The sequence below is a fragment of the Pieris rapae genome, chromosome 11, assembly GCF_905147795.1.
Source record: "Pieris rapae chromosome 11, ilPieRapa1.1, whole genome shotgun sequence".
Taxonomy (NCBI): domain Eukaryota; kingdom Metazoa; phylum Arthropoda; class Insecta; order Lepidoptera; family Pieridae; genus Pieris; species Pieris rapae.
In genome coordinates, this window is record NC_059519.1 from 4,565,165 (window position 1) to 4,709,343 (window position 144,179).

Sequence of the window (144,179 nt, forward strand, 5' to 3'; positions counted from 1 at the left end):
GTCAGCATATATTTACAACCAAATAAACTTTAAACTTCGACTTCATCCTAGAGTTTGGATGATTGTAAGAAGGTTATAACAACATTATAAGTTGGCTAAGAACATTAACATATTAAGCCCGGGTCCCTTGGGTAGAATGCCTAGCGAACCCCGAGGGCCCATCTTAAGGGCAATTGAGTCTAAGGGGGAGGCTCTAGCGGTTAGTTTGGACATAGCGACAGCCTTCGATCGGGTGTGGCACAGAGCACTGCTCTCGAAGCTTCCAGCCTATGGGCTTCCCGAGAAATTATGCGATTGGATCTCCAGCTTTCTGGCCGATCGGAGCATCAAGGTTGTCATCGACGGAGCATGTTCCGACCTTAAACCCGTGAACGCTGGGGTCCCACAAGGCTGTGTTTTATCCCCGACCCTGTTTCTTCTGCATATCAATGATATGTTGCAACTTAGCAACATTCACTGCTATGCGGATGACAGCACTGGGGACACTCTTTACACTGGCCGGGCAAGTATTTCTCGGGCAGATGTCGATGAGTACCGGAACAAACTTGTGTCTGAAGTAGAAATCCTACTACGTGGAGTCTCTGACTGGGGCAGACTAAACCTAGTCCAATTTAACCCCAAAAAGACACAAGTTTGCGCGTTTTCCGCTAAAGAAACACCCTTTGTCGCTACTCCTCTTTTCGAAAACACTCTCCTTAAAGCCACAGCTAGCATTGGAATACTTGGCGTTGACATATCGAACGACGTTCAGTTTCGCGGTCACTTGGAGGGAAAGGCAAAATTAGCCTCCAAAAAGCTCGGTGTGCTCAGCAGGGCGAGACGGTACTTCACTCCGGGCCACCGCTTGCAACTATATAAAGCGCAAATTCGGCCCCACATAGAGTACTGTTCCCACCTTTGGGCGGGTGCTCCCCAGTACCAGCTTCTTCCAATTGACCGTATTCAACGAAGAGCGGTTCGAATCGTTGACGACCAAAATCTCTCCAAGCGGCTTGATCCTTTGGCGTTGCGTAGAGATGTGGGGTCTCTCTGCATCTTCTACCGCATTTACCATGGAGAGTGTTCAGAGGAGTTGTTCGGATTAATACCTGCAGCTGAGTTTCATCATCGGACGCTGAGGCAGAATACGAAATTCCACCCGTATCACCTCGACGTCCGCCGTTCCACAACTGCGCGTTTTTCCAGGCAGTTTTTGCCGCGCACCACCACTCTGTGGAACCAGCTGCCAACTGAAGTATTTCCGAACCAATTCGACTTAGGGTCCTTCAAGAAAAGAGCGTACCAATTCTTAAAAGGCCGGCAACGCACTCGCGAGCCCTCTGGCATTGAGAGTGTCCATGGGCGGCGGTATCACTTAACATCAGGTGAGCCTCCTGCCCGTTTGCCCCCTGTTCTATAAAAAAAAAAAAAAAGGGCGTGTGATGGGCTGAGGTGGTTTTAGTGGGTGGGGTCTCGCTACCCCTCTGAATAGCAGAGGGTTTTGAGTGAAGATCCAGCCCCACAGTCCCCGCGTTAAGTTCGATTCTTGATGCGGGCCTGCAGAAGTGCATTTCCACCTCATAAAAAAAAAAAAAAAAGAACATTAACATATGAGGAAACGGAGCACATTTTGGTACGAATTCGCTAGTTTGAGCCAGGCTTATTGTATACTTGACAGCGTGCACACACTCGCTCACACACACACACACAGCACACACACACATGCGCACATACACATACACACAAACACGCATGCATAGATTAAGTTTATAGCCATTGTTTTTTGAATTTGTATAGATAAGGGAAGTAGCGATTCAACACCAACACAAGTGTCTCTTGACTACTTACGGGGGTTGTCTCATACTCATTTATTAATGTAAAAAAAATGAGAAATATAAAAAAAAGCTTTTTTTTTTTAATTTAAGAACATTCTACGTGAACATTTCCTTCCATTTATTTATTTATATATACATTCTAAAACAATGTGCCTAAAAAATACAAGGAAATATGACATCACAAATTTAAGACACTTACACATACACATCAATTACATAAGAACTTAAGCTATATCAAAAGAAAAACTAAAGAAACGGCCACTAAATAAACAAAAAACAAATTACTAATATTAACTAATAATATAAATAAAAACTAAAAAGATAAAAATAACTGTATATCGTAAGACTACTATATACATTAATTATCATAAATTAACCTTAAGATTTCTTGAAAATTAAGTTTATAATTGTTTAATTATAGTGTTACTTGTAATTTTCTTTTATTGTTTAATTAAATTTAAAAAATATATTTTTTGCTTATATCCTCTCTGTCAATATTCTAAACCAAATAATATTTTGTTAAAGCGTGAATGTTTAAGCGAATGGGAGTCGTTTTAACTTTATTAATTTATAATTAGGTCTAATTAAGAATTTTCATTTAAGTAGACTTATAGTCTCTTAAATTTCGTGTATTCCGAAACCGTTTCAATTACTTTGCCTATTTGTTCGCGTTGCGCGTTTAAATTGGATGTGGCTATCGGATTTAATCTAAATTAATTATTTTATTATTGGATGAATAAATATTTTATACTCAAACTGATTATTAAATCACTACATTGGCCAATAATTTCAACCTTTTACATCAAAGGCTAATTTAATCCTTTATGCCTGAAAATTTTAAATCATAAATTACACCTAGTTTTGAACCCGCTAGACATTCATTGAAATTGCAGAGCTACACTTGATTGAGCAAATCGGCTATGGAGGAGTTTTGTAAATATTTTGGAAATTTATTTCTTTTTTAGCATCAATAAAATTTTCTATACGTCGTATGGATTTTTTATATATCTAATTACAAATACTTGCTTGAGCTTGATATATATAATTTACTTAATAGTTAATATTCGCTACGTAGACCGTAATAATGTAAGTCTAAGATACCAAATATACATTAATTCTGAACACATATAATCTCGTATTACACGGAACAATTACTTGATTGCCCGTTGCCTGTGGGCCTAGATAGCACTAATACATTGGTAGATCTAATCGATCCCTTTAAACGCAACATTGTTGCTCACCCAGTATGTTCCGTGTGTATTAGGAGTTATGATAGCACTCGATTCAAATAGGTCAATTGTCAAAGAATAATATTTGAGTTCAAATTTGGATTAAAAATAATAACGTAATGCACTTGCTAGAAGTGATTATAAGACTATACTCGTACACTCCAGGGCAAGCTCTTTTTTCTCGATTTATCGCCTGAGAGCGACGTAGCTGTAAAACCTACGATGGGATATCTCTATCTACATATATTTATCAAGACTTTGACATTAACAGGCTGGAGAGAAATATTTGAATAAAAAAAAAATATATGAAATAAGAACATGAACAATAGAAAATTTAAATTCAAAAATAGAATCTTATTCGGAACAGAAAACATTATGTATTCATTTAAATTGGCTGTATAAGATATTTTAACTGAAAATGTGTGATAGTTCTCACACTTATTTTATTAATAGTCTATTGATTCATGTGATTTTACTTTGTTTTATCGCTTTGATTTGAGTCCACAGATTAATTAAAAGATCAAAATTTGGACATTATTTGAGAAGCAGAACCTCGATTTTGTCATACGAAACTGATGACATACGAAGTCAGGGGCATCGCTTGTGCATTTGTGTATCGGGCAAAATATTTCGCGGGCCAAATGTAGCCTGGGGAAATTAACTTTATTTATCGAAGGTATGATGTATGTTTCCATTTTGTTTTATGGAAAATGGTTGGTATAATTAGATTGGTAACCGGAGGCTCATTCTTTAATAATTCAACAACAAAAATTTTTAATGTTCTCAACACATATTGCTTACTCACATCACCTGGTAGACTCTGCATATATATTTACAAATGTGCGATTACATGTTCATTGTTCATAGATAAAACTACTTAAATTTATTTGACACATCCAGTGTTATACAACAACTGTTAAGTTACAGAACCTCTTAGTAACATTTTAATTATATTGAAAATATCAGTAATAGTGTTTTCCTATTTAGTGGCTTGAGCGTGGGACTGTCATCCCTGAGTCACGCAACACTCGCTCGTACGATTAGAGATACCAATATACATACGTTTCTATTATCCTATGATTTTTCACCGTATAATGTATATGATGCATAAGTGGTCGCTAACTAGAAGACTATGTGAACCGGAACTAGTTCGACGCGACCTGATTTCTAACTTACAACCCCTCGTTTACACGCCCCGATGGACGAACATAACGTAACTGTATTAATACCGATTTTATTCCATTGAAAAATCACGGAAAAGTAGATCTACGTAGAATTGACATTTTTGACGTTCGGAATTTGAAAACGGAATTTGAAATACAGAATGATTAAATTTAGATCGGTCGCAATTTACAATGGATTTGTTTGAAATTACTTTTGAAAGAAAGAATTCGATTTTCTAAATAATTGTTTTGTATAATATGGCAATATCTTATATATTTTAGCTAAGTTTTAATAAGTTCTATTTTCAATTTGTCTATTGATTTTTTGATTTCACTGCATTTGTATTCTTTTTCATAAATATGACCACGAAAACTCCGAGTAGTTGTGGCAGCAATGCGGCAGAAACGTGCAAAACGTTTCTACATCAAAGACCTGTTCCGTGCATAAACGTTCTTGGTGGGCTTACATATAAGGTGAGCGTAAAATAAAACGACATCATTAAAATCCAAATAGATTGTGTGCAAATACTATCCTTTTTATCATGAACTCATTACTAGTATTAGCATTTTCAACTTTTACATATGATAAACAGCAGAAATACGCCTTTGTAGGGTTAAATGCCTTGATTATGCTTCGACCAATTTATGTTGATAATAACACACGCAGTTCACAATTTTTATAAACAAAAAAAAAACAGGACAATGCATTTTAGTATATTTCATCAGTACTTTCTGTTTACACGAAACTATTAAATACAAAATAACATAATAATTATATTTATTTCGATGAGTTGGTTTTCCAAAATCACAAAAGAACCCACAGATATTTGGGCTACCACCACGCTATTATGTAATTACACACTACTATATTCTGTATATGTTACACACACACCGGTTTGTATAATTAATTTTCTATCTTCTTACGACGGTATATTTTCTATAGATATTATAACGTATATGATGAACCGAATTTCATATTTGTGCTTGCTTATATTTTGAAATGAAACTGAGATTTTCACTGAAGTAGCAGAAGATCTGAGTTATAGTTGTGTGTGTAAAGCTGACATTGGCGTGTTCAAATGCCAGCTAATGCGGACATTTAAATGCATTGGGGTGCGTGTGACATACGCTCGAATTTCGGTTAGATTTACTGCAAAATGACAATTTTGTAATTCGAGATTTTGAATTATACGTTGTAATTAGAAACCGTGTAACGAGATTCGTGTATAAATCCTTTCTTATTTATTTTAAACTTTCAAGCCTAAGATTTGAGTTGGGTGCTGTTTGATTTAAAGATATTTGAAACCGATATTATGATTATATGAAGACGTCTTTTGACTTGGCTCTTCGTGTTAATTAAATTTATTTGGTTTGTTGATTAAATAATTAATCAACAAACCAAATAGATAATTGCTTGCATAATATGTCCTATCACCGTTAATTTTACTATTATAAGCCGTATACAATCTGTTAATTACTAAGGTACCTTGTGTTATAATTTTTACAATTCTATAACTTTGTTACATAGGAATTATGCAATAGCTTAATCTCTCATGATACTACTAAAAAAATATTAATGCAATTATGTCTATCCAAGATAAGATTTTTTTACGTGACAATAGAAATATTATATACGCAACACGACTATGATCAATTAAGCGTGCGGTATTATGAAACAAATACCTACAAATCGAATTGAAACTAAAATATAAAGTGTTTCCTTTCGACGATCGGCCAACTAAGGTAACTAAAGGAAGAAGTCAAGGAAAAAAGATGATTGCGTCTTTGGTCGGAAATGTCATTTCCCGACAATTGTGCTAGAAAATTGAAGGACAGTTACTGCAGACTGGTATGTCATTCGCTACTTGCCTGTTGTTTTTTGTTTCGACAGCAGCGCCCTCGAAGCAGGATCCTCCTTGCTTGAGCAATCATCGCAATGCTTCAGCGCTCCGCAAAATGGACCGTTGTATAGTTGATTATGGCTGGGGTCGAGATAATGAGAGTTAATATTTTTAAAGTAATATAGGCATCATGCAGGCGCACGTATTAAACTTTATCAACGATTTTTTTTTATTTCGGCTTGTGGAAATCATTGCCTTCAAAATAAAAAAAATCCGCCACGCTCGAGAATGTCTGAAGAATATTTTTTTTATTAGTCTTTTCCTATATCTTTGACGGGCCGCCATATATATGAGACCTATATTTGGCAGAGGCACAAGGTATATTAATCTGCCACGCTGTAGTTTATCCCGAAATCCCCTCTTGGCCCCCCCTACTGCTAAATATACTTATAATTTATTTTATTTAAAAAAAAACATCATAGATGTTACATATGACAACAAAATTCAATGCCTTTAAATAAATAATATGGACTTTAGGTAATGGTAACACTGGTCAAAGAAATTAATAAAAATAATCTATGAAAATACTAGATATAAAACCTCACAGTTAAACTATCTTAATAATTAAATCAATAAATAACAAGCGATACGGTATATATTAAAACACGCTTTCACACATTCCATTGAATGTCGATAATCCAAGTACTATATTCTCAAGAGATCAGGACGGGTAGGTAATATCACTCGAATATTAATCCGCTTTATTGAGAATCATTACATCTCAAGTTTTCATGGGATTTGGAAGGAGGTAATATACCGATAGAGTAATCGAGTCCTGATGCTCATGTTTACGGGTCATAAGATCATAACCCGGAATTCAAGATTATATTTCAAGCCATTTGGGATTAAATGCAAAAAAAATATAAGTATATATATTAATGACTATCAAAGGAACTTGGTGAAGTTTGATTAAATTTATATGAACACTATCTAGTAGCTGATAGCTATGAGCTAATTTAATTTTCAAATATTCTAGCAAGCCTTGCATTGTTTGATTTTTAAAAATAAAGTTGCTTACATAGATACCGAGCTATCGTTTATTTTGGTAACTGTGACGGTAATAAATACTACTTTTCCTACTCTTAACAACCGTTCTGACATTTCTGGACGGCATTTTGATTTACCTTTGTGTTCTTAATGTTATTGTTAATGTAATATCAGTGCTACACTATAGGTTACGTATGCAATTATGAAACCTGCAGTTGTGGATGCAAATGTCCTTAGTTTAAGTATTTTTGTTGTATCTAAATCACTATTTATATATTTACAATTCAGCAGCTTGCAGAGAATGAAACCATTAACAAGGTCTTGCAAATAAGCAATCTCTTAAAGATCCGTGTTTAGCGTAACACAGAGAAGTGAAGCTAACATATATCAGAAAACAGAAATACGGGGTATAATTATTATACGTACTTTACCAATCATTAGATGAAGTGTAATTAATTACATTACAGTAAAAGCGAAACTAGTCACAGTAACTTAACTAGTTTTATTCCGCCCTTATTTCCGTCCAAACCATTAGGGGGCTAGTGCAAAGTTTACTTCATACATTGAAACTAAAACAACTATTCGTTGGAATTAGTGTTTATTAATAACATACAATTAAATAAAGCTTTAAATTTTGAAATATAATTAGTTTGTCTTGTTATTTTTTGACGTATTTTGAATAATGTTTGATTTTTATAAATATTTAACGATATTATGGTACTGTGAATAAAGTATATTTTCTATTTATTTTGCATAAATCCATCCTTATGTTTTAGAATACTAAAACTAGAATTCGGCGTAGTCTATAAATGACGTTAAAGATAATTGAAAGAGCCATTGCATAACGATAGATTTTTTATTTGGAATAGAATTCTAATTTTAAAAGTGCTTCGAAAAAATAGCCGCGTCTTGCATTCGTGTTATAAAATTGTAATATAGGCAATATAGACAAATGAAAGTATATTTTTATATCAAAAACAGCTTGAAAACCATTTTGTAACGTAATACATCTTTAAAAAAAAACGATTGCAAGTCGGTTGAACGTGACAACGTCATAAGAATATTGATGGAATGGTTGCATTTTTCAAACGAAAATTAAAATTGTATTTGTTTGATAGATATTTTGGATAGACATAGAGGAGTAAATGGAAATAACCATTGAATTGATTAAGTTACGTTTTTTCACATAAATACAATTATATCAATTTTTTAACGAACGACATTTCAAGGCTTAAATAAAATGGAGGTAACGCCTCATGTGTCATGAGCGAGGTAACGCCGCATGCGTCATCTTTTTTCATTCTTGCTGCCGGCTCCATCCAATTATAAGACATTGTCACGTCCATATATTTTATAATTAATAAATATAGGAATTAGAAGATATAGACTGGTGAGGGCTGCTGACGCCGGCGCAAAAATGTCAGTATCATATTTTTATAAATATTCGCACAATTCACTTAATGATAATCCAAGATTAAACGTATACAATTATGCACATGATATTCAAACCGCTATGTATATGTGCCATAAGCTGATTTTCGTGTTCTGAGTAATGAAAACATTTTGATTAACCTATAATACATTTCATAATGAAACAATGGTTATTACTAGAACGTATTATGTTATATAGATATAAACATAACACCTAAAATGTACCGTTTTAATCTTAATATTTATAATTATTATGAATTTAACTGTCACAACTGGAAAACAGTGATATGAGATCACCTGTTTAATCATCAGGTCATGATTTAGTAGACGTAAACATTGCGTAAAGACAACATGAAAATAAAACTCTTGTCACTATCCCTTTCTTTTCTACTTTCATTACGTAAACTCATTCTGCGCGTGGGTCATCTAGTTTTCAAAAGATCCCAAGAAGACGTAACTTTCATTAAATATTTTATAATATATAATTAATAAAGTAAAAAAAGAAAATCAGTAGCGCTACAACCTCTTTAGGTCCTGACCTCAGATTTCTGAATCTGTTTCATCATCATTTTTAAATCTAATAGGCAAGTAGGTGATCAGCCTTCAGTGCACACACGTCGACGACTTTTGGGGTTTAAGACATGTCCGTTTCAACACGATGTTTTCCTTCACTGTTCGAGCAAATGTTAAATGCTCATATAGAAAGAAAGTCCATTGGTGCACAGCCCGGGATCGAACCTACGACCTCAGGTAAGAGAGTCGCACGCTGAAGCCACTAGGCTAACACTGCTCACAAGTTAAAATCAAATTTTTAATAAAGACAAAGTCTACATAATATGCGTGGGATGCCGATCGACATTTTTGGAAAGCAAGGGGCAGACTATTTATTTATTGCTTGTATATTTTTGTGTATGTGTTCTAAAATACAAATCATGTCAACAAACTAGTTTTTTAAAACACAAGTTCATAAAAAATGCCTTACACAAACCGCGACCGCGTATTTTAAATTAATGTGTTATTTAAAAATTTAATTTAATTTACTTAATATAATTCAATGTGGTATTAAATAAATCCTTTTTGTAGCTCCTGTTTTTGTATTAATATTTAATAACGATAATCCACTTATAATATCAATTAGTGCTATAATAAATTGTGCGGTCGTTATCCTATCGTTGATATATGCAAGCTTCAAAATTAGATTTAATCCCCGTTTTAGATGTTATGTTGGCACACACATTCGCTGGTTCTACATGAAAAAAATAAACGACTATTCCATTTTTAAATGTATAGTGACATTTAATAAGGCTCTGAAGGGAATGTTAAGCCTAGATAATGCTAGGTATAAACACAAGCATGGTTGCTAATATTGTCTAGATTTACGCAAGTTCTTCAGATTTAAAGTTTATTATCACGTGTATCACTTAACATCAGGTGAGCCTCCTCCCCGTTTGCCCCCTGTTCTATAAAAAAAAGTGTACCGGTTGCCAGATAGTGGAGAGTGTAATGTGTATTTAAATGTATAAATAATATAATTAAAGATAACATAGTATATCTTATCATAGTCAGGAGGGTATGTATCGTATATATAGTGGTATGTATTAGAAAGCTGCACTAGAAAACTAAATATATGTATCGGTGAGAACTGAGAACGTTACAACTCTGCGAATCCCTAAGCCCTACAGTTTTACTCTAACACATAAGTGCTGGATATAAATAAGCGTGGGATCTTCACCAAGAGACCATAGATAACAAGCGGAGCCCTACGGGTAGGTTCAGAGGCTGTGGTGGAATTTTCTTTAAGCAATCGGTAAGCTCATCACGATAATTAAGAGCTTCAAGCAGTCTTCGCCAGTTTGAGCGGAAGTAAAAAATTAATAACACGGCTTGAATATTGATTCAAATCTGAGTTTGCAGATGTTGTAAATAACATCCTTACACTTATTCACACATACACGAGATCTTGAAAGCTATCGGTGAATCATGCACCTTCAGATATAAGCGATAACAGCGTCAGCCCTTTAAGCGGTGGACCAATGTTCAAATGAATTCTAAACAACGTAATAATATATTTAAATAAAAGTTTCATTTAGATGGTGACAAATAATTTTGTTCTGTGGAGTCACTTGTCTCTGCAAAACAGCTGTACAAAAAAAACACTTGCTAAATAGCTATGTAGAAATTTATATCGCAAGTCGTGGTCTACAATCTAAATAAGAGGCTTATAGAATCTTTTGTTATATTTTCCACACAGCGGTAACGGGAAATTATTTCCTTTCATAGATGTCATACCCATGGCTTCGTTAAAACTGTCAAGTATGTTTAGTGCTACGATGTATAGGGACTGATAATAAATAAAGGAATACAAGTGAAATCATGTTATATATGAATAGTCTTAAAATCAGGAGAACTCAAATAGCATTAGCTTCTTTATTTTATTATTATAACTATTCACAAAAATAAGAAAAACTTTTATGTATTTATTTATATATTAATATAAATATATTAATAACGGTCTGTCACGACTTCCCAAGCTTGGATATATTTTTTTTGTTAGCGATAATGTTTGTATTTGATTTCAATTAATAATAAACGGAATTGTTTTTGAGTTTATTCCTTACCAATGTGCAACGTTTCATATTTATAATAATGCAAATGTTTCATATTTATAATACTAAAATATATTTATTTCTAATAAAACAGTACTGTCCTAGTTGTTAAGCAATAACATTTCAATCCGTTTGAATCGAGGCCATTAAATGTTTGCAATTACTTGCTTGCGTAAAGGAAAATATCACGAGGATCCTGCATAACCTAAAAATCAACATGTCTGGAACAGAATCACATACTAAAACCTTATAATAAATCAATACAAGAAACGCCTTTAAGTACAATAAAAAGATTTTTATGAACCCTTAGGAGCCCGAAATCACTTTCGAAAAATATAAAATCAAGTCACGAACGGCATTATTTCCGTGGTTGGCCAAATAAAGGAATATACAATTCTAGTTGGTTGGGGCAAGGGTATAATTAAAATATTTTGTGCGTCACGTCCTGGTATAACGGCCAGGTCTTAAAGAAATACAGAATTTACTATTTTAATAAGAATTCACCAAATTCTTTGTGGTCAAACAGGACAAAATTATTTTACTGATTTTTATCAACCTTTGATATGGTAGTCAATGTAAATTTAGAACCATATTAATGTGGTATTTATAAAGTCATAAATGTATATTGGTAGTGTCTCGTCTTAAGAAAATATGATTATGTTTTTAACCTAATGCGAAATGGGCATATATTTATGTCTCTTTTATAGTTATTCGTCGGCAATCCAAAAAAGTCCTGGAATGAAGGCCGAGGACCAGTCGGCGAAGCGTTAGTCGGCCTCTCACTAGGTGAACAGATGACCGGTGATGGTGGAGGAAGACGTTGAATGCAGCGCGTGTTGGAGGGGCTGAAATTAACGCTTAAGATCTCCTTTCAAGGAGATGTTAAATATTTTTACACTTCAAACCTCTAAAGAAATATCATACTAGTTGTTTCATGTTCAACGATCGAAAATACACATTGCTATGCATTCCTAAACACGAGAAGGAAAATTGCTTTCCGTAGAAAATTCACTGCATAAAATCCTTAAGGCTTGCCACATACGGATTCAAAACTAATTTCTTATTATGGATTATTGTTAACTTTGTGTTTAAGCTGATTCAACAGATATAAATGAATTCATTACAGTTTTGAAATACTGAATACATTTTAAACTCTTGTAGTTTTTGCGCCCAAGATAGGAAGGAGCGTAGCGTTCAGACATATTTTTTATATATTTTTTAACAAATGTAATAATATTGTCAGTCGGTTTCGACTTCAACATGTAAATAATGATTTTAATTGGAATTTGTCCTAATGAATTACTGTCTAATACTAGCTTTCGTCGTTGGTGAAACTTGAGGTGGCGAAGAGGACATAACTTCCCGCATTGCCATAGTTCGCACAACTTGGCCCGTATGTATGGCGGTCACGGAACATGAAGTTCCTTCGCTTTGACCTAAAATATTCGAATCCATCGTCAAATCTAGCTTAGATAAGCTTGTGGCGGCGTCCATGCGTCCGGTTGTTTCTCTTTCTAAATAATGGACAGGGGGCCGATTACTGGCACTGCGTCATACTCCTGAACGGGTGCTATTTGTGGTGACTGGTCGTACTTAAATTCGTGTATTCGGTGCTGTTAGTCATTTCGACTATGTATATACGTGTTGTTCCCACGAGAATGTAAGTGTGTGCTCCTATTTCACCATGCATCCTGCTGATAGAGGATCATTGACAAGCTGAGACAAATCTTTGTTTTAAATTTGTATCATTATTATTTATTACTTAAGATGTTATGTGAAACTTTTGTAATGGTTGCAGCTCCTTACAAACCTGAATTGCCCGTTCTTCTCTTTCGTTCTTCACCCTTGATTTGAGAACTGGCAGTAAATTTCTTTTTTTTTTTTACATTTTCTTTTTTGACGTTCATAAGTGAATAAATGATATTTGACTTTTGAATTTTAGAATTGCCGCCAATTCACAAAAACAAATGACAAACGAATGACATATACTACATTAGTTTACCAAGAGTTCTAAAATTGAAATTCAAAAAAGTTTTCATTAGAAATGCTTGTAACTAGCCAGTTTTAATTTTCAGTGTTACCCACGTACAAATATTCAAAATAAAAGCTATATGTTATTTAGAATCCGTGAGTGAGGTTACCTTACGATTTTTATTTGTTAACAATGTGCTTTTTTTGACGTTCATAAGTGTACATTATGTTACCTATATGAATAAATATTTTTTGACTTTTGACCACATGAATCTGAAACGTGGAAGTTGAATGACATCTCGCACGGGCTTCAAGTACGACGTAAATTATGCTTAGCTTAGTTTTATGGTGGTATGTAAGCAGCCTATCGTAGTCGGCACAAACATAAACAGTTTACCTTACATGGAACGCTCCACAGATTTTCTACCCAATTTATCCAACCCAATTGCAACATCATGTGGTCTGTTTGATGAGTATGCGTCATTAAATTGGCTTGCATTTATTTCAGGTCGAAAAATAAGAATTGTATTTTATACCTCTATAATTTTTGGTGGCAGGTGGCAAATGGAATGGATCACTAATTAAGTGATATATGGATACAGAATAATCGCGAGTGCGTTACTGGTCTTATGGGAAATATGAGTTATGTTGCGAATTATTGCAGTTGAACATGAACCTTTAACACACAATGGTTAAATCATGTGACTTTTTGCCAGGAGGCATCCATGGATTTTTCTGTATATAAGCGTTAAAAACGCATATAAATGGGTAGAAAATGATACACAATCGTGGCTCGGGAGGAAAGTGATCTGGACCCAAGTCGCGATCAGGCTCTGAAAAACATTTATACTTGTCTATAAAGAGAAATTAGAGAAGCTTCACTTGTTATTATGTTATTTTTTTAATTTTTACATAAAGAATTGTATGGCAAAGGAATATCTATTTTATTTTTCTATACGTGGACGTCTCAAACTTATTTGTACATAAATAAGTCGATATAGGACACTTGTGAATGCTGCACGTAATTAGCTAAACAATTGTTTCTTAAGTTCTTGTGTGTCAAATATGAATAAAAAAATAATTTTAACGAATTGGATTATTAAAACTCTATAATATCAAGGAACTTTTTCCTTACGTGCCTTGTCGAAACTGTTATTTTAAAATAAGTAATTGAAAAACTGTAAAAAAAATGAATCATGTTTTTATCCAAAAACTGTATTTTAAATTTATTGTTTTAGGTAAAATATTCCGAAATATTTTTTGTGTAGGCGCGTAAAAAGTAACCAATACCACTAAATAAATTCGCGAATATTTTAATAACAAATTTACCATTTTTATTCAATTTACATCTGAAAAGCCTCGAAAATATGATAATGTATGCTGAAGGCAGAAGTAGATATTTGGGAGACCAAAGGTTTTTATTTGAAAGTTATTTAGATGAGTCACGGATCCATTATGGAAATGGCAAATGTCTGCGGTTTAGTTAAATATTGCTTCAAGTGAATCGTTAGTGCATTTGAATAGCATAGCTGAGTCATACTTGGGCTAGTGTTTTTATATTTCAGTGAGGTATTTTTTATTCAAGTAAAAATCATTACGAACTTCTATCTATCGAACAATCATCTCATTTGTCTCTAGAAAATAAGAACTTCAAATTTAATAAATTATATTTTACCTACGGATTAAAGGAAGGTGTAAGAACGCCTATAAGTAAAAAAAACTTTTGCATCATTAAACTGACTTTGTCCTTTGATATTTCAATGATTTTCCTTTCAGTTAAATCTAAATGAAAGAATTCTTGTGTCAAACCACGTCGTATCAAATTCAAATGACCCAATTTAATTGAACTTAGAATAATAGTGTCGGGGACTGGTGGTGACAGCAACAAACACTGAACATGAAATAGGTGGGTCCATTCAAGAGATAATAGAAGATAAAATGACTGCATTATGTACATACTTGATCCTCTTCTGAGATTTGCCTGTTTCTAAGTTTTCTGTAAATATTTCGAGAAAACAGATATCTTAGAACCAATAATCGAAGACATATTATGTCCGACACTAAAAGTTCACCTACAACACACACTACATTTAAAGTAAAATTACTAATTAAATAGACGCAGAAATGTGTTTGAGTCATGGAGAATATCATTTACATTGTATAATATTGTATAACCTTTGTTATTTCATATAAATACTAATACTAAACATTGATCTGTTCTTAAATGGAAATATACTAAAAAATGGATTTTATAGAGTACAATTTTCACAACAAAATAACAAACAAATAATAATTGCGCAATTTTTATCGTCTATTGTCGTAATATCGTATAATAAGTCGTCCACCGATATAAACAAAACAAAAATATAACTTCAAAGGTACATTCAAAAGGTCTGAAAGGTCTTGAGAAACTTACAAAAATGGAATTTCGAGAATTCGGTTAATCCTTTAAACGTGCCCCTTTCAACATTTCCATTATCCCATTAAAAAGCTATCTCCAGGGACATGAGAACGAATGGGTACAATATACCTTATATGTCTTCGGCTTTTAATGTTGTCTTAATAATTCAGATTGAATCGTAAGTACGGAGATATAAAATCTATATTTTCAAGTAACATTTTATCAATAAAGGGTATTATAATCACATTGTACGATTTCTGGGTCAACGGGATTCTTCAACTTATTAGTTTATTCTTTTTATTTTTATAGAACAGGGGGCAAACGGGCAGGTGAGCCTTCACCTGATGTTAAGTGATACCGCCGCCCATGGACACTGTTAATGCCAGAGGGCTCGCGAGGGCGTTGCTGGCTTTTTAAGAGTTGGTACTCTCGTTTATGAGCGGATGGGCAATTTCACTCGCGTACAACAGATTCGTGGTATGTACGTGGTACATACAATGCTTTAATAAGCTAAGCTAGGCTATAGCAATTAAATTCTGATAAGAGTGCCTGTGTATGGCTACTCTATCCTTTTCCGACTTCGTAATTTTAGCAGCTGCGATTTTTAATGTAAGGAAACCTGAATGAGCAGAAATTGTTATATAATTTTCGCTGCCTTAGAACTGTGTTTTTATCTCTTTTATGATAAAATAAATAAACTAGCTTCAGTCATTAAGACAAATATCAAAAAAATCAAGATTCTCACATACAAATGAGACATATGGAAGTTAATTAAGCATTATATTCGATATTTAGTAAAAAACAAAACCAAATCAATTTATTTAATAATAAATTATATTTTGTTGCTTCAAAAGTTTTCTAAGTACTTTTTATGCGATATACCCGCTCTACCACCCGCCCTATATCATGACTGTCATTCCGTGAATTCCTACAAAGAGCTTTCACGCCCGCCTTTTGATCCGCCCGGTCAAGGCTTCCTCCTTTTAGGAGTGTGCTTCCTGTTCCGCTTTGAATTCACTATTTTAACGTCATAAATAATGATAATTTATGTCATAACTCACTTTTGTTTTAAACGCAAACAGGCTGCGGAAAATAACTAGAATAGAATAGAAAATAACTAGTTGTTTATATGTATATGTTATTATTAGGCGCTCTGAAAATTTTTCCGAACCTTTGCAGAATTGTCTTTCTCAATAGATAAGAAAGCGTAAAAAAACATCCACTTAATAGGCTCGAAATAAATTCGACGATTGAATGAAACATGGTAATTTAGCTTTTCTATACACTATTTTGGAATTGAACCCAAATTATTTATTGGTCTACGTCAGCTATATTTATGCTGATTTGGATGGCTATAACGTAGATATAAAAGTATATCCTCTGAATAATTCATCCCAACTTTAGATCCATATTAATAGGTTAGCCTTGAACCCTGTCCATTGAAGACAGATCGTGTCGTTGACAAATGGTGTGGTGAAAACGAAACACACTACATCTATTGATGGATCAATATTTATGTTGTACATACTAAGATTAATTTGCTTACGTATTCGGGTGATTCACTAAGAAACTTTAAAAATATACAAATCTTTATCCGTATGTCTACTTTGTAAGTATGTTTATAGCTCCTATCAAACTCGGTAAGTATCGTTATTTTAAAATTAAAAATCTTTTATTTATTTAAGTAACACAATTACCTAAATGAACGTCAACAATGAAATATATATTAAATGATAAATGCTTGTTATTTTACATTTCCTGCCAGTTCTCAAATCATAGGTGTAAAACGGACGTGAAGAACTGGCAATAAACTCTCCAGTTAGGTTATCCTAAAGATGTCTGCGATATTGTATATTTGTTGTAAAAAATATACATTTGTAAAACGAAAAGCAATAATTTGTTGTTTTATTTATAAAATAATTCTTCAGAGACAAATAAAAATAGCGTTATTCAAGGACAAAAACATTGATAGTTATTTTAAAATTCTTAGCACTGTTATCGCATATTGAAATAAAACATTCGAGTGATTTTGTACTTGTATATTTTATCGTAAGCTAAATAAAAATAAATCAGTGGCGCTACAATCTCATTAGGTCTTGGCCTCAGATTTTTGAATCTGTTTCATGGTCATTTTTTAATCTAATAGGCAAGTAGGTGATCAGCCTACAGTGCCTGACACACGTCGTCGACTTTTTAGGTCTAAGACGTGTCGGTTTCCTCACGATGTTTTCCTTTTTCGTTCGAGCAAATATTAAATGCGTACATAGAAAGAAAGTCCATTGGTGCACAGCCCGGGATCAAACCTACGACATCAGGTATGAGAGTCGCAGTGCTGAAGCCACTAGGCCAACACTGCTAACTGCTCTACGTAAGCTTAATCAGTAGTAATAATATTCACACCAAACGTTAGAAGTTAAGCAAACGTCACTTTGTTGAATTAAACATTGATTAATGTTAAAATTTAGGCTCCATTAAACGCAATCAATCATTTGCTTCTACGCACGTCATATTTAGTAAGTTATAACTTAAATAGAGTACCAGCACTTGGTTATAAAGATATAATAATCTATTTCAATCGAAAGCTAAACATATTCTTACTATAGGACGTTAAAAATGTAGTCTTTAAATATAGAAGTCATAATAGAATAATATAAGAGTAACAATTTAGGTAAGGCTTAAACAGGCAAACCAACGATACTAACAACAATACCATCGAACTCACAAAAGCCATCTCGAAAAATACTAATTATCCCGCGTATTCACTGAAACCGCGGATACTTACGTTATTCATAAAAATTTCTCGAATATTTAATAAATAAACAAAATATTCAATAGTTTTCTAAAGCATACTGTAACAGTTGTTAAAAAGTTATTGGAATATCACGCGGTAATAAAAAAACTTTATGATATCTATACTGTCTCATTTTTGTATACTTACAGTCTAAATGTTCATAAACCAGTCATTAGAATTACTAAAATTGAAATGTTGAGGTGTTCTATTGATTCATTACTGTTGTATTTAATCATGGTCTCTGTGTGACGGAACGGCGATAACGCCGCATTTATAATAATAATATTATAAACGTATTTTTAGTACCAATTGGTATAAAAACATATCGCTTAGGATATTCGTAATTTTATAGCCGTATATCGGTTTTAGAGTAAGTTAACTAACTAGATTAATATCTGCATCTTTTTTTTTGTAGGAATCCTACATCCTACAAACATAAATTTTTCATAATTTTTTCAGGTGCAATCTGTGCTCAAGCAACATGTCGGATATACCATCCCGGGATACCCTCATGTCAGTATCTGCATCTTATAATTTATATAAGACTGCTAGCCTGTATTTATAACTTTTACTCCGGTGCCTCCCGCCCCATCTGATATGCTTGCTAGTGGCCATATTCAATTGCCTACTCGAAAACTGCACCTTCCCGGCGCAGTGGAAAGAGGCCATTGTCATAGGTATTCACAAGCCGGGCAAGCCTCGTAACAATCCCACCAGTTACTGCCCTATCAGCCTTCTCAACACGCTGAGCAAGCTGTACGAGAAGGTAGTGAAAAAGCGCCTCCTAGACTATGCCCTAGAGAAGGGGCTCATTCCCGATGAGCAGTTTGGCTTTAGGCCGGCCCACTCGTGCGTCCATCAAGTCCATCGGATCACGGAGCACATCCTTTCAGGGATGAACAGCTCACTGAAACCGAGAGCCACGGGTGCGCTCTTCTTCGACATAGCGAAGGCGTTCGACAAGGTGTGGCACAACGGCTTGATTTACAAGCTCTACCACCTTCAAGTGCCACTGAGACTCGTGCGTATCGTACACGACTTCTTGTCCGACCGTTCAATTCGCTATCGCGTGGAAGGAACGTTATCGTCTCCTCGTCCAATCAGGGCCGGAGTACCGCAAGGCTCGGTCCTTTCGCCCCTTCTCTTCACGCTGTATACCGGCGACATCCCTAGGGCTCCGAATGTGGAGCTAGCCCTCTATGCCGACGACACCGCTCTCTATACCACTCATAAAGACAGAGGTGTCATCGTGGATAGACTCCAGACCGCAACCACGTCGCTAGGCGAATGGTTCCGGAAATGGGGCTTCCAATTAAATCCCGAGAAAAGCGTTGCAGTTCTCTTTGCCAGGGGCAACCCCGGTGCTAACGCTAATACTCGGGAAAAATTTCTCCTCAAAAAAGAGGTCACCCTTTACGGACAAGCCATTCCATGGCAAAAGTCCGTCAAATATCTAGGAGTCACGCTCGACAGCGGCATGTATTTTCGTAAGCATGTAGCCGCCGTTCGCAAGAAGGCCGCTTTTGTCCTCTCTCGCCTCCATTACCTCCTAAATAAAAGGAGTCACATGTCCCTTAGACACAAGGTAACCTTGTACAAGGCCTGCGTCCGACCGTGCATGACTTACGCTAGCGTAGTCTTCGCGCACTGTGCCCCCTCGTACATCCACCGGTTACAGGTGCTACAGTCGCGTTTCATGAGAATCGCGACCGGCGCACCCTTCTACGTGAGAAACGTCGATCTCCACTGGAGCTCCCTACCATAGCCCAATGGATGAAGTTGGCGTCCAAACGCCACTTCGACAAGGCTAAACATCATCCCAACCCACTGGTGCGTAAAAGCATCAATTACTACCCCTTCCCGACTAAAAAGGCTCGTAGGAGGCCCCGACACGTACTAACGGATCCGGATGATCCAATCACAGTAGCTAACGATAAATTAAAAGCCGCCCGCGCGGCCAATAATAATAGCAGTAGCAATAGACAGATTAGGGTAAAAAACCGCCTTCACCGGGGAAGGCGAGGACCTTTACTTCGCACTTCACTCACTCCAGTGAGCTTCCGTCCTGCCCTTTAGGCGATTGACCCCCCCGCGACGGCCCAAGCCGAGGTTCGAGTCTCACAGGAGACGCCCTTGCGCGAGTCGCGGGAAACCCCCCCTTTCCGGCTGAGCTAAGCTCGCCAAACAGCCCGTGCTGAGCTGTAAAGGCCCTTAAGGCCAACAGCGAGATTCCATTCAAAAAAAAAAAAATTATAACTTTTAATATGGATTTATATCAACACTCTTTTATGTTATTTACGCACTAATACAATGTCAAATAATTTAGACTATCGTGTTACATGAAAAAAACAAATACACATCGCGTGTAATAAGGCACTAAATAACGCAATATGAAGGAAATAACTAATGTGTAACAATGTTTCGCGTTTCAAACGCTATCCGGAATGGTTCAAAGGGTTCATTGAAGTACCGGATTCTTTGTAGCGATCAAACCAGCTTGATATATGCTGGACGTATTTCATAAGCCCCATTATACGCGTACAGTGAAATGTTAGTTATACGAAAGAAAGCGAGCGTGTTGAAGTTTTCTACTGTAAATAATGTGTTTACTCAAGTACACCTGTTAATAAAACTTCTAACGAATTTACCACGAATTTATTACCGTATGCGTCATAGTAGTTTTAGTTAGTGACATACAATTTTCTATACTTAATATCTTAGGCACATATGTAAATATTAAAGTTCAACAAAACTCAATAGAACAAAAAATTATTGCAATTGCAAACTTCAAACTATATAAATAGTATTTTACTTTTTCATGTTAATTTATTTCTATTAATTTCTTTAAGTTATAATAGATTTTAATTCGATACTTTGATTAGGCTTAAACTTTATGGCATATTTGGATTAAAATCTATTTGTGTATATAAAAATTAATTGCTCGATTGTCTCGCTAAAAGTTGGCAATAGCTGGACTAATTTGTCTTATATGATCTTGAAATATTTGTGGAAGGTTTAACAGTTAAACATATTTCCTATAAATAATAAGGCAAAAATAATACTAAAAAAGACAATTGAATGTTTTATTATAAACTGTTCCTAGCTAGAAAATATTAGCTATCTTTTGTCTATTTAGAAAAAAACATTGTCACTTTGTTATTACATGTTTATGATGATGCCTTTAGAATTGAGGAGGGCATCTTCATAGCCATCTCTTTTGGATGGTTTCTAAATTTTTGTCATAACAAAAATATATGAAGTTCAACGAATTTTCTAGTAAATGTATAAAATAATATGCTGTCATTTGACATGTTTCATTTTTCTAAGTGTCATGATATAACGAGGGTCCACGGTATAATTCATTTCGCGCCATCCACGTCATATCACGTCGGACGAGATAATGTGTTTTGTGATGCTGTCACATGAGCTGCTAATGAACTCATCTCAGGCGTACACCGGACAAGGTTTTAGATATGTCATTCTTACACTAAGAGCACTTGAGTGTGACTGTGAGGTGAGATTTTTAACACCCAGAGGTAATGTTAATAGTGTTAGTCAAACAAAGCTTTATAAAATTAATCGACTTCAAAAGCCGAAGGTTTGTAATGCAACGTGTGTTTTTAATATGAAAATTTAAAACGAGTAGGACTGGATCAAATAATTTATCAGTACATGACTTCATTTCTTATATGCTCTGCCTCTTCGGACATAAAAATCAGCTATGGAAGTTTAAGGAGCCATTTTTATCTTTGTTATCGCATCGCATAAAATCGCATTTAATATATTTTCTGAGTTCACGTAATTCTTATATTTGTTATTGAATTTTATAATTGTATGCCGTGCAATATGTATCTTGAAGTAATGTATTAAATGGACATTCGGTTACTACCGAAAAAAAGGTAAGAAGACACCGAATCAGTTATTGGACATTTTAACAAGAATAGCCTGGGTTACATTAAATTTTTTACACCTTTCAGACGTAGAATTCTAGTTATCTTCCAACATTGTGATTTTTTGTAAAACTTTGGTAGGATAATGAAGCTTTTTTCGTTCAACTACTTTAGTATTCTTTTGACTACCCTGACCTAGTTTTATACAAGACAAAATTGCAGTTTTACTAACGTCTCAAAGTTCTGTTATAGATCCTTTTAGATATCTTCCAAAGGGAGATAATACTAAACTGTTTACACCAATTTAAATTAATCTTTAAACAAATGCTCGTACATTCTCTTTTTATTATCATCATTATTATTTGACAAGATTTAAGTAATTATTTTTTAGGTTAGTAAACGTTATTTTTAATTCTCTTAAGTATTAACTTTGAAAACTTACATTTTATAAAAAATTGAATCCGCCAAAATGACCACCACTACTCTAGACAAGATGGCGTCGCACTAGTCCCAATGACATGCCATGCTTGTAAATATATAAACAAGACAATTTATAATGTAATGGTATGGTAAATATAGTATTGTCTTTTATTAACATAACTTTTACACATTTAAAGAAAAACACTTTTTTAACGGATTGAAGTTATGTATTATTATTGTATTTAAACATAATTTTAAACTTCAATCCGTTAAAAAAGTGTTTTCCTTTAAATGGTTAATATTTAGTAAACCAGCACTGAAGATGCCACTAAAATGCTGTGTACAGATGTATTTGGATCTCAGGTTTTCAAATGTTGTTTAGTGTGTAAAAACTGTATGTATTTAATAAATCTATTTTCTGTTTGTGTACCAAATGTATAATAATAATTAGTTTTTTAATACGCAAGATATAAATATACCCTGTCCTCAATCATTTCACTATAGGTATATTTTTTGATAGTAAGTGAGTTTTATCTACTTAATGAGAGTTCATCTTATTGAGAAGACATAACGAGCTGTGGAGGTATAATGAGTGCTATCACCAAAGTTTAGGATTGGGAACAAAAAGAAACAAAACACTAATGATGGCTAGATTTTTATTTACAACACTTTAGAATCGTTTCACATACAAAATAATAAATAAATAATTTTGCCGCCAAACACAGCAAATTGAGTTTAGAGATAGATTTAAGGTTTAAAGAGCGTCGTACGTAAGGTTTTACATTTAAATCTCTATACTTGTCTTCGAAATATATAAAGTCACTGCTTAAAAGTTAATACTGAATCACAGTTATTTAAAATTCATTGTAACATGCATAAATAAATTAAAGTGCAAAATATTTGTTAATCCGATTAACGGATTTATCTGTTCTTATAAATAGAAAACCTACAATTTTATATAAATAAATTAGTCTTAAGCAAGTTCATGTTTCATTTTGATCATTTATACAGATGTTTTGAGAAGTGAAGATAAATATTTTGAATGTGTGGATTTTCCATAGAGTCAAAATCTAAGTTGCATTATAATACAATAGTTGCTTTCGAATCTATATATGATGATTTCTATCTACACATCTAAACTACAGAAATACTGAAAAAGTTATATATATATTTATAATATGTATCTACGGAAAGAAACCACACCAATTTAGACATATTTTCATTATAATTACATCAAATTGAACTGTCAAATAACTTTTCAAGCGTAGTTTCCCCACGGTTTCTGGTATATTAATAATATATATTATGTACTTAATCTAGTTAATCTACTTAAATGTAACACTATTTACATTTTAATTTATACAATGTAATTGTTATAAATGAAATATTTAAGGTTTACACATTCAACGAGAAAAAATGTATCGTTACAAAATGATATTAAAATAAAAATATTTCTATGCAAATACGCAGGATATTAAATATTTCTGTACAATTTAGTTAATTTAACTACAATAAACTTTCATACAAGAAATTATATAAAACTGTTAAGTATATAATATAAATGGCAGTACCAATTGTATTTATTAAAATTTGTACACTGTTTTTTCTACTTTAATAAGGTAAATTACGTGAAGAAACATAGGCAAGAAGAACAAACACAATGGATGGATATCAATTTTAATAATGAAATTTAAGTTTACAAAATTATCCACAAACAATACCTACTATTTCTACTATCACATGTATCTAACATTATGTTACAGTCACATCACTTAGATTAATTCATACATGTTCGAAGCATGAGAATTATTACGTCGTATCGTTACCGTATCAGATTTAAATTATTTCTTTTATATATATATATATAATAATTGATTTCAGTTATTTCTTTCTTATATTGTTTATTTTGCAATTACTTTCTTTTTAACTTTAATGATGCTATATACATACACATAGAATCAACAAATCTTCAAAAGTTTTTTTACGTCATATACGCGAATAAAACACTTTTAATTAAAAATTAATATGCAAAATTCTGTGCGTCATAAACAAATGTATTAAATGCAAGAGTGCGTTGGTATACACCGCACATACATACAAGTGGCCATGATTGTTTGATTTTAAATTTATTAGATGTTAATTTAATTGTATAATGTAGTAAATATAGTGAAATACATAGATTATAATCTTTCTCCATCTTTAATCAGCTACAATAGTAAACTATACGATAGCGATAAAGTCTCATGCTTGGTACAATAAATTCAAGTTACATTTTTATAGCTAGGACTCTTTGGTAACTTAATTACTGGTTACTTAATCCCTTGGTTAAAAAACTTATAATAAAATAGGTTATAGACATTGTATCAAAATGGTCTATTATGGTCTACTGTTTTTGAATTCCAAACAATATTGGTATGAATGTTAATTAAATGGAATTACTTTATGAATTTCACTGCCCTTTACTTAGCTTTAAGCTTCTTAGGCAGAAACGCCTGTATTCGTAAAAATTCAGTGTTATTTTAGGAGGAAAACTAAAACAGTTTTTTGTTTTCTCTTGTTTTCCTTCACACTGCCTTTACAATACATTTTTAACACATTGAAAGTGTTTTTGTTATATGTTTTGTCATGAATTAATGTGTATATTTCTGTATAAGATATATATATAGGAATCTTGGATGAGATAAAAAGTTACCAATATATATGAAGTATCTGAATAATAGGCCGTTTTGTCTTTTATGTTTATTTTTGTCACTTGTTTTTAGCGGTTCCAGTGATGATCTTTTTAGGTCTAAGCTTCAGATTTTTGTATCTCTTACGTGATCATTTCTATATTATAATAGGCAATTAGGATTAACCTTGTGCCTGAAAGACATTTGGTGACTAAGGCATGCAATGTTTCCTCACGATGAATTCCTTTACCGTCCGAGCAAGTGTTAAATGCGCACAAAACCATTCCATTGGTGCACAGCCGGATATTGAACCTAAAACCTTGAGGAGAGTCCCATGCTGCCACTAGGCCAACTCTGCTCTATTATTTGTGGTCGGGGAACATTTTTTACATAGTACTATAGAGCACTGAATGAAAGAGAGAGAAAGTAAGATATATTTGTCCGACGATAAAATGCCTACAAATCTTGAGCTAAAACGATGCTGGCGTATACCTGGAATAGGTAAGATTTCAAAGGCTTTGAACACAATGCAGTATTTGTTTCAAAAAGCCCACAGCCGTGTAGACTTAATAGCTCGCAGATTTCCTTTGAAGACACGTCTATATCATATTTCTAGCAGATAAATCGCCTTTATGTTTTATGGACCAACTAATGGAAATGGAGATGGCATACGTTAGTGACATTTAAAATCTTTTTCGACTTTTAAAGTCGAATTTGTTCACAGTTCGTTACCTCAATAAATATATTGGTTACGTCAAATATTTGCACGTTGAAAGATGTAGGGTTAAGTAAACTGAAAAACGGCGTGACTACAACTACCCTCAGCGAATATGTATGGCTATATGGGTGTGTCAAACAATCGGGTGTCAGTTCAAATATTTACATTGCGCCGTTTGGTATCAATCACTTCACCCTAATTTTTGTTCTGAAAGAACAAAGACTCACTTTTCACAGTTTCTAAATTTTAACTCATCCTTGGCCCCTTTACTGAATAGCCAACATTCAAATCCGAGTTTGTTCCTAAGCGTTCAAGGTTAAAAAGAATCCACAAAACGTTAGAAATATATTTTCAAAGTTTTTCAATTATAAGGGAATTAAAGTTTGAGTCATTTAGTAAAAAATACAAAGAAATATTAAACCGACTATGACGACTAGTTTGATTGGTACATGTTTAATACTAACAGCACGACACCTTGCAAAGTCTTAATTAGATCACAGAATCTAGGTCCTCGACCTGGGGTATTGACAATCATAGAAAGCTCTCAGTTGCCCTCGTCTCTTCTCGGTCCACGGCAGATACAATCTCCACACCCTCATCATAGTTCTGGTTTTTCGAGTTATTCACACAATAATGCGGTTCTGGCCCCCCATATTGGCTGTGGTAGAATTCCTCACGCATCATATGATTTAAATTTGAGCATCGGAAGAAGAGAATTTCTTGGAATGGCTTCCTAAAATCCCTGTTCAGAGTGGCGTAAATTATTGGGTTGAGAAGGCTATTTAAGTACCCGAGCCATAGAAAGAGAGCGCTGACGGCATCAGGAATTGTATCTTCGTTAACAAACGGCCTAATTAAGGCCAGCACAAAGAAAGGCAGCCAACATACAATGAACGCTGACATTATTATTCCGAGAGTAGTTGATGCTTTCCGCTCCTTAGCTAGATGAAATCTGAGTTTTTTCTGATGTGGAGAGTTGACTGGATGCAGTAAGTCCTTGGCAATGTGACTTTTATGTGCGAAAGTAGATAATGATGAGCGAATTCTACTAGTTTGTTTTTGATTATCTGAAGATGGTCTTCGCCTTTCTTTTAGATTACTATCTGGATTTAAATTTTGGGAGGCTGCGCGATTGATCGTGTGTATCGGTTTGGTTGGAGTCTTTGGTGGTTGTAACATAGGGCATTGTGATTCGTTTGATTTCCGTCCGGAAAAGCATCTTCCTATTGAGTTTTCTGCTTTATCGACGCTGCACTGAAAATAAAATTAATTTTTAATTAACTAATAAAGTATATACTAGTACGTAAATATCGTTATTATATACATTATAATATACATAATTTTTTATAGAAGTTAGGAATACGAGGTTATAAAATTAACTCCTCTATTCAGGCTACGAAGAAAAGCCGTATAATTTGAAAATTACACAGAACTTTTTGAACCCGATGTAAGCGACTTTAATGGTTCAACTTTACGGCCTCATAAAGGATATTTAATAACCCTACTTAACGAGAATATTTGATAATGCAAAGGTATCTCTCTGATGTTAAATAATGTAATTATTATTTGAGAGGGCTTATATATAAATTCTACGGACTCAAAAAGATTTACTAATGAGAAAATTATATAAATCAGAATATGTTACTAAAATTACAGCACAACCCATTTATTCAAGAAGAAAGTATTCAGTTATAATATAAGTATTCAGAGAATTTTACTAATGCCTTTATATAGTAGGCCTAAGTATAGTACGTTTGCTTAAAAAATGTACATAACAATGTGTATTCATGTTTATGTTCTTAGTTTACCGCAACACACTTAGGACACTACAGGTTAGGGACAATGATTATTTTTTCGTACAGAACAAGAGACCCCAAAATGTATTATAAATAACGAAATATTTCGTTCGGAGGTTTGGTTTTGGAGGTTTTGTTTTCTATAAGGTTATTTATAGTATTACTGTTTTAATTGAATTTTCGCATTAAACGTAAATTTCAATATTCATCATTGATCATTTTTAGAATTTTATTTCTTTAGGGTAACGAACTCAGATATCGCACCAATAGCATTAGGTATACATGAACTTTTAAAGGATTATTATAGGATTTGAAGTTAGTTACTTACAGTAGTATTCGTACTCGCTGTGGAACCTCTTGTAGGGTTCTGGGGCTGATTTCCCAAAAGCTTAGCTTCGGCTGCCCCTCCATTTTTAACATTTATCTCTAAATAGCAGTGCGATTCTAAGTGCGATTGTGCTCTTCTTTCATCTTTCACAATTTTTCTCGCAGCACTGAAAATCTTATAGTACACCACCACCATAACCGTTAATGGTAAATAAAACGAACCAAAGGTTGCATAAATTTGATAACCCTGATTCTGTGATACGGAGCATGACGTGTCCGATTTCTCATTACCTAATATTAATACTGGTGGGAGGGAAATAAAAGCAGCACTCATCCATACAATAAAAACGCAGAAAAGCATTCTCCTCGGCGTCCGTTTAACTCCATATTCTAAAGGCTTCGTTATTGCATAATATCGATCCACGGATATCATACATAAGTTCAATATGCTCGCCGCACACGATAAAACGTCACTCGATACCCAGAAATCACATATGACAGGTCCAAAAGGCCATGACCCCATTAGATCGTACACCATTGCAACTGGCATCACCATAATCGCAACACACAGATCGCTTACTGCCAGCGAAACGATTAAATAGTTACTGGGTCGTCTCAGTTTTCTCACTAAACAAACGGCGACACAAACCAAAATATTTCCAACTATTGTACCGAATATGACTATCATAAAAATCGCTGCCAATAGCACAGTTACGAGGGTGGAATATTTCAAATGCTTTATATGGAGATGCTTCACAACCGTCGCGTTGTTATCGTAAAAAGTCCAATTGAGCGTCGAGTTGGGATTGGTAGTATTGACTCCTGAGAAAGTTGAATTGAAATCGAATGAGGCGAACGCCGAGTCTGCTTGCAATACTAAAGATACGAATATGAGAAGATACGAAGATAAAGTAACCAAGCTAGGTCGTGAATAGTGCGAGTTATTTTGAGACGCCATACGAGTCCCTGACTGGGTCGATTACTTTTTTTCTTTTGGTACCATACATCAGGTTTCTCCGTTTGACTAACTCTATTCTTTCAAAATAATTAAATCAGGTCTGATGTTTAACCTCGCGAAGGAGTCGCGTCTTGGGCTCACGAAATTGATTACAGTCTCGATTGTGTTTTAATTGACATATCGCTTGGATTGTCTTTCCAATTCCGCACAGAGCCATTGGATTGTGTATTCGTTTAGGAGGACTATGTTCCTTTTGCTTTCGATTATAGAGGTTAGTTTTGTTTGGATTTGTCGCTTGGGAGTGTTATTTTATTGCACTTAAACGTCGGTTCGAGTGGCTGCTAGTTCAATATTCCGCTTGCAGATTGCTTCATTAGCGCCGGTGATCGGGAAGAAAATTTCCGACCTGAAAAGAAAGGAAACTGTGGTTAAGAAATGTATTTAACAAAAGTAAGAATTTCAAACCGATATTTCATTGGAATTTATTTGAATTTAATGAATAACTCGAGACAATGTTTATTAAAAGAAATACTTAAGTTTAAATTAAGTTTTCATAATTTTGACCGTAACGATAAGTACACTTAAAAAATATCGAGTCGAATTGGATTGAAAGTCAATGGTCTAACTAATTAATTTAATGAAATTAAATTATAGAATCATAAGCTAGGAATACTATAACGCGAGTGATTTATATTTTATTTAACGTGGACCTCACATGTTATTAATTATCCCTGGCACCACGTAAGAGATAAAAATAATGATTAGCAACAAGGAGTCATGACGCATTAACGGATAATAAAATTTTATGTGATCATATGCCTAGGTACAACCATTTCCACGCTGTAATGCTGTCTTAAAATACTAACTACCCATTACATTACGTATATGGAAAGTCATATTAACCTGAATGATAACTATCTACAACAGTGTGTCTGCGCATGAGTTGAATAATAATGCCATATCCTTTTATTTTTGCGCTTGTCTAATTTGTTACAGCCTATTGACTTTTAATAAATTTAATGAAAATTTATTCGTTTTCCCTTACTTATATAAATAACATTTGAACGAAAATCTTACTTAGTAGAATTGCTTTTTTTTAATTTTTCTAGACTAGACTGTTGTTATAAATAACAGAATAGAACGGAAGAATCGGAGTGAACAAATTTGAACACCTCCGGTCCGTCCTGGCTTCTTAGGGATAGACATTTATTTTTTAAACATTTTTTGTAGATATTATTATGTTATTTAATATTGTAAAACATTTTTTTGTTCTATCATCAATAGTTTGCAGCGCATGCCATGAAAGATATTTTAATAGACATTTTATTAATTTATTTATATATTAACATTTCGTTACATTACAATATAAAAATTGATTTTTTCCAGCCCACCACTCAACATTTTCTGGCCTATATTAATCAGTGATCAGGTTTTAAATAGTGAAATAATAATTAGAATCGGTCCAGTAATTTTTGAGGAAATTCGTTACAAAGATACTAACATAAAAAAACGTTCCGCTTTATAATTTTAATATAGATAAAGGATATAACATCAAAAAGAGTTTAACCATTCGTCTTTGGCATTTTCGATCAGATAAAAGATCAAAGTCTTAAAAACAGACAGTAGAATTTTTAATTGAATTGCTATGGTATATAAGTAAAATATATAAACATTAGCATACAAAGGTTATTTTATATGTTACCAAATTATCACTAGGCCGCGTAATGTGCATGAGGCACTTTCAGGGTGTCCCCAGAGTGACTGTATACTTATTTCAAAATATGTACAGTATTAGCATACTGTAATAACATAACGGGTCACAGAATAGGCCTCTATAGTAGCACATTTGCATAAGCCAAATAACGCCTTGCAGTGCGGTAAATTTTCTAATTTCCTGCCCGTAATAATTTCCTGAAAGTAAACGTTGTAACGAGCTACTAAAATATTAATCTAATCTCACGAGTGACAGTTTAAAAACCTTATTTTGGTTAATAGCTGGGTTACGTGACTAAGTAGGAGATAAAACGTATCAGATATCACGGCTAAAACGTGAAACTGTAATGAGACCTATTTTGTTAAATTATCCTTTAGTTAAATTGTTATTCTTGATTAAGTTGATTACATTTTAATGTTCGTTTACTTTAAAGTATAATTAATTTTAAGAGCAGTGTTGGCCTAGTGGCTTCAGCGTGCGACTCTCATACCTGAGGTCGTAGGTTCGATCCCTGGCTGTGCACCAATGGAATTTCTTTCTATGTGCGTATATAAGATTTGCTCGAACGGTGAAGGTAAACATCGTGAGGAAACCGACATGTCTTAGACCCAAAAAGTCGACGACGTGTGTCAGGCACTGGAGGCTGATCACCCACTTACCCATCAGATTTAAAAATCTGAGGCCAAGACGTAAAAGAGGTTGTAGCGCCACTGATTTATTTTATTTTTATAATTAATTTTAAATAATTAACACGTAATAGAATTTATAAAATAAATTCTACATTACCAAAATTTTATTATTAGAATTAAAATTTATTCTGGTACTCATAAAATCTCAGTAACTTCATTGAATGGTCATTGGACAAAAATTTCAACGACCTTATCAAAAAAAAGTAGGTGATACTAGGAAAATAACTTTTTTACCTGTGCTTACTACTCTCATATCGCTTTGGGTTGTCCGTACGGTTCGTATACGCTATGAACGTATAGAAAATAAACATTTTCACGTCTGCGAGCTTAAAAAATGTTGTTCCAACACGAATTATGGCAATAGCTACCAGCAATATTGCATTCCGATGAGTAACTGACCGTAAAAAACTGGCAAAACTACGTACAAAATTGAATTTCACTCGCAGATCCGTTTATCCAAACATAAGGATTTTAGCACCGATATAACGAACTTATGACTTCGTGATTTCAGATAGATTTTTGAATTCGTTAAATATTTGGCCATATAAAAGAGTTATTAATGGTGTCGTAATACTTAAAGACATAATTAATAAACTCGCTACCAGCTACACTATTTAGTAATTTAACTAGAAACAATATTAAATTTAAGTTAAAAAATTATTACATAAAGCAAACAATTATAAATTACGCATAACAAAAATCAGACATTGTCATTTAATTCATATTTGAATATTAGAACACATGCTGTAGCCGATTGAGAATTCACGTCAAGAACAGGTTTCTTGCACCTGCTATCTATGAAGCGACAATGTTTCAATTGGTAATTACATTGTTTGTGCAATTTTTGATGGTTTGATGGTAAAAATGTTTCATTGTATATTATGTCACTGGTCTTAGTATGTATATAAGTTAATTATCTAAATATTTTCGACGTCCTGGTGGACAGAAAAACTGTATCCAGTTTGTGTTTCCACCACACCAACTTCTTCTATTTAAGATTATGTATACAATAAATAAATAAATAAGACATAAGACATTCATAAGGTTGAGAATTGGTTTATTATATAAATACTTGCTGTCCTCGCGAACTTCGTTTCTCCTTACTTTAATTTTTCAGAGACCGTTCGGTTTTCCGAATAAAAACTTTTAGGTTGTTTACTGCATTTTTTTCTATATAACCTCAGAATTCATGTCGTAACTAACAAATAGAAATAGGGGTTGATCATAGTGGGGTGAAAATTTAGGGTATATATTTTTGTATTATATAAAGAAAAACAAAAAAATTGATCTAAAAAATAAAATAATAATTATTGGGCTGGACACCCCTAACTAACGTTGTGTCAAGAGAATTTTATATATATATAGCGATAATTGTCTCCCTATTGTACATATTAAAATATATAGTTTCTAGAACTCTTAGTATTAGTTAGATAGCAAAAGACAATTGTACAAAACAGCAAAACACATTCTGTTTACATAAAATGTACCCTGTAATGCCAGGGTATATATTTATATTTTTTTAACGTTTAAAAACAAAGTAATATAATATACTATACGTCTTTAGTGGATCGCCTATATAAAACTGAAGTTGACACGATATCGGCCAATTTATGAATCTAGAACCATTGCGTCAAACTTTGTATCATATATGAATAATGCAAAATCCTAGATTAGAGTAACCCTAGGGACCGCTCTAAATGAAGGGATTACAAGTTGAAATCCAACTAAGACGTAACCCACAATATTTAGATATAAATAATAAATGAAGCTTTGGCACTCCACTTAAGTACTTACATGATGATCATGGTTTTATTTATTTATTTAGTACTCCTACAGCTAACATAAATTATATATAATTACAAACAAATACACTGAGAATATAGCCAAAGATGGAATACATGATACATTTAACAACAAAAAGATTTATAAAAGAGAACAAACCAACAAAAATTATTTAATACATTTGACTAATTGTGATTTAATTTATTTAACTAAGCCTAAATTAGTTGTGTTGTGTGATGATGTAAAAGTGTGGGTATGTACGTGATGGTGTGTATGTGGGGTGTGCTCATGATGTGTGTGATTTTGCACTATGGATATTCTTAATACATTTTTTAACCACATTCCGCGATAACCTAAACAAGTCAAGGCCCAAACAGTGGTCATTGTATGTCCGGGCAGCGCGATACAAAACTGAGTTTTTAGCATAACTTTAGTTTTAAGGTTTTGACATGTTTATTCAACGACAATACAATGATGGCAAGGTAATTAAATATAGTATACAATAAAGCACTCGCGAGTGCTACATACAAGAATTTCTAAAAAAAATTTAATCCACCCAATAATATTGATTTATCTATTTCATATAGTACTTTTAGTAACAATAACTCTTTTTTTTACTAAAAGTACTATAAGAAATAGTATAAATATTTTTTAGCATTGTTCGTCTAGTGGCTTCAGCGTGCGACTCTCATACCTGAGGTCGTAGGTTCGAACCCCGGCTGTGCACCAATGGACTTTCTTTCTATGTGTGCATTTAACATTTGCTCGAACGGTGAAGGAAAACATCGTGAGGAAACCGACATGTCTTAGACCCAGAAAGTCGACGACGTGTGTCTGCACTGGAGGCTGATCACCTACTTGCCTAATTAGATTTATAAATGATCATGAAACAGATTCAGAAATCTGAGGCCAAGACCTAGAAGAGGTTGTAGCGTCACTGATTTATTTATTTTATTTAAATTCTTTTTTTATTTACTATATACTTTTATACACACTAATCTTCTAAGACTTTTACTTATTTTTCTTTTTTTGCGTCTTTTGCGCAAACTAAAGGTATAGACTCTACATTACATATTTAAAATGTTCCTTACTTCTTTGAAAAAAAATATTGTTCCTTTTATTTTTTTATTATTATTATTTCTGAGTTTCTGTGTGTGTGTTTCGATAGTAATTAAACATTAAGAATCGCATTTGCCTCCTCATTGGCTACGGAACTTCATACATGTATTATGTATAAGTAATACATAGTATGTACGCTCTCCAATTATTGTATTACAAAATACACAATGCGTATTTCAGATAAAACATGAAAATTATGTTAATAGCCCTAAAGTATTAAATATATAGGCATCCTTATAATAAGTCCTGTACCATCATACCTAATCTATAATAATAGATCCATTCAAAATACTCCGAAGCCCTTTTTGTTCAGTTTTCCCAAAACCGTCTTGTATTTTTCTGTGAACAACAGGAAAATTGCTCGTAATAATCGTAAAATGACCGAGGTAGTTATTTTCAATTTTCTGTAATAACATTTTTTTGTTACAGAATCATTTGAGGGGTACTATTTTGAGACTCATTTACAGATATTATGCACGCACTTATTAACTGTGCTTATTCCTTTGAGTCAAATACTTGTAAACATTCTTACAAATATTAGACGCAGTTGTTATATTTTCTATTAGTACTTCATAATTAGTCAAACACTGTTAGATCGAATCATTATATTTATCTTAGTGTTTACGATTCCCATGTATAAACATACTTATACATATTGCATAAACTTTAAAAGTAGATAAAAGGTACTTTAATACTAAAATATCCTAGCCCTAAAAACCTCTCTTTCTGTGTGTTTATGTTCGTAACAAAATCTTATAATAAATTGTATGCTGTTCACACCTGCTATTTGTCGAGCAAAACACTTTTGTTTTGAAATCCAACTACGTCGATGCTGAAGTTTTCTCTTGATACTTCCTTCAAGAGCCAAGTTATCTTAGTTTCAAACACAAGTTGAACTGTTATTGGTAAAATATGGCCTTTATAATGAATTAAACATTGAATTGTTTAATAAAATACCTTATATACAGTGTTACGGTTGTGATTCATCCTGAGGTCTTTAACGAGTTTTAACTTAAACAATACTATATATGTATGAAAATAAGCTCGTATGGATAATATTGCGGAAAACCGGTATATATCCTCATGTTTGGCTACGGAACTCTATACATGCTTTATGCATACGACGCTGATCAATTAATTTGTTACTTTTAATTTAAATAGTATTATGTAATTTGTTAGATTACAACTTCTATATGTACAGGTACATTTCTACGTTTGTTTCATAGATTTTTTTTGATGGAATCTTTCTGTAAAGGGCCTTGACAGCTTGGGCTGTTTTGACGAGTGTAACTCGGTCGGAATGGACTTTTCTCTAGACTTACGCAAAAGCGTCTCCTGTGGGACTCGGAAGCAGGTCGAAAGCTGGATTTCGCGAAGTATATAGAAAAGGTACGCATTCCCCGGTGAAAGCTGTATTTTATCCGATTCTGGTTTTAGCCGCGCGGACGGCTTTAATTTGTCACTATTTCACAGATTATTTTCTATAACCTATTTGAGGTTATACGCATTACTGTGGAATTGGTATATGTCAAAGTAAGTTATGATCGTATGTATATGGTTTTCCATTAAAATCGTTTTTTATAAAAGAGATTTTATTATAATTAACAGCATTTTATACAGTTTAATTTTTCAACTTTAAAATTAATTAAACTTATAATATTGTACTTATAATTTTAAATGTAATTATAAAGATATACGTAATTAAAACTTCGCTTATTAAAATAGCTTGTGAAATTAGGATTGTATCATATCCTTGCTCATTATAACTTTTTAACGAATATTTCATTTCTTATAAATTAGACGTAATTTGATATTTGATATTATAAAAGGGTTGACAAATATTAATCTGTAAATTTTAGTCTAAGAAATATCCTATAGTGTGAAGATTTTTTCTATTTAAACTATTAATTAAACAGGAACAGAAATAGGAGTCACAATACATACGAATATGTTTTTGAATGTATTGTGACTATCAAGCAATACATTTAAAAACAAATGACGAACAGAGAAAAACAGCAACATTAGGAAGAAATTTTTACGCAAGCTTGTCAGATACTCGTTAAGTATGTTTTGAGTATAAAATGACTAAACAATGCAGCACTGGTACTCTGTTAGCTACACAGCTCCTGACGTTCTTGAAAGCAAATATACTCAAACATTAAATCGAGATCGCTATTACTATTAGGAGTTATTCAAAGTTATGTTTGACATTGCCGTCTATAAGAAAATATTAATAAGAGTTTACTTAAATATTTTCTTCCCTATTTGTTTTCTGAATTTACACGTTTAACGCACGTTAATTAATTTCAAATGAAGGTCCAAATAAATTTGAAAATAAGAGTTTGAAATAATAATTATTTTCAAACAGTCAACTGTGATACTACGTTTTAGTTTAATTAAATGTTAAATAAACTAATTAAAACTTAAACTACAATTTGTACCCTAAAGGAACAGAGTGAATTGGATCAAAAGCATTCACTTTACACTTTGACATTGCTAAACTTCGTACCTGACTTATTTACACTAAGTTAGCCACTTCAGAGATGTAAATAAGCGTCCTGTAAGTCTTATTGTATTGAAACAATCGTCAAGGATTAAGAAGAAAATCAATAAAAAAACTACGGCTAGAACTCTTCTAGGTGGCCATCGATTTCAGTGTCTACTTTTACTTCGTCATCATTTTTTTACCAATGTGCCCATTAGTCACACATAATAGGTGATCTATGTCTATCTACGTCTACGCCTGTCACACGCTGTCGACTTTCTTGGATCAAAGGCGCTTGTCTTTAATTTCCACACGATGTTATCCATCACCGTATGACACAAAACGCATAGACAAAAAGATCATTGATACACCGTTGGTGTTCAAACATTACATATGATTGTCGCATAATAAAGCCACTTGGCTAACACAACTCCAACTAATTTGAGCTTATATAAAAGGCAGAATATAAAATATTTATCCTAGAAACACTTCACCATAAGACCTTATTGTAAATAAAAACTAAAGCTATCACATGACTTAACCGCTCATTGTACATGCAGGAGCGTAATAAGCTTAGATCCCTTTGAAAAGTCAAAAGGTAGCCTGCTCAGGCCAGCTTTTATGGAAATAAGGCCCTTTGTAATATTAGACGACCCTAATTAACCTCGATATAAACAAGATTAATAAGAAGTAACAAGGATTCCTTAGAAACATTGTTATTGTGGTTTGTTATGTTATTATTTGGATTGCGAAGGCATGAGATAAGAATCACATAACAAATTCAAATTTTGTCATAGAGTGAGTTTTCTGTTATCAAAATAATCTTTATCTGTGCAGCTGTCACTGGCTATGTACGTTTGAAATGATTAACAAATCACACTCATTGTTCATTCATCTGATCGAAGGAGAACTGAACGCATTACTAATAGTTATATGACAACATTTTTTTACAAAGTGACATAAGCTACTGTTACTTGGCTTGGTCTAATTAAAAATCTTAATATATATAAATTACGTGTTTGTCCGCGCCGACTCTTAAACTACCTAACTGATATCAATCAAATTTGCACACCGTGTGCAGTGATCTAACTTAAAAGATAGGATAGCTTACATCTCAATTGATACCCGCAATATTATTTTATTGCAAATATTTTTTTAGTATTTGATGTAATTCTAATAGATGGCGCTGTGTTTAATGTACCAACGTTTCACATAAGCTATCTACATTATGTTATAAGTTCTCTTAACATTTCCCTTGAATAGTTTACTACTATGTAATACATATAACAAAAACCTTAGGCCACAGCAACGCTTGGCCGAATCTGCTAGTACGATTATAAATTATACACATACATTACTATTACTCGTTTTATATAGATAAATGTAATATAAAATAAAGTAGCGACTTTACCATGAAGAAAAAACGGTTTAAAAGCTAGAAGGGAAGGCGTTTTCTTATAACTTCAGCGTTGAATCCGACAAAGTGCTTTAGAAAAACAAGAAATTCTTTTATTGCAAGAACTATTGAGATTCCTCCTGTTACACCGTATCATATCTAACAATGGCTTATTGTACATTTTCAGTCGAATTGACATAGGATGTATTGTAGATATTTGAATTGAGTATGTACGTAGTGTATAACTATGCTATGGCTGTGTATACTTTCTTATTAATATACTCAAACTTTTATTTAAATTATTTATTTACGAGTATATTTTAAACTTATTTAAGTTACATTTTTATTTCAGTCAAACTGGGTATTTGTTCTTTATCATGATAGGTTATGCCCTGACACTATAATTATATTTACAATTCATTAACAGCGTATGTGCTTGTAAATTAAAATGACTGTCAGCGATCGGGTTAAATAAAAAACGCAAGGCAATTTTGCCTTTGATTGTGCTAGAATCGTAATAAACAAAGAAATGTAAAATTCAACACGACACAAAGAAGATATAGTAAAACTGGTATTGGACGACGAAGATTAAGTGTCAGTGTGCCAAGTGTTGGCAAACTTTATCAATAAAAAAAAATGCTGTTGACCAATCATAATCGAACGTAAGGCACAATCGTTTCGATTTTGTTTTACAATCTTACTATCAAATATTCATTCATCGCGTTTAACAGCAGGTCCCCTTTATTTATAATGAGAAAATGCAAGTTATTCTTAGAATAAATGGATATAGGGGTAAAATCTGCTAAAACTCTTGTACTACACCTGTGTGCATGATACGGGGTAAATAACTCTTCAATATGGAACATAGAACCTCTATTCTCCGCTAATTTCAATTGCAAATATTGAATAGTTCAGGATCGTTTTACCTCAGAGGTTTTTTAAGTAATTGGAGATAAGTTCATCTACGAGTGTAATCAGTTTTATTGAATGACAAGTTCAGTAGACTGAATTGAGTACCTCATTAGGAACATCGGAAAGAATCCTTATAACATACTAAACTGGCTGCCGGTTCTAGTTTTAAATAAATAAAAAAAACTTGAAACTAGAAGATCCGTCATTATAAAATTTAAATCATATACATGACATAATCGTATGCATATAGAAGCACACCACAAAAACCAATGCGTATTTACAGCGATTCAGCTATTTATAAAACATTTTTCATATTCGGAAAGTAAAACTTGTAATATTCCTTTTATAAACTTCACTGCCTCGTTTTGTTTAAATATAACTGTAATTCTGCGAGACTTCAGAGGATTTCAAAAGCTTTCTTAACTGAAGTAATATCTCTGTAAAACCGATGAATGCTTTTACTATCGGCTCTTCTATATCCTTAGATAGTGTTTACAATTGTCAAGGGTTTTTAAAACGTAGTTTTTTTATAAAAATAGCCTGAACATTTTTTTATACGTCAGTGTGAAGTGTGTACACTGTTATTCTATTTCTTATTTATAAAGTCATGTAAATATTAAAAATCACTTCGAATAGGTTATAGATTTAAGTTGCTATACATAAATGGGTTTTATTGTTTTTATATCAAAATAATTCTATGTACATGTAATAGGTATCATTGACAATTTGTTAACTGTCTAATCTGTGGATAATAAAATTGTTTTTACTATAAAACATCTTTCTAATTGAATATCAATATCCAATTTTATAATAAACAGTTCCATTTTATATATATGAATCTAAAAAAAACTGTGTATAAAGAAATGGGCCCAACTCAGCATCAAGTTGTCATCAGAAACACTGCTCCTCAATGGTAGGCCCATGATGTGGTATGATCATGGATTGACAGCTTCAGCCATCTAACATTCTAAATTTAAATGCAAATAATGAAAGCTACTTATAATTCAATAAATAAATATAGTAAGTACTTGTAGTTTTTTGACATTACATGTTATTTTGTTAATAGTTCCTGTAGTAAGTTATATAAGTATTTATGAGTTCCTGTAGTATTCGGGACCTACTTGCCACGTGTATTGTATCCGGTCACAAAGGAAATAATTGGAGTCCCTAACAAAAGAATACATTCCAATAGGCGATGTTCTTAATCTTTCTATTGAGAATCCTGTTTGATGAATATAATTAATATTCTCTCATTGTTTCTCTAATCTTTGTACATTTAATACCTTTGAAGATACGATAAGCACAGATTTTTATAATTATACGGTATATTTAATGGTACCTTATTGTTATAATGAATGCCTCCATCTTTATAATGATTATGTCGAACGAAAAACGTTCTTCAGTGCTTTTGAAGTCATTAAAATTTATAGCAGGTTTTTGCTAGCGGAAAATGAACATAAAAATATTTGTGGTATTTATGTATTTTAAATTCAGACCAAAATTTTATTATGTTTTAAGGATTCTAGCTTGTTTTAATTACCCGAGTAAAAATGATTATAAGCGGATGAATTTTAACAATAGTTTATGGTTGTAAAAAATTTAATTAATAATTCAAATAATAAATTTAATTGAAGGTAATATAAAATAAAAATAAAATAGGATGGGCATGATCGGGGTCATGGCAAATTGTGTATGGATCATATAAGTCATATATAATGTGGCCATTGGTCAGAATATGATAAATTCAATTCTTAACAAGACAAGCAATTTAATTATTAAGAAATCTTGAAGGCACTATTAAAATACGAAACACTCATATTAATAAGTCATACTGAGCAAAAATGTACCTATCATTGTCTGATCCATGACCATAGAGTATATTATACTCTGTTGGCAGCGCGAAACGTGAGACGAAATAATGTGGAGAAGAATATACCTGATATATTTCACCAGTTAAATTTGACTATACCTAGCTAGCTAGCTGACGTTGCTCTAGCAATGCAAGTGGGTTGCCGACTTTTTAAGAATTGTTGCACTCTTTTCTTAAAGGACTCTAAGTCGAATTGGTTTGGAAATCAGTGAAAACTTTTTTAACCTCAGAAATCTGGTTTGCTTATGATGCTTTCAATACATTTCCATCGTAAATAATTTCATACAAAATTAAAAATGGTATTAAAGAACAGGTTAGTGAACCTACTGTGATTCTTTGAACCTTGGTGAATTCAATGGATATTCATTTCGATAATTTACAGGCCTGAGCCCCGTTTTAGGGACCTTTATAACACAATACAACACGCGGAGACCGTCTTATCTACAAACGAGTCAGATCAAAGAGCTTGTAGTCTCGTTATATGGCTGTATAGAATTGTAGATAATGAGGATGTTTTTACTAAACACAATGCTCCTAATTTGACAAGATGACAGGAATTTAAGATATACCAAGTGTCAAATTGCAGAGCAATGTTGGTCTAGTGGCTCCAGCGTGCGACTCTCATACCTGAGGTCGTAGGCTCGATCCCCGGCTGCTCACTGCTACATTGGTGCAGTGTGCACCAATGGAGTTTCTTTCTGAGGAAACCGACATGTCTTAGACCCAAAAAGTTGACGACGTGTGTATGGCACTGAAGGCTGATCACCTACTTGCTTATTAGATTAAAAAAAAATGATCATGAAACAGATTCAGAAATCTGAGGCCAAGACCTAAAAGAGATTGTAGCGCCACTGATTTATTTTTTTAAGTGTCAAATTGGCATAAACTCAGGCATAAATTCTCACTCACTCAGGCATTCTCAGGGGAGTTGAAAACTTTGGCATCTTAACTCCAAAAGAGAACAACTGATTGTGATCGAATTATTCAATCGAACTTGGTCAGCTACTTAAAATTTTCCTAAGAAGCTTTTGAATATAGTTATTTAGGTGAAAGTCTATTTACATAATCTATAAAGTTATTGAAGGTAGCTTAGAAATAAAATGTGTAATTTCAAAGAAAAAGCTGAATTTTAATATGTGATTCTTTCTACATATTCGCTGACAGAAAAATAAAGATATATTTTCGAATGCTACCTCTTCTATCGTTTGAATAATAAAGGCATGTTGTATTGATGATCCCTAGAGCAGAAGGATAGAATATGTTGAATGTTTTTAAAATGTCGGGAATTTCCGAAACTGACTACATTCTATATACTACTATAGATTATATTAAATATGTTCTATGAAGTGCAGTTTCGTTCATATTTTTGTATTCAATTCCGTAGAAATCGAGACATATTTCTATACTTTCTTTCTATGTCTTATAGTTCCGCCTTTAAAATAAAACTTTTTCTTTATAAAACAGGGACGAATTTAAAAAAAAATCTTAAAGCTTTTTTTTTCTTTAAGGACCCTTACTGGAATTGCGTCTAAAATACTTTATTAAAAACTTTTTCATCCTTAGTATACTGGTTTGCTTATGAGGCTTTTCCTACACAATAATACGATTTGCAAAAGCAATCATAATTTAGATATGAAAGAAATGGAAGTTCCATTCTAATATTTTGTTATACCACCACCATTACCATTACTTTTAACTACTTCGATTACATACACTTATAATTTATTTATTATTTTAAAATTATATAGTTTTTAATTTCTATGTATATATAAATTACGCTTCTTTCTCAAATCGAAGGCATAGAACGGACGAGAGGAATTGGTAATGAATTGGCATTTTTGGTTTAATGTGTGTATGGCATAACCCTGTATAATCTTAAAGCGATTATTATAACAATAAATAAATAAGAAAAACAAACGTTTAACCTCTACCAGCAATAGCATTATGAAACAAGACCCCGCTCCAAAATTAGTGTGGGAACCACTGGCAAATAATCCTGACCCCTACAACTCAATACAAGTATTGTTTCGCCGGCGATATAACAAACTCTGCATTATTAACAAATCCATAAGATACCACAAAATGTACCCTTTTCTTTAGCTGAATTATCAAAATTAGACCAACATTTGACACGTACTGTTGTTCACATACTCGACGCGTGACTCGCATGTCTCATCCTTAGAGGAAACTCTATCAACGCGCTGATTAATTATAATTCGAAATATTTTAGACGGTTCCTTGGAATATGTTCTTATTTTCTGATCCAAATATAAATATTTGCTTGGAAATATTACCTGTTATATAAATATGCTTTTAACAGCTGAATAACGTATGATACATTTTTGTACATATTAATGGAAAACGGAAGAGATAAAAGGTACGTAGGTTACGGACAATTTATTTAAAAATATATTCTTACTATAATATGACTAAAAGGACATATACAAGCCCAAATAAACATCAAATATTAAGGTTCGTATTTTTGTATCGTGTAAAAAAAATAAAAATAAAATCATAATCAACAAATTCCATTCAACGTTTTCTTTTATCAAATATTTAATAATATTGTGGAAGTTAAAATTGATAAAACAATTCGATTAATTTGTATTCGGTTTAAAAAGAAATCCTGAAACAACATCACTTTGTTTTCATTTAATCTTTCTGATTTTCCGTGCAAATTAGAGATGAAATATCTAATATATATGAATGATTTTGAATGTTTTTATTTTATTACCTCATACAGTTATAAATTACGTGTTACTTAAACTTGATTGATGACTTGATATTTCTATAATCGTGGTGTAAAGATTCTTCCAGTTTCAGCGGAGTAATCTCAACTAAGACTGGCCATATTTGTTTTCTGAAGGACGGTTGATATTTAATCACCACCTTGTGACATAGGCATAGACATATAAACGAAACACACACACAGAAACTCACAAAATAACAATAATCAATGAAAAAAATTAATAAGACGACAATTTTTTAAGAACAAGGTACGTTTTAAGTATGTATTGCGTGTGTGCTGTGATTGTAATTGGCCCCGGCTCAGTATATCATTCTGCCAGTGACTACGGCAGCTTGTTTGCGCCTCAGTCGTTAAAACAAATAAGAATGTAATAATACTAATACATAATAGAAAAAAAATAATTAAGTATTTATTCATTTATTAAAAAATATATATTATAAGTGTTTTAAAGGGCGGAAACCCAATTGCGTTATCTCTGGCAATGTGAGTGTCTATTAGCTGGGTCTCACTTAACATCAGGTTGTCCGCGCATTTGTCCGCTGTTCTATACAAAAATGAGAGTCTAATTGTTTCAGGGCGCGGCCAGTGGACTCTATATGTGTGTAACTGACAACTCGTGGGATGTAGGAAAACGGCATGAATCCGGCATGTCTCAAATCCAAAGATAGGCCTAAGTCAGTAAGCAGATCACTCACTTGTCTATGAAATGAAAATGATCATAAAAACCGATGCAATTTCACGAAATACATGAAAGGTTGCAGCCACAGGATTATTATTTATTAATTGTAAGTTAATTAATTAGTTTGTAGACGAATAATGCGAAAAATACAATATTGTTTTACATAAAATATGCACAAATACAGTTTAAAATCAGATATCGTACGACATCAGATTTCATATCTGATGATAAAATTGTTAACAGTTTGTAGAACATTTTGTTAAAATATTGTAGTTGTATTTTAAAAACAATGTAAGTAAAAATATTTATTTAACGTCAAACGATGAACACGAATTTTCACATTTGAAGTGTCCATTTAAAATATTTCATGTATTTATTGTTTCAGTCAAAAATACGTCACGGGCAGAGGAATTTACAACTGAACAATTTGTTTCAAATTGAGTTCACAAAATGCATGACCTAGCATTATTTAGACTATATGTTACATGTACATTATATGTACAATTATGTAACAAATAATGCATACATTTTTTATCTAAAAAATAAATCAGTGGCGCTACAACCTCTTTATGTCTTGGCCTCAGATTTCTGAATCTGTTTCATGATCATTTTTAAGTCTAATAGGCAAGTAGGTGATCAGCCTGCAGTGTCTGACACACGTCATCGACTTTTTGGGTCTAAGACATGTCGGTTTCCTCACAATGTTTTCCTTCACCGTTCGAGCAAATGTTAAATGCGCACATAGAAAGTCCATTGGTGCACAGCCCGGGATCGAACCTACGACGTCAGGTATGAGAGTCGCACGCTGAAGTCACTAGGCCAACACTGCTCTATACATGTTTTATCTACAAATAATAAAACTGCTATTATGTAAAAGAAAAAAAATATAATAAGTATCTCGCAATGAAGAAAACATAACTGTTTTAACTTGTGGTTAAAAAATACGAGCTTGGCTTCATAAAACGGAAGTCGAAAGATACTTTCAACAATATTCCAAGTGAAGTAAAATTTCTCCGTTGTCATTGTCGATAAATAAATTCAAATCACAGCTACTAAAACTATTATCACCTTGAACCATTGTGTTTTGAGTTTTCTTGTTCTATCTAATACATGCTCTATATACAATTTTATTTTGCGAACTGTGGAATTGACTCCCAGTGGGGGTCTTCAATGGAAGATAAGACGTGCAATTGTTTTAAAAAATGAACATACTCCTCTCCAAAAGCCGACCACGCACCAAATAAATGCCTGCAATTACTGCCCCTTTTTGAGCGTTACGTTTGATTGCCTCCTAATAGCGGGTAGAAGTTAGAATGCGTTTGTAACATGCCTACAAGATAAAGTGCGGATCACAAAAGAGAACTATCAAAACTAGTGAATATTTTCGTTTTCATGAATTAGGCCCATTACGAATACGCTAAACCTAGATAGCTGTTATATGGATATTCTATTTTCGAAATACAAAACTGTCAATGTATCGTTCCATATCACCGCACATTGTATTAAGAAAATGGGATAACAATGTCTAACGGGCCAAAAATAGTCAATTAACTGATCGTGAACACATTCGACAGTTTTGCCAATAAGTAATGGCTATCTTGTCCAATAAGACGGAGTGAGTGACAGCCGGGCGGGTCTCAATTACACCCTGATGGATGGAGCCGCTAATGAAACTGGAAAAACGGTTTATTTTATTACTTTAGGGTGACTATTTAACGTTTTTCTGTCTAGGCGATACTTTTTAGAGTTCTCGAGGGATTGCTGCCTTAGATTTAACTTCTTGGAAGTAACAAATTTGGTCAGTGTTTCTTTACGGTTTTAGATATTTCGGTTTTTGATATATTTAATTAAAAAAGCAGTAATCGACAGTATACTCCGTGGCGCGGTAGAAATGCATCGGGTAGAATCCATATTCTGACGCAACAATGATTGTTTCTTAGGACGCACGATCGCTGATCACCAATGCTTTTAAATGATGTCTCATCATTTAAAAGTCTGGTCTTCTCGCATGGTGTTAATATGTTTTTCAATCTGAACGTGGGCATCAAAACTTTAAATTATAGCAACGCTTCTTTGAACTAATTGTCTTTAAAATATATTTATGCCACACATAGTAAGCATATAATTATAAGATACAGCCATCGTGTATGGATAACAGAAACTTCTAGACGTATTGCCTTCACACGATGTTTTATATTTCGTTATATACTTGGTTATATGCCAGGACACGGTAGACTGATACCAGATTGTACCAAGGCCGACTATAAAACAGCTTGTCATGGAAAAGGCATAGAAAATCTATTTCAGCAAATCATGGAATTCCGTTCCATCAATAAATGTCTGACATTGGTAGACAATAGCTAGGTAATACATCTAAACAAGTTTTGAAATAAATTAAGTAGAAAAATTTATTTTTAGTTCTGTACTGACAATTATTAATGCCAGTAGATTGATATTTGTGTTTATTTGTATGCAATAAAATGTGAAATCTATGCAACATTCTGCTATAATGCTGTATTAAGATGAGGTGTAATGTAATGTGGTGCAGATTTCTGTATCTCTTTCGTGATCATTTTTTTTTCTGAAAGGCTAGGCATATTTTTTAGACTTCTATCACTGACACACGCCGTTTGCTTTCTTGGTCTAAAACATGGCGGTTCCATTATAATATTTTCCTTCTCAGTGATAGAAAGTCTATAATTGCCCGGTAACGCACCGACGATCTCAGTAATAGTTGAGGTCACACGTTGAAGCCACTTGGGCGACATTGACATTGAAATAAAATTAAAAATGTTAATTTCCATTAACTTCCAGCTCCATCATCAGAGTTCATAAGTATCCCAAGAATGGATCAATTAAATTTGAAAACAAACCCATTACGAGACTAAGATTTCTGACGTACCTAACTTGAAGATGAAAGTATACGAGAATTCTCTCTTGTGAAAACGCAAATAACACGTAGTATTATTATAATTACTTAAATCCAAGTTTACGGGAAATCAAAACTTGGAAGCAGTCATTTTTATTCTCTTTTTTGTTATCTAATTATGAATTTCTAATTAGGCGTGAATCTGACGTCATCCGCTGACGAAATTACTCAAAGTTGAATGATATTCAAATGTAAAGGTCAAAGGTTAAGCCTTAGGTCTGGCTTTGTATGTAAAATGTATACGTACGTCGCGGTGTATTTCTAATTAAATAACATTTGCGGGTTTAACTATCCTGTACTACTATACGGAATAATCTCTATAAATAATTCTGTATATAGTTATGGAAGTACACCTTATTGTTATACAAAGCATTAAGACCACATAATTATTGATGTGATACTTCTAATGCGACTTTAACCATGAGAATGAAAACGTTAAAAAAAATAGAACTCAACATTTCGTATCTTGCTTTAGTTATCATAGTCCCATTGTCGATGTTATAGATTTCGATATTTCTTCACTCGAAAATGAATAAAAATATGCGATCAACTGTGAATTGTAAACAATGTCAATAAAGGTGGTCTTAAAGAAACAAAATGGTTGCACTAAAAATGCATTTATACCCCTTCGTATTTTTATGTTCAGACTACAAAATTTCACTTCATCCATGCACTTTTTTAATTTTTTTATGTGTTTTATTATCAATAATAATAATAATTAAAGTATTTTATTTCAGACACAGTTTAATACACTTTTATTTCATCGCATTCTTTTAGATATTTGATTGCCATTTTTTTACCAAAGGCCTTCTCTATATCCCGCCATACAAGAGGTTTAATTATATTATAGTAATAATAGAAGTAAAGCAGTTACACAAAAAATAGAATATAAATTTTCGGGTCAAAGAATAATCAATTTCACCAGAAACTTTCTAAACGTTATCGAATCAGTGTGAATTAGTTCTTATGTCAATAGCATAAAACTCGGTTTCCTTTGACATTTTTAGGATATATCCCATAGTTTATATGTGATAACACAAAAGTACGATCTTTATGCCGTTTTTCTATTCATGTTTACCATCTAATTATTACTTTTATGTGTGTTTTCGTACTTCCTTCGAGAAAAATAGGAAATGATAACAATCGTTAATTCAATTTTGTCTTGAACTTTGTAGATCTTATATATTGAGCGATAAAAGTGTCTCTTGGTGTGACAAGAATAATCCAATGTTGCCATAATCCTTGATGAATATTGGACTTATCACCAGTGGGTTATATTGTCTGGTGTACGCGAAATACATTTGAATAAAAGGTTAATTTTTTTTTACGTACACAAATCTAGACAAAATTATGAACGTTCCCAGTGCTTTTAAATATTATAGGGAGAACAGACTCTTATTGAACTTTTATAATAAACTATAAATGGTGATTACTATAAATTAAAAAGTTAGCCAAAGCTGTTACTGACTATAGTAAAAATGTAAATTAATAAGTCTAAGTGAATCTTTAAAATCTAACTGGCAAACTTATGAACAACAACAGGTTTATTTTTTATTGATTTTTTTTAGTTTATATTACACAGGTATTACATCTAGGTCGCAAATCATGGGCGTAACAGGCGAGAAGAATCGGTAAGTCACTATCATTAGGGCGTTAAAATCTTATTTGAATATCGTGGTTAGAATTAAATTAATTACCCAATTAACTTTATATTTGAAGGAAAATCAAAATCTATATTTGAATTAACCTTGAGTCAGTGTATGAGAGCCATTACCTTGTGCCAAGGGCGAGAACATTTCATCATTATTCATCGTTAACATTGGCAATGAACCGGAGACCACCGGAACATTTGTCGTTTGATTGACACTGAAATAGAGTTTTGTATAGACAAGTTTTATAACTCCAAAATGCAATGTAATTGTAAAAGAAAAAACTTGGCGATTAAAAAGAGTGGCGGAGAGTTTATTGCCAGTTCTTCTCTTCCGTTCTACGCCCTTGATTTGAGAACTGGCAGTAAATGTAAAATTAGAAGCATTTAATGTACATGTTTCTTTTTTTTGACGTTCATAAGTGTACATTATATTACCTATATGAATAAATGATTTTTGATTTGATTTGAATACAATTTATATAAAAAATGCGATGCTATATTAAGACTGGAGAGGCGGCAATGGTGTCAAAATCAATAGTATATTTTGATTTGTAGAGATTAATTATGTAACGTTAATAAAATTTAGTACCTACTTCTTTCCATTAATGTCCGATTGGAAAATCCATTGTGAAATTAAGATTGCATGGTGCATACTAATAAAGGATATGTTATTTGCATATGTATGTTTCTAGAATATGCTGTATCATGTATACATTTGTTTTTAAAGTTTCGGCGCCAATAAAACAATTTCGTGTTGTTTTGATTGGCTTCGATCAAACATTTCTTAATTAATGACACTTTGGTTAACTATAAAGACCTATGCTATAACAAGTCTCTTAGGATTTCAAGCCAATGATCTATGCGATTTGATATTAAGGCAATTGTTATAGGATATGACCCCTGACATTGAGTTTGGGATGCGATAATGGGCCATAGATAATGTAATTCTCATTTCCTCCATTTCCAAAGGAGATATACGATATATATTTTATTAAGAACTATACTCAGTACAACATGTATAAGTAACTTCAATATTTATTTTTCATATATCGAATTTCACGAAGCGTCATTAAAGTGTGCGATACGCAGCCTTTAAATTATTCGATACAGACGAAGCTTAACTCGTAAAGAAAAGGTTTAAACTTTCCGTACATTTTTAATTATAAGGTCTTCAAAACTTGAAAGTGATTCGTTAAATATTAATTTACAATTAAGACGCCGGTAATAGCTATATTTATAATACCATTTCAGTTTTAGAATTCATGTACTGCATGTACATTCCTAAGTATTTGTGTTGGTGCGTTACATTATATAAAGGAAATATTTGTATCGTTTGAATACACATACATAAAACATTAATATTAATACAATATAGATATGGAATGTATTGTATTGTTAATATAAGTCGATGTTTTGAGTGGGTAAAAGTTATATTACTCGCGTTATTGAAGGACGTTATTTGAGTCATTAATAATAATATTACGGTGGAGCTATACCACTATCTGGATTTCGGTCTCAGATTGAATTTGTTTCTTTGATCTATTTCATCTATAAGTAGGCTATCATTAGCCTGTCTGGCGCATGTCGTCGATTTTTTTATTAAAAACATGCCGGTTACCTCACAAGGTTTTTCTTTTAACATACAAGCGAGTGTTAGATGCGGCACATAGACAGATGAGGATCAAATCTACGACCACAGGTATGAGAGACAATTCTGAAGATGAGCCTAGCGAAGTTGGCCTGGTAGGCCAACACTGTTATTTTACTCACACATGGAGAGACTCAAATTTTTACTGTAGTTTTAACTTCGTATACAAATCTAACCAGATGAAATCGCGGGCTACAGTTAGTCAAACAAATTCCATAAACATAATCATTTACCAAGACAATCAAATCCATTACTGTTTACTTGAATAACTAAGTTTCGCAATTCCAAACAATAAATTTACATACAACGTGGTTATTGTCTTAATAATTTATATATTCGAATTGTTTGGCGGCTAATAGTTTAATATAAACAGCGCTATTCAGCTCGGTAATACAATATATGATATATTATAACGTACAATGTAAGAACTATATATTATATTACAATGTATATTTGCTTATACATAATTCGTTTGATTATGATTAATATACATTTGTGTTTAGTCGTGCTATTTCAGTTAAAACATTTCCATATCAATATGTTAATAATTGTATCTATTTATAAAAAAGTTTTATAGAATAAAAGCTAATGGGAGTCTCACCTGGCGACCCCGGCGCCTTTGTATGCAAGTTTGCGAAGAACTTTCAATATCCGAGGACTGATGTCGCAACTTACGAGTCGCGGAAAAATACTCTTTCAGATCGGGAACGCTGCCAGAAGTTACAACTTGCTGAATCTCTGTTCAACAATTTTTGTATGAAATGCTAGCAATAGAGCATTGACGTTTGTTCATCATCAATTAGGTACTCAGTACTCGTTACAGTTGAAAACAATGTCTTTAATTGTACTAAGATAACCTGTTTACCAGTTAAACAGTACTTATGTTACCTATGAATTTAAGTAATGATATTTCTTGTATATTTCATTATATTTACGACGTGTTTTATTTATATTTTTTTTTATATAACAGGGGGGCAAACGAGAATGCGGGACTCCCAAAAAGGCAGTCATCGCAGCCCATAGACACCCATTTTTAGTGGGTGCGTTGCCGGCCTTTAAGGGAGGAGTACGCTCGAATTTTGAATTGTTAGGGGTCGTGTCTCTCAGGGAAGACCCCCGCTGGTAGTCGATGCCACAGTTTCCTAGAAACGGACTATGGAAGATTTCCAGCCATCAAGGTGATGTTGGTGAAATTTAGTATTCAAGAAATAAAAATTTAATTGTTTTATATTAGTTATATATTTGAAGGATTGTCATTATTCATAGAAACTCAGTCACGGATGTGAAGAACGTATTGTGATACAATATTTTGGTAAAAGAAATAAGAGATTTGGCGCGAACACCTGTAGACCAAAATCTGCTAGCGTTAAGTCTTGTTTTTGAACTCGTTTATCTTAGTTGCTAGGAAAACATCGGCTATTATGTATACATTTTTGCTTGTTATTTTTTTAAAAGACCTCTCAGATTTCCAAACAACAAAATTTTTGTCGTTGTGGTTTTCAGTATTTTGCCTGTCAACTTGAACAAATATAAAGTGAGACTGTTTTTGATAACTCACAAATCACGCTTTGTTTACGAAAACTTGCGGTTTGGCTTTCTTTAGCTCTGCGGCGAGAAAATATATTTATGAATAAAAATGAGTATTATTTTTTAAAACTTTGCTTAATGATATAGTAAATTCTATAATTGACTTCTATAAACAAACAGATTGGAAGTGTTTTTTTCTTAAGTATAGTAAGTTTATTAGTTACATTTTTAATGGTATTTAACGGAACTATCGGATATATATTTGTTATTTTGATACATATTTCTTTTTGAGACGTTTAATTACACTAATTTATTAGCTCTAACACAATTATGTTAAAATTGTGTAAATAGTAATTAGTATGCATAACGATTTATGGTGTTGGCGTGTATTCGAAGGTCTTAGGTTCGATATCCGATAAAACTATGATTATTTCGGCTACTAAGGTGCAAGAGATATATGTTTGATTAAACATATTGAGGGCTTACAATTAAAAAAAACATTACAATATGACAGATATAACAAAAATACCAAACCTCAATTATGAGGTTTAATATATTAATATATTAAAATCATTTACCTTTAAGCCTTTCAATCGCTTCAATGTAAAATAAGGATGGAGGTATTAAAATGTTTTACTAGACGGTGCTACATTAATTATTCAACATCCTTTGGAAACACTAAATACTCCTAAAAGGGTCAATATTAGCGAACTCGTGTTTTAAAATGCATTATGTTGTATAAATAAGTTCTAAGTAAATATAAAAAACTTATCTTAGAAAAAATTACATAGAATTTTTGACGCATTTGTAATCATAAGACAGAAAAGAATGTACAATATGTTGAAAAAATAATATGTTATTTTTTATAAATAATATATTACAGTAAACTGCCACGGTTGTTCATTTGAGGAAAGGCACGAAATAGAAACAAAATTTAATTAGAATTTATATGAAAGTATGAAATAGCTCAAATAACATTTTTTTTCATGGTCTTGGTTGATTATGAATGTTAAGAGAGTAAACACCATTTATATAACAGATAAGAGTGTCTTTCGCTTAAACCGCTGTAAAGCATTTGAACGTTGAGTTTTGTAAATAATGTATGGAATTTCGCGTTTATAACCGTTAAACGGGTTTTGTTTCATATAAATATATTGTATGTAATATAATTTTTATTAAGTCTCACGTTGTGATATCCAATTACTTTGTCCCGATTCCAAATTCACTGTTTTCGATGGGTGTACATAATAACAAAGGCAGAGACAGAATAACTCGCCTTGATCCTTTATGACATACCTCCGACATATTATTACGGCTAAACATAAGAAAATATCTACAAAAGAATGCGCACGTGTGCCCTTTGGAATTCGAAGCGAAAGTTCCACATTCCTTCGGGAAATTATAGGCTATAAACCTTGGTATAAATAAGTTTTTCATATCGTGAGTGTAACTGGAATTATTATTATTATTTGCAATTACAGTATTTTTCGTACGATGCGAAAGCTGTATGAGCGTAGATCTTCGGCTTGTGGACCCATCTCGATGTAATGCGAAATAATTCAGATCCGAAATGTTTCTCTCTTAATCATGATTTGTCAACTTATATAAAAAAATATTGTAAATGGTTTTTTAAAATATTGAAAGTTGATTTAAAGAAGGTCTATAAATACTTGATATTTTTGAGCAGAATTTTATCTGAAATATGTTTTAACTATACCGTGAGGCCCAAGCCCTACTTAACTAAAAAAACGAATTTACTTCATAATTTTTATAGACATAAAAAAAATTGCGTCATAATATATTCAAGACCTCGTTAAAGATAAGCTTTATTATTTTAATTCATTTCTAATTCAAATGAGAATCATTTTTGTGCATTTTGGAGTAGATTATATTCTATTAAAGATTTTTTATCCATAAAGATCAAATACGTAAAGTATGATAATATTTTTACAGATATTTCAGTAAGCACAAAATCCTTCAATACGAGCGGGTCTCTCACAGTCACAAAGGAATATTCAAGAAAACTTTCATGCATATTTCTCCACCCTCATTAATAATTTATTTTCTCCAACTTTCAAGTGAAATGAAAAGTTTCTGAGGTTCGATAAAAGTGAGTTCTGGCTATTGGGTATAATGGATTTAATAAAGCCTTATATACATATATGTTATATTTGAAAGCCTTTATTTCTTTAAGAGAAGTATATATACATATATAAAAATGTATATATTCTCATCTTCACAAGCCTACGTACGAAGTGTATACCTATTGAGTACAATCTTGAGTAGACTGTTGATTTTATAAGATAAAATTGCTAAAATGATTCAAGCCCTAAGATTACATTTTATTTTATTAAGTAGCAGTATTATCTCTTAAAGATCTATGTAACATGACGTTGCTAAAACATGGTGTAATGGTTGCAGCTTCTTACAAACGTGTAAAAAACTTGGCAATTAAAAAGAGTGGCGGAGAGTTTATTGCCAGTTCTTCTTTTCCGTTCTACGCCCTTGATTTGAGAACTGGCAGTAAATGTAAATTTACAATTATTTTTTTGACGTTCATAAGTGTTCTTGTTTGCCTATATGAATAAAGATGTTTTTTGTTGGTTTTGTTTGTTTGTAAACATATATTTTACCTGTACAATACGTTTTAGCGAAACTCTATAGTAAAGGGACGTTAGTTATGTTCAAGTGTTTATAAGGAAATTCAACCAGTATTTTAACTTAACATCAATTTAAAAATGTAGATATATATTCTGAGATTTTTTTAATTAATAAAAACATTCAATACCAAAAAAGAGCATTGCATCATTATATAATATAAAACGATAAATTCAATAATAATCATTTGATAAATATTTTATATGGATATCAAATGGAGATATCTGATTAATTCGTTTTTATTAAATAGATAAGCATAAATTGATTAGGCACGGACAAATTATTATTGATGTGTCTGCGTCAAATTCATGAATGTATGAAACGAAATTATTCTTTCATTCATACATATTTTTATTAAACCTGTATGTCTTATGTTTAAGCGATTAAATCAAAAACCGTATTAAAAAGCAATTGAACTACTAAAGGCTAAACTGTAGCTTGACCGGTGAAATATTTATATTAAATTGGGAGAAACGAATCCTACTCAGAAACCTACTCATGTTTTGATTGGTTTATTAAATATTTTAGATAAACATTTATATGTAAAATAAGTTGACCTTTCCTAAACCGTACCATAAACAAACATAATTTATTTTCGGAATAATTTATCGATTTTGTTATTAATTTGTTGCAATCTTATTGGGTTTTTAAGCACATGACTATACATTTATACTTATTTATCACAAGATAGCGAATTCCTGTATATGTGATAAACAATATTTGAATATTTAATATTGCCACATAGAGAAAAGAGATATATTTTATTTACTTTACTAATTGTTCGGTTTTATCAACTTATCAGCATACTCACTGTCATGGGTCAACAAAGTACATTTTAAAATATATTCTCCTAAACGTTACTTGTTTTTTAAAAAATAATGTTAAGTTTAAATAAAATTAAAAAAAAATAATAATACGAAACATAATTACTGTGAGTTAATACATGTAGGTATGTCAAAGGCGAAAAACTTCTATACCTTTTAGCTTCTGGTCCCTGTATTTAGTCAAATTGGCGTCATATGCACAATACTTGTTTATTCATTAGTAGGTACATAATTCGTAGTAATTATTAATTAGTTTATATTTTACTTAGATATTCTCCCAATACAGGAACTGGAGTATAAGTTTTTATACGTATTTTATTTTTGAGCGTGCAGACAATTACAAAACAATTAACATTATATAGATATAACATCTTAAATTTATTATAAAAAATACAGATTAAATTGTAATCACAGCGTTATCATTTGTACTGTTGCGTAGGCGGAGATATGAATAGGTCACGCTCACAGAGTTTGTAAGTGTCATTAATATGACATTAACTAATATATGATGTCATCTCTGACGTGACTTTAGGTCATAGATAATAAAGGAGAGGTAACAATAATTTCGTATTTTTATTTTAAGTAACGGTTTTGCACATACCGTGCCTGAGCCGAAAGGAAAAAAGTAACTGTTTTATTGTTACATGTTTTTATTTATGAAATTATTAGAGGTCAACACAAAAAAGCAATATTACTCTGAGCTACTTTGCATATATTGGTAAAAAGGACATCAAAATATAAGGCTTTTTAGTTAGAAACAGGATATTGTAAAATTTTAAATAAATTTACAAACGTAGTCACTTAAAATTTCTATGATACGTAAAATAATTATATCATGTTAAGAACATAAAGTGTGAAATAACTAGATTTTCCCTACAACAAAAATACCGTATTTTCGTTCAATAAAATCTTAATCAATTTAATAAGGCTTAATTACTTTATAAACAAGGACATGACAGATAATTTGCTTTCAACTGAAATCATCGTTCAACGTCGTTTTTTATCTCGGTAAGTGTGTATGGCGAAGAATCTAATTTTTTGTAAAGAACACCAACAAATTGACAAGTAAAAATTTAATTCGATGAGGTTATACTAGTTAATATGTACATATTATATTATTCTAAACAGTAACACAAGCCAGCTAAATTTAGGCTAAATTTATGTATGTTTTCAAATTAACCGCTATTGAATTCTCCGATTGAAGTTTTAATTAAAATATTACGTTTATAATAACTACGTCATAATAGTGATTTGTTTATTGTTTGTCATGTTCAATGAAGCGGAATGTTAATTTAATTCTGTACATTCATTAACACAGCACAGAGCTGTTATAGCCACCATTTCTTTTTTATTCCATAAAATAATATATTTATTTTCAAATTGGGTTTTAAAAATATAATTAATGTTGCTTAAACAAAATAAAATTATAACCTCTATCAAAAATGGGCCCAACGTAGATTTAAATTGCTGTCACTAGCACAGACTATATACTTAATTATATCACAAAGTCGTAACTGAACTACAATGGAATAACTCGACTGTATAAATACTCGGGTATATACTAGATATTTGGGTAGAGTTTAAGTGATTTTTTGTAACTTAGACTGTCCCCTGTAATTTCATTAAAGTTTCACGAAAAGCATTCGGAAAAAAATCTTTTACCCTATGCGTTTCTTTGTATTCTTTTATTCACTAATATTTTTTCTGACATTACAATGAATTTTCTTAAACGTTGAAGAAATCAGGTAAAGGTAAAGTTTAGTAGAAATATATGTAACTGCAAATATATGAAACATTATTATTAAAGTTTGTAAGTTTAAACTCGCAAAAGATTATTATACTTACGAAATTTTCATTAAATATCTTGTCTCGTAGACATAACGTTAATTTTAAGCTACTATACGTAGAGCAGATAGTCATAAAAATGTATTGTTTGTTTCCTTTTGAGTCGTAGAAAAAGTTATAAAAGTGGTTGATGATAGATTTTTAGTGTTTGTCATAAGTCTTTAAAAAAAGTTTCTTAGTCTTACTAAGCAAATCGTATAAAATTATTGAATAATTATGCAACACATATTCATATTACTATAAATTAAGAAAAAGGTCTTACCTTAGGCTACAGTTTACAACCACGTTATTAAATCCTCCATTCATGCACCTGTAAATATAATATTTCCTTTAATGATTTGTTGCTCATTTTTAAAATACTGTGTAATTTTTTTGTGACGTCATAAATTATAAAAGTCTGTAGACCACAAACAAATCTATATATATATATATATAATGAAAATGGTCTTCGTTTGAGGCTCAATCACGCCTAAACCACTAATCGTATTGACATGAAACTACCACCATTCGATGCGAATTTTTTCCTAGATGGTTTATTTATTTTTCGAATTCTAACGTTCCTTCATTTTTTTATTGCTGTTTTACTTTTATGAACTATTTACCCCGCTAATAGCGTTTTCTCTTGATTCTTTTGTTTTCATGGATTTCAACGGAGTTTACTAAACGGATAATGTTCTTTTACATTCAGCTAAGAATCTACTTACAAACTTCCACGCATCCACCCACCAACTCTCACGCACCCCTGCACACCCACTCTGATTTTTTGATAAAAATAAAATGCCGTATCTATGATCGAGTATCACTTGAGAACGGCTGAACCGATTGGGTTAATTTTTTTTATTGTCTTCAGAATTGTCAGGAGAATGTTTATATGTAAGAAAATTTTAAAAAAGTCTGCTAAAACGTTAAAAATTTCGATGATAATCGAAGTATTCCAATTTCTATAGTTACTTATTACGAAATCTCGGGAACTATATGACTTAGAAATGTGAAACTTGGTAGGAATATTACTTTCGTTATGTAGAGGTCAACTAAAAACGGATTTTAAGAAATTCATCCCCCAAAGGGGATTGCGGGGGCGTTAACAATGAACAATTCCCGTTTTTAAACTAAAGCTCCTATAAATTCCAAATTTGGTAGGTCTGAAAATCGGACAACATCTATTTTTCATCCCCCTAAATGTTAAGGGTAATCCACCTCGAAATTATTTTTTTCAATTTTAGATATTTTTTTTTATTTTTTTATGATACAGCATTAGTAAATACATATAACCCTGAATTTTCAACCCTTTACAATCAACCCCCTATTTTAATTTGATTTCTTTGATTCTTTATTTTTGATATTTAGATTATTACTAGCAAGAATTGTAATTTAAAATATATTCTCTACATTAATAAATATTAATTTATTACCCTACATAAATCATTCTTTTGAACACTTATAGTAGATAATTATTTTTATTGACCTAAAAAAATGATTCTTACAAATAATATACATGGCAAAACAACGTTTGCCGGGTCAGCTAGTCCTTTAATAAATCGAGATATGAAATGCTAATGGTAATGTACTCATGCACTCAGGCGTGTTTATAATAGTTGAAAAAATAAATAAATAAGGTTAAATAATTTTAAGGAAATTAGAATTAAGTTTGTCTATGGAAGAGCTGGGAACCCTGACACAGGTATTTTTTACTTCAAAGGGTTTCCAAATCTTACACCTAGGAATGCAAATTTACTTAAAATGAATAAACACTTTTCATTTTTTATTATATAATATATTATAATCTCAAAGTACCTTATATATATATTTTTATCACCTGACTGACCACTTTAGCCTTTGCATGCTTCTTTTAAAAATTCTCAATAATTTAATGTGAAGAAGTACTTATTATACGTTTGTGACATTAGTTTCACAGACAACAATATCGTTATCACCTTTATCTTAAACCATAATCTTAACCTACAAACGTCAGCCATAGTAACCTGAGAGTGGGAAAAGGAATTTACCTAGACATCTTTGCGTCAAGTCCATTACCGAAGTATCAACACGCCATCTCAATGAGCTCTTAACGAAGTGTGTGCTGACCTTTATTGAGGAGTTTGTCCTACTTTTGTCGGATACAATTTCTGTTCCGTATTAACGGTCGGTCTATTCAAGCCAATGTGGAAAGGAGGAGTGCTATTCAGGTAATATTACGAAAAACTGACATTACAAGAAACAAGAATTGATGTTAAATAGAGAATCTGATATATTAAAGGCCTGTTTCACAATGTATGGATAAAGTACCAAATAGCTATGCAACACATAAATTATTCGAAAGATCCGAATAAAAAACTTGGCATTTCATCACGAAAAGCGCTATCTCATGGTCGTGAAACGCAAAAGTAGTTTTTATCCTGCCAATAAGTATTAAATAGCTTATTTGGAACTTATCCGGACTTTGTAAAACAGACCCTACATATTTTTATTCCTCAGCAGTTATAAAATTAAGAAAAAATGGGTATAAAAGAACATCAGCGTAGGAATATCATAGGTTTCGTTTAAATAGCAAAGCGCTGATTGGCTGATGACGTACTTCGTTTTATTACTTGAGGCCGCAACATAAAATCTTAACGATTATTCTTCGTTGTAAGGAGTCCGTCTGTCGCTTGTAAACAAATAATTGCTGTTCTATTATTACATCAATAAGTTAGTACATAAAGGTTGGTGTGCCACAAAAACACGTTATATTTAAAACAAAGACGATGCTTTGCTAAGCTCGGTTATTCTCTACTATAGTAAATCAATTAAATTTGAGAATGTTTGTGCTATTAACAACGTCTTAATAATCTAAGAACGTTATTCATTTGAATTTATCTAGTCCTATTAAGTGTTCATTTTTGACGCGGTCGGCTATTATAATATATTTTATTTTTTTATTTAATAGTAATCTTACAGCTAACAAACATATTATAAAACAGTAAGAAATATACAAAGCTAAAACAGGTTTATAGTAAGCAATATATATTTATTATTATTTATTTATTTACACTTCGTTGCAAAGAAACAATAAATAACACAATACAAAAAAAGTTACAAGGTATGCAACTGGCGGCCTTATCGTTTACAAGCGATCTCTTCCAGGCAACCCTAGTAAAAAAAGAAAACAATAAAAAATATATATATATGACACAGAAAAAATATGCAATACATTAATAGACAAAAATTTATGATTAATTACATGAAACTATCCACGGATCACAAAGCTAAAAGGGCCACTTTGTAGCCGATTAGAATCATTAGACTCCAATTACCTATCAAGATCGGCGCAACAGACGGAGGAATATGTACGAGAATGAATATATTTCATTCTAAGCACTTAGGAGCACTGGGGAACACTAAACGGGCTATAAAATGTGCTCAGAATAATTCATACATTAGTACATAACATTTATTTAGACTTAAAGTATATAATGTAACCAATGGCACCACAATCTTTAAGGGCCTCAGAATTCTGTATCTGTTCCGATATCATTTCTGATAATCTCTAACTCTTCTGTGACACACCATTGACTAAATAAGTCTAAGGAATCCCAGTTTCCTAACGCTGTTTTTCTTTACCGTAAGAAGGAGCTACGGAACACCATAAGGGTACCAACAATCCCAGGGATGAGAGTCGCACGTTGAAGCCACTCGGTTGCTACAACAACACTGCTCTGAACTACTACAACATTCAATTTAACTAGGGTAAAAACGTTCGTTGTATTCGAAATTTAAAATTTCAGTCTTTTTCAACATTTATCACACTGACTCAGCTGAATTGCATCCAGGCTTAAAGAGTTTCGGAATATATTTAATCTGTTTAGATTCAAATGTTTTAAATTTGCTAACTACGCAAAGTAGTTTATAACATAGCTTTTACAATCTTTATTTTTTGACATAGAAATATTTTAAATTTTAATACTTAAATGTAATTTTAATGCCTAAATATTATTTTAAATTTCAATCAGCCTAAAACAATGATGATTTTTGATTATTTGACTGTCCTTAAGTTAGTCTATACAGAAGGTTATTAATGAATTTCGAAAAGCTAAGCAATAACTTTAAATAAAAAGTTATAATAAAATTCGCACATAACCCACTGTTAAACATACATTTAAATTAAAATATAATTCAAAGATTCATCGGTCTTACGTATATTTTTTGCCGTCAATTCCAAGTTTTCCTCTCAAGAACGCCCGATTCGATTTCACTTGTTTGTGTTGATCTTCTCCTGTTTGCCGGATTCTATTACTAAAATATCATAAGTGGCCTCCCTTTGTTTGTTCATGTTAAACAAAGTCGAAAATAATATTGAAAAGCTATACGCATCATATTTTCCAATTACTAATACATTGTCTCTCTTATTAATAAAGAAATAAAACGTATTTAACGTACTTGAAATATTACAATTTAATAGTAAATCAAAGTGTTATTTATTTGTATATAATAATAAAATAAAATAAAAATAAAATCTGTTTATTTTGTAACATAATGTCATGAAGGTATCACTTATTCCACGTTATTATAAAAAAATTTAATCATCCCTACTCATCGGCAAAGAAGACAGAGGGTGTAGGCCGAAAGAAGAAGCCGACGTTAAAAACTCTCCGTACTCTTTTAAAAAAGCAAATCATCAAACAATTTCAAAACATATATAGCAAATTATTTAGAAATAGCCTGCCTAGCACTAGTTCCAGGCCCTTTTATCAACTAGATAATCGCTAACTTTATAGTTAGCCTTTTTACACAGGTTTTCTTTAATACATGTAATTTAAACTTACAACAAAAAAAAATATTTTTTGTTTGTTTTTAGATTCGGAATTCTATTTTCTTTTTGTTAGAATTTAAAGCATATAATAGTAAAGAGAGGACGCTGTAAAAGTATGGACGGCTTTTTTTTGCTTGCATTGTCAGTCTAAAATAAAACTTGTACTGGCGAGACTCGAAATTCCAACGAATATTCGTTCATTTGCTCAAACAAATGATTGTGTAAATAAAACAAATGCCTCGGTCCATTAGGTGCGGAATGTCGAGATAGTTTTGCTACTTAAAACGTTGTCGCCGCCATTATTTTGTTGCGTGGTACGAGGGCGGAGAGAATTTTAAATTCAATTTCGCACATTATTATAATGAGGAAATGGAATGATACGGCAGCCATGCTGTGAATTGTGAGGGGAAATGATTGCTTAGTAAACGGATAAAATGTATTTTGTTGGTGCAATAAATTAAATAAAACTAAATTATAACAAGGTGTTTATCGCTATAGTTTAATATCAATAGTCAATTATGTATATAACACATACAATTACACATACACAATTATAACCGAACTAGATGTTTTCGATATTTTCTGCATATGAGTAAATAATTTAATTTAATTAGAATTAACAAATCCACTCAATTGCTACCAATTCAATATATTATGTATTTATCGTCTGATAGATATCAGATACCGCGTACTCTAGTAACTTGTTCTGTAGTTTTAAGTCGATGATAATATTATCGCGTAAAAGTGTTTCAACGATTCTTTACGTGTTAAATAATTATCTACAACAGTTTGTATTGATAAATTAACGATAAACGTTAATATTACTAATAATATTATGGACGACAAAGTTTAATTTAGGTAGATCTAATCATTATTGTCGCAATCTAATAAAATAAAAAATAAAATAATCATTAGGTCGGTGTTGGTCTAACGGCTCCAAAAAAAAAATTTTTTTATCTAAAATTTAAAAAAAAATTTAGGGGTGGATTACCCTTAACATATTTTTTTTTAATATTTTCTAGACAATTCCCCGACTATGTAGTCGTCAGAGGCATTAAGTATACATAAGTCGTATTGGTAACTCCCTTAATATTTAGGGGGATGAAAAATAGATGTTGTCCGATTCTCAGACCTACCCAATATGCACATTTTCATCAGAATCGGGAAAGCCGTTTCGGAGAAGTTTAACCACAAACACCGCGACACGAGAATTTTATATATTTAAGATATTGATTTTGTGAGGTCAATCAATGCATTTATTTTATGATACATGGATTATTTAGACAATTTTTAGATAGCAAATTTCAGTGCTTTTTGCTTCTACAGAGCTTATTTCGCGAACACTCGTAATACTTTAGCTTTAAGAATTAAAACGTATGTTTATTTTAATAATGTGAACAACGTAGTCATCACTGTTAATGATTCAACAATGCCAGAACCTATTAATACAATTTACACTCTATGTTAACATGAACTACCTTAGGAAATTCACAACACGTACTATATCACATTTAACCGGGTACCCGGGTTACCGCCATAAGGATATCCGGCCCATTCCGTTGTAACAACGTTTTTATCAGACTCGATCAAGCGGCTTTTACACCGAGTTTAACCGTTAAAAGTCATATTTTTCTATATCATAAAAATATTAAAAGCTTTTCTTATGTCTTACAAGACCCCTAACGATTATTTCGGCTATTAAGTGCTTTGCAAAATATAAATTAGTTCGTGGGAGTTGAACGTCGTTATTAAAATCTGTACACTTAGAGAATAATTTTAACTAAATCGATTTGAGCCAAAAACTTGTATAATAGGTAAATAATATACAGTCGAAACCAATTATAACGACATCGTTTACAACGACCGATCGGTTATTACACCCAGATTGTAAAGTCCCGTCTGAATCTCTAGTTAACTATCTCGCTCGTATATACATATTAATATTAAGTTTCTCATGTAAATAAAATACATTTTTTGTCATGAGAAATAAAGTTCTTTAAACATTAATCAGAAAATAAACATAATTGACTAACGATATCCGTTAAAACTGTAATGTCTTCGAGTTTTCCAACAGAACACTAAAACATAAGCGCCTGTAAAAACCAAATGTCGTGTTTCGTTTTAGAGCCACAATAAAGTTTATGCATTGGGGTGAATTAAGAAATACAGTATGTTATAGTTGCTATAAACCGTTCCAAAACGTACCTTAGAAAATCTTTGAAACTTCTACACAATACGAATGAGACGCTTTTTGAAATTTCACCAGTCTGTGTTATAGTCATATAATTTTTATTTATAAAAGGTTTTTGTTTGGGCTATTTATGTATCGATGATAGTTACAAATTAACTTGCACAATTTGATTTTGTTAGCCTTAGGCACAGTTTATTTTACCACCACAATATCACAACATAGAGAACACCACGCTTGCCGATGGTGCCATACAACTTTAAATTTATATGTAAATATAATCACATTTACATTTAGTATTTTCTTTTACTAACATAGCTTTTGCACATTTAAAGAAAACACTTTTTACCGGAATAAAAAATAAAAAATTATGTTAAATAATTACAAGTTTAATAATACATAGCTTTTTTAACATATAGCTTTTCTTTACACATTTACAATATACACGTGCTGTTACATTCATTATTTTATTATTATTTACGTATAGTAGATTTATTGATAATAATTCTTATAGGTTATAACTCTAAGTCGACTAGTCTAGTCTACGTAAGTAATGTGCTTTTGACATACGGCAGCCATAGCTCTCGGCTCTAAATCTCATCTTTAGTAGCTCGTTAAGTCACCCTTTGATCGTGCGTAAAAAAAAAACAGTGGCGCTACAACCTCTTTAGGGATTGGCCTCAGATTTCTGAATTAGTTACATGATCATTAAATCTAATAGGCTAGAAGATGATCAGCCTCCAGTGCCTGACACACGTCGTGGACTTTTTGGGTCTAAGACATGTCGGTTTCCTCGCGATGTTTTCCTTCACCGTTCGAGCAAATGTTAAATGCGCACATAGAAAGAAAGTCCATTGGTGCACAGCCGGGGCTCGAACCTACGACCTCAGGTATGAGAGTCGCACGCTCAAGCCACTAGGCCAACACTGCTCATCGTGCGTAAAATAGATATAAAGCTGTCATAGAACGAAAGAAACAATCAGTGTGTTTTCCTAATTACTAATTAATATAAAATTAATAATGACGAAACATAATCGGAACATATGTCAAATTGTAAGACATATTGTATGGATTAGCTTCACATAACAGTTTAAGTGTTGTATAAGTGTAACCTGTTGTGGATGCATCCAATGTGTTTGTATTGTGTTTTATTTTTGACTTTGTTTTTATTATAAGGATGTATCTGTCTGGTTTCCCAATAAATAAATAAATAAATAAATAAATAAATAAATAAGGGTCTCCATAAAGCACACGCAATTTAATTATCTTCTGTATACTTCGTTAGATATTAGAGTAATTAAATTCATGAAAATTTTAATAAATAACAAAGCAAATTCCTTGAAAAGCCCCTCCAACATATTTTTGTTATTAATAAAACGCTATCAGTACCATAACGATGCTTTATCTTGACACTTAATTAAAATTAAAGGAACAAATAAGGGTACCTGTCTCAAAAGAAAGGGTGATTTTTATAAAATATTTATTATTACTCTCCTCTTAGTAAAGTTATGCGACAAAACATTTTTTATGTTTATTTTGTACAACTGAACTATATGGTGGAACTGTCATATTACAGATGGAAATTAAGAAGTTACAAAGCGACGAAAAAAACTTATCTAAAATTCCTTTAAACTTTATTTCGTTAGTTAGTAATAAAATGCTACTCAAGTTATAACAACTAACTATGTATATAACTAGCGGAGTAGCTAACTAGAACTAGAACTAGCCTAGTAGCTTTAGCGTGTAATATATAAATGTTATTATTATATGTCTAATATTTAAAAATAAATACTTGATGTACCTATAAATGACATCATTATTATCTGTTTAATATTTTATACTCGATTATTAAAACTCATTTACTTAATAATTCTAAGCAAACTTATTTAATTCTTACTGTCATTCTTGAGGTCGTAGGTTCGATCCCACTACCTTTCTATGTACACATTAGACCCATAAGGTTGAGATATATTTATTTTTAACTATGTATATAGTAGTAAATTGTTCCTCCAATCATAAACGTGTATCAATGATTTTTTATGAAATATTTACTTTTTTGTTTATATGTTATCATCGTAGCTCATTTATAATATGTGTTCGATATCGTGAATATTATTACTTAATTTTAAAATTGAATTTATAATTTATCGTAGCTATATAGCTATATATGCGTCATGAGTGTTTAAGTAGCTCGGATCCATCTTGTATGTCACGGCTTGATGGATTGCGAACGGTGACGATGCGGTTTGCTTAGTTTCATAGACTTGGGTCAATTAATGTTCCCCTTTTGATGGTATATCGTCTCGAATGCGGGCTATTGTTTCGTTGACTAATTGTTGCTATGATATATTGTGATTTTTTGTCAACTAAATACTCCGTCACATTGCCGCACACATATGTCTGTATACTGCAAGTAATCATACCTGCAGCATGTAATTCCGTAAAATTCAATATTGTGAAGTGACAATTTTTTTTTTATTCTTATTATAAATGAATCAGGCGTCGAAAGCCTCATAATGCGCAGGTTTAGACATTTTAAAAATGCTACTCCTATGTATAACGTAATACCAAATATTAATGTATAAACTACGTAAAATAATCATCTGTTCTTGTTGCCAACGGTCGCTAACAATCAGAAGAAAAATAACACAAACCTTTAAGTTAACGTAAAACTAAAGACGCTCTCGGTTCATCTCTTAGCTACGGTTCCGCTACGTGGAACATACAAACATTTATCGCAAGAATATTTTGCGTTTTGAAATATTATATGTATAAATAAGAAATAAAAAAAGAATATATGATACAATATGTAGAACCCATTTAGAGATTTGCTTCGAACAACGTATTTTACGTTAGGCAAATTACATTAACGAAAGCACTCGCAAAGTAGAAGCCTTATTAGTTCCACTTTACATCTGATATTAGCAAAGGTTTTTCATTAATTTTCCCACGAGAATGGGAAACGTGGAAGTGATTTCCTTAATGGATGCCAACATGTCCACATTATTACTGATTGGTATGTTTTTGTCTTTGAGTCGTTAAAATATCAGTGTTATTGCTTAATTATATAATAAATACAAGTGGAGTACTCGGCTTAAGATATATACATATTATAATGTTCAATTTTTTTTTAAATTAATAACATAGGATAGAATTGTGTTAAATTACATATTATTCAATTTTTGTTCTTGAAATTAAAGAATCGATTCAGTTCGCTGGAAATATAACTTTCAAAAGGCTTGTTTTTTTTAATTATAGAATTATTTAAAAAATTGAAGCCCTCTGTGTCTTAATATATAAACCTAAAAATATGAGGAACAAATAACATATATCATTCCATACAGCAGTAAGTAGCAAATTTCTAGGTACCTCTGAATTACCTAATTTACTCAAGCCGATATTGTTTAGCGAGCATCGCTCGTGAATGCGCCAAATTACCAGAACAGCTGTTTCTGAAATATAGTTCATGCGGTTGTTCATTAGCTAATTTATTAATTATTACTACATAACATGGTGGTTATAAAGATTAGGGAGCTATCTATAAGTACTTAATACATTAAACGTTTTAAAAAAGCATCTGTTTAAATTTCACTTTGTATTTCATATGTACATGTATGTATGTATGTATGTATGTACCTATTGCTATTTACTTTCGTCGGTCTTTAATTTTATTTGTAAAATCTCTAAATCAATAAACCTTCCTAGACCCACGGTTTCGAAGATATTTTCCTTTAAAGTAAGGTATTTTATTAGATAGTTATTAAATAGAAAGCATTCTGTATTTGCCTCTAAGTGTGCAATTTATTTTGTTTTTATACAAAAAAATTTATTGCAATGCCCGTGCGTAATCTTTCATAGTCTTGATTTAAGTGAAATTTTTACGTATTAATCCGAGTCTTGGATTCAAATAGTAGTAATTTAGCAGTAACGGAGCATTTATTAAAAAACAACAGTGGAATGTTTTACAAAATATGATTTTAAAATTTGCAATAATAAACAAGGCTCTTATTTAATAGCTAACGTCATGCAATGATTGGTCTAATTAGCGGATCATTTGTCTTAATGAAAAATGCGGTAGCTCGATGAACAATTTTGTAAACAATGTTGTAACAATACGATTAGTTTTTAACCTGGAATTAGACGTTCTGTCTGTGTCACATTACTATGTCGACACGTTATATTTTATGTTTTTAGAAATATTTCTCACTTTTTTCTTTTATGTAATAGGAGGCAAAGGAGCCGGAGATGTTGATAAGTGATACCGTCACCAATGGGTTAATAATTCATTTATTTTAAATTATTTGTTCTTTAAAGATACTGCACCAACTTTGAAAATTGTTGTACTCTCTGTAATCAATAAAGTTTTATTTTTTATAAAAATATATAATCTTGGTCAAAATTGAACAGTTCCAAACTAATAAATTAACGCAAGAAATAAAAATATCTTTGGCGCTGATAATCATAGGGTATAGATAGTTTATAAATAATATTTATTCTTTCTTTCGCCTAATAAATGTATTCATAGAAAGATATACGTACAACTATTGTACGCTTATAATTCGACTGTACTTTTGAAAAAATCGATACTTTAATGTGCACAGACTAAACAAAAGTCGTTACACAATTGAGTGAAAAGCACTTTGCCATGTAATCTTCCGTACATTCAGAACCACTTTACCTGATCGATATTAAATTGTTGAGCATAAATTACGCCGACATAATGGATGGCCGCAGACTTAGTTTACGTCCGAAAAATTCTGGCGTCCTGCCAACACAATCTCTATTATGAAACTGTTTAAAACAATGTCTGTATGTTGAAGATATAAAATGATTAGAAAGATATAGAATTCAAAATACCAAAAAAAAGTTAAGGTGTTTTGGGGTTATAAGACTGGTTCTCAATCTCCAACACAAAGTCTATAAAATAATACGTTGTAATACAAATTGCATTTTGAAGCTAAATTTTAGGAATTTATAAAAGAAACCTGTGCCAGTAGTTTGGGGGCGATGATACCAATATTTTGATAATATATAATACTGATGATTTATTAAAATTTAAGTGTGTGTATTTGTTTCACTAAATTACCAATTCGTGTACTTTATTTAGTAAGTACGATGTAATAGGGTGCAATCACCCATTAACCTCTTTAAGATTAATTATAATATACACTGTATACTGGCGACCTATACCGGCATCGCAGAGCCTGATATTCTTTTAAACCCTATGAAAGAGTTTTTCGAATCGGTCCAGGTCAAATATATGGTCAAAAAGTCATAAATATGCAAGAATATAAATCATTCATCTTCATATTATCGATAATATAAATGTTGTCATTATTTTGATGTGATAATAAGACAATCGAGAATAGACCATAACACAAACTAGTCTTATGTTCTTATCAAATTCTGTTACTACTGTTATTTTTAGATAACAAAAACGGAGCTTCTACAAGGTTGCTTGGAGTTTATAAAACTGAGATGTGTTAAAGATTTTTTAAAACAATAACGACAAACCGCAGTTATTAAAAGCGAACACACGTTCAAATGTGCACATTTCAAAACCGCATTTTGTTTTCGCACAATTGGTTGGAAATTTACGATTTACTATTTATTAATAAAACGAATGAACGTGTAATATTAGTGAAAAATATAGATGCATGTATATGATAATTATAAATAAATGAGTTGTACAAAATGGCCGCAAGAAAAACAATTGAAGTTACTGAAAATGAAATTAAAATCACAAGAATAAAGATGAACCTAAATTGAACTTTGAAATGATATGTTGCTAAGCACTAAACTCGAAGACGGCCGGACCAATTCGAATAATTTTATTTCGTTTATTTCTTGAACCTTGAGAAAGGTTTCTATGGGGAGGAAAATGAAAAAAAAAATGCATGAAAAAAACTAAAAACCATTTTATTACGGAAAAACAAACGGTCTATGGGTTAGCTTATCAAAATGTTATGTAGCTACTATAAAGGTAGGTAAAGTTCTTAGTAAAAAAATAAAACAATACAATACAATTTAGGTACCTACTCCTAATGAGATTCTGTCAGTGAAAATGTCAAAACTTGAAGGTTTGTTAAATAATTTCTTAAGTATCTTTTAATATGACGACAATTTACATTTTTTTGCTAGGTTGCGATATCATAGCTAATATATTGAACGAAATCGAACTTGCATGAAAAAAAGTGAGAATCAGTGGTTGTTGCTATTACAAGTTGCAGAGTACGGGCGCGGACATTTAAATAACTACTTTATTAACTAATAATAATACAATTCGTTTTTGACATTCGACGTTTGAAACACATGCTGTGGCATAAAACAGTTTTCTTATAAATTATATCTAAGTGTAACCGGCGTTAGTGGACACGGTAAATTTAAGAAGTTTTTTTTTGTAAAAGACTCCCATTAATAATAACTTTCATATTTAATTCATTTATATTATATTAAAATGACGTTTACTGAAAATTCGAACAAAGCCCGTAATTATTACTACTATATTATTCATATTTTCCTCTCCGTGATTATGTAGTTTACACAAAACGCTCACATTATCATACGAGGTGAAGAATTGTTTATTAGAATAATTTCATAGTTGAGCGCGCTAACAAACGATGTGACGTCATTTCAGGTCACTTGTCAACAGATATTATTATTTCTTTCTAAATTCTAATTTATATGACATTTGCAAAAGTAAATTAATGAACGAAATTCCCTTAAATAGTAGACAAAAAATTACTTTTATAACTCAAACTCAAAAGGTGTTCTTCTCAGAACAATGCGTCCTCGTAGCTTTGCGAACGGATGGCGTAGTTTTGCTCTTTCGCGAATTTTGTAAACGTTTTTAACATTCATAAGCATGTCCTAAGATGCGTCTAAACTGAATAAACGAATTTTGATTTTGATTTTTTGATTTTGTTTATCAGAAGTCAGCCCTGGTTGGGCGTACGCTTTGATTAGTTCTGTTTCGAGATTTATACTTATAATAACTTATATTGTTTGTATATAAATGCTGGTTTGAACAAGATACAAATCTATATCTATACTATAATAATATAATATTAAAAAGAGGAAAGGTTTGATTTTTTGTTTGTTTGTATGAATTGAATAGGCTCCGAAACTACTTGGCAGATTTGAAAAATTCTTTCACTGTTGGAAAGCTACATCATACCTGAGTGACATAGGCTATATTTCATTTTCAAAAAAATAGGCATCCTTACTAAAATTACGATAACATTAACATTTGTTTATTATTTGATACAATTCTAACAGATGGCGCTGAGTTAAAGGTAGTTTAGTTTAGGTCCGTGTCGTGGTACCAACGTTTCACATAAGTTCTCCTACGGTTTCCCTTGATTAATTTACTACTATGTAATATAACAAAAACCTTAGCCACAGCAACGCTTGGCCGAGTCTGCTATTTGTAATAAATAAATAAAATTGAATAAATTATTATATGAAACATTTAGGTTTTTTTTAATCGTATTGGTATATTTGTTTCAATGAAGTTCAGCGTAAAGTTATCGAGAACGCCAACCGTGTCCTATTTATAAACATGAATAATTGGTTGGGACACGTGCACCGAATAGCAGACAGAGCCCCAAAGACCAAACTCTCACAATCTGGTGGCAAGAGGCTGCATAGGTGGGCGAACAATACTTACGGAGCCCCAAGGCTTATGGATCAGAAGTAGCTGCAAAGCCATTTATGTTGAAGTCTCGTATTTGTATAGATGCTAACGAAATCCATGGCAACAAACAAGGCGTAAGTTCCACAAATTTCTATTCGGATATTCGAATATGTTAATGAGTCCCACCAAGCAAACGATACTTGAAACTTTCAAATCATCAGCTATAATAAATTACATGGCAACAAAAACAGCCATCACCCGAAAAAATTTAGTCAGTTTTGGCATCGGTGTGGTGTCAATAATAAATCATATTTTTGGGCGACCGCCAACTGATTGATATAACAAGGATATTGAGTTGCCTTGAACTTGAAAACCTAACAAGGTGACTAAAATACCGCGTATCGCTTATATAATCATTGCTAGTTCCAAAGAAAAATTGCAAGCAAAATTTATTTTACTTAGATTGATGGCCCTGTATTTATATAAGATTGACTGGATAATCGATACTTTATTCTCTTACTAGATTTCATCGAAGACTTATGGGATTTCTTCCAGTATTTCTACAATAATAATATTGGTTTATACCTTTTTTTTAAATCCGTGTTTCAATCGAAAATTCAATCAGAGGCAAAAATAGAGAAAATTACTCAAAATGAAGGTGTAAGACCGAAATCAGAGACATTAATAAAACTTGAGTCTCCAAATATCTCTTTGTATAAATCTTTGGGTTGTCGATTGAAGGAGGATCAATATTATTATCATTTCACGCGAGTCAATAAACTGAAATATCATCAAAGACTGTAAACGTTAATTTAATATTTATATTTATTTACATGACTACAAATGCATTGTTATTCAATAATTTCATACAAAAAATACGCACATATAGAAACTTATTCATACCAAGTTTTGTCCTTTTTCATCACAGCGTACCATAATTTGTCAGAAAGAGTCAAGAAATTTCTTTCAAAATGACACACTGTTTTCCAGTCCTGTTCCTGACAGTTTAAATGCTGAAACAAATTTAGTTCCAATATATCTATGCTTGGCAGTATGCTATAATGTATAATATTATGGAACTCTTATGAAAATCATACTTAACGATATTTGACATCTCCATAAGAGTTATGAAAGTCGTGTGATCATCCGTTTTACGATTTGTTGATCGATGACATTAATGGATGAGTCATATCATTTCCTTGACCATCTCAATGCTTTTAATATTTACACACATGATTCACATACAAATTATTCTAGTACTAGCTATATGATTACAATCTAAAAAAAACTCTTTTTAATAAATCTGGATTGTCTAGAAGAAACTGCTGCTAGGCAGCAGTATCGCTTCTGGGAAATATATTTTTTGTGTTTGTGATTTAAGATGTTTATTATAACTGCCATAAATTTGAATAAGGTTTGAATGTGGAATTTTATAATTGTTGAATTAACGTAGAACACTTCATAATCTACTCATAAACCAATTCGTACAGTAAAATATTATTCGAAGTGATATCTATTTCCTTGTAATCATATTTAGGCTCTATTTCGGCGGGCTGAAGGCTTGATTTGAATTTCATCCAACCTAAGCCTAGGCTTTAGAAATGTAGTACTTGTAGTTCCAGAATCATATACTGGTTTGAATAGATTTTCTGTATCTGTTTTAATTGTTACCATATGAATATCTAGATATCGGGTGCAACAATACAGTTATATTTGCTGGTTTATACTTGCAACATAATATAGTTGCTGGTATGGTAATCGTACACGAAGAGAAACGTTGTGAGAAAATCGATATATATTAGAGCAAAATCGGCGACATATGTCAGCCACAGAATCTCCTACTACTACTCCTACTAGTTAATAAAATAAATAATCATGAAACATACTCTGAGGACTTATAAGGTTGTAGAGCCACTGTTTTTTTTGATGGGATACATAGACAGCTTCTTATTTTAATAAAATTACACGAGAAACATGCAATCTGATAAATATTTAATAAGGGTTGCGCCACTACTACTACACTACACTACTTTCACTACTTTCCCAATGGAAATTATTAAAAAATATTTTTGGCATGCTAACAATGTTATCTTAGTTTATTTTAATCACCTCTTATCATGAATGATAAATTATAAATATCTATCTATATTAAAATGTGTATATAAAAGTAAAAAATAAGATATAGAATGCTAATATGTAAATAAAGAATCTCTAGCCGTACGTTTATAAAAAGATTTTAATTAATAATTTAAATTTGACGTTCAATTAGTGTCAATTACAGATTTCACATACAAATTATTTCCACAAACAAGCGTGATTAATCTAAAACAATTTTTTGAAGCAACCTCCTTCGTGCTTATATAAAATTGAATGCTCCACTTTTACTTCGAAGCCGCTTATTTAAAAATATCACAAAATTCTAAAAACATTTTATTTACATATAATTTACGCAATGCTTTCAAAAAATGAATAAAAATTATTTAATGGTGATAAAAGTTCAATCATTTCGTCTCGGTTCATTCATTCATATTATCCACGAGACCAAAAAATCGTAAATGTGTGCTGAACGCGCAAATAGTTTTATTTAAATTATGTAAAAGGATCTCTGTACAATTACTGTATATATGTTTTTTTTTATATTAGTAAGTTATCAGTATCACATACATTATCATACATACGCCCTTGATTTGAGAACTGGCAGTAAATGTAAAATTAGATTCATTTAATATTTCTTTTTTTTTAACGTTCATACGTGTACATTATGTAGTATACCTATACGAATAAATGAATTTTGACTTTGACTTTGATATTATTTCAATTTACCGTAAACATATGGAATAGGAAATGTCAGTACGAGGTCATAGTTTTTCTAACTGTATGTAATATATTGTGACCATGACTCGGATTTCCGCTTATATTTTTTATTACACTTTTTATGACTTTACGGGTACTTTTGTAGGTCATACTTGGAAAAGTTTGGTTTCCACATTGGTTTAGCGGTTAGCATGTTCTTTGCGAAAAAGATATCTCGAGTGGGGTTCATAATATCACAAAAACCATTGCCATTTTAGTAACAAAAATCAAATTCCACCCGTATCACCTCGACGTCCGCCGTTCCACAACTGAGCGTTTTTCAAGGCAGTTTTTGCCGCGCACCACCTCTTTGTGGAGCCAGCTGCCCACTGAAGTATTTCCGAACCAATTCGACTTAGGGTCCTTCAAGAAAAGAGCGTACCAATTCTTAAAAGGCCGGCAACGCACTGCGAGCCCTCTGGCATTGAGAGTGTCCATGGGCGGCGGTATCACTTAACATCAGATGAGCCTCCTGCCCGTTTGCCCTCTGTTCTATAAAAAACTAATTATTATTTTAAAAACATCAACATTAAATTAATTTGTTAAGAATATAAAATTATGTTACATGTATGTTAACATCTGTATCACGGTCAAAAGCCCACCAAACGGTGGAGCATAAATAATTTGGTACCGGACACATTAAACCGACAAATATGTACAAAGGTTCTAGTTATGTATTCTTGGCTTAAATATTCACTGGTAAGAAACACTTGTTGAATAAAATACGACGTCTACAGGACGAGGGTAAGACGTCTGGGGTTTGGGACTTAGGCTGAATTTCGTTAGTGTAGTTTGATATCTTAATTATAATTTGAAAGCCTGATTACATGTATGTGCACTTATATTATTTTTTTATTGTAAATGGCTGCTGAGATTTAAGATTGAAATTCATAAGGTATAAAGTAGGTTATGGGGAGCCAAACTAAACATAATTTACAAAAGCCGTCATGCTTTTTATAGAACTTCTAGGTAAAATTTTCTTAGTTTTTCTGTAACATTTCTCAGTATTCTCCACTCCATTTGTTTTCAATTGTTATATATCACGATAAAAGAAATTCATTATGTATATGTAACGAAAATTCCTGAGATTCGTGATCAAACAAACTCTTAGTTTCATAAAGTGAACATATATTAATACAAAATTCTCTGCTATTAACTAATTATTTTATTATTATTTATTAACTATTAATAACTTAAATGTCTGAAATACATGTCATGTGGAACATAGTTTAATGGTTGCAGCTACAAACATTGCGTAAAACAAAACGCTTGGCAATTAAAAAGAGTGACGAAGAGCTTATAGCCAGTTCTTTTCCGATCTACGATCTTGATTTGAGAACTGGCAGTAAATGTAAAATTAGAAGCATTTAATATTTCTTTTTTGACGTTCGTAAGTGTAGTTTGTCTTACCGATATGAAAAAGTGATTTTGATTTGATTTTATATTAATTGTGTTATTTAAAATAAGTTATTATATTATAATACATAATATCTATAATTCATATTTTGATAAAGTTGTAGACACGAGTTAATTATAATACATTGAAGCCGTTTGGAGAGTTTAATTCATATCTTGTAGTTAAGTAGTGATTGATGCATTGTGTTGCTGTGTGAACCATTACAACTAACTTCTATATTACGGGTGAGAATGGGTCCAGATTCCTCAGTGTCGACATTAACCCGTATTGCATTTGATAAACGGAATTAATTTTTAGTGCTCCCTCGCCCAACGCAAGATCCATTAGAGCCGGTTTCGAACATTAGATATCAGGGTTGAGAATAACTGCTAATATAACACAGATTTCTAGGTTAAATGCCTTAATTATAAACGTCACAACGTTTTCCTTATCTTTTATTTTATTTCAGTCACAAAAAATTATGCTAATGTTATTTTATCTTTGTGAATTAAATATCAGGGACCCGAAAGCCGTAATTATTCTTAATATAATTAGCTTAAATTAGGAATAATCTTTTCTGGATAACTTTTTGTGGTATATATCGATAGACCTGCCATGATAATCCACTACTAGCGGTTTTCAGTTTTTTAGACCTGATACCTTCAACTGTTTGGGCCTAATGCATGCCGATTTCTATTGCAAGTTAAATGTTACACTTAATTAATTGGTGTACAGCCGGGGTCCAAACCTCAGGGATGAGAAGAAACTAAGACTTGGTTGTGGCTATACTACTATATACTATGTATCTACGTTGTGTTTGTAATAGAGAAACCGTGTACGCAAGTAAGTAATAGTTAAAAGTCAACCCGTAACCATGTTTACTTTAGTAGTAAACATGGTTTCATTTACAATTCAATATTGTTTTTGCTGCATAGGTAGAACTCCGGGTTGGAATATAATCTATATTTTTCAAGCAGAAAAAATTCGAAGTTTAAAAATCCGATAAAACAACTCAATCATGAAATGAGTGCTCTCGTATCGACAGTTCGCGAATGAACGAATCGAATGAGAGACCGACAGAATGACATTGTCCGAAGGATTGGAGTTCAATTATTAAAGTACAGGGCCAGAGCCGAGGATTTTCAAAAATATACCTACGTCAGTATTGTGAAAGTAATGTATTTTACTATTTGCGAATATTTATATTGCTAAAATGGTTACATTATAAAAATATAAACAAAAAGTAATATATATATATATATATATATAGGCTCAAAACAGTTTTTACTGTGCGACATACAATACGGCATAATATACGTAAAACTATAAACCATATGAGATTAAAGACATAATATATATATTGGTGACTACGGAGGTAAAATGGTAATTATAAATTAAAACGTGTTTAATAGGTGCATTTTAAACTAGTATAATCGTCACTGTTTAAATACACTAAAAAGCAACAACCTAAAGCTAGTGTATTAATTTTTTTAAACTTGTGTAAGGCGAGTGATTCTAAGGAAAAGTATTATGTCCATTAAAAATATTATAATCGTTATGAAAGTTTGTTTATCATAAAAGTTTACTGTTTCGCGACTTTATATAATTTGATATTATAATAGAAACGACATTTTTTTCTGGAAGCTTGTACTATTCGATATTATATATTATATATTTTGACCCCTGTCTGCAAATACAGGGGTCTAGGCTCTGAATATGATTTTGTCCCATTCGGTGTCGAGACCCTTGGTCCTAGCGCTTGGGGTCCTAGCGCATTAAAGCTTTTTAGAGAATTATCAAAAAGGTTAGTCGACATCACAGGAGAACGAAGAGCTGGCAGCTACCTCGCACAAAGAATTAGTCTAGCTATTCAGAGAGGGAACGCTGCTAGTATCTTCGGAACCTTGCCTAAAGGGACTCCTTTTAATAATATTTTTTAATAATTAAATTTTAAGGTTAGTTATTAGATATATTTTTAGTTTGTAATTGTAATATAATTTTATAAATATGTATATGGAAATAAAATACTTATAAAATTAAATGTTATATTATACATATAGGTACTATTCGATTGCAGTTCGTGTAAAAGTCTATACTAATTATCGAAAATCGACACTTTTCATCCGTTGATAACTGGTATGGCGTACTTCACGAAAGTATTATGCTTTTATTTTATTGTTTGTGTATGTGACTTTGTTTATCAAATATAACATATTTTTTCACGTGAATAGACTCCAGGATAAGGTTTAATACGTTTAATAGACGAAACGCGCGATCAACTGAGATACTGCATCCCTTTAACTACACAGCAAATTTTATTCTTTCTATTGTTTATCCTTTCTTTATCTGTATTGAAATCGTTACAATACAGACAAAGAAAGTTAATTATAATCTTATTTATATGGTAACTATGAATTAGTTTCGACTGTCACAATTGAATGAATTTAATTTTTAATTTTTTATAATAATAAATAATATTAATAATAAAATTTGATTTTATTAAACTAAATAAGGTTAAGATTATTTAATTGTATTAGTTTATATTTATAAGTTTTAACTTTAATTTAAGGGTATTGTAAATACTATAAATATTTAATCAAATACGTTTTGTTTTTTGAATTACAAAAGTTAGACAATTTACAATTTCGGCATCGACCATTAATACGAATTTTAACTGTCTCGACGACAAAAACACAACTTAACGATATTTATTACGTCATTAAAAGCAAAAACTAAATTTATTAGTCATTAATATAAATTATGGCTGCTATTTTAGCGAAATATATATCAAGAAAGACGGAAGGGAAAGCGTTTATGCCAAAATAATGGTGTATTTTCCTCTACATTTATATTTTTATAATGTAAAAAATATATGTTACGACCCGGTCCAGTTTGCCACAGCTGATTTTATTTAATATTTGAGAATTCAATAGAACATCACTAATCACTTAACATCAGGTGAGCCTCCTGCCCGTTTGCCCCCTGTTCTATATAAAAAAAAGAACAGGAGGCAAACGGGTCATGGCTAGGCTACTGCCGCCCATGGCCACTCTCGATGCCAGAGGGCTCGCGACTCGTAAAAAGTGATGGTGGAACAGTTGTGAAACGACGAACGTGGAGATGACGATAAAACAAGTCAGCAGCATATTTAGCATAGTTACTTCTTGCAGTATGAACCAAAAAAACTTCTCATGGTAAATGCGTTTCTGCGTTTTATCCGGTAAGCGAGCTACAAGCGACATTAAGATTCTTGGAGACTAATTTAGCATAAATAAATAAATAAATTTATCTCCTAATCACCGCGAAACTGAACGTCATTCGATATGTCAATGCACAGTATGCCTAGCTGCAGAAGCAAAACAAATAAAAAAAAATGATCTTTCTTCTTTATAAAGAAAGTTCAGTTTCTTAAAATGAGTATTATGATAATTTGTCAAATAATTTTAAATTTGTGTCGTAAAAGAAATTGCAATAAAGGTCTTTGTGGCGTTACTTTAGCAGTTTCACGTACATTTCAATCGACTTTAGTTTTTCAACATAAAATATATTTAGTTTGAACTCTAGTACCAATCTCATACTACAAAATACTGCAAAAGTCATTAAGTGCACTTGCGAACACACATCGATTTTTATTTTTAATAAAATCGGAAAAGTCGTGAAAACAAATTTACCAACACGTGCCGAAGTAACGATATGAATTTTTCGATATTAAAAATTCAATTTGTTTACTTGATCTCTCTTAAAATTCTGTGGTTCTTACCATCGATGGGTAGTTTCATACTTCTGTATCGTTTCATTTATATTTTAAAGGTGCCTGGAAATTTAAAGTCCACCAGTGGTATCACCACGCTGAAATGAAGTCAGTCTCAGGTGTGTCACTCTCAGGTGCCTGACTTTTTTGTTGCGATATCTTTTTTAGTTATATAGATTGCGTGATCAATAGAGTTCAAACTATTATTAATTCACAGTTATCGACCTAATTTTATACTATTATTTGTCCAAAATTAATTTTAGTGACTAGTGTAGTGAAATCTATTGTAAAATAGTTTAATATCACTATAACATAATACGGTAATCTTATTGACATGGTTTATTTTAAATATTGTTGTTAATTTATTTGTCCTTCATAAACCGACACGTAGGTTAATACACTTGTACGTAATAAAATTGGAATTTTATTGGTTCCAGTATTGATCCGATTGAAGTGTGAGAGATTATAATATTTCGTTTTCCGGTGTTTCCTAAATCTATTTGAAGCTAACATCATCTTTTTATCCGTTGAAATACTGGTGAATTATGTTATCTGTTAAAATGTTGTATAAATTTTCTTTGCAAATCGAGAATATAACAGCAATTTTCAAGTAACAATGTTATATTATTTTATTTTTATAAATTAATTGTTGTTTGTTTGAAACTCGAGAACGGACCGATTTGGCTAATTTTGATCCTGAAATGTTTGTGGAACTTCGAGGAAGGTTTAACTGTGGGAAACAAAGAATTAGTAAAGAAAAATACTTAAAACGACAATTGAATTTTCCAATCAAATCTGTTCCTAGCTTTACGTAAATAAAAACACTGGCCATAGAGCTTTAATGTAAAGTCCGTTCACTTATTCTATTACAGTCTATTATAAATTTGTTACAGTCAGTTTCGACACAAAGAAAGTGATACGAAATTCACCTGGTTCTCTAACTTAGTACAAAAATATACTATGCAAGGGTTATATATATATATATATATATATATAATTAAGTATTTTTAAGTACTAGTATAGGTTGGGCCTCAGATTTCTGTATCTGTTTTATGATCGTTTGTTAGTATATTAGGCATGTAGGTGATTAGCCATGTGCTTGACGCACGCTGACTACTTTTTGGGTCTACGGCAAGTCTGTTTCCTCACGATTCCTTCACCGTTCGAGCGAATGTCAACTGTGCACATAAAAAGAAAGTGTGTACTTATACTAAATAAAAAATAAAGTCGGGGAATGAACCTCCGACCTCAAGGTTGAAAATGGCACGCTTAAGCCACTAGGCCCAACACTGCAACGAACGAAATTGTAGATTCGTTGTTAAGTAAATATTTCTGTACTTTATAATAAAAGAGTTATTACATATATATATACCACTATAAACCAGTTAACCTTATTTTTAAAGTAAGCTAATATAATTTTTCTTGAGTGAAGGTGTCGAGGGACGCAAGGTGATCTAAGCTTCAGGTTTTCCTTCGAAGAAAATCCCAATAGGATATCGTGATCTGTTACTTCTGATACATTTATTTTCTTCAAGAAAATAAACTACCCACATTTTTACGTTCTCACTGCACTGGCTTTGCGAGAGATTAAACTTCAATCTAACTTACAGAGGATTATGTAATTCAACGATGTGCCTTTATATTTTTTGTATATAATAAGATTGAATTATCTCTTATTAAATCATATTTGAAAGGATTTTTCAATATTATTATTAAAGTCTCTTCTTGGTTTCAGATTTCTACATTTGTTTCAAATGACAAAACACTAGTACGAGGATTAGCAACATATAGCCATTGTTTATACTTTATAGTTAGACTAAGACGGTATTATTTATACGGGTCATACCTTCCTCCATATTTCTCTGGCATGGCCTACTTACATCCATCCGTTTCCTGCTATGGGTGATACGTCCTTGTCCTACCTTTTCTCTTCTGACTTTCCTTATTACGAGACAATTTCTTGTTTTAACAATAATTATAAAGTGGGCAATGCTCATTGCTAATTAATGACAATATGGTAATTGATTCGACACTAGTTACTGTTGCTGTTAATTTTTCGATTCGACTTACCGCTTCTCTCAAATTATAATTTATTTTACATAGAAACAAGTATATATAAAAAACCAAACAACCAGTCAGGGTGGCGTGATCTCAGGATTGAGAATCTCGCCTTTCCGCGCTGTTTTATATTATATATATAATAACAAATAAGTTGCATACAAACCAGCGTTTTTTAAAGAACGTAAATTTAAATGGCACATTTATAATCTTGACAATGACTTATGAATGTACGATAACAAGAGATATCAGGAAATTATCTTCAAAGAATATAACGTGCGGAGCTGTCGTGTCAATTTAGAGATTGAATAAACTTTAGTGTGTATAGGGTGTAAAGATAAGATTACATTCACAACAGAGTTGTTTAGTAATGGAAAAAAAATTTTTTTGCGTACAGAAGAATAATATTCTAAATTCAAAAATATATCACAACAGTCGTCGTAATAGTGTGAATCAGTTTTAAGATCACACAACGATTGCATATTTTAATAGTATTCGAACAAATATTTTACTTATACTTATTTCTATGAATGGCTAGTTTTTTAAGTAATTTATATATACTTAGTTACTTAAAAAAATATAACTATATTAATAAAAATTTCTATTTAATTTGTACTTCACAAATATATATTTATTTGTACCCTTGTTGTTTACTTTCCAGCTGAAAGAATCTATTTTCCTATCCAGTGGTGTTGGATCAAAACATCCTGTACTTGGGATTTATGTGACAATAAATCCTTGACAACAGTATCTATTGATAACATGATATTCCATTTCGACTTTATTTTTACAAGCTACTTTATAATAATAATAAAAAAATCAGTGGCGCTACAACCTCTTTAGGTCTTGGCCTCAGATTTCTGAAACTGCTTCGTGATCATTTTTTTAAAATCTAATCGGCAAGTAGGTGATCAGTCTCCAGTGCCTGACTTATGTCGTCGATATTTTGGGTCTAAGAAATGTCGGTTTCCTCACGATGTTTTCCTTCACCGTTAAATGCGCACATAGAAAGAAAGTCCATTGGTGCAAGTCGTGGTGAGAGTCGTACCCTGAAACACTAGGCTAACACTGCACTTTATAATAATATTGAATGAAAATAAAAATAATCGCTGTCTACGCGTTACTATATATCTATCATAACATTGGTGATTTTACCTTACTGAACTACTTACCTTACTCCATCAGCATTTGGGTCCTTGTATACGGGGGATCGGAGATACGAAGTGGTGACAATGACATGCCACTTGTGATCTTCGTTTTGAACCTTCAAACGAACTACTAAATAGTATAGCACTAGAGCACATTTAAAATTGGTTTCTATAAACCTAAATAAAAGTTATCACGGAGAACAGTTACCACTTTATTCTTTTTGAATTTTTCAATTCCTATCTACCGGGATATATTTGAATTGGCTTTGTTGCTAACCCTTTTTAAATTCATATTTAAAAAAAATCTGTTCCTTTTACATCTATGTGGCATTTTGTTTTTCCGTGGAAAAGCTAGATTTTATTTTTACCAGTGATAAAGGGTTATTAAATTTTTATATACTAAGTAAGATAAATATATAAAATCTATCAGGCATTCACCAACCAATATATGTGATTCTTTGAATATAAGTAAACATCCTTCTATGGTAATTTAGGCTATTATGACGACTTATTTGAATAATCTTTGCATATTCGAATAAAAATCTCGTTTTATCTTACGAGTGTCAATATGGGAATAATTTATATAAAGTCTACGACTTGTCTTTGGATGTGAAACGTGAAATACATCTTGCACCGACTACAAATCTTTTGCAACCATTGTCTTCGCCGTATTCTGGGTATCTACTGGCCCGAGAAGATCTATAGCGAGCAACTTTGAGATGGCTGCCGACGGGATCCCTTTTGCTGCTGACGGGATCCCTTTTGCTGCTGACGGGATTGCTGGAAAGACTTGGAGCGAGTTGAAATATGGGGCTCAAGACTGAACGCATTGGAGACTCACTGTTCGCCCTCTGGCCCATGTCCACCACCACCAAAAAACCATTGTAGTTTGATGTAATTGTAACTATTTAAATTAGTCGTTAATACAGTCTCAGTCACTTTAATCAATAGTTTATAAAATAGGCAGATTAGTCTAAACCTAGAGGATCAAATACCCAGACCTATGAAATAAGTAAGTGTAAAATAATTATAGATATTATGTTTTAATTATAGTATAGACCAAACTACCAATTGTACTAGGTGAAATTTGTCTAAAATGGGTTTATGAATAGAAAATTATGTCAACTGTGGTACAGCACACATACTAAAGTGTTGAATTATAGAAATTACGCTTGAAATGTGCGGAAATATTAAGATGCCTTGGAGAACGAGATTCAGCCATTATTCTATTATTCTGACAACTGTCAGGTATAGAAAAAAATAAGAAAAATATGATTATTCAAATAAACATTTAATATATATATGTTTCTGATACAATGAGATCTTAAAATATTATAATCGTTTAATATACAAATAAGCTTAAGGTTCTTTCGTATAATTACACAAAAAAATATTAATATTAATAAAAGTTTTAAATTGTTTGATACAATTTACATCATATTGTACTAAAAATCTTTCGTTATAAGGAAACCTACTTCAGCTGTTATTATGTATCATACAGAAAAACAACAACAAGAAGAACAAACAGAGAAAAGAACGTTGGTTTGCTACAGTCCGCAGTTGGTTTATTAAACATAGGCTAAAGATAGTACCGTGTGTTGCCATGGTAACCTCTCTCTTTACATGGAATATCATTTTCATCAAAGACTGAATCTTTAGTTCACGTTTTACAAGAAGTATGAAGACTAACGAGAAAGTTATACAAAGGCAATTGAAGCATGAATATATTATGTATGGTTGGATGGAACTGTACGTCATAGTGTTTACTGGGACTAAGACTAGAATAAGCCTTAGATAAAGTAAAGCCACGTTCCTATGTGTATAGAATCAAACAATATTTACTCGGAAAATATTATGCAACTTCAATAATTATTGTTAAGAACATTCTCATTTATCTGTACACTGATGTTATTAGCAGGAAACTGTTTAAATTTTAAAATAACAATAGGACTCATTAAATCTATTAATTTATTAGATATAGTCCTGAACTACTACTAAACATTGAAGACATCTTATTGCATCTGAAACTTGCGTATACGGTGTGTTGTACGTATACATACATAAAAAAAACAAGAGAGGTTTTTCGTATTAGAAACCTGGTCCTAACTCAACGAAATATTTTCGAATAAATTCGACCTAGGGTCTTTCAAGAAAAGAGCGTACAAATTCCTAAAAGGCCGGCAACGCACTCGCGAGCCTTCTGGCATTGAGAGTGTCTATGGGCGGCGGTATCACTTAACATCAGGTAAGCCTCCTGCCCGTTTGTCCCCTGTTCTATTAAAAAAAATCTCTACCGTGTATGTAGGTATAATAGGTTATAGGGTGTAAGTATGCGTTGAAAAAATTCGCCTGTTATTGCGATGACATTCAACGTTATCTATCCACGACCATAAATGCCAAACTTCAGGCTGGTTTCATATTTCGAAACTATAAAGAAAACATAGTGCAATACCATTTGCAAAGCATTTTTTTACATACATTAAGATCAATATAAAAAGTACCTTGAGCGTGTTGCATGAAAATGTTCTAATTTGTATGCACCATTAAACTAACACCGTGATTATAGCAGTAATTATTATGTATATTTAAGGAAGTGTGAGGTGTAAAGGAATTGAAATGCAAAACGAAGTCGTGTACGTACAAAGTTTACTAGAATTAACAAGTGTTTACAATCTCCTTAACAAATTACTAGATATTTTCTTAACAATCTTGTATTGTAGTTTATAACACGATATTACTATAACAGGTACTAGATATTATAAGTCCAGCTATTCATTTTTTGTTACCTGCTCATTAAAGCATTGGTTGGTCACAGTTTTGTACTCTGCAATTACAATATAAACGAAGGCTAAGTATAATGATTCCGTGATAGGTTAGTAATAATAGCATAAGTGTTTCGTACGCAAAACAAAACAAATGGTTTAGTATTGTATCTAAAAAAAACGTTCGATTGGTTTTCGTGATAAAGACACTAAAATGACATTATCTCAACGTTCGTGTTGTCAAAAACAGTCACCATATTGTATACTAATAAACTATAGAAAATTTGTAATTTTTTTACTTACTCCACTGGCGAGCCAAAAGTGGCCTCTAAATTACAATCTTCCAGCATGTCTTGTGCTTGGTACACTTGCAATTTTTTTGCTGAATTCGTATTTATTCGATGTCATTAGTGGCATTAATTTACATCCTTTAAGTACAAAGAATTACAACAAAGCAATGACAAAAACAAATCTGACATTTAATCCCCAACTTTGATTAATCTATAATAAACGATTATATATAATAATCTAAGACGCAAAAAAAAACATATGTGCAATTCACACATTGTAGAAGTGAAACCTTCAAAAACAAAGTTTTTATAATAATTAATCAAATATAAATTAATCATTTTCCACTATCTAAATGTGTGTGTTCTTTAAAAACAGTATATTTTAATGATACATTTTAATTTATAAGTTTAATATAAATCTTTAATTTGGCAAAAACTAAAACAGCGAAAGTTTGAAATTCGATCAAATGAAAAAGCGGCAGTAAAGAGAGGCTGTATAATGCCTCCTATCTCATTTTCTCCCACGTTAAATCTTATGAATTGATGTTTCTGTCTCTCTTTACCGCTGCATCCGGTTTGAAATCACGACGATTCTAAAGAAGTTTATCTATCTCATTTTCTCCCACGTTAAATCATATGAATTAATGTTTCTGTCTCTTTTTACTGTCGCTTTTCCGTTGCACCCGGTTTGAAATCACAACGATTCTAAAGAAGTTTCACTTCAAAATGTGTCATCATCATGCTCTAAACTACATAACTTTTTTCATATATTTTTTTAATTGACTAAAATTTAAGTTCGCGTTGCGACCGTGGTCGATCCTCCGGCAATATATATACTTTTCAATATTGTGAGTACTTTTTACTTACAAAAATGATGGACGACATATATATTTTAAAATAACAGTTCATTCACAATTAAATAATTTTCCCATAATATCCTTACGCAGAACTAAGGCAACATAGGTATGATCAACAATATAAACACTAGTTATTACATTACAAATGTGTTTTTATATGACGATATCGTGTGGGAGTTGTGTGGGCGCTCTTCGTTGTAATAAATAAATTTTTATTGTAAGTGGAGTAACAATAATTCTAACCCATAACCTATTGAGTATTTTTAATCAGTTATTATGAACATTTGACACATTCACTTTCAGTAACGAGTATCGGAACGTACATATTGACATTACATTACATTGCTGTTTTAATTCTATCCGCAAGATAGTAACTACATAGCTTTAGTTAGATTTAATATAAGAGATTCTTGCGGATATTATAATGGTTACTGAAATTAGAAATATATCTTATTTCCAAAAGGAAGTTAACTCAAGCTGAAAATAACTTAATCATATAAGTGAACTTGCCATATCCACAAAGAGGATGTTAAATTGATTCTAAATTTGAATTTACTACCAGTTCGCAAGTCAAGCGCAAGCAAGAAGAACTGGCAAGAAACCCTCCGGCACTTTGTTTAATCTCCAAGTTTTGAGTCTAGAAATTGTTTGAACTGGAGCAAATCATTCCAAAGATCATTTCAATAATCGTCAAATTTAAAAAATGATCTTTAATGAATTTATCTATGATAATTCTCTAATTTCGCTCGAGAGATTGTTTTTTTTATAGAATAGGGGGCAAAAGGGCAGGAGGCGCTGATGTTAAGTGATACCGCCGCCCATGGACACTCTCAATGCCAGAGGACTCGCGTGTGGTACGCTCGAAAACGAATACATTTCTGTATATGGAGTGGTTTATCTTCTGGATACTGGTTGGTGGTACGTTTATTTTAATTCTGTTTCGAATATTATAATTATATATATATATATAGTTCGTGTTTAAACGAAATCAAATGAAACGACATTTATTTTAATCTTAGCTTACTTTTTAATACAAAATACCACGTCAGATTGAGAACCACTTGAAGTGATTTTTTGAAGCGATGAAAATTAACCGAAAAATTCCTAAAATTTCCCCTCATTATTTTTTCAAGATGCTTGACGTCTCGAATCAATTCAAGTAGTTTGAATATTCAAGAGTACTTGTTAAACTCCTCATAACGTCAGCTATTAGACTGAAATACAGTTAAAATAGGTTCGGGCATTTCAGAGACTAGAGAACAACTAGGGAATGGTTCTGTCATTTGATCTGAAGTATACATTTTGTTTGGCGTGGTAAAAACGTTTAAAAAAAAATATTTAAGTTATATATTACACGCGTTAGTAGTTATACTTCTTTGGCGTATGGAAAACATAACTAAAAAGCAGTAGTGATTAACGATAAATATAAAAATTAATCAAAAAGATTTTATTTATATAAATAATAAGTAAACTCCGTTGTATATGAAATTGATTAAAAAACACCAAAATACTATTTTTTTATTCACACTGTTAAATTGTTACGAAATATGTATAAACCTAAATATAAGAATATACAACTTGAACATAGTTATCGATTTCCATGCCACCTAGACCTAACTTCACGATGTCGAATTTAGGTGGTGTGCGCGCGCAGCTTAAAATTTCACTCTCATCATTTTTCTCCATCGCGCCAAAAGAAGTATAACTTCAAAAAATAACTGAATCATAAAGGTGCTGTAAACCTAGGTAATATTAAGTAATAAGTTATTTTTAATTTAATTTGCAATTTTATATTTTATGTTTAGCCTTTATTTTGGTTCCTTGTTTTTATGTATTTTTTCCTTCCTTGTATTAACTTATATTCTAATATAATATGTAATTAATGTATATTGTAATTTTATACAATCAAGCAATAAATAAATAAATTAGCTATTGGATGTTTTCGACTAATTACTTTTGAGTCATTTCGACAATTTCCTTAAATAATTATGTAACAAATCAAAGTTATTAAACTTTCCAATATAAAACTACGTTAAAATAATACGTGATAATTTATTACAGACATCGATATTAGAATTATTTCAAGCCAAGTCTGTTAAAGAATGAATATTTAACAAGACAGAACGATAGTTGTTCCATAGTTGACCGTGACAATTTACATTTTAAAAATCTTTATGTTGAATATAAAATCCACGTTAGACTAGGTAGTTATCGGATTAATTAAGATTACTTCGGAATCTTCAAGTATATGTATCTAATCACAGAAAAAAAAAAAAACACAGAACTATAATGCTTTTGTAATGCTAACTAATCGAATAAACTCCTTCGTTTCCTCTTCATCATAAGAGGCAGCTCAAGAAGCGCGCCACCACTGGCTTAGGGTTCCTAACGAAAAGAGTGTAGGAACCCCGAAAATTATATGCGGATTATCAACTAACATCAGGCTATATATATAACCCGCAACGCACCCGCGAGCCCTCTGGCATTGAGAGTGTCCATGGGCGGCGGTATCACTTAACATCAGGTGAGCCTCCTGCCCGCTTGCCCCCTGTTCTATAAAAAATATATATTTATGTATATAAATTGCAATAATTCAACTCAAAATAACTTGACCAATTATGATTATTTTTTTGCAATTAGAATGCTAATACATATAATATATCTTATATGTATCAGTATATTATAAATATTATATGGTTAGTTTTCCCCTATAGCATCTACTAATCTAATATATTTGTGGTCAATTAAATTTGATACGATGATTCCAAAGTATTTATTGTACTGTTATCGTTGAAACTAACAATAAATTTATGGATATAATTTTATTTATCTCTACGAGTATTTTTACATCCACATACCCCGTGCAGTTTGTAATCGATCGAATTCCAAAAAAATATCCTGTTATTTAGAAACATCCTCTTACAATTACCGATGTTATCTTTCTTCTGATGATGATATAATATATAATTATATATAAATACTTCTGTGCGTGTGTTCTTTACGTAACACAAACAGTTTTCGTTGACTCTTTCGATGACCTATAATTAAGAAGTATTATATAAAGTCTTGGTCCTAGATGATCTCGTTACTATCAAGATAATGACAGTGCGCACTACTTATTTGATGCCAATTGGTATTTCCTCATTTATGTGTGTTAGGTAATGGACCATAGCATTGAACGTAAACTTTGGTTTTTCACTAGCGAGTATTCGAAAGAAGGTTCAGGAATTATATTATTGTAACATATCATTTTACAGTTGTGAATGGCAATTGGGTATAAAGAAGTTCTGTGATGCACTGATAAACGGGATGAAATGTAGGAAAGAACACCTTAAAACACACAATAAATCAGTTTTGTATTCAACACTACACAAACAAAACTGTTTTCTCCGCTATGGGCTCTAAAGCAACGTGTATACATAGAATTATACAAGAAAATATGACTCATAATTTCTACACACATACACATCAATTATATTAGAACATAAACAAGCAAGGTAAAAAATAAACAAGCAACTTTAAAAATATAAACAAAAAATAATAATAACTGATACGAAATAAAAACTTAAACCTCATTAAGAATATGATAAATCATCATCAGATCACTGTTAATTCTAACATAAGTCAATTTATAGTCTCAAATACGTTTATGGCATATCAATTTAGTAGAAGAAGGCTAATGCGATGTAGTATTAATTGGCATACTAGAACCCATTGTACCCAGGGTAAACATTTTTTTGTCATTATTTTAGTTTGGGTAAACATTTTCCATTAATTTTAATAGAAATGTGAAGTACCCGCAGTAATTCACATTTTAATGATGTTAATATGGAAATGACTCGAATGATAATAATATTTAATATTGTTGCTGACTGTTGCTTCATATAACGAACTCAAACCTTCATATGTAAATGTAAAATGGCTTAGAATTATTATTATTTGATTTAAAATGATAATACTTACACTCTTCACGAAAGGAGGAGTATAAGTATTATCATTCTATCTCTCAGGGAATATGAAAGTTTGAACAGGAATTTTATACAGAAGGTTTATTGTTTTCTTCACTGTATAATTAATTAACAAATCAAACAAACCAGGTATACTTAATTACGATGATGTCAACCTTAATAAATATTAAAACATTATTCGGCTCGTATTTATTGTCAAATAAACCAATAAAGTTATTATTATATTGTGTAAATAAGTTTAAAATATATACAAGAGCCCATTACTATGCACGACATAATGTTTTTGATTAGACGTTATTAAATAAGATGTAGTTAATTTATATCAGCCAATAAGTTATTATTGTTATAAAACATAAGATATCCTTTAGTTTTAGTCCTCTATCAGTCCCTGTTTTGAATATTAAAAATTGCTGTTATATTATTATTAATTTAGGTTCTTTAGTAAAGCTGTCGGAAAGAAAAATAACGAAAGAGAATCGAACTTAATATATTTACTTAGCAGTAAGACATTCATGAGTTAACTTTACAATAAAGTTCTTACTGTTTAAGAACACAATGAGAAAGTATAACTAAATATTTTAATAATTTTTATTTAATCTGACTTTGACCTAATCCTTTAACGTAGCAGCACATATATATATATATATAGATGTCTATCAGCAATTGTTATCTATGCCAGGTCATTCAAGACACGTAAAATTTAAGTATTATTATTTTAAGTACGAGATAAGATCTTGATTAAAACAAGTGCCTATCAGCGATGAAGTATAAGATTTCAGAAGCTTATCAGAGTATTTGACAATGTATGCGCCATTATTATTTTAGCTAACTGATAACGGAACGTTAAGCCTGGTAACGTCGAATACTAAAAAAAATAACACAATTTTTCCAAATTCCTGTGAACGATTTTTTTAGTTGTTTTGTAAATTCTATAGAAAATTTTAGTATGGAATCCCTACCGCTCTCAAAGGCCGACAACGCAACCAAATGGGTGCTGCGACGACTGCCCTTTTTGTCCCATTGTTTGCCCCCATCTGCTATAAAAAAATCATAATCTAGTAATAATATATTGTCTTTCATTTACGGAATTACACATTTAAATTCTTTTACTGCATTTTAAATAACTCAGCGATTTATTTTACATAATTTGATATGTCGATTAAATGCTAAAACTTCCTTCTAATTTAAACTGCATCTCTCGAAGGCTATTTGTGTATTAAGCACACTGAAGATCGTAATCGGTTTGTGAATATTTTTACAATGTCTTTGTCAATATCAATCAATATTTATGTAACCCCGATACTTCTAAGACTTCTACATGTAAAGGGTATATAGGGCGACGAAACGAAAACGAAACTAACATAAGTTTCCATACAAAGCTATAAATACTTTCCTTAATTATTTCAGTGCGGGTAGGTAACTCCCGGTAGCGTTTTTGTATGCAATTTCGATAATTATCTCAATTTCCGTAGCGCGGATGACGAATGGGATTGCAAGAAAAACTGAAAGGTTAAAATCGCAATCACTGTCGCTATTTGGAGATACAGAGCCTAGAGTCTAGAGGTGCTAGGTGCATAATTGGATGGACTTTTTTACACATCAGAAAATTCAAAACTATTAACGAGGAACTATTAAATTAAACAAATATTTTAATAATACTCTATCAGATTGGGTGTATATCTTGTTTAAGTATAAATTGTATAAGTCTCGTCTACTATATGCAAATAAAAAATTGTTTACATTACATTGGTGATTCTCCATTGTTTTACAATACCTACGTCATTCCAGTAATGTCAAACAAAGTCAATGAATGCTTAAAAATAAAATATATTTGAATGTTAATATTGCACAAAAAACTATAGGAGTTGTAATACTGAAAGGTCAAAATTTAATGATTTACTTAGAGCTTGTTGGTATTTTTACTAATAAATACATTCTTATCAAATTAAGTGTTAAATTATGAGTCATTTCACCTTATAAAAACTTATGGATTGTGTGTAATTTATTTATAATCAATGCCAATATTTTCCAGAATAAGGTAATTTCCAGAACTCACATGTGAATAAAAACGCGTTAAAACTGGTCATATGTACACAACACTTCCTTCAATATTTTTAAATTATAATAAACCATAAGCGTGTAAACGTTATCATTCCCAATAATTAACTAGAGACTTCATATTGCTTTCTGTACCTTAAATTAATAAATAATAATAAATAAATCAGTGGCACTGTAGTGCCACTGTAGTTTTTTATTATTATTATTTTTTATTTTTTTATTATTAGTTTATGATGAAATTACATATGCCGCAAATAAAACATACTAATAAAGGTAATGTCCGTTACACTATGTATATAAAGCCTTTAAAATCCGAGAAGTATTCAGCCTGATTCTGTACAGAAAAATTCTAAATATAGTTAGCTTGAAGTAGGAACAGATATTGGTTGGTTGCATAATTTAATATACACTTTAAACCTTTGGCAACAACACATATTTGAATATCAAATTAAACTCTTCACCGTAAAGGGGCATAAACAATCAACATTTTTGCGTACATATGACCGGAAGCGAGGCATCTGTTTGAAGTTTTGTTTTTAGAACTCCAGTTCATATTTTACGCAAATATTTTTCAGCCGGAAGCAATGTACATGTTAGTATTCTAGTCCACAATGAGATGATATACTAGTTATATAATATATAGCTATCTTTATACAGTTACCACAAAACATATTGAACGTTATGCCTTTTCAACAACGAGAAGGTTTAAATTTTTGTTTGTTCACTGACTAGAATAAAAAATATGATTTGAGAATTGGCAGTAAATAAAATTCAGAAAATATTTTTTATTGACATCCTTCAGAAGTATGTACACATGTCAATAAATCTAATCTTTATTTGAATTTATTGCTTGACTATCTGAGATTGTTGAGTGGTCGTCAGCTTTCCTACTCTGTACCTTTACTTACTATCTTTAAATGGTATTTGTCTTAATAAAATTAGGTTTTTTTTTTATAGAACAGGGGGCAAACGGGCAGGAGGCTCACCTGATGTTAAGTGATACCGCCGCCCATGGACACTCAATGCCAGAGGGCTCGCGAGTGCGTTGCCGGCGTTTTAAGAATTGTTACGCTCTTAATGCTATGTAAGATTTTATTGATTTTAATCTTATGTAGGTATAGAAACTACCTACATAAGATTAAAATCACGTTACCTATAAATCTTAGCTCCAAAAATAATCACTAGGGGCGTGTTCATTCATATTATATTTAAATTATTTATACGTATTTTACGATAGCGCTTAACAATTTATCAAACTCACGTTAGTGCTTCTGAAGTTTGAGTTGTTATTGCGATAAGCCCTCTGGTGGAGAGTTAAGGGAACTCTAAGCTCTGGCTTGTATTTTCAATGAAACTAAAATGACTCACTCTCTCAGACTCACTTCAAAAAAGCTATAATATTGTTATAGCAGTAAAGCCTCTTTATCCTTAATTTAACTATATTTATTTAAAAAAACAATTGCGCTACAAACTATTAGGCATCAGCCTCATACTTCTGTACCAATCTGTTTGGTGTACGGTAGAAGTAGAGGAAGAGTAGCTTTCAGTGTCAGACACACGACGTCGCATTCATGAGAAATGTTGGATTAGCTTCAACGTGCAACTATCACCTGGTCCGTAGGTACGAACCCAGGCTGAGCACCAATGGACTCTCAGTCCATTTGCGCATGAATCACACGCTCGTACGGTAAAAGAAAACATCGTGAGGAAACCGACATGCCTTGAACTATCATAATATTGGTACTAACTTTATTTTTATTAAAACTAGCACAACTTACAATAATATTACAATTATAATATGATGTATACCTTAGCAGGCATTACTTCTTCGTGAGACTTATTCTACCGTCTTTTGTTTTAGCTGTGAATAAAAAAGTGGTCGAACTAAAACCGTTAAATAACCATCATAAAGTATAGCCCTAATCGATTTCCCAGAAATATGCTAAAATTCGTTTCATCACCTAGTATTTATTCTGCTCTATTTTTTTAACATGTCACTTCAGTCTTGACAAGCTCTATCCTTGCCAACTACACAAAATGAATCATGTCTTTTAGCAAACTTAAATACGTCGCGATGATTTCATTAATTATTTAAAATTACGTTGAAAAATAGCTAGTGCTGTGACGCCCTATTCGAAATTAGATCTAGAATTACGTTATTTAGTGGAAGATAGATTCACGGGGGTATTAAAATAAGTATGGGAAACGAATATTAAATTTAACGCGTTGGCTGATTGACAGGAAGCGCGATATTATTCCAATTTATTGTCATTCTACCCGCGCACGATAAATCTATCTTTCTTTGTTCTATACATAAGGCTGTTTATCCTCACTTATCATATCAGAGGGGTTAATTGTAATAAACGCAGTCGACATTTAGGGATAAGTATCTCAAAATCGTATTGTCTTTCCCCAAACCCAATAATGTATCCACAATACAACAAACCCACAAATGATCCCAGATTGAAAACAATCTGAGATCAGATCGTGACAGTCGATTGATCACCTATCTGCATTCCAATAACCAAACCCTCTGAAGACAATCTATTTTTGGCGACGGATAGAATGCAATCTCTTCGCTCTTTACACTCATATTTCATAATCAATATAAACCAAATAAAGTAAATAAAACCGTAGAATTAATATTAAAATATAAATGTTTATTTTTAAAGCATATCAATAAGCTTTTTAATTATTTTAAAAACTGGTGTATGTTAAAATCTTAAGATAGGATATTGGCGCAGTTGAACTGTCATTTTCATACAATGGCTATCCACATACACCGATCCGACGTACCATAGATAGCTTTTATCGATAGATGGCTATTACAATCCGTCTATTAGTGATTGGCACACTTTTATCAATATTTGGATTAAGATGTCTATCTTAGATGGTCAAAAATGGATTGAGATAGGTTATTGGGTTTGACATGCGGTAGTCATATTCAGTCAACTAAGGGTAAAATTCAGAAAATCCCGTATCCAATACATGTCTAAGAGTCACGCTATTATAACCCTATACATTGTATATGCACATACTATGAAAACAACCTCCATAGGTACATAGTTCCATCCCCAATATAGAATATAAAAGAAGAAGGTGATCTTTAAAAACATTGCGCGGATAGCGGTCCATTGTTACATTTTATATTTAAGCTTTATGTGTGTGAATTTCCGTGGAAAATAATAGTATTAATTACTTTAATTAATTGAGTACAAGAACCTAGTGTTTCCCTGGTAATAGAGATGTTAAGAAATATTATAAAATACTTATATTAAATAGTCTTATTAATAAATTAAACAAGAGTTAAATTACTTAAGTGTTGTAAAGTCCAAGGATGTCTCAGTCAATAAAAAATGTAATTTAAATTGTAGTTTTAGCTATCAAGTTAAATAATATATTTTCATAAAATCATATAAAGATTTTTTTATATACATCATTATTATCCATTGATTTAAATTGTTATTACTTGTAAAACTTATATTGTTACGTAAATGTTCAAGAATTTATTTTACTTATATATATTGTATAGATGTAATTTGTGATATGATAAATTACTTTTATTGGGACGGAACATCCGCCTTTTCTTAATAGTTCACCATTTTATTTTCACAATATTAATGTATGATATATAATGTAGTTATTAGTAAAGTACCATACATGTTGCCCAACTTAATAATAGATTGGGATGCTAATAATTACCTTATCTATGTATTTAGGCCTTGGCAGACTTAAAACTATTTCTTTTATTATTAACGTCTTGGATTGTGTTAGGAACTAGCACTTACATTTTGTGAACAACGAAACAGAAACAATTAAACACTTCTAACTCCAGTTAAAACACTTTCACAGTTAATTGTAAATTTTAGTTATAAATTGTCACAATCGTCACTGTCACTTCACTATAAAATAAAGAAAATATGCCATTATTCGAAATCCGAACGCGTCGTAAATTAAACGAGTGACGCGAACATAACGTGCTGTCGATATGAAATTCGCGGTTCGACTGCTTATCGCTGGTTGGTTGAGCGTCGTTGTCTGGCGGCAAACTGCTAGGTCAACGCGCACCTGTAGAATCCCCAATTTTGAAAATCGAATCAAAATTAAGATTTTTATCTAGTTTAAAAATATGCATGATCATAAAAAGTTTTGTTTTATAATGTCGATCTGGATGTTTTATAATATAAAGCCAAAGCCAACCAATAGTAAATGTTCGCGAATAACAATGTCAAATAATATACATTTTATTGTTTACATTTTGATAAAGACGCTTTAGAGTTGATTCCTATCGAGGGTCAGTAAATTCATTTCCGAACGATTATAAGGTCCCCAATATATTTCCTATAAATACATAACAGGACAATTGATGTTTTTTTTGGAAATAGAACATAAATTAGACAGTATTATTCTAAAATTCGTTATGTTAATAGTTTATCAGCCAAGAAATAGATTAATCACTAGGTGACTCAAAGTTATGTCACGTGACCTCTATACAGTAACTATAGATAATCTAATAGCCCCAAACGGTGAATTAATGACAGAAATTTCGTTTATTCATACAATAAAAGTTAAGTAGTCCCATTGAGCATGCGAACTCAATATTAAGTAACTCCCCACTACAAATTACTAAAGGTTAGTTTCCACTAAATTTGTTGGATAACTAAATTAACATACAATATCATAGTACCTTGATAGTGTATGCAGTATGGGTCAAGGCTATGAGCGTCTATTTGATTTTAAAGATAGATGATATATAATTATATAATAGGCTTCTGTGTCACACGTTGATTTGGGTTAGACCGTTACAGAAACTTTGAACATTGAACCAAACAGCACAACCAAGCTTCGACCTAAGGTATATGAAATGTCGCTACGCTTTGACTCAGTTTTCTGCACTTACAAAATAACAATTTTCTACGTGACAACTTTTAATAAATCGATGAAAGTAGGTTGCACGCAGAAAGAAAGAGGTAGGACTCATTGTCCTGTTACGCTCATTGTCCCGTTTCGATCATTGTACGTTCTATCTCTCTTCCACACGATTAGCCTATGCGTCTGTTGATTCACTCCTTCTTTTTATCCATATAAAATAGTGATATTTTAATTTTATTTATAAAAGTAAACCGTGAACCGACTTTACAGACAATTATTTCTTTAAATTATCAAGTTAGGTTTACACTATATGGCTAATATCTAAAACTAACGTAATAAAATTAGACAATAGTGTGTTTGAAGGCCAGAATAAATTAAATGAAGCGTAATTATCTTCCATTCTTTAATGAGTGCTGATTTTTAATTTGTTTAATTTAATATTTCAGTTAATAAAATTAAAGATTTACATTACTTTTGATATTTTAAAGTTGTCATAAGAATGCTAGGCTATTCACTCTATTGGATTTAGCCTGCTGCTAAATGTTGCATGTGTATGAAACATGCGCAGTATTAATATTTTACATAACGAGAATAATAATATAAAACTAGTGGAACCTTATCTTTATTAACGAGGCGTTATCGTTACATCGCAATCGTTTAAATCATTCTTCTTTTATGTCCATTTAAATGAGGTTTTTTGGAGCAAAACACTTCACGTTAGTGTAGTGGTTAGTTTGATGTTGTTTGGGTTGATCCTTCCTCCTTTCATCACGAGCCTAATTAAAACAAAATTACATCCGAATCACCTTGACGGCCGAAAGCCTTCCTGGCCCACTTTAATAAATATTTTCTTTTGCGAACTAGCGAACTAGGTAAAGACTCTCGGTGTTGATCTTCCCAGGGAGAAACGACACCTAAAAATGAGCTGTATTGAGAGATATACCCCTTCCTGATTGGCCGGCAACGCACTCACTAAAATGGGTGACCGTGGGCTGCGATGACTGGGTACTTTGGGCATCCCTTATGCTATAAAATATATAAAAAATCCCATAAAGTTATATTAATAATTTGACTTTATTTACCATCCGTAAATGGTAAGGAAGAAAAGTCCTTTTTATATAAGGGTTTTCAATTATGCGTACTTTTATCACATTTTCCTATCCTATCTGCATCAATCGTAGAGAAGAAAAGTCAAATTAAATGATAAATGACGTCAGTAAGAAACTGGTCGTTATCAATCCGAGTCCAAAAATATTCGAACTTTTTTATACAAGGGTTTTCCATTATGGTCATCAGTCAGTAATCATGTAATCGGTGATACTGATGGATCGATAAGGAATGGCGAAAACCCATTTGTATAGAAAAAGATGCATGAATATTTGTACCTTTATGTCGCGGCAGATCAAACAAAACTAGTAGCTGTTTTGAAAAGAAAATTCTAAACGTAAATAATATACTATCAACAAAGCAAACTAGACTTGATAGATTGACTGATTGAAAAATAAGTTCATGTGTATTGCATTTATTTAAATCTGAAATAAGCCAGCAGAATACTGTAAACCCCAGTATGGTTTACGGTTCTCTTATATCGAATTTTCATATTACACGGGTTTCCCCAACCCCATATTTTTTTAAATCGCCTTTAACGAGACAAGTTAAACCTAAATTATATGAACGTAATCCTTTCAATTGGGACATGCAAGCGCGTTATGCGAGAATACTTCTACAACGCGTTTCCTATAACCAATATACCGTGTTATAAGATGCAGTATAGAAGATAGAACATATTTTTAAGTAAATGGAATAGTACTAGTATTCTAAATACGAATCAAAATTAAAGGATTTTTGACGTCTTATTTAAGTATATGTATAAAAAGCGAGTAAGTCAGTGTCTTCACAATTTTAATAAAAAGTCGTGGCTTGCACATACTGTGCAAGCCACGACTGTTTATTTTGCTCACTCAGGCTTTCTCAGTTTTATAATCATGGCGATTTACTAAATTGTCGGAGTTACACCCCGAGAAAATAGCTAGACGCAGGCTTTCACTTCAACATTTCAGTATTTCCCTTATATAATGTTGTTGTACGCAATTGGTTAATATAGAGTAAAACTAAAATCCTCTGTTATTTAAATCACCCCGATGACCCAAGAATAGTATATTTTGTTGAGGAAATCTCCATGCCTATAAAACATAGAAAGCCTGAGTGAGCAAAATGTACACTGTGGCTCGTACAATCAAAAGAATTCGTTGTAAATTTATTCACGCACATTTATAATGGAACGATTTCCAAATTTAAAATCTCACAGCGCAAGACTATGGAAAAAAACAGGCGGCTCAAAGTCTACAGAGGCACGCGTGTCGAAGTCCACTATTGATACTCCGGAATAGATAGAGAAGGACGTTTATGAAGGTACCGCCAGCGAGCGCAAATAAACTAAAAAATAGTACATAAGTCAAATATTATAAACAAGTAGAATATAATGTACTATGTATTCTCTATAAAGAAAACGATTCCTTCAATATCACCTACTGCACCCGAAGGATTTTACGATTTCCCGAAGAAAGTACCTTTCGTATCGGGAATCCACTTTGATGTACGGTTATTTCGAACGACAGTTACTATAGATAGGGCTTCATATTGAGACTTTTTAGGTTTTATAGCTTCATTATAAATATTTTCTTAATAAAATAAATTCACGAAAACAATAGATTTCATTTTTTTGATAATTTATAATTGCACAATACATCAATTACATCAAATAATCATTAGTTTGGTTGAATGCACTAATCTCAGAAACTACTGGTTGAAGTTGAAACATTATTTTTGTGTTATTAGTGTTATTAATTAAAAATGCAATAGACTATTAAACCACACGTAACAACTAACAGCAGTGGCGTGTCAATAAAAAGTGGAAATGCTTAAAATAAAATACGCCATCAATTCTTATATGTACAACACATGCCCCCCCCCCATAATAACTTCGAAGGTATCATACATGTATGATCGCAACACGATAATGATCAAACACCACGTGTGCATTTATGATGTGTCTTAAAATATCGCGGATAAAACGTGGAAACATTATTACAGTATAATATATTGCACAGCTAGGAAAAGAAAATGGTTTCTATTTTGTGGAAGCCCTAACAAAAAACTTGGGTTGGAATTTATGTCCGAAACTAGATAAACGACGCCATTGTACATTTATTTTGCTTTGAGAATGTCCCTGCGAATGTTTTGGTGAAGTGGTTTTTGGCGAGGATTGCTTCTAATTACAAGTAATTGTTACGATGTTTCCACTTTAAAAATAAGAATTATTTTATTGTTAACATATTACGTTACCTTTATGCAACAGATTTTATATCTGTAGGTATAATATATTGTTTATTCTCAAGTTCTTCTCAATGCTAGGTTCAGCGTACGATTTTCAACATGGATCATCCAAAGGTTAGGAATAGAAGTGACCTGCAGGCTATGGTTACCTGTCTGTCGCTTGCCAGTACTGTATAGAAAGTCGTTATATAAGGAGACGTAAACGATGCAGTTATGTCAGGAAATAAACTTTATTTGTATAACCTTCTGTGAAGTAATTACAGTTTGACCTCAACTGTATTTGCTGTGAAAATACTGAATTTTGGCAACGTTCATTCTCTATGATCTCGTATTGAATTATTGTATTTAAATGAGCGGTTATTAAGGGATTATTATTATTGAGACATATTGATTATTATCATGAAGATAATACCATAAATAATATATCGTCCATCGTTTCTTATATAAAAAGCAAAGTAGTGGAACTCCTTAGCATATTCCACTAAGCCACATCTCACCTCACCTCGGGTGGCATTGTAGTCAAACATCTGTTCAGGTGTATATATTATACTGAGATTGTACACTGTCATTCTAAATACGTCCATATATAAAATTCCTTTAAAAACATTCTGATTTTGACTTGAAAAATTGTTTATTCTTCCAAATTAGCAAGACTACGGTAACAGTACGTCAAATTAGTGTAATTATGTCATAATTATACAAACAATTAGAAAATCAATACTTTTAGAAAATATTAACCATATTTTTGAATTAATCAAATTAAAATTCATATACGAAGTTCATGAAAACATTACAACATTCAATAAAGTCATAAAAATTCAAATCTGTTGCTTATCTCGGCTCCCAATCATTCATAAAAATGTTAATGTTTTCACCCTTTCGAGAGGAAGATTAAACTTTTTGTTCACCGCCCTTTTGTTGAAAAAATCGATACTTTCACGTAGGATTTAGAGTTGGCAAGATTAATTACTTGCCGTAAAACGTAAATAGAATGAGAACAATGGAACCGACTGTAGCGCCGGGAAACTCCACAGTATATGCTATAGTTCTTGGAGTATACGGGCACTTAAAATCTTTACAGAGCTCAAAGCCTTTTATAATATTGCTTTGATGGTTTCTTTATGTTAAAATATAAGTTGTCAATTTTTTTCCTCAATTTATCCATAATGGGTAAGGCAAAGGACTTTAGTCATATAAGTTGTCAATAATTTATCTTGTATATTCTAAGGTAAATTTAGCGACTTCTATTACATCTATGATAACATCTCTCTCTGCTCTGAGACATAATAAAAAGACAGTTTGTTGTACTAGATAACTTTTACTAACCAAAAGCAAATCCAATATTGTAACAATATATATATTTTTTTGATTGAAACCTTATACTAATAAAATTACTATAAATATTTTCATATTTAGTTCATAATTTAATAAGACTTCACAGTTAACAGTTAATTATTAAATACTCAATATGGACATCCCCGTAATTGAAAATGTACTAAAAAATTAAGAGAAAAAGTAGACCAATCAGCAAATTCGAGGATTTTCAATAACATTTTGTATTCAAACGTTTAATTGAAATTTTATGCAACATAGACCACATTCCGATTAACAAGTGATCCAAACAAATTGAAAAATATAATTTTTGATTACATCTTTTGTTGTTGAATATTGAATGAAATGTCTAAAATGTTATGTACAGTGTTCAGCCATAGCAAAGTTTAACTGTTAAATATTTTTTCTTTTACAAAACCATACATATTGGACCCTCGGGAATATGTACGGTTTATACGTAACCATTAAATATTATTTTTACTAGAATTTTGTTCCATATTCTTGCAAACTTAACAAATCTTAAATACAACACTTCTTATTAATTTGATCAACAAATTTTTCAGATTTCCTTACTTTTAAAGCTTTCCTGAATCTTAATGTTTTACTCAAACATTTGAAAATCACTGAGTTTTAGTGGAAAAAAATTTGGGGTTTACATATAGTACATATAGTTAAGACACTTTCTAATGAATTCATTGAGGATTTTTTTAATAGATATAATGATATATTCATATTTTTTTAAATCTAGATTTATCTATCAATTAAAACAGATTCGATTTAAATGTCATTATTCGCACAACAGTAATATGCGTGCCATATTATCCTCTTACGCAAATGAAAATTACAAAAATCTTATTATGAAAATACAATATCCAATGAAACATTTTAATTAAATTAATATACTTCTGTACCTTGTACTATAATACAATGATATTTCCAATGCTTACTTAAAACCCGAGTGTACTCCAGGAACTGGGCTTCTTAGTACCTATGGGATAAGTACGACGGCGAAGGCCTAGGCGATACCAAAGGCAAGAACCAGTCTGTTGCACAGATCCCCGTTATCCAGGACGTTGCGCTTACTTAATGCTGTCTCCGATACTATCGACAAATTTGTATGTTCGCAGAGTGAATAGTGTAAATTATGTGTGTAATTTTTATGTACAATATTATATTTTTATTAAATGTTTCTCCACATTGTTGTATTGGCATAGGCTGTAAAGATAATGTGTGTATGTCTGAAATAAATAAATAAATAAAATAGCTGACTTCATCGTACAATGCATCGACATGTTTGGCTAGTACTAGTTAATTACAAATTCCTGTCCCTATAAGGTATGGGTAGATTAATCAGGATCAAAAATTATATTTAGAAAGAAATACATTTTCCTGTTAATAGCAATAATAGTAGCACATTTAGGCTTTCTGCTAACTTATTAATTACATAGATCGAAGTGCGTCTCTTGCAACAAACAAATCATTGGCTTTGGAATACCAAAGCATATTATTTTATGCCTTGTCCCGTATTTTTGTAAAGACCATCTCCACTGTATACCTCTCTCGTATAGCCGTTTGAAGTCTCCAATTTTACTCAAGGAATTTGTTTGCACGAGCATGCAGATTGATTTTATACTCTGACAGTAGAAGATAGTATTGATAAACCATCGTGTTCTATTTATGAAACGTAATAAATAGCTCGATCGATGGACTGACTGCATAAGGATAAACTATTGAAGTTTACGAATAATCGTATTATACAGTCTTTGTTCTTTGAAGCATTTTGTTGGCTCTTTTTATATTATTTAAGTAAAAAATATTATTGTATTAATATATATTGTAAAAAAACCTAATTTAATACGCATATCCAATAACGAAATGTTAAAGTGATAAAATTGTTTTTGGGTTGAACCAAATAGCTGTTGAAATATCAAAATAAAACTCAAACAAATATTGCAGTTACAATATTATACACCAGCTAGCAAAAAAAATATATTTATTATTACTATAAAGAAGAAAGCAAATCTGTTCATAAATCCTAACATATTTTTAAATGATTTCAAAATTTATATATTTTTTTGAATTAAAGTTATATTAAAATATATTTTTATGATTTAGTTATTTTAATACATTTCACATTCAGCAATAAGAGTGGCATTCATTCAGACTACTTTATTTTTGAAAAGCCTTTGTAATGTCAAAGTGTAGCGCAATGTTCATATTGTGAAATATTTTTTACTTCGGGAAAATTCCATTTGAATTGAATCTGATTGAACCAAAGCGTAGTAAACTTTGGTTATAATAATATTAATACGATATTATATTATCGTATGCTGTCTATTGATTGACTAAAATAATTTCATTTGTCATTTTTTTTTGTGAATTGGCGGCAAATCAAAAACTCTTGTTAAACGTGAAAATGAACCCAACGCGAGAAAAATTTCAGTCAATGATTTATTATGACTTTCGTTCTGGGCTTACTCAAAGGCTCAAAATAGGCTGCAATTAGCATTTCTAAATCCCATCTCGTGCCACTATTTTCAGAGGTTTAACGAGTTTAAGCGTGGACGTAGCAATCTTAATGATGATCCGCACTCCGCAAAATGGACTGTTGAATATTTGACTATGGCTGGTGTCAAGATTATGCCTCATTCGCCATACAGTCCTGACCTGGCGCCTTGCGCCTTTCATTTAATCCCAAGAACTAAAGATAAAGTTCGTGGTACTCACTTTACGAGCCCTGAAGATACGGTGAAAGCGTATAAACACGTCATAGAAGAGAATTCTTCCACTAAGTAAGAATGGGCCCACTGCTTTTCTCAATGGTTCCATCGAACGCAAAGAGGTGTAGAGAGGAACGGAGATTACTTTGAAAAATAATAAAAGGATTGGCAACATTAAGCCGTTTTTCATTTACTAAACATTTTCAGTGTTATCTAGAGAATGCGTTGTATTCGATATATTACTTATTACTTATAATCTGTCTCCGTTTTGTGTAAAGCCATATTTTATACACATTACTTAATATAAGACATTATTTAAATAGCCCATTATGAGTGACAAAATAGAAGGCGCAAAATTGAAATTGATAATTGTCACACCTAACCCTATATTAAAACTTGAGAGTAGACACATTTCCAGCAGAACAAAAACGGATAGAAAGTTTGAATTATTATTAAATATGAATTTTTGGGATCAACGTAAACCTCGATTTTAAGGATTATACCCAAAGTTACTAATGGGCATCCATTAGCGAGTAATATTTTAGGCCACAGCGTATCTATTTCAATAGTTTCTAGCTTAAAATTTCAGTATAATACTAACGAACCGAACTGAAATAAACTTAATGTGGTATTTTTTTATTACAATAAATATATTTTGTCTTTGTTATACTACATGTACTGAAATAAGACGGTATTAATATATATATAATTTAACGAGTCAAAGTACCCATAACCGAAGACAATGGATGATGAAAGTAATGAAAGAGGATGAAGCGAAAGAGGTATGTCAGGACCGTAGCAACTCAAGACTTCGGGAAGATAAAAATATATGTATATAAATAATAATTAATAAAATATTGGTAATATATATTAAGAAGGATTTTTTTAGGTAATCGTTCTAAAAATTATTATGATTTAGGCTTCGTAAGCACTTCAAATTGTTTAATGCTATTCCCTTTGAACTAACTAACTAACCTAACCCTTCGTATATTACTATTCCGAATCGGTTGTGTTAGAGTTTGTGTGAACGGATTATGCCCTCGGGTAAGAACTTGTTAACACATACGAAACGTAGTTAGTAAACCTCCCGAGATTCTAACAATATTGTTACCCAATTCGGAGATTTCACAGTAAGCTCCAGTAAATTGTATGCACTTGTATGACAAAAGTATTAATAATATTGAACTACATTAACAGCGTAATTTGTCATTTTTGTTGATTAATCTCTGACTGAGGCTCGTTTGGAGTATTTCAAAATGGATACTCTAAAACTCCGACGTGACTTCATTGATCTAGTTTATTTATATAAAATTTTTAACTTTAATATTCACAGTAATCGTCTTACAAAATTTTCCTTTCTTTGTAATCCTAGAGTAACTCGAACTTAGTCTACTTTACGTACCTACAGCTGGCTTATCTGCTAGTTTATGGTTTATAGTATAGTAATGGTCCAGTGAATAGGCTCACTCTTACAACTTTATTACAAGTTACAATCATTGATGAAATATTGATGTGTTTTACAACAGTCTACCAACATTCCGTAACTTTGTTTTGAAGGCTCTTAGATCTTACTGTGTTTAAGTTGTCATTTTGTTTGTTTATTACAGTTATTTTTATCTCTTAGTTTTAGTAATTTTTTATATTATTATTTATTATTAATATATTTTGTTTTTTGTTTTTTATATGTTTATTTTGAGGTCGTTTCTTTAGTTTTTTTCTCTGATATATTGCTTAAGTTCTAATGCAATTGATGTGTGTATAGTAGTAGTATAAGTGTTAATTTTTTTAAGTTAAAAAAAATAGTTAAATTCTACGTTTTCTTAAATTTATTCCTTATTATAACTCTGAAGAATATATAGAGCAGTTAAAAAAAAATTTTTATAAAAGTACCTATACTTTTATGGAGTTCAATTCGAGAAAATCGATTAGTCTTTATAAATTAGAATATTAAAATGTACCATGTGTTGGTATGTAGCTACTAAAAGGCTAAGTAAAAAATATTATATTATAGCTAATCGAATTCCGCGGGGGCAGCCCATAGTAATAAAGTAGGATATTAAAACTCTTGCATTATAAAAGAGAACATAATATACTTTATACAAATGTAATAATGACTGTACAAGTAATCTCTAATAACAAAAATAATAAATCTAACAACAAGTATAGGAAGGATCCACGAAATCTTTATACATTTCTCATAATACCTACATCCAAGAATATCCGAAACATTAACGCATTAGATCGAGAGAGATATTGTAAACATTAATATACCACATATTCGATAATCCTGCTCGTTTATAAATGTCAAAACACATTCTTGGCGGTTTTAAAATAGCGTAAAAACAAAGGAAGTTACATAATCGTGTTCAATGTATTCAATGTTGAAAATAAAATTGGGCTTTTTGTTCTGCGCAACACCATACGTTGGAGTAAAATATTACCGCAACAAATGTAACTGTATGTAAGACTTATCCATAAGGTTTTAGTATTTCTAGTCTATGATATACAATTGTCATTTTGAATCTAAAGGTAAGGTTGATCATAATTATTGTGTTTATTAGTATTTAAAATTTAAAATCTTGGTAGATATTTTGATATATTTACTTCAAATTATAATACGCATTATCATTCTAATGCGATGTATTCTCTTTGGAAATAAAATACGGGTTGGCTAAGACCCAACATTAGATTAAATAATAATGAAAAAGGCTTCGCTTTTGTTTTTTAAAAATACAAAATTCATTTGCTTGCGCCGTTTAGGAAGGTGATTTTAAAAATCGATTAAATTGATGTTGGCACGCTAATAAAATAGCTCTCCTGAATTTTTTTACTACGTAGCTGATAAATGAATACTGAGAGCAACGTAGGGGTTCATGCTCCTCCATATTCTACGGTTGTGGATGGTGTGATGCGTTTAAGGAAGGAAGAACTTCCATCAACGTGGACATTGATAGTGACTGAACTAATTATTTAAAAAGTTCAGTATATTCTCTTGGCGTATCTTTCTGTAACTGTTTGTTATATAGAATATTAAGAATTAGGTATATGTTTTCTGGCGCGCAGAAACTCGGGTTTTTCACAACACACAAGATATTGAATGATTCTTACCTACGCACGAAACTTGGCTTTACCATGAATGTAAACGGAAAACAATCCAGTACTTGGAAAAGGTCGTCAATCCTAACTCCGAAGAAATGTAAGGCGATTCCATCGGATTTTATACGCAGGACAAATAACTTAAGATGCGTGACAAACTACGCAAGCATCAGAATTTTATCAAAGGAACGTCCCGTCACAGTATACGATTTTAAAGGAATAGCATTCGAAAAAAGATATATAAGAGTGAAGAACATTAAACAAAAGGTAATTGCGTCAAACTCATTATCGCTTTGTATGATTGAAATAAAGCTTCTTTAACGAATAAAAGTATTAAACTAGTGGCTGCTACAATCATATTAGCATCACTTTCATGTGTTTCTTAGGCCATTTTCTATAAATTAAATAAATGGCGATTGGCCTCTGTATTTAACAAATCAATTTAGTTACTAAGACATACTGGTTTCCTTACGATGATTTCACCGAAGAAAGTACGCATATAGAATCAAAACTCCATTTATACATAGACGGTTCAAACACACGATTGCTGCTCACTGCACTTTTCTTCAAACCGCTACGTTCCAAAAGCAACAGACCAAAAATATATAATAATAAAAAAACCATGTATTGCTTAACTTTATTTATTATTAATAATTATTACTCGTCAATGAATAAAACCAATGGATAAACAAAGGTAGAAAATAAGAACATGAACAGAAGTACATACATGTCTGAAAGGATAATAAATGTAAATAAATTAATAAATAAAATATAAGATGACATTTGCATGCCTATTTATATTATGTGGCGGATTTTTGTAATTTATGTAACTAATTGTAAGACTATTCTAGCAAATAAACGATTTGATATGATTTGATTTCATTTAATAAAAATCTACAAATCCATAAATTTACAGAAATAATACCTGAAACCTGAATGAAATTGTTAATACTTTTAGTTCCATATACATCATACCGCTACTAACACTTTGTCATCTGCGCGCTACCAATAAAGTTTATTGCTAATAGATAACTATACTATATTCCGAAATAATACATCTATGTGCGCCAAACTTGATTTTGATCTATTGCTTGGTGTACTACGAGTACCAAAAGAGAATAAAATTATTGTATATCATTTGTTATACTACGTCTTATTGCGATATCAATACAGAGATTTGGTCCCGCGTAATTTAGAGCGACGAAAGCCTATATCATATTTACATTCTTATTCTATTAACAGTGAAAAGTCTTAAGGATAATTTATTTTCTATGAAATCACTATTAGTTTTACAGAGTGATGATATAAATGTAATAAATCAAATGGACGCCCCATGTACATAAAATATTGTAGTCTCCAGCAGGTGCAAACAAATAAATAATTGGACTTTTTTATAATAAAAAGGTAAAAGATGTGATCTACTCGATTCCTGTCCTGTACTTTTTCTAATCGGAATTTCAATAGAAATATAAATTTATTAATAGAATTTAAGATCTGTACGGTGTTTGATGATTATATAAATTTATTTTTCTTTATATTATTAGCTTTGGTTCGTGACCGATGCCTAAATTTTATTATTCAACACGAGTTATGTTATTCGCTCATACAAAGCCTTCCTCAAAATGTTTTAAGTATAAGAAACAGCAGCTTTGCTTATTTCCAACAATATTAAACGTACTTTGACTTCAAACCAAATGATAATAAGAGCCTAAGGGGTTTTTTAAAGTAAATGGAATTCATAATATTTGCAGGAATTAAATATCAGTGGTGCTGAAAAAAAGTCTCAAAAATATTTTCTTGCGATTCCAATTCTATAGAGCATCGAAACTCGAAGATCAAACTAACGCACTACTGACAAATTGACTTTGACATATTGATAATTTACGGCCTATAAGATGAGTATGATATTGCTTAGTGTTGTCATTCTAAAAAAACTAGACATAGTACATTAGTACTATTAGTATAAAATAGAACCATACTGTTTTTGTTCTTAAAAATCATAATTTTTTCAACTGTAACATTAGGTACTACTACTAGGAACTAGAGGTATTCTGTGGTCAACAAATGCCTCTAGTTCCTTTCTTAAAGCTTAATCGTTAATGTCGCAGACTCATCTATCACTCCTCACTCCCCATACATCTTGTATTATACATTTATACATATAACAATTCGTAAAAATGTCGATGATCGTCGTCGATGTCTATGATTAAAAATTCTGACTAGTACCGAAGTGAACGCCTAGGTTTTTTTTTTAATCGGTTGGCCACTAATCACATAAAAATTGTATCCAATTATTTGGATGTAATTTATTTGAAAATGTAACATGGTAATTAAGTAAGAGCCTATATAAATATTCGTTACAAGTTAAGTGTTTGTAGTTCATTAGTATGTTTATTTGGGACCCGGCACCGGCTAAATGTACAAAATTTAACACCTAATATAATTACATGCTCAGCCATGCTGGTACGTTGTGTGCGTAAAAGGACTATTTTATCACACTGTAAAATAATGGTAACCATGGTAACAAATACTTCAGTTAATGTATAACATCCATGCCGTCGGAGTCAAAAATAAAAAAAAACAAAAATTTCTTTATTAAGTAAATAGTCTTAAATCTACATTTTAGTACATCCCTATTATTCGTTTATGGTTAATTTGTGTAATTCCAGCGTCGGTACTCTAAACCTTTCAATAGCTATTCCATCGTTTTGTATGCAATTTTAATAGCCTTAAAAGTCTTGGTCGCGCAATACAAAAGTACAACAAAGATGTGAGAATCCCAATTGATGTTAGAATCAGATGTGATTCCTGTCCGTTTCCCTCTGAAAAAGAAAGATCCCTTCTGAGAAATCTCTATCTTTTTTCTAAACAATCCCTATTCTCCCTATTAGGAGAGATTTCTTCTCGATATAGGCTAACAACCACGAGAACATTTTTGTTTTTATGGTGATATTTTTAAAAGGAAAATTTTCTCCACTCTATTTATGTTGATCATACAAATACGCATATACTACTGTATCATGCTACTCAATATATGTTCAATGTTAGTACGAAATAAAATTAGCAATATTTATGGCTGAGCGCCAATCCATTGCGTGTTGGAAAACATGAATGATAGATGTTTGAAATTGTGATCAATCTGCGCTTTTTTACTACGAAGGAAAACAAAAACCGGAAAAGTTTAATCAAGTTAAAGTATTCTTATATAATATTATTATGGATTGTTGTCCTATTTGTATGTTTATTATTGCCTCAGCAATAATTATTTCGGAATACCTTACAAAAGCCATCCAGCTAAAATAATTTTTGACACTATAATAATAAAATATGTTGCTTATTTAAAATATTCCAATTTGAATGCCTCCAAATCGGTTCCATTTCCTCTATGAAATAGTTTGAATGGCACTGAGAAATAGGGTGATTTCACACTGAAATGCACCGATGGAGGCTAGATTTTAGATCTAAGTGCAGTGGACTCGAAACGGCAAAAGATTTAATTTAAAAAGTGTGTGGTCGAATAATATTTACATTACATTATCATACATATTGATGTAATTTCTAAATCAGAAATTATTCATGATTTGGGATTTTCAAGAATGCGATTTAAGATGCACTTGATACACAAGGTTGTAATAGAAATTAAAAAATAAGTGATTAATTCTTCTTAAAATAAGTAAATATTTAGTAAAACCGGTGGACAAAAATTTATCAAATTAATTTATTTATTTATAATTTTAAATGTTATGTGATTCAGTGAATTTTAATCAATAAAATAACCACTGACTGTAGTAATGGGGCAGACAACGTGATTTGCTTTATCTATTTGATTTTTTTCCGTCAAATTATTATAATTCTGGTCCATTGAAATCTAACATCGGACCCTCGGTAAGACCGATGATGCTCGCGCTAATAAGGTTAACATAAAAGTGATTTGAAAAATCAAAATATATAAATATGCGTAATTAACGCATATTTATATATCTTGATTTTTCAAATCTGCCGCAGATCTCGCATTCCACAGAGCATGCCTCGTGCCAATTTCCATTTATAAAATAAACTTAAAGTCAATGTCTGACTAAAACAAAATCTTAACTCTCTCTATAAATCAAATGAAACAATAAAAATCGAGTTTTCGCATAAATCTTTTTAATTAAACAGGTGTTGAAGGTAATAAATTAGTTTTTTAGAGAGATTGTTTTAAATTATTTCTTCTTTGTAAGGTTATATTTTACGATATTACCCGACTTCTTAATATTTATACACGATACGCGTTCTAGCCCTTCTATACCAATAACATGATTAATTCACACTGCGTTACCTTACGAAAACTTACTTATAAAAAAGCAGTTTACATAAGTTATTAGGCAATGGGCTGTCTTATCGCTAACAAGCGATTCCTTCCAGGCAACCCTAATATGGAACAATAAAAATAGGTCTTCTTACGACATAAAGGGCGTCAAGTACAAGAAGTGCATAAAATAACACAAAATAACATGTAACACTAACTAAAATGAAGTAGAATCTAAAAATAATAATAATAAAAACTTGAAAGGTGTCAAGGGACATCCGGATGGAACGAAGTTCCTTTCGATTAATTAGTGAAGGAATTGTAATAAAACTTTATTTTTTTAATTTATAATATTTTTTTTATTAATCACAAATATAATCGTATATCGAGCAATTCTTGTATATATATATATAATTGGAATCTCGGAATCGGCTCCAACGATTTTCATGAAATTTAGTATACAGAGGGTTTCGGGGGAGCCGGGAGATAAATCGATTTAGCTAGGAATCATTTCTAGAAAATGTCATTTTATTTGTGTTTTATCAACTTAAACATAGAATTGCTCGTTTAAAGATGTCAGTCAAATGAAAACTTAAATATGAATATATTTATCTTTATTCGATAATTATATTCATATTTCATAATTTTATTAGTATGTAATTCGTACTTAAATAAGTACATATCAGTATTGTAATTGAAGTAGGAAACATATTATGTTTGGGATTCTATTTTATTTATATGTCTTGAAAAAACTGCATCGATGGTAGTATTATATTTTGTTGAATTAATTTCTTATCCCTTAGAAAAGAAAAAAAAAGACAACATCCAGGTGTTCTCAGGCGGTCATCCAAGTACTGACCTCGCCCGACGTTTCTTAACTTCAGTGATCGGTCGAGAAACCGTGTATTACAACAACTATGGCAAAAAGTGTCGTGACAACTTTTCGTAAGAATTTTTTCCGTCTAGCCTCTTTTCACAACGCGCGGGAACTTCGTTCCAATATTTATACAAAAATGTATAAGCGACTCCATTATTATCCATGATTAGCTAATCTATTTATGAATTGAATCACAATTATTGTTGTATTAGCTCTAAATACGAGGCAGAAAAAAATATCAAAAATATAAATATATATAGATACTGTATGTATATAACCTACATTTGTTTTATATTTTCACTTTGCGATAACTTCTATAATAATCATTCAACATTTATGAATACATGTATTACAACGGTGGTGCTACAAGCTTCGGTGTTAGCTTGGACCTCTATATCTGTTTCCTGATCAGTGTTTTCTTAATTGTGTTATGTAGGCGTATGCTACTTAGCAGGTGATCTGTTTTCTGTATCTGACACGCGCCGACTTTAGCCATGCCGGTTTATAGATATATTCTTCCACCATACGAACAAATGATAAATGCCAACTTAGAATTATTTCTTTCAGTCGGAAGCACAGCCGTGATTCAAAAGCACGACCCGTGGTTTAGGATTGCACGCACAAGGCATTATAACAAGACAGCTTGTGATTAAATTAACTTAGCTTCAGAGAAGTAATCCATAAATGGCATTTTCCCATCATCAGGTTACTTCTTGTGTTCATAACAAATAGACAGACATAGGAAGAGTAAATCTTTTTATTTAATTATACCCAAGATCCTTATCATAAACATTATTCAAGGCCACTTCTCCCTCCTATAAAACAGAGTCCTATGCGTGCGTAATAAAAAATAACTACGCGTTTTAAGCTTGCAATAAAAGGGCGATTAGATTGTAAAACATTCTAAGAAAAGTAAAAATTTACAGCCTACAACAACGAGTTTCAAGCAGGTTTACTTTGTTGGTTTGAAGTCTGGTTTTGCTTTTGGGAAAATTAGAAGGCTAAATTAGTTGAATTTCATATTTCATATTGTCATTGATTGAGTTCTTTTAGAATATAGTAAAATAATCCGTAAAATAAAGATATGTAATCTCCTTAGCTGTTTGTTTAAAGTTAAAGTAATAAATGTTGTTTAAAATACAGTGAGAAGTGTAATGGCTGAAAGTTACACTCCAACACTAAGATACGATATTCTGTGCCAAATTTGTTCCAAACATAAGTCGAGAATAGTTTGTGAAAGCTTTTTAACTTAAAAGGATAAAACCCTTGATGGGAATTTTCTTTTGCTCAAAAATATTTTTATAATCTATTAGATTATACATTGATGTATTAATCTTTGCACTTGCATGCAAATGAAAATTCAAAATGAGTTGTTACAGTATTGTAAAATGCGCATATCTTTTAAATTCACATAAAAATTATCCATAAAATACTTTCAGTTAGATTGATTTATTTGCCCGGAGATTCAAGTAATTTTTATTTTGCTTCGAAACAAAGCAAATAGTTGGTTCTTATGGGAATATCAACACCATCTTCATGCGTTATAAGTGTACATGGACTACGATTATACTTAAGCGACTTCATGTTATCAAATAATGGATTCATAATAAAGACAGACTAAACAACTCTAATAATGCTCTCTCCAAACAAAACCGAATTGCATTGTCTGCTGCTCTGAAGCGCTGATGTCGAACAAATAAGCCCATTACACACGCATATTTAACAAAATCAACTTTTTAGAATCAGTTCAATACAAAGATTGAAAAAGTCAGAATGTAGTAAACTACCAGTATTCATTAAATGAATTTTAGTCTGTTGTTTTAAAACACCTGGGAGTGAGAGTGCTTGTGACTCTAAAAATGTTTTTAATCCTAAAATAAAAATACTAAATGGATGCTGGCTCCTGGCCAAGGTTGTGTTACCGGGGATTTTTGTCTAGATTAAAACGGTGAACCTTTTATGGCTCCAATATACTTGCTAAAGGTGAAATAAAATCCTGTTACTGCCAAATGCAGTTTCGTAATATAACATATATTTTTTTGATTACCCATCTAAACCTAATTCGCTTATAAATAAGGGATGTGAAAGACCATGTACTGCTTATGCAATAAGCTAGCAATTATAGACACTATTTAAAAAAATAAAAGTTAATCAAGGCACGAATTAAATTGTACATAAGTATTTAAGTTAAAAAAAGTCTTCTATGTATTTTCAACGAAACAGTGACAAAAAGCACAGAATTATATATATCTTATTCGTATGTGAAGCAAATTCTGATGCTGAATTCAGTGTCTGTTTCACGCCTTAGTGGGAATCGTGTTACTAGACTATAGTCTAGAATCTAGATTGTAATCCCTAGGTACTCATAAAATACTGCATCTATGGTAAATGCTCGAATGCAATACTGGGCCTTGGTATCATAATTCTTCTCGAAGCTTATGTTACACAACTTACATAATTTTCATATGGCAATCGCTTTATCAGAGAAAAAAAAAACAAGATGATATCATCAACTCGTTCTAGTGTGAAAATTGAGACTGTATAAAGGGTCTTTCTTTATGAGAGAACATCGAATATAGACAGGCGCAGAACCAGACGTAACTCTTCTAAAGCCTTCCAAAGCTATCACGTTCTTACCTAAGTGATAAACGAGCTCTCATTTCCCACGTCGCGTCAGCATAAATTCCACTGATATTGACGTCTTCACGATAACAATGGGAACGAATTTAAAAGCCATTTGCATATGCAGTTTTATTTCCTGGACATTTGCATTAATGTCAACGTCAGAAATTCAGTTGATTTATGTTTAAAATTAAAATATATTATTTTTTATATTTATAATTTAAAGCATTTCCTAAGTAATACATTATTTTAAATTATGCATACGTATTGCGGATGTAAGTATAATATCCTAAAATGGGAAAACAAAGAAATTTTAATATCTAGTTAGGCAGACTATACATATTATAAGACATATAATACTGATGTTTGGGAATATTATTATTAATCGTTATCTTGTTGGTTTTTGTTTAGCTTCCCGTTGCCGAAACATGTGTACTTTATGGATTATGTACACGCTGTAGTCACAAACTAGATGTTAACTATAATAAAGAATTCATCTTAAAATTTCTACAAATTCCAAATAAAATTATCTGTCGATCACCGACCAAAGTTTTTTACAAAAACAAAACTCGTTTATAAAACGCTTTGTTTCATTTGCATTTCTTTAAATTATAATGATTGCTAACTAAAATGATTGTAATATTGTTTATTTTTTACTGAGATAAAGTTTTTATTTAAATAACTTATCTTTTTTCAATAGTACAATTGGTAAACGGGCCGGAGGCTCACACGATGTTTAAAGCTATGCATGGACACAGCCAAGATGCTCGTAGGTACGTTGCTGGCCCTTTAGGAATTGAAACGCTTATATCTTGAAGGATCCAAGCCGAATTGGTTTAGATATTCTTCAGTGGGTTGGTTCCATATAGTGGTGGCGATTAGCTGAAATGCCTTAAAAGCGTGTTTGAGAACGATAGACGAATTAACAATTATTCAACTTAATTAATTAACCATCATATTTGTGAGTATCATGTCTGTCTGTCTATTATATGTCGAACTCTTAGAATTCGATTTTTATTATTTTTAATAATAAAAAGGCTTTAAGTTAGTATTGTTTTCTCAAATTCATAGCCTTAGTTTTTTTACGTTATATACATTCAAGGCAAATACACCGCCTGAATAACAAATTACGTGCCGTGAAGCCAAAGGGGGTTATAATTTTATTACGACAAAATAATTATAGTTTTGGTTAAATCTGCTTAAAAAGCTGTATCGCGGGTCGGCAAGCGGAAAAGGCCCTGCTGTCACCACATCTTACCTAGGACTATATTTTGTGGTGCCTTAAGTCGCTAATTACGATAGCAAGTCCGTTGCATTATGCAGTTGCGGCGCGTAAGAGTATGGTGCAATGAATTTCCCTAAGTAAAATAGCTGGTCAAGTAACTTCAAGAAAAAGCGCCAATACTTAATCGAAAAGCCACAGAATATTATAAATAGCTAGCAGTTAAACGGTGAAAGAAAAATCATAATTGTATTTTATGAGGCTTAAATTAAATCCATCGCAAAACAAATTCAAACAATACGAATAGCTCGTGCTTATAAACAATAGTCTATTGTACGGCAAAATATTTTGAAAATAAATCGTCTATTTATGTATTAAAGTATTCATAAATTTCGTAATATATCACGATATCTTTACAGTGTATGATGTTAAATCGAATACATTATTACTGTTACTACAATGCTTCATACGAAGCACTGGTGATGATGTTTTACTACTAATAAACTTTTAAAGATTCTATTTCCAACTTTTCATTATTATATCAGATCAGTTTGAATTGGAAATTTTATAAGCAAAATTCTAGTAGCAGTGTGCCCAGTGATTGGACCGTTAATTATAATATTGTGATTTATTTGAATATTGTTCTACACCAGTTTTAGGGTCGTGTATTAACGCGACTACACAACATTAATGTAATCATTTTCCATGAATGCCAGGTGTATTTATTACATCTTTTATTTAAGATGAAAGCCCTGAGTTCCATTATCGAACAATAAATTATCAATGTATATACTAGCAATGCGCCGCGGTTTCTTTCGTGTAGATACCGATTTCGTGGCAGTTGAAAGTCTACTAGGTCGGCCTAGAGATATTTTTTGGAGTTTACTCCTTAAGAATCGATTTTCATATATCAGGCGCCCGGTATGAGAAAAATATGACAGGTAAAATCTACTGATGAATGACCTCGTTACTTTTTTTGGTGCGCACCTGTGGTGCGCAACTTTCTAATTTGGTTGTCAGTGTATTAATACATAAATAATAATTGTCAGATAATAATAACATAATTTATCAACATTCCTAATGAAATATTTGTGCACATCTGAAATTGCCTATTGTGAAAAGTTTAATGTAAAATATTTCGCCGATTAGTTATAATAAATGTATATAAAATGAATAATTATATATTTATATATGTAGATTATTTTCATTAATTTGTTAATTTACCCTTTCATATGGTATTAATCTTATTTTCAGTTGGATAAACTCTTTTTGCGTATGTTTAGACAATCGTACTTAAGGAGTAAACTCCAGTCGTGCGTCGCAGCTGACATACACAATTTTTTTTTTCATAAAAGGTTTATTTTACTAAGATTCCTTAAGATTTCTAATTACCTTTCAGATTATTACTATTACTATCACTTTCATTCATAATTGTATTTATATTATTCTATTTATATATTTCTTTTATTTACAAGGAATTTATCTAATACATTTTAAAATTCGGAATAAAATCACGTAGAATATCCGACATAAGCAAATTAAAAAATAAACTATAGGTATAGAAACAATCTTGATTTCAAGTAGGTAATGCAATATTTGTTTAATCATTCCAGGAATTTTTAGCTTGTTTATTATAAATTGTTAAAATAAAAAAAATTCTTATAATACAGACAAGAGATGTATTTGTAGAACTTTCCTATAAAAAAAATCCTCTATGAATGTAAATAATACTAGTTGACGTGATTAAACGTTTTCCATATTGGAGTAATTAATAACTGCATATGTGACGTATTTCACAGTTTGAAATGAAATATGACGAATCGCACTATCGCAATAATAATGTTTTTTGCATAATCAATGTTGGCAGACATATAGCTTTATACTTTACCACACCACAAAAGTTAATTAAAGAAAATATGTAAGTAATACAGTTGAGAAACTATTGAATAATGCTCAGTATTGATAAATCATACAGTGTAAGGAGTAGATTACTAACTAGTAACAAACTTTTTTATAAATGTGCAAATGTATGTCAATAATTTTGTACCGCAAATTTGTTTTTACTTAAAAAATAATTTTATCAATAACATTTACAAAGGGAAATATTAAATCATGAATGCCTGACAGCTAGTACATTCATGTCAAAACAATGACTGAACATTTTACAATGAGAACGTACATAAAACAATCAAGTAATTTGGCGCCAGCTGAATAAAACCAACTCAATTAGTTAAGCTGTTTGAAATTTAATTACAAAGAATCTTGATTATGCTCAGTTATTAGTGTAAATTTAATTAATTTATTTATTTATTAACACTTCGTTACATTACAATATAAAAATTGAACATAATTAAAGGAAAGGAAGGGCAACTGGCGGCCTTATCGCTTTCGAGCGATTTCTTCCAGGCAACCACAACCGAAATGTCACTAAACTGTGCATATCAAATGTAGGTTAATTGTATTATTATTTGTAATATGTAAGTCATCCCTGATGTAGATGTAAACTACATAACTTTACAACCAATCTTTCCTTCCACTCTTTCGTTCCACCGCCACAATTTGTTCAATAAAAAAAAAACAATGACACTTCAGATACGCCGGCTACGTCAAATTATAATGACCCATTTTTCAGGAAAACGAAAATTTATCTAAGTGAGTTGTAAACTCAATCAAACAGTTTCGGGAAGAGTTGTTTTGTAATAATTGGATATAAATTTAATTATAAAATTTGAAACGAGTCTAATTTAGTTTCAAACTTTAGTTTTTTTTCATTTCTATACGTAGTTGAACACTGCAATATCTTGACTGTCAAGATAAAACTTGTACAATGTTAATGGTTAAAGTTCTAAGTCGACTATTTAGCCAAGCTTTTGGTGCAAGACAAGCGACGCGGACGTAACAAAAGTTACGAGGTATACGAAACATTTCAACGTATATTCAACTAAGATAGTAGATAGTAGGAAACCGAGTAAACATCCTTACAGAATATACATTTAAAATTGGTATCAGTAAAAGGCTTGCCAACTTGGAATGTGTCCACGTGTAATAAAAGGTAACATGTGGCTATTTCACATTTGAACAGATCGGGTTTAATTGGTTTTATCTGACAATAATGCGATATTCGTTATTTACGTACCAGAAATAAAAACAATCCTTTGACGAGATGTTCAAGGCCAAAGTTGGCAGCTTGATGGAGTCTTGGTTCGAAATACGGTATTTTATCTCCTTTACTTCGATTAGACGGGTTATAGTTAGGGTTGATTTTTTTTTTTTGTATGATACTGTGTGTGTGTTTTCTTAGTATTAAATGTGATATCAATATCTATGTTTATATAGACAGTGTTCTTATAATACTTATTGTTAAAATAAACGAATTGTAAATTTTTATTTTCAGTAAATTTTCCCTAGTTGTGTTTGTATTTACTTATGTATGCTATATACGAAGATTAATGAATGCAACCCCTCCAAAAAGCTATTTTTTCGAATCGTTATAAATATCAAGTCGAAAAAAGCGAATCCGGTAATAGTTCTCAAATACAGTTGGTTTAAGAGAAGAAAATTCTCATGTCGTTTAGAGGATTTTCTCATGTCGTTTTCGTCGTTTCTTTAATCGTACGAGCGTGTTAAATGCGGGACATAGAAACTGCCATTACATAGCCGTGATTCGAATACACATGTTCTCGTAGCCGATACTGTTCTTATTTTTATTACAAGAAAGACCTGTTTTTCTTTTTTTACAGGAGGCAGACGGGCAGGAAGCTCACATAAGTGACACCGTGGACACTTCCAGAAGGTTCGCAAGCACGCTGCCGGCCTTTAAAGAATAGGTACGCTCTTTTCTTGAAGGACCCTAAGTTGAATTGTTATAAAAGATATGTTAAGCAGTACCTTGACGTTCGTTGTTCCACAACTAAGCAATTCTTAAGGTTATTTCTGCTGCGCACCACCACTATGTGAAACCCACAAATACTTCCCGAAATACTTCTGTGGGTTTCACATAGTGGTGGTGCGCAGCAGAAATAACCTTAAGAATTGCTTAGTTGTGGAACGACGAACGTCAAGGTACTGCTTAACATATCTTTTATACACTCATGTCAATTATATTTGCATTTTAATATTGTATTTGGTTTAGTTTTGAAAAGTTTCGAATCATCAAATTACATGGTATATAATAAATTGTACATATTTCCCAAAGCCATTAAGTACATATAATACAAATTAAAGTCGCCTACCCGTAAATCTGTACGCGAGTCAAATGGAAATGTACTCGATAATTAATATTAATTGCTTTACGCGAATTCATTATTAATGGAATAATTTTTGTACGAACCAATTTGTTCCCATTCAGTGCATCGAAGTCTTAATTTTTTAACAGTTTAGTTTTATTCTTTTGAGTTCAGTTTGCATATTTTCAGACTTTTTGTCATATAATAGTTAGGAATCTTGTATAATAATATATGTTGATACTTCATTCCATCCTTTTCACTTCATCAGCACACAAAAATATATAAATTTAATTTTATAAATGGTAAAACGTCTTGCCATCCTTGTTATTTCACCAACATCATTCAAAATACAAAATATGCTTTCTTAAGCCCCCAATTTGCTCGTCTGAAGGATTTCAAGATGGCGGCTATTTGGTTTAAAATAAATTAGAAAATATACATTTTAGGGTTAAAATTAAAGCGAAATTTTGTGAGAAGATTGCGTACCTACTTAAATACAATCTTTATAAACAGGTATTTAAGCAATCTCTATTGTTATGATTGTTTAATTGTTATCAAAGTTTATATCAAAATATTAGTGAATATGAGATGAACTTTATGTAAAATTAGATATGAATTCATCCATAATGTTTCCCGTCCATTTCTCAACCCTGAAACTTAAATTCTAACCTCACCAGATATACGAAAATAGGTATACGTTTAGTATTCTGCACTTGCACCTAAGACTTAAGCGTACTTAGACTTAGCTGGGAGCCAGCCTTATTTACGATTAATTAAATAATATTGATAAAAAATTTATCTTCATTTCTTTATTTGAAACAGCCAAACAAATAATTGTATGAATTTACATATGTTGATATTAATATTATAATTAATCTACTCAATATTCCTCATCGTTTGTTTGTTTTTATATATGGGCTTCCTCTAGATTGTTCCACTATAGTCTTTGGTGGGCTGTTCTCCATAGTCGGCCTGCTATTTTATAAAGATCGTCTTCTTCGGTTTCTTTTCCCCTTGTCTTGGATACTATTCCACAAAATCCATTTACCTGTATTATCTGTTATCTTCTGGCCTGCCCATCGCCATTTGAATTATTTCCCTCAGTATTCTGTATATTCTGGTTTTGTCAATTTCTTATTTTTGTTTGTCTGTCCCATCCTTTTATTTTTAACATGATTCGTTCAATTAAATTGAACAGTACGTATAACTAGTACGGACACGAATGTTTTAAAATTTCCAACTTAAATCTAAATACCTTTTACATAGTTAACCATTAGACAAATCATATAATATTCACGTTAATCCAAATGACATAAAACTTGCTATGAGTAGTGATGAATAGCACAATTCATGTATTATTAGGCCGGTCAGCTGGCGCTGATGGAAAGGGGTTTAGGTTGTGATACCCTCTCATACGAGGTACACTCGTGTACATAACAAGTTCTAGTCTTTTTTTTGTTTTTTTTTTTAAACTTGGGAAGAGGGATGAAGAAATTGTTAAGCAACGAAAATCATGAAAACAAGGAAATTATTTGCTATTTAATAATTATAAAAACTTTCATTATGACAAAAGGTTAATGATATGGTTGGGACAAAATTCATACATCGCTAATCCTCCTTCAATTTTCTTTAAAGTTCACTAATGCGTTAGTGGTATTTTATTAAATTATACAATTATCTTAAAAAAACACACAACCAATACTAAATAAATAGCTATCGTTAAGATTAGCTCTTGCATAATTAAAAATTTAAAGTACCTTATCATGAAAAAAGTATTAAATGAATACATTCAATTATTATATTCATACCCGAATCATTCCGCATGAAGTGGCGGAATAGTGATTGACGTATGGGCAATCGACTCTTAAACCAACTGTATGCTGTTACCGCTAGCTCGCACCCTGCGATCCAAGGATGCACATCTCTTGCGCATGGTGGCGTAGAAACAATCCAACCGCGCCTCAGTGAACATCCCCAATGCACCGCAGAATGGAGGCAGCCGCAACAGCACCCTGAACGCATTATTATATTGGATACGGAAAGCGTTGTATATTTCGACCATAAGGCGCTCGTATAGACAGATGCAGAATGCTCTAAACAAGGTTTTTTTCACATCTATTGAGCATCGCGCAAACCTGCGGGCGATCAAATTCGCCGTTACACACAACGCTCTCCGTTCCCTATCTATATCAGCCTCGTCCCTGAGGTAAATGTAATGTTTTGTTACATGAATAAATTTATTATGAAGAGTTATATATCTAGAAATTACTTGGAATATGAATGTTGCATAACATAGCTTCAATACAGCTAGACGAAATTGTTCGAGCCAAACTCCGTAGGCGATTTTAAAAATGACTTCCATTTAGCTTCCATTTTTGAAATCCCAAAAGAAACCAATGCATTTTCAAATGTCTTGTTTTAAAAATATTCGTGACGTCTGAATCGACGCTACACATTTGTGAAGTGACGGCGAAATATTTCAAAAAGCTTTTAAGATGTAAACTCTATGAAGACAGACATGCTGTGAATAGACATGGACTTTGGCGAGCATTTCTACAGTATTTGATTGATATCGTTTTAATTACTCTAAACAAAAGTTTTAATCGAATTGAGGAGAAAATTAAAAACCTAACGCGGTCCTTAAAGTGCGTCATAACTCATAATTGAAAATTTTCTATTATTCATACTTTTTACTCTTGGCATATATTTCTGTGAAGGTAATTTATATAAGTACCTTCATTTTTAAGGTTATATTGGGCCCGTTAATGCGTGAGTGACATCCTGTATAAAAAGAAATATAATAATTAAAAAACTAATATGTAATAAAATACTTTTTGCTATTTGTTGATGACTGTACTTTTATTGGATAATTCGTCAGTGTCTATTTTGATGTTGCGTGAAACCTTGGCGTATCAAATAAAATATTTCACTTATATTATAATTCTTAAAAATAAAATAAATCAGTGGCACTACAACCTCTTTAGGTCTTGGCCTCAGATTATTGAATCTGTTTCATGATTAATTTTTAAATCTAATAGGTAAGTAGGTGATGAGCAGATCAGATAAGATTTAGATAATTCTTAATTGATTTATTTGTATCCACTAACCGTTAAAAATACGGCACTGGTCATCTCCCTCTCTCACGCTTCCTCTATTTATTAGTGCCTTCACGCTGTATCTTATCTCAATAGTCTAGTGAAAAATATTACAATTATTCCCAGAACCCTAAATATGTGGCGTTTACAGAACGCTGAGCAAGATTGGCTTAACCAATTTGTCGTAAGTTTGATTGATCAGGATCAGCTCGCTCAAAGTAAAAGCGTTTACATGTACCGAGGGAATAAACAAAATAATATATATTCATCACGATAACGTATCGGTGATTTGATTGAATGCTATTTGGGATTTCAATGTTTATGTCGACTGGTATTAATAGGTAATTTTTACGAAAGATAACCAGTTCTTTTTTTATAGAACAGGAGGCAAACGGGCAGGAGACTCACCTGATGTTAAGTGATACCGCTGCCCATGGACACTCTCTATGCCAGAGGGCTCGCGAGTGCGTTGCCGACCTTTTAAGAATTGGTACGCTCTTTTCTTGTAGCGCGTTTACTTCATATTTGTATTAAAGGCTACATATTGAGTTAGCAGGAGAGCTTTTAAAACCTACTTGGACACAGGTTGATGTGAAGCTAAGTACCAGCTATGGTTAGTAATGGACACTTTTTATATCCGCAGTAAACAAAAACAAATATCATATATATAAAAAACAACTCAGTTAAAGTGTGCTTCATATAGCACATTTGACATATCATACTATATATTGATTCTTGATAGTATGTCGTAAAATATTAAAACTTAGAAAGCACAAGGAAAAATAACTCTTTAAAATATATAGATTTAAATAGTGTAAGGGTTATTCGTACACCGATACTTACTTAAAATCATAATTACTTTAAAATAATATTTGTACAAAATTGGTCCAAACTCAAAGTTTAACCTTAATAATGGTTCTTACAGTTTAACAGTTATTTTCATACTTTCGCGATTTCACAAGAGCAAGTTCTGGTATTATCCTTTTAGCGTAACACGTCGATCAAGGGTTGTCGAAAGTAATATAAATATGTAAAATCTATACTTGTCTAAGTTATCACACAACATTGTACCATTTAACAGTTGTTATTATTAACTTTTGTTTATTACCCTGTGCATGCATACATACATACATACATATTTTAAGTTGAGTAGTTCAGTGTTTTCTATAAAAGACTGACTATAAAGACGAGAGGTGACAGACAATGTCCCTATTAAGAGACTGAAGTCGACTGGGCAAGAGAAGTAGTTAGGGACACGTGGTAAAAGACGACCACATAAGCTGGGATGTCATATATACAAATATCTAATATATTCTTTTACATTAATGGACAGCCCTACACATAATATAACTAAAGCCACTTCAGTGCTAAAACAAATTAATATCCGTTCTCGCTAATTTGGAGTTAGTTTCATTATGTTTATATATTTTATATTAATTTCTCTTGCTATAAAGGTCTATTAATTTCAAATAGGATAGTCTGTATTGCGGTTTTAGGTAATTAGGCTTATAGATAATATAATTTTAAATATATTCTCAAGAGAGTAACATATTGCGAGATATTCATAAATAATCATTATCGTTCTTTTGATATGTTTTCTTTATCAGTAAGATCACCTTAGACGTCACACCTAGACGGTTTTAAAGTGTCGGATGCGCTCCTGTGCCTATGTATATCTTCATAGGAAGAGCATATTTTAATTGCCGCCAAAGAAAGATAAATCCATTAGTGCACACCCGGAGATCAAACGTAGCGTTCGTCAATATTGGTTCGAAAATATTTCAATTTTAACTGTATTGGCTAGGTATAGTAAAGTAAAGAATAACATTGGTGTTAGCGTAGTCCGAAGTTTGCGACATAAGCACCACGGGGATTAAAGTAACCTTATGAAATATTTACATATTACATAAGTAATTTTATGTGATAACATAATATTGCTATTGTACTCTATTGTATTTTAAATTTAAGAATATTTTTAATATTAAAAAAAATACTATATTTGTTTAATTTCGTTTAACATTTTAAATTGTATGTGTACTCATATTATGTGATGAAAAAAAATGTTTCTATATTTCACTTTTTTTTTGTTGGGGCATGTGGCGTACCTATGCCTTATATATATATATATATATATATATATATATATATATATATATATATATATATATATGATATAAGGCATAGGTACGCCTTATTATATTATATTAGTATAAATTCACATGCATTGTATTAGAGCATAGAGTATTTAATATATCTTCGAACTGTAAACATCGTTCTTATTTAGTCCCGTCCTTACAATTGGGTAAAATGATCTATTGCTATTGGAATCTAGGAGTACCAATGCCGGGGAAACACAATGTAAGCGAAAGACGAAACGACGACACGATTCGTTTGATTGCGATTGGTCACAAGCAATCTCGTTATTCGGTCACGTGACACAACCAAAATGTGTGCGCACCATTTCGTCTTTCGTTCTACTCTTCCCCTGTTATTGTCTTCAGAATGTGTGCGCACAATTTCGTCTTTCGTTCCAATCTTCCCCTGTTATTGTCTTCAGAATGTGTGCGCACCATTTCGTCTTTCGTTCTACTTTTCCCCTGTTATCGTCTTCATTTCATCGCATGTTTTATATCTTAAATTCCATTATAAACGCGGTCGTGTGTGCTTGTGCTATATGTACGTCAAACGTTGTTTATAAAGTTCTGGAAACATAAACTGACTCGATAGCCAGTCGGCAAACAAACATTTGTCGATGGACTGTCAACTGAATGACATTAACATTCATGAATTTACATTCCGCCGTGAAAAACGGTAGCGTTTGATTGCAACGCTGTTTTATTGAAGCATTTGCTTTGGTCAGAGTTTTAACTCATCCTAAATAAAACCTTTATGAAGTGTTATAAATAATTTATAATCCCCTTTATTGAAATAATTTATTTAAATAGAATAACTTAATACTTCTAATTCTCTTCTGATTAACCTGTGTTACGGTGATACGGCCGCCCATGGACACTCGATGCCGGAGGGCTCACGAGTGCGTTGCCGGCCTTTTAAGAATTTGTACGCTGTTATTGGAATATTTTCGAAGTTTTACATATAAGTGGAATGAGTTTTTCTTATAATCCATATTAAACATAGCTATAACCAAGTTTTTGAATGTACAGTAACCACACTAATATAAAAACAAATCAAAAACATAAATATACCATATAACTTGAACACCTTCATAGTCTGGATAAGGTTATGTTTTGTCGTGTCACTTAAGTGACACAAAAATTCTATATCGATTAGATGTTTATGATACATATGAATTATTATTTATTCTCTTTTTATTTACGTGGTAAGGCTTTAAGGTAAATGATTCCCAAATTAGTATCTTATAGTAAACCATTATTCAGTTGATATGGTTAGTAAGTAGTAGTAGTAGCTCGTTTTTTTCTAATACGGAAATAGTGGATTGCATTTAATAAGCTGTGTTACGTCCAGAAATATACTGAATACACTATTTTTCTTTTAATTTAGAGGTTTTTTTTTTAATTTTGAGGTATTTTTTTTAATTTAGAGGTACGACACCGATTATTTGTAATTTAAAAAAAACGATTCACCACAGTTCCGAACGAAGTTTCTGTTAGAAAAATAAATGTGCTTTTTGCTTTAACAAATTTCAGAAAATTGCTTTGAATTTTTTTAGCAACGAGCTTTGATCTTTACCAAGATTTAATAATCTACTCTGTATTACATTATTTACAATATCTTAACATCATTTGAATTACATATTATGAAATAAAACAAAGAAAAGAATATCTAAGCTCATAAAATTAATATTAGGTTACATATACATTATATATATATATGAAATTGGCGTTTTGTGTGGGAGGAACAAAAAGTAGATTTTTTATAAATAGAATATATTTATTTAATCAAAGTATGTATTGCCATCTTAAATTTCGCTGTCTATAGCATCGCTTTACTAAAAAAATATTCAGACGTGATTCAATACAATCATTGAAGTTTCGACTGCCCCATCAGAGTTGAATTTGTGACCTAGTAAGGAATTATCCAAATTTCGAAAAAATGGTAATCTCGTGGAGCAAGATCCGGGGAGTACGGAAGACGTCCAAGACATTCCAATTGACTCTACTCCCCTGCCATCGTGTCCAGGGACTTTTTCTATCCCACAATTTTTTTCAAAAAAAAAAAGAAATACGTTTAATTGCTTCTAATACACTATTTCACAAATCACTCGTCGGGAAATACGCCCCGGCTAAATCTGTAATATTTTTGTTTACAATATTCATGGGCGAGCCGGGGCACAATTCCCCGCGAGACCGGCTCTTTCGGTCTTGTTTGCCGCCTTTATATATTTAACTAGTGACACGCCCCAGCTTCGCACGGGTGCAATGCTGATGAAAAGTAGGTTTTTATTATGTATTGTTATTTCCGTAGCTGGAAAGCTCCGATAATAAACGCGACATATAGCATATAGACCATCACGGACTTTTCTGTAGACCTTTTCAATGTGTACAATACTTAGTACATAATTTTGATAAAACTCGTAGGGTTCAGCCTGCGATTGCAATGTAAGCGGAAAAAATGTAATTATTTACGACATCACATTAGAAACCTCAAAAATAACAGTACTTCTCCACTATTTAATGGATGTTATTATACATTTAAACCTTTCTCATGACACTCTATTTATTAAAAAACTCGCATCAAAATCCGTTGGGTAGTTTCAAAGATTTAAGCATAGAAAGGGACATAGGGACAGAGAAAGCGACTTTGTTTTATAATATGTAGTGATATTTTTTTAGCAGAACCGTTCCAGGCACGGTGTGTGCTTCATTAACATGTCCTGTAGGCCGTTACGGTCTGCTGTAATCGTCTAGTTAGATATAAGAAAGTTATAGTTAACAATCTCGGCATAAATTCACCAAACGCTCACAAGTAAATTTTTCGGAGTCAATTTTCGCTTGGAATTCCTAAGCAAAGACGATATGTTTTAGTTCAAAATGTCCAGTACGACAATACACAAATTTCATATGTAAGGAGCTAATAATTCTCAAAACAAAAGAATTCACTTGAAAATTATAAATAAGAAACTTTCTGGAGGTGAACATTATTCCGATGATGTACAGTCTTGATTAAGCCAACTCACTCGACTGTTCTGGGTGTTATTCACATAAAAAAAATAATCTGATAAGAGAAGCACCCATACAATATAAAACTTTAATATATCAATTACAAATTACTTCAAAATCCTTTATTTTTAGCTGTGGCAATGTGGTTCACCTGAGTTAAGTGACACTCACATTGCCAGGAGGCTTGCAAATATGTTGCCGGCTTTTTAATAATTGGTACGCTCATTTCTGAAGTGGAATTGGTTCGGAAATACTTCAGTGGGCAACTGGAATTTATCAGTCAAATCATCACTTCAAAATAAACATAAAATTCAATGTTGAAATACGATGTTCGCCTGTTTTTTCTTGTCCCCATAATCTTATTACATTCTAAAACGTTTTCCATCTAATCGTTACATCAATTTCTTATATCAAATATTTTTCCCCATAAATTTTTGGATAATTTCGTAAATGTCTTTGATATAAATGGCCGTTTGGTTATTAATCATTACTGAAGGCACCATTTGTTACTTCATTTAATATTAAAATGGGTAATAAAGGAAGCTTATGAAGTAGATGTCCAGGACATTACTCGATTAAGACAGATAATTTATCATGATTGTATTGTTTGAAGCCTATAGGTCTTTGAACCTTAGGTATATTGTATGGCTTGGCTTTACTCGCTAATTTAATAGTAATAGCTCTTGAGTATATCGATTGAGGTCACCTATGAATTTTAAATTTACATATGTACCTGATGTTTAATAAATTACCGTCAAAATGTGAAACATTAGTGTGTTTAATCAATTTATATGGGCATTAAAAATAGATATCGGAATCTCGCTCGTATAATAGTAAAAAATTTAACTAATAAATAGTTTTGCAATGAGAAATGAAGTTCTTTAAACGTTGTTATATGCAAGTACTGATCGCGCAAGTAAAATGACATCGACGCTTCTTGTTTCAGACTTAATTGCCTTTTTACGCTGTACCGAATGCGCTCATAGACTGATAATTGATATACTAAAACGTTTTGTGTTACGCCAAATTAAAAAATATTTGTCATTCCAAACATCCGCATAATTCTAATAAACTAGACTAGATGTGCCCACGTTCAACATACTTAAATTCGTAACTTATAATACGGTTAATTAACAATCAATTCAAAAAAGAGGCTTATATATAGTAACTCTGATGACGGAAAGGTTATTTTGATTCGGACACTGTGTTTGTTATTTAAAACTCCTTACACAAAGCATCACAAAAGTTCAATGAAACGCTTTAAACGGAAGTGAAAGTATTTAAAGTTATTGTTTTGATTACCGTTTTCCGTTTCAAAGCAAACAAGTCGATTTTCCCGATACGGTTTCATAAATATGCTTTGGCTGTTTAACAAAGTAAAAATGTATTTGAGAATTTAAATGATAAAGGATATTTGGATATCTTTGGTGTCAAATTAATGATTGAATAACCCACTTTAAGATCTTCGGAAGATGTTGATAAATTATAGTTTATTTTATATTTAGCGAATGGGGCAGCAATGCACTAGGTGTTCTGTTGTTATTGTTTTTATTTTTATACTATTTAGTTCCGGCCAACAATACTAAATTTGTTATACGTATTGTTACATTATAGAAATTGCTTGACTTAGTAACATATATTTAAATGTGTTAAATTAAATTAAAAACCATTTAATACATACACAACATAATGTACACCTATGAACTATGATCGAATGCTTCTAATTTTACATTTACTGCCAGTTCTTAAATCAAGAACGGAAGAGAAGAACCGGCAATAAACTCTCCGCCACTCTTTTAATCTTCAAGTTTTTTCTTTTACACAACGTTTGTAAGGAGCTGCAACCATTACACCATGTTCTTTTTTTTAAATAAAATACGTTTATTTTGGAACATAAGATCATCATGGTATCATTTATCCCACGTCATTAAATTCGAGCTTCCATATGACATATTAAGTAATAAAGAATAATAAAATAAATTAAAAACAAAGATTTGTCCTCTATCAGTAGAAGGCATGGTGAGATAGGAGAAATAATTTTGAAATAACCAACTCTCAACTTAAATTATTCGATTCAAAGATAGCTCTACATCATCCAGGCTGGAACCAGTTATTGTAATCGAATTAGGTGACCCCGATCTGACCTGTTATAATGGGCGAACATGGCTTTACCCTAAAATGTACTGAACGAAGAGAAATAAGGCAAATTCTTGAATGTATTGACAAATTCCTTAGATTATTCGACTGATTTTTTTAATATTTACCTTATGACTGAAACTTCTGTATCTGTATATTAACTCTAAGTCGACAAAGTCTGATATTTATTAACATTACAAACTTATCCGTGTAATTACGTTTGAAATTATACCTTTTTCCTTAATAAGTATTATAAATATTTTTCCCAGCAGTTAGCATAAACAAATAAATAATATAAAGAATCTACATAAACATTTTATTTAGAGGTAACCTGGATTATATCTGTATCAGATCTTCGAATCTTGTTATAGAATAAATCAGTGGTAGAGTAAATGTCTATTTTCGTCTTGTACTAAGCAGTAGTTATGCAAATTACTAGACCTATATGAGAGCTGTCCTTTTACAAAGAAATATTTATTCTACACAGGCAAGCAATATGGGAATGTGTCTAGACAGTAATAATAATATATTGTATTTGATTTACCCAATAAAGAACACTGCCCCTGTTAAATTTTGTTTGATGATTTGCTTTTTTAAAAGAGTACCGAGAGTTTTTTACGCCGGCTTTTTCTCTCGGCCTACAGCCTCTGTCTTCTTTGCCGATGACTAGGGATCCCTACAGGTACAAATTTAATGACGTGGAATCAGAGATACCTGTTTATCTTATGTTCCATAATAAACGTATTTTTTTTAACTTTTACTGTAGGTTTTTCTTATAAGGCAACACCGTATCATATAAAAAACAATAATTTTTTTTTTATTGATAAAGATTGCCAACGCTCGGCACACTGATACATTGGTAAAAACAAACACAAAATACAATTTTGAATGTGATGAGCAATTAGAGGCAAACATGACATTCATTTAGAGCACATACAAAAATCAATCGAAACAATTTTTAAACAAAACAAACATTACAAAAAAGAAACAATTACAAAAAACTAAACCAAAATCGATTTTAAAGTGTGAGGGGAGCAACTCTGGATATCCAGACCTAGCTTGTTTATCAGAATGCTTAATCTGGACACCGGAGAGCTTTGACCAAAACGCGTCCTACGGAAAGGAGGGACAAATGAAATAACGAGATGCCTAGGGGATCGAGAGGGTACATGAATCTTAAATTTAGAAAGAAGGTAAAAGGAAATAAAAAATTAAATTTAGAAAAGGAATAAAAATGACGTGGTAAATGCTTACCTACTTATAACTTAGTATTTAAGTAAATATTGAATATACAACGTAACGCAGCGACCTACTAGTCCCAAATATTACTTCCTCCTCTATTACAAAGTAAAACATAAGACAATGTCAAACAAAAGTTTCAGAAGCGTACCAAGTTGACGGCACGTTCCTATTAGTTTAGCAACTTCAACTAAGCCGGATGAGAGACTGGCGAGGTGCATACCAAAGAAATTGTGACAATAATTAACGGATAATGTTTTTATAGTGAGCCCGAAACGAGATTTTTATTTAACTCCTGGGATCTTCTTAGTTGGATAACAATTAAACGAGCCCACTACGTAACAAATGATCTCTATGTATGTACATAAGTAATATAATAATGTATACGCATATATGCGATTTCATACTTTCAAACTTACTATATTACTATATACTTATTTTAACATTGGCAAACGTATTATGTATACGCGAGCCAATGTTAAAATAAGTATATTTAAGTTTCAAAATATTTATTTATTTAATATATGGTAAATTAAGTACTTTTGTTTGATTATGTTTATTTGTTTGATTTTGTTCATCGGTTTTATTTATTTTACTTTGTATTTTCCTTATTGCCGATGTTTGGCCCCCCCCAAATGTACAACCTTAAATGTAAGGTTGGGGAAGGCCTTTGCAGGCACACAGAATCAGTTATCATAGACAATAAAAAACAATAGCTATAATGTATATATTGTTTCTAATATAAGGCTATAAATAAAAAATGAAATACTTCTGTTAGATTATGTAAATAATATGTATTTCTTAAAATGTATTCTAATTTAGATGATACAGGCCAGCCAGTCCAACAGGAAATAAAATATATTCCCGGATCTTAAAGAGTCAATACAGTCGCATGTTGCAGTTGTAAAACGTAATATAAATGCATAGTTACAGGCAAAGCGTTGCGCTGCGCTGTGCAATCTGTGAGCTAAACATATAAAGTAATAGTAGTTGGCACGGTCCGAGTAAAAGCGATTTTGATTCAATTTTAAACGACAAGTTTACATGAAGTTAAGATAAACACTATGCACGAATGTTGAAATCGTTAGTTCAGTAGTTTTACTTCAGTAACATATAGAAATTTAAATTTATCACATTATTTTGAATCACAACTGAGTGAATTTTAAGTTTTTGCCTCGCACTACTAGTTGATCAAGCAATGAAGTATTTCCGAACCGATTCGACTTAAGGATAGAGCGTACCGATTTTTAAAAGGGCGCGCTATCACTTAACAGCTAGTGAGCCTGTTAGCAAACTGTTAGCTTCCTGCCCTATTAAAACAAGTTGTGGTAAGTCTGTCGCAGATTATTGCAATAAATTCACGTTTACTGTTTACGCTTGAATTAATCCAGTAAGAGAAGTATAACAAAATCGATAAGTTTTCATCTTGCTTTCTCAGTCAAGTTTCCTTTCAAAGAGCGTATTTGAGTTCATATTAATTTTCTTATACTCACCCCTTGCAGTCATGTTCCAAATATCATAAGGATGTTTTACTAAGTCCGCTTGCCCATGTAGTGTATACCATACGAGCCAAATATATTTTTAATAATAAGAGTTCATTAGTTCATATGGATTTATAACGGAAAAATGGGCAGAAAGGATAGAATCCTACACCTACGTACAGAAAGTTGTATTTGGTTACAAGGGCACACAGTATATGATCGCTAGAATTTAAATTGAAACTTATTTGCAAATTTTAATCAATTTACAAATATCGAATTGAGCACGCAGTACTAGTACTAGTAGTATAGTGAATTTTGTTATAAATAAAGTTTTTATTATTATTATTATTTAACAGTCGCATATTATGATCGAAAACATCCATACGGCCATAGCCATATGGTCGACGGCATGTGTTAGCTACAGAAGGCCAATCCTACTTGCCTTTTAAAAAAATACAAATGGTCACGAAACAGATACCAAAATCTGAGGTTCAGAAGTAACAGGTTGTATTACCACTGTTTTTTTTTCTAAATTGAGTAAACCGTGCGTATGCCATATGTTACTAACACAGTAACACACATCAAGACTATTTGTATTACATTCATTCTATTAACAAACAATAGCCCCACAGATAGTGTATCAAAGCATCTGTTCACCTGCTGCTTTGATACACCATCATCACATCAGGTGAGCCTCCTGCCCGTTTGCCCCCTGTTCTATTAAAAAAAAACATCACAAGAAAAGGCAGAATTTTTAAAATGAAATACGGTTAAATAATAAGGTGTAAAGTGTTGAATTACAAAACGAAAGAAAGTTCTTAAGGTACTTATTATTAAATTACTTTGAAGTCTTTAGAAGGTGTTAATTATGTCGTTAGCTTAACGAAACTGATTTAACAGATGAAAAATATTCTTTCCTTTAATAGCGGTTATTAAATTATTTTTTATTTAATAGCACGTAAGTCTAATTTCCTGTAACATAAATTAGTGATATTTTATCTTTAAATAATATTATCTTAATAATAAGTATAGATTGTATTTCTAATATTATTTAAAGAAGAAAATCTATACTTTATATAATATCTGAAACGTTTTTTTTTTGAAGGAGTAAACGCGCTTATTGAGACTACTGTCATCCTAATTAAAAATATATTTTTGTGTTGGATACATATATCGAGAAAGGATTTATGTTTTATCTACTGTATATAGAGTACTCCATCCATATGATAATGTATCGTACATCCTATTTCACTATGCCCCCTGCTGATGGAGGACAAATCTTTTTTTTTTAATTTAATTTATTATTCTTTATTTCTAAGATGTCATATGAAACATGGTGTAATGGTTGTAGCTCCTTGCAAACATTGTGTAAAAAAAAATTGGCGATTAAAAAGAGTGGCGGAGAGTTTATTGGCAGTTGTTATCTTCCGTTCTACGCCCTTGATTTTAGAACTGGCAGTAAATGTAAAATTAGATTCATTTAATTTTTTTTTTGACGTTCATAAGTGTACATTATGTTACCTATATGAATAAATGAATTTTAACTTGACTTGATTATGTAAAAGCGGAGCAACATTAACAAATCTTGCAGAAACGGGAAAAGGCGAAGCCGACAGTATATTATATATCCACCCTGAATATTATTGAATGTGAGACGGATATATAAAGTTGCAAACTGGCTAAATTCAGTAGAATTGAATTATTTATAATTCGTTATCAAAAGGTTTAGGTTTTTATGTTTATCTTGTTTAGTTGATTGTTATTATTTATAATGAAGTAAATTTTTATCAAATTAGTATTAAGTGACTGTAAAATAGGAAAAAAGAAAGAAAGAAATTTATTTAATCTATATATATAAAAGAAAGTCGTGTTAGTTACACCACTTATAACTCAAGAACGGAAGAACAGATTTGGGTGAAAATTGGAATGGAGGTAGCTTAGAGCCAGGAGACGGACATAGGATACTTTTTATCCCGTTCGGCAGCGTTCCCGTGGGACTTGACATGAAACGTCAGTCACTATAAAACGTGGTATAACAAAAAAGAATAATAAAACGCAAATGATAGCTATGTAATTGACGTATAATGACAGCTATGTAATGACGTATATATGATCTATATATATAAAAGAAAGTCGTGTTAGTTACACCACTTATAACTCAAGAACGGAAGAACAGATTTGGGTGAAAATTGGAATGGAGGTAGCTTAGAGCCAGGAGACGGACATAGGATACTTTTTATCCCGTTCGGCAGCGTTCCCGTGGGACTTGACATGAAACGTCAGTCACTATAAAACGTGGTATAACAAAAAAGAATAATAAAACGCAAATGATAGCTATGTAATTGACGTATAATGACAGCTATGTAATGACGTATATATGATAATTTGATATTTGTAAGAAATCAATATTCAAAATATTTCTATTAAATAAATAATTAAATGTAATGATAGTGCCATTGCCCATTCGTATAAACAGTGAAGAGAACTATAAAACTCGACATGGTCGTATGTATTCAGTTCATCCAAAGAATGATTAATGTTTCTATTTGTTGTTGTTGTCGAAAGACGCATTTAATCGAGTATTGGAGCGGGAACGTGAATATGATCACCAGGAATTAGACTTAGTAGTTCAAACGAATGTAACCCTGTTGAATTACCAACAAAAGCAAGTTTATGATACTTTAATGAAGGCAAACGATGATGAAAATGGCAAGACATTCCTCATGTCATTAGTTTTAGCAACTGTTCGGGCGAGATCCAACATAGCGGTTGCAGTTGCTTCTTCTGAAATAGCAGTCACATTGTTAGAAGGATGCCGTACGGCTCATTCAGAATTAAAATTACCGTTAAATCTTCAAACTATTGAAGAACCAACGTGTAATATTGCAAAACACTCAGCAATGGCAAAAGTTTTAGCGGCATCGAAAATCATCATCTGGGACGAATGCACAATGGCGCATAAACGTGCATTAGAAGCACTTAACCGAACATTAAAAGATTTACGCAATGACTCAAGATGTTTTGGAGGAGCAATGATTTTACTGTCTGGCGATTTCCGCCAAATACTGCCAGTAATTCCAAGATCTACGGCTGTCGACGAAATAAACACTTGCCTCAAATCGTCAAACCTATGGCGCTATGTGAAGAAACTGCAGCTGACAACAAACATGAGAGTTTCATTGCTTAATGATACATCTGCTGAAGATTTCTCGGAGCAATTGCTGACTATCGGTAATGGTCAAGTACCTGTCGATGAATGGAATCAAAAGACGAACTTATTAACAATGTGTTTCCAAACATTATTTCTAACTACAAAAATAATGAATGGTTGAGTGAGCGAGCAATTTTAGCGGCTAAGAATAAAGATGTAGATGACCTGAACTACATAATTCAAAATAAGATCATTGGAACAATGCTTCATTCAAATCTATTGACTGCGTCACAAATGAAGATGAAGCCACCAACTATCCCATTGAATTTTTAAACTCTTTGGACGTGCCTGGCTTACCACCGCACAATTTACGCCTAAAGGTTGGCTCCGTAGTAATCATGCTTCGAAACATAAACCAACCGTTGCACAGTTTTGCAACGGTATGCGTTTGGTGGTTAGAAAATTGAAGAACAATGTAATTTACGCTACGATAATGATAGGAAATCTCAAAGGTGAGGAAGTTCTTATTCCGAGGATCCCGATGATCCCAACCGATATGCCGTTTGAATTTAAAAGACTTCAATTTCCGATACGTCTTGCATTTGCCATGACCATCAACAAATCACAAGGCCAATCCTTAAAAGTTTGTGGTTTAAATCTAGAACATTCATGTTTTTCATTTTTTTTTATACGTGGCATGTTCACGGGTCGGAAGACCATCAGCGTTGTTTGTTTTTGCGCCTGATAATAAAACAAAAAATGTCGTGTATCACAAGGTACTTAAGTGAAGAACAACCTATGTACTAAAATACAGAAATAATAATGAATGATTAATGTAGGTATTTAATTTTTTTGTATTTTTTCCAATAAAAAAAACAAACTGTTTATTTATTGCCATTAAGGCGGAACAAAGTTCGCCGGGGCAGCTTGTTTAATCTTATAAATAGCTCTTCAAACCTTGGAACCATACTCAATAAGTTAAAAGAAAAATAAGTTAAGAAAACAAACAAAATGAAACAATGTATGTAGTTATAGGCTTTTTGCTACGAATTCGTAGACATCACACTATTTACAAAACAATGGCCAAAACTCATGAAAAAACTTTGTTTTATAAAAAATATAACTTTCCCAATTCTTAAGAAAGAATATTTAAAATACCGGATAGCTAACGATGGCACAATGGTTTAAAAACTTATTAACGCTTACACGTTTAAACGTTTTTTATATCGTTATTTTCCTGTCGCGTAAAGAAATTCTCAAAATGGTTTTTGACGGCGTCATACTTATCGTAATTTATAATTCAAATTTAATTTAATAACTATGCCTAATGTCAACATTAAAATTGAAATGTAACGTAAGAGTAAAAAAAATATGGTTGATATGGAGAAGAAGTGCATTAATAGAAATATGCCTAATAAATACATTAATTTAACTAATATAAACATTACTCACTAAGCAAACAAATAAATAAATATAACCGCAAAATTAATATATTAAACAAACAGTTAAGAACCAAATTATCAAAGAAAATGAGCCAATAATTCGAAAACAAGAGTAAATAAGTTTGCTCTTTTATATTCGTGATATTATCTTTTGTAGAAGAATCCAATGAATTTTAACTTAATAATTCAATTAATTCGTTTTAACAATTATAATATGCGCAACATTTGCACACATAAAGAGATTAAACACCGCTTCCACATATTATGCTAAATTAATCATTTTGTTGCAACTGAATAAAAGCTTGTGAAAACGATATTAGTCTTACTCAGCGAGTGTCTGCTACCTCTTGAATAATGTAGTAGATAGCGTAATGAACCTTAGAGTGCGGAAAAATGAATTCTTCTCTGATTTTATTTTAAATTGTACTTTAAATTGAATAATGGCTTTATCTGCAATATAAATAAGTATTAGCATTTAATTTAATTAGAAGTATTATTGATATTATTATTATAAGCAACGCAAAATGTATGTGGGCTCCTTCGTTTTAAAGGGAAGTGTAATTCAACAGTAACTTCAATTCAATAGTGTTTAATATATTCATATAAGCTGTAACTTAAATATCACGAAAGATTAAATAAAATTATTGTCAAAACAGCACGACGCGAGCGGTCAAATATGATGCATTTATGATAAACCTTAAAGACTCTATAGTCGCATTTTTAATTGGACGAAGCCAACTGACAGTAGCTAATGTCACTTTGTAAAATAATGTTACCATATTTAAAGTATTAGTGATGCGTTCAGTTCTCGTTCAATCAGATGAATGAACAATGAGTGTGAATAGTTAATCATTTCAAACTATAAAGGAATATATTTTATATTTTACAATAAAATTATATTTAAAATTTTTTTTTTTTTTATGTAAATGACTAGCGCAGCATGGGATAATTTGGGCAGCGTTTATCTTTGTGTATTTTCCTTTATTCTCTTTATACTTCATGTATTTTCGTTAATCTTCGTGTATTTTCGTGTATTTCATATGTACTTTTGTGTACATATGAAATCTCTCTTCCCTTCTCTTTCGTCACACTTTTTTGTATGTACTGTTTGTATTTTACTTGTAATTGTTTCGTATTTTAGCCACATTTTACCGATATCCAGATTGAGAAATCTGATAAACGAGCTGGGTCTGAATATTCATAGTTGCTTCACATACTTTAAAATTGATTGATTTTTATTTTAGATTTTATTGTTCTGTTTTTTTACTATCCCTTCGTGTATGTTATGTTTGCTCGTCACATTGTTAAATAAATAAAATAGTTTATATAACCTCTCCCTACCACAACTGAATCACTTGAAACGTCAAATTCCATAATGTAACAAATCCGTCTGTTATTCGATTAAAAGTTTTAATTGAAATCAAGAAATTTATTAAACTTGCAGAATAACAGTTTAATTCGTCTATCAGTCTTTATTAAGTCTACGAAAACTTAAAAAAAACTTTGCCCAAGGTAAACTTACAATTTACGATTGTTTTAGAGCAAACTTTAGTGTTAAGATGATAAATTTTATGTTGAATTTCACTGTATTTCGCTAGTAAACGGAGGCAAATGTGAATAATTGTTGCCAAAAGAAAATGCTTGATTTTGCGATCCCACGAGGTAAACAAACATAATGAAAAGCTCGTGAAAAACGCGTTGATGGACAAAATTACAATAAATTCGTCTATACTCAAAATCGTCCATTAAAAACCGCAAAAGTGCAAGTAAGTATAAAGTTGCTCTATATGTTAAATGTACTGGTGATGTCATGGTTAAGTTCACGCACCGTCATTGGCACAGAGCAGTAGTATTTTTCAACCTTTTAAAGATAACTACATAAATTGGAAAAGCATTTTGCGAGACCCGAGACGATGGTAAGCTTCGTACATTTTATAGAATTCCATAATACGACACGAATATGCTATACATAATACACATCTTTTAAAATTCCGCAAATTTATAATGCACACAGGAAAAGGATCAGAAAATATTAAACATGTATGTAGTATGAATGTTTGTATGTTTTAATAAACTATTGATACTTTTAATATATTATTAAATCTGAAATTATACTTAACGATTATATATAATACGTGGAGAAACATTGAATTACAACATTTCATGAAATTTTAAACTCATATATATACATATATAACAAGCAATTATAGCCTTATAATTATAAGTAATTTCGCAAATTTTACTACTCTAGTAAATCAACATTGAAATATTTCCATAGTAGTCTTCATTAGTAACAATGCTAATATTCTGACATAGCAATTGCGATTCTATCTTTATTGTTCTTTGTACCACACAAATCGCGCAAACCGAAGGCAGTGCTACGGATGTTGGTTGTTGAAATTAGTTTCTAAAGTGTCGAATCGGTAATGTTATCGCTATTAAGAGTTACATAGTGCCATTGTGGGTCTGAATTATTCCCAAGTCAATTACTATTGGAGCAACCAATTGGTTGTTTACTGGTTTCGTATTTCATACTCGGAGCTCAAATCACGAGTTAGCAATACAAGTATGTCTGCAAAGTTTACAACTACAGTTCACCAACTTAACAAATTTCAATTGAGTTTTCAGTTTTGAAATATTACTGTTGTTGCTTCTTCACTGTTTTATTGTCGTTGTTTCCAGCTCTGTTTACATACACTAAAAATGGCGTTTATGTGAAAATTGAGATCGTTTTATACTTTATTTCTTGATTGCGTAAATTAAAACTCCGACCAACATTTCGTTTTCATCACTCTTTTTTTTATTTTATTAACCCTTTTTTGAAGTTATACCTACTTCTTTAGGCGTGTTATGAAAAATTTATGAGAGTGAAGTTTTACGATGCGCGTGCACACGAACACCTAAATTCGAAATTGTAAAGTTAGGTCTAGGTGGCATGGAAATGAATAACTACGTTCAAGTTGTATATTCGAGTATTTTTATATTTAGAACAAGTGTTCCGTAACAGTACATTTAAACAGTGTGAATAAACATATATTATTTTGGTGTTTTTAAATCAATTTCATATACGACGATGACAGTATTTACTAATTATTTATTTATTTAAATAAAATCTTTTTGATTAATTTTAGTATGTATCGTTAATCACTACTGCAATTTAGTTTTTTTTCCATACGCCAAAGAAGTATAACTTCTAACGCGTGTACATAAGTACACACACTCTTTTTTTATTAACCTTATTTCTGAATATTTTTGCTCCTGCTAGTTGACACTAAAGCTTACAATGCTCGTGAAAACTGAAAACAGGAAGGAAGCATCCAAAAAATTTAAAAAGAGAATTTCAAGATAAAAGTCCACAAAACCACTCGTATTTCTTGAAAATTTAAATATAGAATATATTCATTGAATATGGACTTCATAATTCATTCATTCATTCTTAAAAAGTCTTTTCATGTCATCCCCTATAGCACAAGTCATTCATTTTGTAAGGATCAAAACTTGACCCGTCAAATTTGAAGCCCCTTGATATTTTAGGTATTTAATCCACGGTAAAATTTTAAAACTCTTAAACGAGGTTTACATATTTTGATTGATGGCAGGTTTGTGATATTTACATTGTAGCTTACCTTAGATTTTAAAGGTTCTTTTAACAATATTCAAAAGGTTCACGATCAGAAGTGGAATTAATATTATTTTAATTTATGCGGTTTTTAAAATTATGTCTCCGATTTCATAATAGTAAAATACAAGGAATTCTTTTTTTTTAATAATTTGTATCCTGTTTCCAGTTTTCAGTTTTACACTAATCTGTGGAGTGAGAATATTAAACGAGTATCGTAACAGCACGAGTAATTTAAGCTTTAATTATCAGAAATAAGCTTTATAAAAATGGTTCATTGTAATAAAAAACTTAGAACAAATATAATTATGAGTGAATGTAGCGTGTTTTCTTTTATGTATGTCATACTTTAATACATAGGAGTATGATCAAGTACTTCTGACTGACCTTTCTATTAAATAAATTAAAAAAATATGAATTGTTTTTTTCATCTTTATTTATATATAGTAGCTAAAAACAGTTGGCTAGTGGCTTCAGCGATCGACTCCAATCCCTGAGGTCGTAGTTTGGAAGCCCAGCTATGCACCAATGGGCTTTATCAATGTGTGCATTTAACACAAGCTCGTTTCATGTAGGAAAACATCGTGCCTTAGATCTGAAACGTTGACACTATGTCGCACAAGCGGCTGATTTAGCTATTCAAAAATATAAATGATCGAGAAATTAAAAGGTTGCAGCAGCAATGGTTTACTTTATATCCAGTGCAACTAATCTATTCAATCAATTTACTTTGATAAGGTTTATATAACAATAATAATACACAAGCAAACAATATTTTTAATAAATTTATCTAATTTTATAATAAGCACGCAATATAAGCGATTAAAACATTACTATTACTAGCATTCGCACAGTAATATTATTGACAAAGTATAGCATTTCTTGCGGTGGTTCTCAATCCTATAAGAGTTCATAACTCAATAAGCCATACAAATTATTCAGGCGTCAAGTTTCAGGAGCACTATCTTCATTTAGTACTTC

The 144,179-nt window shown here is 31.7% G+C and overlaps 1 protein-coding gene across 4 annotated transcripts; it reads right to left on the bottom strand.

Annotated features, from left to right (window-relative positions):
• Window positions 1-24,575: 24,575 nt before the first annotated feature.
• Window positions 24,576-97,326, bottom strand: LOC110998713 (5-hydroxytryptamine receptor 1). 4 transcript variants are annotated; one of them, XM_045629983.1, is made up of 5 exons: window positions 97,092-97,326; window positions 73,066-73,175; window positions 57,812-57,859; window positions 28,116-29,478; window positions 24,576-27,245 (listed from the first exon to the last, which is right to left on the bottom strand). In XM_045629983.1, the coding sequence occupies exons 4-5, from the start codon at window positions 29,070-29,072 to the stop codon at window positions 26,523-26,525; spliced, it is 1,680 nt and encodes a 559-aa protein (XP_045485939.1). In that variant the 5' UTR covers window positions 29,073-29,478; window positions 57,812-57,859; window positions 73,066-73,175; window positions 97,092-97,326; the 3' UTR covers window positions 24,576-26,522. The 4 variants fall into 4 exon arrangements, with proteins under 4 accessions (XP_045485939.1, XP_022123158.1, XP_045485938.1 ...); XM_022267466.2 differs by lacking the exon at window positions 73,066-73,175; XM_045629982.1 differs by lacking the exon at window positions 73,066-73,175 and having other exon boundaries at window positions 97,006-97,326.
• Between the last annotated feature and the right edge of the window lie 46,853 nt (window positions 97,327-144,179).

Bases quoted from the DNA above. Each gene is read 5' to 3' on its own strand.
- LOC110998713 (XM_022267467.2), bottom strand. From the start codon at position 29,072: ATGGCGTCTCAAAATAACTCGCACTATTCACGACCTAGCTTGGTTACT. The intron at 27,246-28,115 runs GTAAGTAACTAA...TTTTATTTTCAG, and splicing joins CAGCGAGTACGAATACTACT to TGCAGCGTCGATAAAGCAGA.